Consider the following 141,506-nt stretch of genomic DNA (forward strand, 5'->3'; position numbering starts at 1 on the left):
TATTTCTTTGTGAGCCATAGTTTTCCTTAGCAAATAAAGTATTTCAAGTGAAAAGCGTACGTTCAATTCTGGACATACTTAGAAATGCAGTGTTTTATTAAGATCCACCATCAGCCTGAAGTGTATTATCTGAGTCCACACTTAAGGAATTACCCCAGTACAAACCTTTCCCCTGGTCCTAGAACAAGGGTACGGCTAACAGATACCACAAGGTTCCAAATGATCCATCCAATGTATGAGATCCGCATGGAAAGAGTGTGACATCAAGTCCCAGCTGCGCATGGAGGGACAGCTTGCCATCAGCTGTCCTGAGAATTTCCACAGTCTTTGCTTTTCTGTTGTTGACTTTATAACCTAATTTCCATTTGTCTCAATGTGCTGGCCACCAGAGTGGCTGTCCATCTTCAGTAGATTGACCACAAGATAGCTTTAACAGCACAAGGCAAATGCTTTGTCTAAGCAGTTAATGTAAGCAGATTAGTGAGACAGGAGACTTGTTTCCTCCTATTACATAATAGTTGTTTCATAAAAGTTCTGTAAAGAACCTCAGTTGTTCTAGGACTAATTCTAATCTATCCTTCAAGTGGAACAAAAATAACTCCATCTCTACACACATTAAAAGAAAATTAAAGCAATGTAAAGCAAATAAATATTTTCCCAAAACAACAAGTTGAAAGACATAGGTGACATTGACTAAAATATTTGGTCATCAATTTACAGTATGTTATCATCATAACTCTTTAACTTTTTAGGTTAAATTACCTATGTATTTGAATTATTTCAAGCTTTTCCTACAAATTGTGTTTGCCTCCTATACATTCATTTCACAATAGGGATTTAGGATCCAGAAATAAACTTCACCTGAAAAGGGAATTCAAGTTTTCATGTCTTCCTTTGCTGTGTGTTAAAAAAAAAAAGCTCATTTTCATTTGTTTATCTTTTTCATTTGTTTTGGTTTTCTTTATTTTTGTTTTTGTTTAGTTTTTTTTATTCCTTTAACTTCACCTCATCAAGGTTTGGCAGAAAGAAAAATAGGAAAAATTGACACCACATTTTTTAGTTAGTATACCCAGTTCCTGAAAAATAAATAAATTTTCTCCTGAAGAACACTTGGTTCTCTGTTTAGGAGTTTTCTATTTAGCTGAAAACTTCGCTTTCTGTTTGAACATCAAAACTTTACATCAGCTGACAAAACACAGAGAGAAAAGGAAAGAAATCTCTGTTGTGTTGGTTTTGGCTGTTTTATCTTTTCCAGCAAATGGTGACTTCCAGTATACCAGGAGGATAAGGAGCACACTTTTCTCACTTTAAACACTGCCTCTGGGAGACAGCATGGTATATTGGGAAGAACGGGGCTTTGAAATGAAAAGGGAATTCAAAGGCTCAGTTTCTCCCTATTCACTTCTGTGCTTTTATCATAGTCTATGACTTCCCCAGACTTCGGGCCTCTCCTTTGTGAGGGATCATTACACCTGATCAGGCTGCTCTGATAAGGAAACTCCATTGAATAATAATTCTACTTCAGTAGCTGCTTCTGATAATTAAATTTTTATTTGTGGTCTTCCTATGATTTTGTTTTTTAACTATAAATTTTTAGAATTTTTTAAGCCTTCACTTCAAACAATTGCAAATTGCTATAAAGACAGTCAATCAATACTTTCATTATCATACTTAGGATTCTTTAGACTTACCTGGATGGATATCTGGCTAAATCAGAATCAATCATCCTAACCCTAAGTCAAAAAAAATATTTTTATTTAAAATTTCAAGCACCATGGGATAGAAACTTAAGAGGTCTATAATAAGAACAAAAATTCTTCTTGATTAATGGGCTAAGATCAGGAATAACCTACAAAGACCTAGTTTATTCTTCAAATGACATTTGCTTTGCTGTCCAACAAAGATTTAAAATAAGCTCTGAAAATTTATGGAAATACTCAACTTCTCTGAATGACTTCTTCAGGCTAGATTGCAAGAATATAATTTTCTGAGCAAATATTAACTACATTTCAGGCACACTTTATACAGTAACTGTTATCAAGCAAACACGATGCAATAGAAGGTGAGGAAGCATGTTCCAAAAACACATTGTACAAAATCTACCACTACTCGCTTTTCACCGATGCTGAGATGTGTATTTACATGCAGCAATGACCACTGCTGTCTGCTGTGAACACATACTGACAGCATGCCTCTGCAACGGGTCCCTGGAGCCCTGTTTCTGTCCCCCCTCCTGGCTCCCACTGCTCTCCCTGTCTCCATGGGTACTACGATATTGATTGTGATATACACAAACTTTTACGATTCCTCAGATCAATGACTTAGGCCAACATATTTTCCCCCTGGACCCTACCCTTATAAGGATAGAGATTCCACATTCTGCTCACATAAGATTAACTTTTTAAAAATAAACCATTACGACCATAGCAACCTAGCCAACAATTTAAACAAAGTCAATGATTTTCAACCTGAGAGACGGAATAATGAGAAATCTACAGCGGTTTTATATATCTTAATCTGAAAATATTATTACCATCATGCTTAAAAATTTAAACACCGAAATCATAATTGTACTGGACTATTTTACTCTATCAAATATTTACTTTTTCCCCTGAGTTTTAGTGTTTGAACTTACCTGACCTAAAAAAATGTCTTACTAAATCTGGGCAGCTGTAACAACATACCTGGCACTGGGATTTTTATAATAATAGAAATGTATTTCCCACAGTTCTGGGAGCCTGGAAGTTCAAGCTCAAGCACTAGTGGGTTTGGTGTGATGAGAGTCTGGTCTCTGTCTCCAAGACGCAGCATGGAAAGCTGAGTCTCTGCATGGCAGAAGGGACAGAAGGGACCAAGGAAGGCCACCAGTTCCCTCCGGCCCTTTCTAGGACCACTAATACATTGTTAACAGCAGGTGCCTCATGACCTAATCCCCTCTAAATGCCTGTTAACACCATGACCCTGAGGATAGGATACAAGCCATAGCACCATAGCAGGGGGCCTGTTACCTCAGATAGGCTCCAATATCCAGTATCCCTTCTCTTCACTTTTTTCCCCCCAGCACTGGGGATCAAACTCAGGACCTTGTGCTTGCGAGGCAGGCGTGGCACCACTGAGCTAAATCCCCAGCCCCCAACCCTTCTCTTAACTTTTAATGGTTCAAACTGTCGAGATTATGTATCCATAAACCGGGGTTGTAAATCAACACTTTCCTGCTTTTTGAGTTCTGAACCTTTATTTTTTTTCCCCCCCTTGTCACTATTCTGCAACTTTCATTCTACAACTTCAGGGACAAGGGATTCTGACACGATAAGGCCTATGGCCTGCAGGAGTGAGCCTGTTATGGGACTGGTCTGGGAGGCACCTAGGAGGACATCCAGACAGTACCCCTCCGGGCCTCGGACATCTACTACAATCCACTGACTAAATCCTAAGCCTGCCCCCATCCGGTGCCTGGAAAAACTCCTGGGAGTGACAAAGACTCAGCTTCTCCCTTCCCAAAGTTTATTGTCTGGTCAGATGAGGTTCACTTGCAATTTTCAATCTAGAAACTAATAAAAGCACAAGGACAGTATTTGCAAGAACAGTGCAGTGAGCGACAGGGACAGAACAGGTCTGTGATATGATAAGGCCGGAGGGGCTGACGGCATAGGGCCAAGGGGACCAGTGTGAGAGGCCAGAGCGAGCAAGGAGCCACGGGCGTTCAACACAGCTGTGAAGTGGTCTCGGCCAATCCTTTAAACACCCCTTATCCGCTCTATAACCCTGGACTGCGCTGGCCAGAGGGTCAGCAAAGGCTGCGGTGGGGTTACTGCAAAGCCCAGAACTGAGTCTTTCCCAGGCTGAGGGTAGAATCAGACCGGAAGCTAAGCAGGGCTTGTGTAGGACCCAAGAGGTATCTGCGGTGTTCATGGCACAACCATATATTTGACCCCGGTCAACATGTCTGATGAGAAATATTCTCCATCCTCTCACCCTAAGACTGGTATCATCTGTGGGGTGAACCTGTTTGGATTTATATGTTAGAGAAATCACCGGCAGTAGCTTGTGTGTGGAAAGTGAGACAGGCAGAGTGAAAATGAAATGATCAGGGCTTAGCGGAAGGCAGTGACAGACCAGAAAGGCGAGCAGATCAGCTTTTCTAGGAGATAGGACTGAAGGGCCGCGCACAGGAGAGAGACAGCAGCTTTTCCTGAAACCCGCATGGATAAACACACTTAAAACCAGAGGACTCCCTTCTCCCGTGCGTCTCCCCACAAATACACACTCGGTAACACAAACTAACACCGGAGTGCACTGTACAGAACAATGCATGACTTTACTATGGGTAATGATCTCTAATTTTCTATACTCTCTTGTTCATAATTTTGTATTGGCATCATTTAAAAAATATTGATTTAGGGTAATCCCCAGATGTCTAGCTTGGAAACATATAAGAAACTTGGTGAATAGATTTTTAAGATGGAGAATACAGAAACAGGAAGAAAATGCAGTGGTACCTCAGTTTACAAACTTAATTTGTTCTGAGATTTTGGAGATGACTGTGATCGTGTTTGTGCGGGTAGGAGAGCCACAGTTGCGCTTGTCACGTGATGTAGAGTTTGCAAATGGAAGAAAAACTTTGCTGAATGCTTCCATTTGTGAACCGAATTGTTTTCAAATAGAAGCACTTGTGAACCGAGGTGTCACTGTACTTGGAAGGGATGAAGCCAGCACTGGTTAGGGATTCTCACATATAATGCTTCATTTACGCTTTATAATCATTTGAGCTGGAAGTCGTTATTCTAATTTTACAGATGAAGAACTTAAGGCTCATAAAAATCCGTGGTACTGTGCTAGTTAGCTTTTCTTCGCTGTGACGAAATACCTGGCATAAACAATTCAGTTGAGCTCTAGTTCCCAAGATGAGACCCATCATCCCATCCTCTCAGCCAGGCCCCACCTCCTACTTCCATCCCTTCCAACAATGCCATCACATTCCAGTCTCCTCGTGAGGCTGATCCCATGGTGAAGTTAGGGCCCTGTGACCCAATTACTTCTCAGAAGCCCACTAGCAACCAAGCCGTCAACACAAGGAGCCTTTGGAGGGAAGGATCGTATCCAACCCTAATGGGTGCTTTTCCAAAATTATACAGGCATAAAAGAGTGAGAGGTGGTGAAGCTCAGCTTTTTAACTCCTTACTAAAATTAAATACTCTGTGAGGTTCCCTTTGAGGTCAACTAAAGTGAAATGTGCTTTATATCTGAAAAGCTAAAGATACAGATAGATAGTGCTGCTAAAATTTTGGCAAAATGCATAGTCTATGAGGAGTAGTGCTCTGATAATTTAATTTTATAAAATAGATTTTTATGGTCTTTATTTATGTAACAACTATTCTTCATTTGGAAATAATATGCCAGCTTATAATTCTGTTTGTTCTCTAAATGAGTAGCGAATAAGAAACCTGAACAACGTTCTCTCGGCGTTATCCTTTTCCACAGTGTTTCTAAATGCAGGAACCGTGGAAATCATGTAGTGAAGACATCCAATTCCTTCATTTCACAGAGGAGAAAACTGATCTTATCTCTTTATTGGCAGAAATGGTTGTATAGGAAACACTAGTAAATGATGTATTCTGCCACTTAAAATTTCAATTATTATTCAACTCCCCTTCTACTTCCCCTCTCCAAACATTTTATGTGCTCTTTCCAGAAAAAAAAAAAAATCATCTCTCAATGTCCAGATCACAAAGTAAAACAAAAAGAAAGATTCGATCACAAGGAGGAGGAAAGGGTGGGGTTGTTAACATCCTCCTTCTTACTCCATGGAGTTCAAAGCTTCTTTTTTTCCACTCCTACTTTAGTACACATGGACTGAATTGGCTACATATGGAAGCCGCACTATTTTATCTCTAGGTCTGACAAAAACTTAGATAATTATCTCTCTCTTTTCATGTTGATGACTAATAGGCATCATCCCAAAGAACTGCTTTCTGCTGCACCTTTCTGTTTCTCTTCCTTTCCCCCTCTGTGAAAGAGCGCTTTACCAGGGATGATCAAAACATTCTGTGAATACTTAAATTAAAAAAAAATTACAGTAAAAGACACACTGCCAAAAGCAATGGTATGGATAAGTGTGTTCAAAGCAAGGAGTATTTTGAATATTCTGAGGGGGATCAATAGCAACTGTCTTTTATTGTAATAAATTTTGTATTTAAATGTTCACCATATGTTGATAAAATGTTTATAGCAATTTCTGTCAAATAAAAGAATTATTATTTGTCTGCCTGCACCTTATTCACCAGATCTGGCACCATGTGTCTTCTGGCTCTTCCTCAAAATAAAAAGTTTTTTTAAAAACCATGAAAGGTAAATGCTTTGAACTGATTCAGGACATCAAGGCAGCCACAACAGTATAACTAAATATAACCATGAGAGGACTCCCAGGACTGCTTCAGAAAGTGGCAAGAACAACAGGGTGTGTTTGAAGCAAGGGGGAGTATTTTGAGGAGGAATAATGGCAATGTATCTTTTCCTGTAAATTTTTTTAATTTAAACTTTGACTGTCTTTTTAATCACACTGTGTACATACTACTACACATTCGGGTGTGTTGTGGTAGTTTTCATCTGGGCAGCCCTTTAATCTACGTCATGGGAGAGCTGAAAGCAACAGGGAGAGGAAATAAAACTATTCCATATGACTATGTATTAGTTCATGGTTTTCAAACAAACAAACAACAGCACTTTTACCTAAATGTTAGTTTCCAAAAATTCCCCTCCATTTTCCAAGGGGAGAAAAGTAACTATAAAAATGATAGCAGAATATATCTAATTTCTGTATCAGGCTCATAGTTACATGAGTTTGAGTTTGTACGAGGAGTCCTATAAGTCCACTCTCTCTGTCTCTGTCTCTGTCTCTCTCTCTCTCTCTCTCTCATTAGGAAAAGCAGTATCCCCCCTTATTCTGTCTTTGACATGAATGTAGCTCATACATTACCTCTGTGAGGCAAGGCTCAAGTTCACATGTAAAGTCAGCTGTGGCTAAAGGAGAGGTAATTCTCTTTCAAGACACATTTAGAAACACTTAGATTCTTCAATGTGTGTCTGGAGCTGGGAATTTGAATATTTGAGCTCCTTATTTTCCTTTACTAATTTTACTTCACACTTAGAAGACTTTAGGGTTTTTTATGCATATCTAGAGCTCATGATTTCCCTTTACTAGTTTTGTCCAGAGATGCTAAGAGCAGCCAGCCAGGAACATTACATTAAGAGATTAACATAATGAAACATTAATATATCTTTACATTAAATTTCCCACTCTGCCAAAAATATTCAAAGTGCTGTAATAGAGTAATGAAATGCCTTTCATCCAGGAGTGGTGAGTTAGAATAATCACTTGTTTAAACAGACCACACTGTGGACTATCAGTACTTGCACATTACCAGAAGGAGAGACAATGGTAATTTTGGGTCTTATCAAATTCAACAGCCAACTCTGGGAGCCACTAAAGGCATTAAATAAATTCATCTTTACAATTTCATTTCTCTAGAGACATCCCACTTCTGGTACCAAAATCTGTATCAGTTAGGGCTCACTAAAGCAACAGATTTCATAAAATATATAAAATATATATGATATGTACAACACAGGCTTACAATAGCCGCCTGCAGAGTCAGGAGTGGGAGAAAGCAAAAGGGTCACCTATGTACTCAAGGGCCCAAGGATCCAGTCAAAAGCCATAAGGCTTAGAGCTGACTGCAGAGTTGGGTGCCAGTCCCTAACAGGAAGCCAAAGGGTGTACGCTGGAAGGCTGAAGAAACTGGAGATGAATGTCCAAGGTGAGGACAAAGACTGGAGGGCCTCCAAAGAAGCAAAAAGGAGGAGACTTCCTTCTTCTTTCCCTTTTTATTCCACCCAGGCTACAACCCTATTGGTTGGTCCCACCCACACACAGGCTGGGTCGTCCCTCCTCAGTAAGTCCATCATCCACACACATCCAGAACTCTGCTCCACTAATCCACTAGGCATTTCTTATCCAAGTTGACACCACAATTAACTATCACAGCTAATAAATTTATAATCTTTGCTCCTTATGTGGACATTTAAAGTTACATTTTCCATGTAAGCATAATTTTTACTGCAATGTATCATTGTACTTCAATTTTTTCAATATAAATACTTTATAACTTTGATATTAATTCTTTTTAAAGCTAGAGAATATTTGGAAGCATGTCTTTTTGCATTAGTCTATAAATTATAAATTTATAAATTGGTCTCAGAGAACTTGGTTTGTATGCTTTCACTTTGTGGCCAAGAACACATTCCGTAGATAGACTTTCATAGCCAATCAGGTCAAATATGCCTCGTGGATTACAATGAAAAATACTAGACAAAATACTGAAACACCTATATGAGGACTCTAAAACGTAAGTAATAGAAAGGGGATTGAGAAGGTAAGTCAAAACTGAAAAAAAAAAAAAAAATGATGAGTTTGCTAATAGTAAATTTCCTGGGATTCTTTTTCTTAAAGATCTTCATGCTTTGACTTCAGGATGGCCACATCTGCGCATTGTACAACAGGCACAGGTAGCAAAACCTTTAGGGAAATGAATGTTTTCTATCCCGAGGACTGGAGATCCTCTCCATCCCTGAAAAGGGGTGGGGGTGGGGGGTCGATGGTGAAATCTTAATACATTTACTCTCTATTTCCTGCCTGCCTGTAGACTGTAGGCTCCTCAAACCCTGAGTCAAACCATCTGCTTGGGTAGAAAACCAAGGAAAATGAGCCTCTGTATGTAGAGTGTAAAAGGAAACCTTTTTTTTTCTCTTTTCTTTCACCATTTCTCTTCCTAGTTTTCTCCACAAATGTTCAGGAAGCAGTAACTGAAAGGTGGCTTTCCTTTCAGCCAGAGGAACTGGGAAAAGGGAAATCAGAGAGTGGAGAAGTCTCAAAAGGAGAGAAGTGAGTAAGGTAGGTAATTCCCAGGCTCACCCCAAAACTGCCTACTGGAACACACACAAACACAGCAAAGATTTTGAGGATGGTCCTATGAACCAGCTCCCAAATACCACACTGACCCTGACTGCCTCAGGTAACTCAGGAGAGACTTCAGAACCTGAACTGATGCAGAACCACCACCCACAGAGGGCAAGAGAGAACTCAGGGTCTGCACCGCCAGGGTGGCTGCCAGAAACAACAGCAGCAACAAAAAATCACCTTTCTTCAGAAGACTTCAACAAGATACAGAGTCTCACAATGCCTTACTGAGAATTGTGGAGATATAATTCAAACTTGCTCAGCATATAAATAACTAGGAACATTAGACCAGCTTTCCAGGGCAACCACAATCAACAAATGTCAAAATGAAGATGACCCACATGGTGGAGCACAGATCCCCCGTGAGGTAAAGGGAAACAGTCTTGAAATGTATGGGACATAGCTCAGTGGTGCCACCACCTGCCTTGCAAGTGCAAGGTCCTGGGTTTGAGCCCCAGTACCCTCCCCCGCAAAAAGGAAGTTCTTAACAGAGAAATAGAAATGATTATTAAGAAGCAAAGGAAGAAAATGGAGACTGTAAAATGAAAAATGCAATACTTAAATTTTTTAATTCTCTACTTTCTATAAAAGAAGGAAATTGACAGAAGAAAAAGTCAGTGAATGTTAAAATAGATTAATAAAAAATACCAACTAAATAACAGAGAAAAATGTTGAAAGCAAAAATAAACAGGACCTCTAATGCGTATGGGAAAAAAAATAGTAATACCAACAAATCTAGCATTTGTACCACTGGAGTCTATGAAAAAAAGTGGTTGGTGTAGAAAAATATTAAAATCCCAAAGAAAGGACTTTATAGGTACTTTTCAGGTGGTAGCACCACTGAGCTACATCCCCGACCCTGTTAAGAATTTTATTTCCATACATTTCAAGGGAAATTATACTGAAGGGACACTTGGAACTTTAGGAATGAGGGAAAAGCATGATCAGTGGGAAGTATCTGAATAAATATAATTTACTGGTTTTCCTCTTAGTTCATTAAAAAGTACATGAATTTTGAAAGAAAAATTTGTAACATTTCAGTGAAATTTTTCATGTATTTAAATGTAATACATATGACAAAATATTGACAAGGACATAGAAACCCAAACCACTAAACCAATCAACTTGACTTAACTGATATTTGTAGGACATTTCCTAATACTACACATTTTTTCAAGTACATATGAAACATTCAGCAAAACAGATCATAAAACAATCTTTAATAAATTTAGAATAACTCAAGCCATATAAACTGTGTAATCTATCAATAACAGAAAAATATCTAAAAACTAAATATTTGAAAATTAAACAACTCATGGATCAAACTAAAAGTCACATGGGAATTAGGAAAATATTTTGAACTAAAGGCAAATACAAATTAGCAATGTAAGGAATGAAAGAAAAGATATTCCTACAGACTCCATACATATTAAAAGGATGATAAATAAGCAGTATAAAATACTCTAAATACTCTCTAACCTTGATTTTAATAGTTTAAATGAAATAGACTACTTCCTTGAAAGATACTAGTTACCAAAACTACTGAATCAATAGCAGTATACATCTGCAACTATTAGAATAATGAATTTATAATTTTCAAAAAAATAATAACTTTAGGTCCAGATGATTCCACTGGTGAATTCTGATATATATATATATGTCAGTTACACATTAATAGAAGTAGAAACAAAAGCAAGGGGTAGAGGTTTACATGTTTACATTTCCCAACTCATTTTAGAGAGCCAGGATTATCTTGATAACAAAACTAATCAAAGATGTTACATGAGAAGAAAACTATAAGTCATTACCCCTCGTGAATATAAACATGAAAGATTCTCAACCAATTGAATCCAGTAAAATATAAAAAAGATAATGTGGAAAGTAAAATCATATGACAAACCAGTTTATATCTGCTGGAATTTCTATAAAAGAAAAACAAATTTTTAAGTTCTTTTTGGTTTAAAGTCTATTTTTTCCTTACATTAGCATTAGAGAAACTGCTGGCTCCATCTTTGCCTACATGTTTTTCCAATTCAATATTTTCAACTGTTCTCTATAATCATGTTTAGGTGTATTTCTCATAAATAGCATATAACTACATTTTTAAAATCTGATTTGAAACGATCTATCTTTTAAGAAGTAAATTTAAATCATTACCATTTGTTATTACTGTTTTGTTTAGGCTTGTTTTTAATATCTTTTCATTTTATAACCCCTGTTTTTAAACTTGTTTATATTCTTCCTCTTTCCTTCATTAAAGCAACAAACTCTTTTGCTTGTGTCTGTATTACATTCTATTGCTTTTCTTATAATGTTTATCTTTTAACATTTGGCACACGATCTTGACCTAGCAGACTAAAAGTTGAATCAGTATCATTATCTCCCTGCAGAAAACAAAGATCTGAAAAACCTATAATTCCAACCACTTGTCTTTGACTTTTCTATGCAAATTGAGCCCTCTCTATTTCTGAGACATTAGAATTAGTCATCACTATTATTTTCATTCTTGCCTTTTGCATTCATTGGTTATGTAGGTGATAATTTAATCAAGTTCAATACAAGTAAATTAACCCACAGCTTAATCAATTTACTTCACTTTTGCATTTTTATTCTGTGTTCTCTATCTTTCCTTCTTTAATGTTTCTTTTAGTAAGATTCTGTGAGTGTAACACTAATTACTATTATCAATATTTTATATATATATATTAAATGGATCCTAAGCCTCATCGAGACAAGAGCATTAAGCACTGGTTTTCCACCTATTCATGTCACCGACCACCAGAAACATTGCTGAAAGACCATTCTGCAAAACCAATGCTACCACCTTCCTAATTCAATGTAAAAGGAGAGTTAGGAAAATGGAAGACAGATTTTTGTAAGATACACAATTCCTAAAGAAATGTTTGATTTCTCTTCACACAACGTCCACATAAAAGAAATTTGATATTCTTCTTGCCTGAAGGCAGAAAAGGAAAAAGAGAATCAATCAGTAAAACAAATTGGTTTTCTCCAAACCACTATTTCTCTTTGAGTCAGGTGTGAGCATGTCTCTGTTGAATTCAGCCAACCTCTTACTGTAGAAACAGAGAGGAAGAGTCACGCTAAGAGAAGGAATGTCAGTGATCCAGCTTCCACCGTTTGTCTTCAGAGAGAGCAAGTTTTTCTTAAATCTCTAAAACCCATAACTGTCTTATCAGTATGTCACATACAACTGTGGGACACTAACTATGGGAAGAGCTAAAGGAAAGGGTCAAAGTCAAAGCCAAATTTCCAACCAGAGACAATACAAGGGAAGGCACTCGCTGGACTCTCTGCAGAGTTAATGTTCAGAAAAGCAGTATCCTTTTGTAAGGTTGCAAAAGAGCACTGTCAGTCCCAGCCAGAGAGGAACAGATAGGAGGGGGTGTCTCCATAGTTCTACCAGGAACATTATTGAAAATAAAAATTTAATAATCCATTGAGTCGTTATTCTTGATAAATCAATAAAATTGAAATAAATTTTAGAAGGTATATAATTACAAATTTCCATTTTTGCTTCTACTGGCAATGTCCTAGTTAATTTCTTAATTTAGGGTTGCATATCATGAATGGAGTCAGTGTCAAAGACTAGCCATGGATTAGTTCTTCAGTTTCTCTAAGATAACTTTGAAGTATTGGTGTGCCTTACTACTTCTTAGGTTGGTGGCAAAGTTTAGCAAGGCCTAATTTTACAGATAAGAGTAGGCCTCAACAGTTTGTCTTTGAAGCCCTACCTTCATACAGATATTGAAATCCCAAACCTCGCTTTAAAGCCTGAACATTATTTCAACCTCCATACTACACACAATGCTATGACAACAACTTCTCATGGCTTCAAAGTTTCCCCTTATTTCTACTACTTGAGTAGTTTCTCCCTTTGAGTTAAGTATATTGAAAAAAATGTTTATGTTTTTCCATATTTCTATGTAATGTTAAATCGAACTGACAAGTATTGAAGTTGGACTTTTTATAAGTTATTCTTAAATATCCTCCTTTATATATGGTAAAACAGGTAAGTAAACTCATACACATATATTTGTTTTTCATTAGTGTGTCACTGAAATGTTTTCAAATTTTAAGCTGTAGCAATCTTCATAAAGCAAATTCTAGAATGGGAAACAACATTTTTGAATTTCAAAATTTGTTAGTAACTTGTTTCAGGGTTTTTTTTTTAATTTTCAGTGTGGGGGAGACAAGGTAGAAAAAGTAAAGAAAGGGTAATATTTTTAAATAGAAGATTTCCAAATTATGAAAACAGCTTTTTTATAACACAGATTTGGAAATAATTTCAGAAGATGGATTATATAATCCTTATAAGAGTCACTGATAAGACATTTTTAATAAAATAGATAAATCCTATTTCTAAAATACAGTTATCTCTTAATTATCAAAATTCCTTTCTTAATATTTAATTTGAGCTCATAATACTACACTCCCAAAAAAGTTCTTAAATAAAATTGTTAAAAGCTCAAACTGATTTTTCTCTCCTTTAGACTAAACCTCACATTCTTTACTTCTAGGTAACTGTGTTATTTTTTTTAAAAACATTGTTTTAAATATATGTACATCAAACACAAATATTATGGTGAAAATAAAGTATTCAATTAATCGTATGTAATTTATCTATTAACATCATATATTTCTAAAAATATAGACAATAGGTATTAACAGCATAGCTACCTCATGCTTGAATAGGAGCTCATTGCTTTATGTGGGTTATCTGGGGACACAAAAGACAACCGAGAGAGGAATCAAGAATGTTCTTCTCTATGTATGCTGCACAACAATCCACTGGAGTAAGAAGGGATGAGCTTTGTTATTGAATTTGCTGCCACTAAAAATATTAGCACAATAACCATTTTTATTATCATCTTTATGTACACTTTTCATATTTCTTGTCCTCATTTAAGCCTGCTGTCTCCTGATTATGTAACTATTTCCTTTCCTTCTTTTTGCCTATCCATCTTTTCCTATTCAGCTAGTTATTCTGAAGATTAGCTTAAAGATCAGCATATTGTCATGTTTTACTGACAATCACTTTCCAGCAGATTCCTCCTCTTCTAAAGAATATTTCTTTCCCTAAATGACTGATAACAGACACCTAAGGCCCAGTGTACCTCTGCTTAGAGTAAAGTTGATTAAATTATCTTCCACTTATGATGTATGGATATCATTTTTTTAAATGAACTGTGTCTTAGGTATCGAAGAATTAAGCCTTCCAAGAGTAACTAAAAAATTTTTAATTATTATGTGTTCCTATATTAGTAATACATTTATTTTATTTTATTCTACTTCCTAAAGAGCCATTTAAATGTTTTTTATTAATGGATGAAAAGGTAATAATTCAATGTGGGGAGAAGAAAACAAACAGGAGTAGCCATGTTTTTCTAGAAAAGAGACATTAATGGCAATGGACACATTCATTGACAACTCACTAGCTTCCAGGCCACTAGCTGCGCATATTCCATGCATTACTGCATCTCATCCTCTGGGGAATCTTGCAACTGTGAACATTTTCATCAAAATTTAGTAGGTGAGAAAGCAAAACACGGTTAAGTAGTTTCCTGATCATCATATAGCAATGCAGGAAATGAAATACACGTGTCTGTCTCCAAAAACAATGCTCATGACTAAGGAGCAAGCTACCTATCACCTGGGAAATGAAGAGGTAAATCCATTAGGTGATAAGAAAAGGGAAAAGAGGCTATATGATTCTAGATCCCCCTAAAGAGGAAAAAAAATTTTTTTAATGTAAATGTCCAAGAATGCTATAGAAGTAATGTATCATTAAATTTTTAGTCATCAGAAAAAACAATCATATGCAAAACTAAAACATAAATAGCAATTACACTGCTTCATGAAAATGTAAAGCTTGCATTTAAGTGTCTTCTTTATAATAAAATGATAAAATTTATCATCTTTTAATCATTAAGAAAGATTTAGCCTTATATTTAAACCAGAATGATTGGAGAGTTTACTAAATATTCAGGACTTTAAACTCCACTTAGCAACAAATTTTTCTTTATTCTTTGCACATGATTCCAAAATTAGTTATATTAGTTTTCTAACTGACCTCTAAGTAAGTTTAAGTATGTAATCCTAACGTATATTAAAATGCTAAACAAATGTTACAATTAATGTTGAATTTTCCTACATTTTGTTATGCTTTTTAAGAAAAGAAAGATAACAATAACTTTATTAGGACATAATTGCAAAAATGTCCATGGGTGTTACCAACATATCAAAACAAGACTGATTTATTATCATGTAAAATACACAAACTAGCAAGAGGGAACATTTCCTATATATATTTATTTAACCATAATCTAAGAGAGTTCTTATTTGTACCGTTTTGAAATTGAAACCATTCAGGGAACCTCAGAGTAACAATAGAAAGAATGGGACTCTTCCTTTAAAGATAATTTTCTCCCACCAGGAAATTAAATGTTTCTCCTGGCAGCAAGTAAAGTACATGGATGAATGTAGGCTCACACGTATCCCTCTTCAAAGCTAATCACAAGCCAGGGTTACCCAAGGTTCACACTAAAGGGAGGAGCAGTCTCACTTCTACTTACTCTTTGAGCACATAAACCAACTAAGAAGCATTGGCTAAAAGATGCTTGATCTTGCAGGAGCGTTTTATGAAAGTATTAAAATAAACGAGTTTAACTACAATGGACTAGATCTATAACATTTATAGTACTAAGAAGGGAGAGAGCAAGCATCTGTCTCAAGGCTGACCAGGCTGCATTATTCACATGAAGGGGTGTATCTGACCCACAATACATCAAAATATATGTAACAAGCAGGCACGAATAGAGTTCATATAGGCAGAAGTGCCTCTATACAGAGCAAAGAGCAATGAATTTAAGATCAGAAAATTGGTGAGTGAAAGTAGGATCAATCACTAGTTGCTGTGTCAACATAAAATTTCTGTAATATTTCTGGGCCTCGGTTTCTCCAACTGTACAAACCAAAATGACAATACTGTAGCACGTGGATTACAAGATTGCTGCAAGGACAAAATGAAATACTGTATGTGAGATGGCTCTATAAATTCTCAACTACTGTACAGATATGAAGTAGGATTATCAGTCAAATCTGTAGGTATAAAAGGGCTATACTAAAATGTAGCCACACTAATACATGGAGTCCAAGAGCAGACACATCATTGAAAAAGCCTCTGTCTGCTCACAGCTAGCACTGGTAAATGGGTCTCCCCGTGCTGTGGAATCCAGCACAACTGAATAAGCTCGTCTGGGAAGTGAGTGAAGTGTGCCTGGCACCAGGGAGACATCTAGTGTTGGAAAATAACAGAGTTGGTGATGACTTTTTGTGTGAAAGAAGCAAATATTCTTGTGTTCGGACTAAGCAACACAAAAATTAAACCAACCTATAACAATACTCTTACAGCATTACCAATACTCCAGAAATTTAAAAAATTACTGGACTTCTCAAATCATAAATGGACATTTTTAAGAAGAAGCAGGAGTCAAGGGAGTTCTCTTTTAAAGTTTTGACTTCCTACTAAGATAGTGTTTAGGACAAAGATGAGGGCAAAAGGGTCTGCATAGAGGATAACGGAACAAAAAAGGTCTTTTTAGGAGGAATTCTGGGAAGAAAAATAATCAGAGTTGCTTCCATGGGGACGGGTGGGAGGAAGGGAGAAAAAGACGGGACAAGAAGGCTTTAGGTTAGGGTTAGTAATGCACCTGCAAAAAAATGGTTGAATGCATTTAATTACCTTCATATAGGTACTTATGCAGCAAGAGAGGTTCAGCTCATAGGTTTTAACAAGTGGACATCAATACAGGCATTATTGCAGCTCAGATAGTTCACAGATATTTATGAAGTATTTAGGAAAAGTCAGCAACGTTGAAAACATCGAGATCTGCTGATTACCAAAACAGAAAATGATCCTTGGTCTTGGAACTTAACCCCTAGAAAAGAAAAAGGCAGTAAGTAATAAACTAAAAAGTAAAACATATTATATGAAAAGGAAATAATTGAGGAAGTAGAATAGGATTATAAGATATAGAATAAGAAATAAGAAGTTGAGGAAGGCAGAAGAACTATAGAACACTTGACAGAGAGAAAGAATTGACTTTTTTCAAAGTAAATAGTGTATGTACCTACTCTTCCCAAACAAGAAATGGAAGATGACAATGTACTTGAAAGTCATCCTTAAAACAGATGCTAGTTTTTCTCCTCCTACTGTCAATAAAATTTAAATTTAGTAGACACTTTTCTACACTCGACATTCAAGGTTCTATAAATGAAATAGTTGAATCAACTACGTTTACATGTAAATGTAGCACTTTTCCATATCTCAAAGTCCTCACCTATTATTTTCCTAATCACTTTTGTTACCGTTTCGTATCTATCAAATTTCCCTCCTACCTCAAAGACTGGTTTTCAGTATAAAATATAATTTGATACTTTATGATTTATTGTTCATTGTTTCATCTTTATCTAGAACCTCTTCGTATTAGCCATGGTTCTCTGGAGGAACAGAACTGATAGAACGCACACATAATTATAAATATTATATTGCTTTACATCATTGGAGGCTGGATATCACATGAAGACCATCTGAAAGCTGGAAAAGCTGCTCAGTTCAAGCAGCTAGAAGCTTCAGAAGCTGAGGGACAAATCATGCAGTCCCAGTCCAAGGCTGAAGGCCTGGAAGCCCCCAAATTGCTTCTGGTGCAAGATCACATTCAAAGGCCAAAGACAGCTGAGGTTCAACAGCCTATGGCAGCAGCACAGAAATACACCCCTTCTAGAAGAATTGAACTTGCAATGTCTTTATCTCCCAGCTGTCTGCTCCCTTGGAGCATGCAGTCTATTGCACTATGATACTCATCTTCAGAGTGAGTGGCTGACCCACATGCCAACACGCTATGAAAACACCTCACAGATACACCAGAAATGTGCTTTATCAGTTTGCTAGGCATCTCTCTATCGAGTCAAGTAGACAACCAAGATTAACCATCACACTCTTTTCCTTTTCATCTGAATGTCTGTGGTTACATTTCTCTTACTGTATGAATAAAAGAATCTATTAATTAGGTTGTTCCTTAAATTCTACTGATTACTACATCATAGTAATGCCAGGCAGAAGGAGGACGCTTGTTTCCGAAACTGAGAAGGGTTTTTTTTAAGGAAACTTGGTAAAAATAGCAATACAAGTCAATCTTGTAGAAGCATCTACTGAAAACATGTTATTATCTTTATCATACAGCTCCTGAGGGGTAAGACCTGATGCTGCTGATGCATGTATGTTATTGTTATTGCACATTCCAGAAGAGGCAAATAGTTTTCAGGAGTTTTTACATCAGTAATTTCCCTCTGAAACAATTTGAAATGATATATGATCGTTATTTTTTGTTTAGTTTCTCTCCATTACAAAAGAGACTTTTATTTATTTCACATCATTAGCTTTCTGTAAATGTATGCCATATGTTACTTTTTATAGCTCTCTTAACTCTCCAAACCGAACAATACATATAAATATGCTCTGCTACATAACATGGTATGAATGACATTAATTGGTTCTTTTTTAATAAAAGTGTTATCACAATTATGTAATAAATACCCAGATAAAGTCCAATATTTGTACCCAACATTATTTGTACAAAATCTGCTCAAAATGTTCTGAATTTTCCTTTTATTATAATAAAATATAATAATATAACTTTAGTAAAATTAGTGGGGTTTTTTCACAAACTATTATTATACCTATTCCCTACAGAGCCAAACACAAAACCTGGGGATTCAGAGGAGTTCAGATAGAGCCACATTCTTGTCTTCCATTATTCACAAGAACTGTACTTATTTATTCAAAAATCATTGACTATTCACTTTGTTTGCAGTCTTACATTATCAATTCCCCACTGGCCTCTGGCTGCTTAATGGTTACATTCAAAAATCAAAAGTCACAGTCAGAAATGATTAATTGTGTGATAATTAAACTTCTCGGGGCCGGGTATTTAGCTCAGTGGTTCTCCTGCCTGCCTTGCAAGCACAAGGACCCGAGTTCGATCCCCGGTACCAAAAAAAAAAATTTCCCTTAAATTTCTCATTCATTTTTCATTCTGGTATTAAGATAATTATTGTCAAACGTTCCAATCCTTTCCACAGAAAAATCCACTTCCAGTTTTAATCTTTTAGCAGAAACATGCACATGCAGACATACACACACACACACGCGCACACACACACACACACAGAGGGACAAAAATTAGCATGGGTAATTATGCGAAAGTCTTTTTTAATTGAGATTAATCTTGTTGCTTACTTTGAAAGGCTAATCTTTAATGTTGATTCATCTTTAATTCCTATTGAATACATACAATTTAAATTTATCACTAAGATACTGATGTTTTTCTGCATCATGTTAATATGGAATGCTTTATTATGATTTTAGTCACTTTTCTGTGTAATTAGACTGAACTGTTACAGAAAATGACTGATTTCTTATGTGTTATCCACATAACCATGCACACATGGCAATATGCCATATGTAGTTAAAGAAAGGTAATAGTTATGAAACATAGAATCACAGGACTGAGTCCACCAGGTTATCAGAAATGTGTTTTGTAGACAACATTCCTGGCTTCATAACAGAGGCTATCCAAATCCCTGTATGAAGTCTCTAGCTGAACTTAAGCTATGTGAATCCCACTGAATCATAAAAACTCTGCTAAGGCAAACTAACAGACAAGAAATAAGTAACTGACCACAGTATGAAAGTATAATCAAAGTCTAGCCCTCATTTTGCTGTATAAGTCAGCACTACATCCACGAGAGGAGCCCTTGACATCATCATAAAGCTGCAGATTTTCTAGAGTTGAAATTTCAGTTCCAGGTCAGATAACTTTCACATTAAAATTCCATTAGTTGGTGCTGTGCATCCATAATTCACTTTAAACTTGAATATTTACAGTTTTGGACAAATTGGAAAATTTTTTTAAACTGAAAACATCTTACTGATAAGATTATCTGATTTCACACTGTGATAAAATTATTTAATGGTTATACTGGGGACATATTCAACTCCCTATTCACTGATAGTTAAAACCAATAATTATAAAAATAATGGCCACTGCTATCAGGGAGAAGCATGGCCCAGGCAGGGTGTCAAATCTTCGAGGGATCTACTCTCATTTAACCCTCACAGGAAGACTCTGAGGTAAGTACAGCCTGCCTAACTCATGCTTCCCTGTGATAGCACCAATCATGATTCTTCTACTTACTAATCATAGTTATATCACAGATGGTTTGCAACTATGAGCATTCAAGCAAGCTGCTCAACTAAGTCACGTTGGACAAAATTCACTCTGAGTCTGTTGTCACTGAGGCTTGCATCATTAAGCACCATGAGTGAATGGTATCTCTGAGTGAAATTATTACTACTTGAAGCACAACACCTAAAAACTCATACATATAATCTAGCTTGGATCCTAGGTCGATAAGAGGTATCCAAGTGGGAAAACAAGACATGATGCAAACCCCAAAGGTTTGCTGCAAGGTTAAGAACAGCTCATCTTCAGGGACACAAATTTCCAGCAAACAATTAGTACTTGAAATAGTGAACAAAATTTTGCAGCAGAAGGCAAATGGCAAAGGCTCAGGAAAGGCCTCTGAGAAGATGATACCTGTGTGAGCTGAGAAGCTAAAGAAGAGCAGATAATTCCAGAAAGAATAAATTCAAAGTCATCAGAGAACAAAATACAAGGAGCCACTGTGGCTGTAAAGGAGTACTTTAGGAGGAGACTGGTAGAAAGTGAGATTGGAGAGTAATCATTAGCCACCACAAGGTTGCCACGTGAAATGACAATTACCATTTCTTGGAAAGTTACAGAAAGAGAGGAGCAGAGCTCCCCTCCACCAGCACCAAGGAGGTGAGGTGCACAGGCACCTGCAGAAGGCAAATGACATTCGGGATGTGCTAGAAGAGTACTGTTATTATTTCCAAACATAACTTTTAAATAAATGATGAAAACATTATTCTAAAAATTAAACACTGAATTTTGTAAAACATGCAATGTTTGGAGGAGGCATACATATTTTTTAATTCTTAATGCATATATGACCATAAATTGGGGTAGTGCATTTTTATCACACGTCATTTTAACAATATATGACAACATCCTTACCAAGCTGCCTACAGAGCATTCGCAAACTACAGAGACAAACATGATTCAAGGAGCACATTTCTACATATTCTGATCTATATAAACAACCTGTAAATAAAATCTCCAAAACTATTATTCATTTGAATGACTATACATTTACGTTCATTTTCTCAAATATGTCTTGCTTTCAGCTAAGTATTCATGAAAACACTTGCCCTGCTGAAAAATGTTCTCTGAACTACAAAATGTTTATCAATTTTATCTTTCAATCAATAACACTCTATAAGCTAAAAGAACCCCCAGCCTTCAGTCCACCTCCCACAATTTTTTGAGGAATAAAACATAGATCTAAGACTCCACGACTTGCCCAAGGTTTTATGTGTTTCTGATTCTTGATCCAGGCCCTCTGTCATCAGACTGATGCCCTCATTTTGTAGATGTTTCTTTCCCTTCTATTTGGAAATAGTTAACAGATTCATGGGAACATGAAAAAAATGTAATACATGGAAAACCTTGTACCTTTCACCTCCTCTAATGATGGACTTTATGTATGAGTAGAACAGTGTCAAAATCAGGAAATCAACACTGGTACAACACTGTTCCCTACAACATACATATTTATGCAGCTCACCATTTTGTACATGCATTTGTCTCCCCTCTCCCTCCTTGGTACACTTTGCGGGGGTCTAGACCCGTATGATTTTATCCCATGAATAGAAGAACATAGGTAGCAAGGAGAGGGCAGCCAAGAATGAAAAGCTCAATGCTGAAATGACTGGACTGCTTATTTTCCTATTCTAAGTTTTCATATTTGATAAATCAACTTCTTCAGGATTTGACATAATGACTTCATCTCTGACTGCATAAGCATGAGCAAATGACTAAAGATTTTGAGTGGCAATTTTCCATTTCGTGAATGAGGAAATTAAAAGAAATAGGTTAAGGTTAATGGCTGAAAATTGGTCACAATATTTGAGGCTATCATTGTTATATAAAAGAAAGCTACTAAATAAAGACAGCTTCACAGTTGCTTATAAGATCAGGAGGAAACCTTCAGGGTTTTGTAGCACCCATGTTCTGCAGGCTGTTTGTGTCTCCTGATCTGCCTCCACTCCCACAGTGCAAGGGGACAGGTGGGTGGTAAGTGGCCCTGCCTGTGATACTTGATACACTCCACAGTTTCCCTTGTCAGGGGAAACAAATGTGTTGTAAGGACATTGTCAATGTGCATTTGGTGCATTTGGCTTTTTCTTTAAATATCCAAGCTGATTTTATGAAGGCATATATTGGTAGTGAAATATTCACTGCCTTCCAAAAGCATAAAAATATTAAAGATTATTTTGAGAATTGTATTTTTGTGTTAGAATCAAAGGTTTAAATGACAAATTGTTTTATTACTCAGTAATTATTTACAGAAAGGTGTTGTAGGTTTGCAAGCCAGGCACTGGGACCAGTGAGCTAAATCCCCAGCCTGATATTTTTTTTAAATGATTAGCTTTTTCAGTAACTGATAGTAAGTTTAACAAGTATCAACTAACAAGGACTTAATTTAGTATTTAGTGAGATAATGGCTTTACCATGAAAGGTATTTTCATCTGTGTTTTGCAATTTAGAAGGAAAGCAATTACCTTTAAATTTTGTTAGAGTAATTAAACATTAAATTAATTAATGTAATGTTTTGTTGATTTTTTGTTCTCTTAAAACTCCCATCCCAGAGGAACAGGCTTCCGGGCCGCCGAACCACAACGCCCAGCACAGAGGGGGAAGCTTCCAGACCACTGTACCACCACTCCCAACACAGAGGAGAAGAATCCTGGGTCGCAGTGCCACTACTCCCATGGCAGAAGAGGAGGATTCTGGGCCACCATACCACCACTCCTAGTGCAGAGGAGGTGAGACACACTGCTGCCAGCAGCACCCCTCCCCACCACCCATCAAATGAGAAGACATGTAAACAAGTTTCAAAACCAGACTTCTAGATCATCTATAGCAACCACAAATGGAAAGGAGATGGGACACTCTGATATTTAACCACCTGAACTCCCTGAACTGGCAACAAAAGAGGATCTGGAAAAGTGAAATCAGAAATAATTCCTCAAATAACAGCAGAGATAGTGCTTGTAGTGCAAGACATGATTCATAAATCTAGAAAGGAGCAGAGGAACATGATGGAATCTCAACATAGGAAGCAAATGGAATTCATAAAACAGAAGCAAACAGATTTCCAGGAGATTAAAAACTCCACCTACACATCAGAATGAGCCAATGCGAGGACAGAATTTCAGCTATAAAAGATAAGATTGCAATTAGTGACCAGGAAAAGAAAAATTGCTTTAAAATTGTAAGGAACCAAGAGAAATCAATCCAGCACCTGCTAGACAATGCAAAGAAGAATAGCATAAGATTGATTGGAGTCAATGAAGAAAAAGGAGAGAGTGCAGATGACATAAAAAAACTGTTCACAGAAGTGATAGCAGAAAACTTCCCAAGCAGGGGAAAAGAACTTGACATATAGATAAGTGGGGCATATAGGATTCCAACTAACCATGATCAACAAAATCTACACATAGGCATATAGTTGTTAAGATCCCAGAAACCCAACAGAAGAACAAAGTTCTACAAGCAGTTAGATAAAAGAAACAAATCACATACAAAGGAAAGCCCATCAGAATCACAGCAGACTTCTCAACTCAAAGCCTCAAGGCAAGAAGATCTTGGAGTAAGGTATCTCAAGCCCTGAAGGAAAACAGCCTCCAAGCCACATTGATGTACCCTGCAAAACTATCTTTCAAAATTGATGGAGAAATAAGACACTTTCATGACAAAGAGTACCTTAGGAACATCATGAATACCAAACCAGCATTCCAAAAAATTTTAGACAATATCCTAGGAAAAGACAATGAGGATCACAACCACAAGAAGCCCAGCAGAAAGAATCCATTGGGCATGACAAGAAATTAAATGCAAACAGGGAGAATCCAATAAAAAGAAAAAGTCATGACAAGGATGAGTCAATATGTAACAGTTATAACCATCAATGTTAATGGTCTCAACTCACCAATCAAAAGAAATAGGCTGGCAGCATGGGTCAAGAAGCAAAATCCAACAATATGCTGCATACAAAAACACCCTTAATTCAAAAAGAAACTCACAGACTGAAAGTTAAAGGGTGGAAAACAATTCTCCATGTGACAGGGACCCCAAAAAAAGCAAGAGTAGCTATCCTATTTGCATGTCAAGTGGATTTCAAAACAACGCTGATTAGGGCTGGGGATTTAGCTCAGTGGTTTTGCCACATGCTGTGCAAGCACAAGGACCCAAGTTCAATCCCCAGTACCAAAAAAAAAAAAAAACACAAAACAACACTGATTAAGAGAGACAAAGAAGGGCATTACATCCTAGTAAAGGGAATGATCCAAGAGGAAGAGATGACAATCATAAATATATATGCACCAAATGCTAGTGCACCCAACTATATAGAACAAATAATAACGAGCATGAAAAGTCATAAATGCACTAATACAATAGTAGTGGGACCTCAATATGCGACTGTCACAAATAGATAGACCAACTAGACAAAAAAAGTAATGAAATACTAGAACTCAATCAAACTATTAAACAGAAGAATTTAACAGATGTTTACACAATGTTCCACCCCCAAAATCAAAATACACATTCTTTTCAGCTTCACTGAGTTTGTTCTCCAAAATAGACCACATAATCACTCATAGAACATGTTTCAGTAAGTGCAAAGGAATTGAAGTCATCCCCCGTATATTATCGGACCATAGTGTGATGAAATTGGAGATCAGTAGCAAAAAAAAAAAAACGCAAAAATTTCATAAACATGTGGAAATTGAACAACACACTTCTGAATAACCAATGGGTCAGAGGAAATGAAAGAAGATATCAGACAGTTCCTTCAATTAAATGACAATGACAATACAACATATTGCAATCTATGGGACACAATGTAAGCAGTCTTACAAGGGAAATTCATAGCAGTGAATATGCATATTAGGAAAATAGAACAAGCCCAATTAAACAACTGATGCTGAACCACAAGCTTCTAGAAAAAGAAGAGCAGGGCAACCCCAAAGCTCATACAAGGGAGGAAATTATAAAGATCAGAGCAGAAATCAATGTAATGGAGATGAAGAGAACAACACAAAAAATCAATGAAGCCGAGAGTTGGTTCTTCAAAAGAATAAAAAGAATTGACAAACCCTTAGCCAACCTTATTAGAAAAAGGAAAGAAAAGGCCCAAACTCATGCAATTAGGAATGAAAATGGTGAAATTACAATGGACACAGCAGAAATACAGAGAATCATCAATACCTACTTCAAAAAAGTATATGACAATAAGATGGACAACACAGAAGAAAAGGACAGATTCCTAGATACACATGAATTACCAAGTTGAAAAAGATGACCTAAAAATTCTAAATGACCCAGTATCAATCAATGAAATTGAAAATGTAATTAAAAACATACCAACAAAGAAAAGCCCGGGTCCTGATGGCTTCACTGCTGAATTCTACAAGACATTTACAGAGAAACTACTGCCACTACTATTTAAACTTTTCAGTGAAATTGAAAGGGAAGTAATACTCCCAAACTCATTCCTGGGGGCAAGCATCACCTTGATTCCCAAAGCAGAGAAAGATCCAACCAAAAAAGAGAACTATAGGCCAATCTCACTAAGGAACATGGATGAAAAAATCCTTAATAAGATACTGGCACACAGAATTCAAAAGATTATCAAGATCATACACTAAAAACAGCATGGTCATGGCAAAGAAACAGACCTGAGGACCAGTGGAACAGATTAGAAGAGGAAGAAACAACACCAGACACACTCAGCCATCTCATCTTCAAAAAAGAAGCCAAAGACCCTCTCTGGAGGAAAGATAGCTTCTTTAATAAATGGTGCTGGAATAATTGGGTTTCAACTTGCCAAAGATTAAACCTAGACCTATATCTCTCACCATGCACTAAACTAAAATCAAAATGGATTAAAGATCCAAATATTAAAACAGAAACACTGAACTGGCTAGAAGAGAGGTTAGGTAGAACTCTTGGAAGACATTGGTGTAGGAAAAGATTTTATGAACGAAACTTCAGTTGCCCTTGAACTAGAACAAACAATCAACAAGTAGGATCACCCACAAGGAAGCTCCCCCACCACCATCCCATGCTCCTAGGGCAGAGAAGGTGAGCCGGTCCCAGCACCTGGAAGGAAGCTACCCTGATGCCACCCCAAGATCCTAGGGCAGAGAAGCTGAGCCAGTCCCAGCACCCAGAACGAAGCTCCCCTGCCACCATCCCAGGCTTCTAGGGCAGAGAAGCTGAGCCAGTCCGAGCACCTGGAAGGAAGCTCCCCGACCCCCATTCCATGCACCTAGGGCAGAAAAGGTGAGCCAGTCCCAGCACCTGGAAGGAAGCTCCCCTGCCACCATCCCAGGCTCCTAGGGCAGAGAAGGTGAGCCACACAGGCACCAGAAGCATCCCCGCCCCCACGGAAATGAGAAGACACCTGAACAAGCCTCAAAAACAGACTTCTGGATCACCTACAGCAACCCCAAAGGAAAATGAGATGAAACAATTTGATACTCAACTACCTGGACTCTCTGAATTGGCAACAAAAGAGGATCTGGGAAAAATGAAATCAGAAATAATTACTCAGATAACAGCAAAGATTGTGCTCATGGTGCATGACATGATTAATAAATCTAGAGAGGACACAGATAAAAAAATAGAGGAGCTGAGGTACATGATGGAATCCCAACATAGGAAACAAATGGAATCCATAAAACAGATGCACACAAATTTCCAGGAGATTAGCAACTCCATCGAAAGTCGGCACAGCAGAACGAACCAACATGAGAATAGGATTTCAGATACAGAAGAAAAGACTTTAATTAGTGACCAGGAAAAGAAAAATCGCTTTAAAATTGTAAAGGAACATGAGAAATCAATCCAGCACCTGCTAGACAATGCAAAGAAGAATAACATAAGACTGATTGGAGTCAATGAAGAAACAGGAGAGAGTGCAGATGACATAAAAAAACCTGTTCACAGAAGTGATGGCAGAACCCTTCCCAAGGAGGGGAAAAGAACCTGACATACAGACAAGTGAGGTATATAGGACTTCAGCTAGACTTGATCAAAAAAAATCTACACATAGGCATATAGTAGTTAGGATTCCAGAAATCCAACAGAACAAAATTCTACAAGCAGTTAGATAAAAGAAACAAATCACATACAAAGGAAAGCCCATCAGAATCACAGCAGACTTCTCAATGCAAACCCTCAAGGCAACAAGAGCTTGGAGTGATGTATTTCAAGCCCTAAAGGAAAACAGCCTCCAACCCAGATTGATGTACCCTGCAAAACTATCTTTCAAAATGGATGGAGAAAAAAAATATTTTCATGATAAAGAGCACCTTAGGACCTCCATGAATATCAAACTGGCACTCCAATAAATTTTAGACAATACTCTAGGAAAAGACAAGGAGGATCACAGCCCCAGGAAACCCAACAGAATAAATCCATTGGCCGTGACAAATTAAATGCAAAAGGGGAGAATCCAACAAAAAGAAAAAGTCATGACAAGGCTTTTAAAACTTTTAACTTCATCTCTCTAATGAGTGTATAATTCAATCTTGTTATTGTATTGATTAGTATTTTTCTGATTCTAGAGTTGCACACCTTTCCTTGTGCTATACTGGCTATTTATCATCTTGTTATGTCTACATTTTAATTGGGATGTCTATTGATGAGCTCTAAGAATTCTTCATATATTCTGGTCATAGGTTATATGCATTGTAAATATGGTCTGTTTACGGACTACTTTTCATTTTAATGATGTCATTTAAAGTTCTAAATTTTGATGGAATCTCATTTATCACTTTTTTTCTTTTATACATCATGTCTTTTGTATCCTAGGTAGTTCTTGCCTACCATAAATTCATAAATATTTTCCCTTATAATTTCTTCTGAAAGTTTTATACTTTTAGGCTTTCATATTTAGGTTCATAGATCCCTTCAAGTTATTTTCATGTATGGAAATAAAGAGTTGAGGTTAATTTTTTATATACGGATATCAGGTGTTTTAGTGCCATTTGCTGAAAACATTATCACTTCCTTGGCTCTTGAATCGAGTTTATATTCTATAAAATGCTAATGTTAAATAATCTTTCAAAACTCAGTGGACCATATATGTGTGGCTCTATTTCTAGATTCTCTGTTTTATTCAAATGATCTATATGTCTTTCCTTACACCAACACTGCTTTGATTCTGTAGCTTCAGGAGAAATCTTAAAATTAGGTACTAAATGTCTTCCAACACTGTTTTTGTTTGTTTATTTTTTTGGATTTTGGGGGTTTTTTAACTTTTCTAGGTCCTTTGTACTCCTACATAACTTTTAAATTTCAATATCCAATTCTTCATTTATAGCAAGTATACACAGACCTGAATTTTTATATATACCTTGTGTTTTCTAATCCTGCTAAATTCAAATACAAGTTCTAGGGGCTCCTAGAGATTTCTTAGTATTTTCTCTGTACATGATCATTTCATCTACATATAAAGATTTTGCTTCTACCTTGCCAATTCTATCCTAATTGTGTAATTTTATTGCCAGACTATTTTGGTGGGGACTAGGTTTCAAAGTTATAATGAACATATAAAGAGTAAGCATATCTGCCCTTGTTCCCATCTTAAGGAGAAAGCATTGTATCTTCTCCATTCATATAAGGCATTCTCACTGGAAGTATGGAGTACATGTCTTTACTCTGTTGAGAAGGTTCTGTTCTACTTCTAGTCTTCTGATAGCTTTTACCATGAACAGCTGTAGAATTTAGTCCAAAACTTTTTCTCCCACTAGTGACAGGATCATATGGCTTTTTCCTTTCCTCTGTCAAAATGATGGTTTTGGGGGGTGGATTTTCCAATGCTGAGCCAACACTGCCATCCCTATAATAAAACCACTTTCTACATCCTGCCAGATCTGACTTCTAATAGTTTGTTTTGTCAAACAAATTTCTATCTATGTTCATACTTTTTTCTTCTATTTTCTTTATCCAGTTTTAGAAACGAGGGGAAAAGTGTTCCTACTTTTTTCTGCTTTAATTGTTTGATATAATTTATCAGTTAAAATGTATATGAGCCTACTGTTGTCCTATAGGTAGGTTTCCAAGCTAGAAATATACTTTCTTTAAAAGGTGTTATTCAAATTTTATATTTCCTCCAGAGTTAGTTTCATTAATTTGTCTTCCAAGGTACTTCTTAGAAATTGTCAAATTTATTTCAAAAAAGATTTTTGTAATATGCTTTCTATATCCTTTTAAATTCTGTAAAATCTGTGGTAATGTCTCCTAGATCTTGATATTGTAATTTTAAAAATGTATAATTGATATTGTGTAACAGGAACAAAAGGTCTAAAGGTGAAGGGGAAGCAGGAGGGGTAGGGGAAAGGAAAGAAGGGAAAACAAAAAATACGAGAAGAGGAAAAAAATGGAAACAAGATCTTTGCAAATAGAGAAGGGTGGAGGGGGTGAAGGGAGGGCAAGGGAAGAGGAAAGAAATAAGAACCAAGATACTCATGTAAAGGTACAAGATCCCAATAATGAATGCAACTGTATTTTATCCTAAAATTTACCAATAAACTTAATGGGAAAAAAAAACAAGTAGGACCTCTTCTTATTAAAAAGCTTCTGCACAGCAAGAGAAACCACCAGAAGTGTGAAGAGATAACCCACAATGTGGGAAAAAATTTTCACCTGCTGTTCCTCAGACAAAGGTCTACTATCTTGAATCTATAAAGAACTTTAAAAAATCAAACCTCCCAAATTTAAAGACCCAATCCAAAAATGGGCATCTGAAATGAACAGACATTTCTCACACAAAGAAGTAGAAATGGCAAATAAACATATGAAAAAATGTTCAACATCACCAGTCATTAGAGAGATGCAAATGAAAACAATTCTGATTCCACCTCAATCCAGAAAGAATGGCTGCTATCATGAAATCAACCAATAAGAAATGCTGGTGGGGCTGTGGGGAAAGAGGAACACTGCTCCACTGCTGGTGGGAGTGTTGACTGGTGCAACCACTGTGGAAATCAGTATGGAGATACCTCAAAGAACTAGGACTGGAATTCCCATTTGACCCCGCTATTCCACTGCTGGGTATCTTCCCCAAAGAATTAAAGAATCATACCACAGTGATATATGTGCACCCATGTTCATAGCAGCACAATTCATGATAGCTAAAACTTGGAAACAATCCAATTGCCCATCAACTGGAGACTGGACAAAGAAAATGTGTTTTTTTAATAAAATGGAGTACTATTCAGCCAAAAAAGGGGAAATTAGAGACATTTATAGTTAAATGGATGCATATTGAGGCCATACTTTTAAGTAAAATAAATAGGACACATGTGTAAATACCAAATAGTTTCTCTAGTGTGAGAAACTGAAGGTGTAAATAAGGACTAAAAGGTACAATAGGTAATGTGAAATAGGAAGAAAAGGGGCAAAGGGGAAAGGGAAGTAGGAGGGGTAGGGGAAAGGAAAGAAGGGAATGGAATTAATATGAGAAAATGAAAAAAATGGAAACAAAATCTTTGTAAATAGGGAGAGATGGAGGGGTTGAAGGGAGGGAAGGGGAAGTTGGAAAAATAAGAACCAAAGAGAGATTATGTAAAGGTGCCAATTTCCAACTATGAATGTCATTATGTTTATACTTAAAATGTACCGATAAAATAAAATTTTTTTTAAAACTCCCAGTTATTCTGGTGAACTTTCATTATTTCAACAAATCTTTATCTTACATCTTCTACAATGCATTCATTGTACTCATTCTGAAGACAGAAGGAAGAAGTCATAATACTTCCTTCAAGAAAATTTCAATCTTGTTGAACGAACAGAAAAAAAAACAGGAAATCACAATATAGATTGAAATAAAATTATTTTTCCTTGAGTACTTAATTTTTCTCTTAGACATTTCAGATTTTAATTACCCAATTTTTCAGATTCTCAGAAAACTTAGCAGCACAATGCTTGTTAAAAAGTTTTCTTTTATGATTTTGTAAAAATCTATAGACTTTTTCATAACTTCTTTATATTATTTGATATAAAATTATCAAATAAAATTAATTGATACAAAAAAATATTCATTTCAGATTCCCATTTTTGGATTGAGTCTTTAAATTTGGGATGTCTGAATTTTTTTAAGTTCTTTATATATTCTAGATAGTGGACCTTTGTCTGAGGAACAGCTGGTAAAAATTGCTTCCCCCATGGTGAGTTGTCTTTTCATGCTGTTGGTGGTTTCTTTTGCTGTGCAGAGGATTTTTAATGAGAAGAGATTCTACTTGTTGATTGTTTGCACTAATTCACAGGCAACTGAGGTTTAGTTCATAAAATCTTATCGTACACCAATGTCTTCAAGAGTTCTACCTAACCTCTCTTCCACCCAGTTCAGTGTTTCTGTTTTAATAATCAGACTTTTCATACATTTCAATGTTAGTTTAGCACATGGTGAGAGACACAGGTCTAGTTTTAGTCTTTGAAAAGTTGAAATTCAGTTCTTCCAGCACCATTTACTAAGGAGGCTATCTTTTCTCCAGTGAGGGTCTTTGGCTCCTTTGTCAAAGATGAGGTGGCTGAGTGTGTCTGGAGTTGTTTCTGCATCTTCTAATCTGTTCCACTGGTCCTCAGGTCTGTTTCTTTGCCAGTACCGTGATGTTTTTATCACAGTAGCTTTGTAGTATAGTTTCAAGTTGGGGGTTGTGACACCCCCTGCCATGTCTCTGTTGTCTAGAATTGCTTGTGCTATTCTGGGTCTCTTCTTGTTCCACATGAATTTTGGGATTGTTTTCCCAAGGTTCATGAAATATGCTGCTGGGATTTTGATTGGGATTGCATTGAATCTGTATAGCAGTTTTGGAAGTATGGCCATTTTCACTGTGTTGATTCTTCCTACCCAGTAGCAAGGGATGTCTTTCCATTTTCTGATATCATCTTCAATCTCTCTTTGCAGAGTGGTATAGTTTTCAGAGAAGAGGTCTTTGATTTCCTTTGTTAGATTGATTCCTAGGTATTTCAGTTTTTTGGATGCTATTTTGAAAGGAATTGTTTGCCCTATTTCTCTCTCAGTGAGTCGGTTGTTCATGTGTGGGAAAGCTATTGATTTTGGTGTGTTTACCTTTTATCCAGCTACTCTACTGAATTTGGTTATTAAGTCTAGAAGACTTTTGATGGAGTTCTTGGGGTTTTCTATATAGAGTATCCTGTCATCTGCAAATAATGACAATTTGACTTATTCATTTCCTATCTTTATTCCTTTTATTTCTTTCTCTTGTCTAATTGCTGTGGCTAATGTTTCCAAAACTACACTGAACAGGAGTGGTGATAGTGGACATCCTTGATTTTAGTGTGAAGGATTTCAGTTTTTGACCATTTAGTATGATATTGGCTGTTGGGTTTTCATAGATGGCTTTTATCAGATTGAGGTAGAGACCGTCTATGCCAATTTTTTGTGGGGTTTTTATCATGAAAGCACGTTGGATTTTGTCAAATGCTTTTTCTGCATCTATTGAGATGATCATGTAGTTTTTGTCCTTGGCTCTATTGATATAGTGTATTACATTTATCAATTTGTGTATGTTGAACCATCCCTGCATGCCTGGGATGAACCCTATGTGGTCAGGGTATATGATCTTCTTGATGATCTTCTGCATTTTTTTTCCCAGTATCTTATTAAGGATTTTTGCATCTATGTTCATTAGTGAGATTGGCCTATAGTTCTCTTTTTTTGTTAGATCTTTCTCTGCTTGGGGAATCAAGGTGATGTTTGGTTCCAGGAATGAATTTAGGAGTATTGCTTCTCTTTCAATTTCATTGAAAAGTTTAAAAAGTAGTGGCAGTAGTTCCTCTGTAAATGTCTTGTAGAATTCAGCAGTGAAGCCATCGGGACCGAGGCTTTGAAATGAACAGCCATTTCTCAAAGTAGTAGAAACAGCAAATAAACATATGAAAAAATGTTCAGCATCACTCATTCGATATATGCAAATGAAAAGAAAGTTGAGATTTCTCTTTACTCCAGAAAGAATGGCTGCTATCAAGAAATCATGGGCCAGGGATTTAGCTCAGTGGTTCTGCCACCTGCCTTGCAAGTGCAAGGTCCAGACTTTGATCCCTGATTAAAAAAAAAAAAGAAAAAGAAAAAAGAAAGAAAGAAATCAACCAATAATAAATGCTAGCAGGATTATAGGGTTCTTTAAACCCTTCTCCACTGTTGGTGGGAGTGTAGACTGGTGCAACTACTGTGCACATCAGTATGGAGATACCTAAAAAAACTGGGATTAGAAGTCCCATTTGACCCAGCTCTTTGCCTGCTGGGTATCTTCCCAAAAGAATTAAAGGAATCATGCCACAGCATTATACGTGCATCCATGTTTATAGTGACACAGTTTGTAATAGCTGGAACTTGGAAACGGCCCAAATTGCCCATCAACTGGATACTGAAGGACAAAGATGATGTGGGGTTTTTCAATAAAAGGGAGTACTACTTTCCAATCCAGCCCGCGACTTGGCAGGCACCTCTCCAGACACAGTTGGAGGTCCTTGCCCACGTGGAACTTGCCGATCCAGCCCAAGATCCAGCAGCAATCCACTGGATCCCCACCCCACCCCCCGCCCCACTCCTCTGGCCTCTTGGCTGTACTGACATCTGGTTCCACACTGCAAAGACACAGAGGACACCGGACCACCAAACCACTGTACTAGGTAAGTTGGAGCGATCATCACCTCCCATCAGAATTGGGACTATCTTCAGGGGAAGGGCAGCTGGAAACTGCAGTACAACCCTTCAGAGTTCAACCCTACAGGAGGGCAGGGAGCTCAACTTGGGACTTGCAGCCAGAAATCTGCGTGAATCTTACGGGTCTGTGAATGGCTTACGGAGCCTCATTGACTTATATCTGCACACTGCTACCCATGTTGTCTATTGTGACAACAGAGACATACCCTGAAAGAGGCCCTTCATTTTTATTTTTATTTTTTATTTTCAAAATTAGTATTATTGGTTTGTTTCTTTTTCCTCAATTCTTTCCTTTTTTCCCCTCTTATCTTTATTATTTCTTTTCTCCTCTCTTTGCAAATTTTTGTTTTTCTCTCCTTTTATTCTTCTCTCTTTTCTCTTTCCTTTCTCTCTCTTACACTCACTCTCTTGCTGTCCCATATTGTTCATCTCCCTTTTTGTCCCTATTCTGGCCCTCATTTGGAAGTATTTATTTTTCTATTATTCTCTTTTTCCTTCTCGCCTGTGTCCTCTGGCCTCACTGCTAACCTTCCCCTATCCTTCTACCTATCTGTCCCTCCCTCCCCAACTCCTTCTAACTCCCCATCCCAAAGGGTGAAGTGTTATATTGAAGAGTTTACTCACTATAATCATATATTGGGTTCGTCCTTGACCTTGATTTGATGCACACAGTTAAAGGTGATAGATTAATAACTACCACAAAATGTCATTTTCTAAGATGTACTTGATGCAATTGTGTTGCTGATTGTATGACTTGGGCTAAGGTGTTGTTATTGATCTAGTCAGTGATCCTTCCTAGTATAATGATGATGAGATAGCCTCAGAGTCATTAGAGACACAAAATTTAAAGATCAGCTATATCTGAAAGTCACCTCTGAGAAGTAATTATTCCATAAGGGTTCTAATTACAAGCAACAAAGATACTTATAATAAGCAATTGCAAAGTATCAACCCAGGAGTTAAACCAAGGACAGTACCAAAAACAAAAATGAGAAGACACTTAAGCAAGCCACAAACTCAGACTTCCACCCCACCAAGGGTCCCTGGGGAAAATGAGGTGAAAAAGTCTGATAACCAACCACCTGGTCACCCTGAACTGATAACACAGGAAGTAACAAAACAGATGAATGAGGCTCTAGAAAAATTCAAAGCAGAAATAATCTCCCAGATATCTGCAGAGATGGTGAGCAGAGTGAAAGACATGATTAGAAGCTCTAAAATAGAAACAGATTAAAAAAAATAGATGAGCTCAGAAACATGCTGGAAGCCATGAATACCCAGCATAAGAAAGAAATGGAAACCATGACCATCCAACATAAGAAAGAAATGGAATCCATGAAACAGATTCAAACAGATATTCAGGAGACTAAAAACCCCACTGAAAGTATCCACAGCATATTAAGGGACTCTGAAGATAGAATATCAGATATACAAGATAGGATCACTGTTAAAGACCATGAAAACAGAAATTTCTTAAAAATAGTAAGGGACCACAAGAAATCAATCCAACAGCTGCTGGATGATGCAAAGAAGAATAACATAAGACTGATAGGAGTCCATGAAAAAACAAGTGAAAGCACAATTGACATAAAAATCTGTTCACAGAAGTAATAGTGGAATACTTCCCAGACAGAGGTAGAGAATTGGACATACAGATAAGGGAGGCATACAGAACTCCAACTAGCCATGATCAAAAAAATCTACATCTAGACATATAATAGTCAAGATCCCAGAAAACCAACAGAAGAAAAACATCCTACAAGCAGTTGGAGAAAAGAAACAAAACACCAACAAAGGAAAGCCCATCAGAATCAAAGCAGACTTCTCAACACAAATCCTGAAGTCAAGGAGTGAAGTATTTCAAGCCCTAAAAGAAAATAACTTCCAACCTAGACTGATGTATCCTGCAAAATTATCTTTCAAAATTGATGGGGAAATTAGATACTTCCATGACAAAGAACACCTGAGAAATAACATGAACACAAAACCAGCACTACAAGCAATTCTAAACAATATCCTAGAAAAAGAAAATGAAAGTCACAATGCCATGAGGCCCAACAGGGGAAACCACCAGGCAAGGTAAGACACTAAAGGGAAGGGGCGGCGGGGAGAAATAAAAGAGTCAACAAAAGTAAAACATCGTGACAAGGATGAATCAATGTCTATCAATTATAACCATCAATGATAATGGCCTCAATTCACCAATCAAAAGAAATAGACTGGCAGAAAGGATTAAGAAGCAAAATCCAACAATACGCTGTATATAAGAAACACACCTAACTCGAAAAGAAACTCATAGATTGATGGTAAAAGGATGGAAAACAGTTCTCCACGTGACAGGAACCCAGAAGAAAACAGGGTAGCAATCTTATTGGTAGACAAAGTAGATTTCAAACCAACACTAATTAAGAAAGACAAAGATGGTCACTACATCCTTATGAAGGGAACAATCCAAGAGGAAGAGATGACAAACCTAAATATGTATACATCAAATATGAATGCCCCCAACTATACAAAACAAATATAAATGGACACGAAAAACAAAATAAACACTAATGCAATTGCAGTGGGGGACCTCAATACCCCACTATCACAAATAGACAGATCATCTAGACAAAAAGTTAACAAGGAAATTCTAGAACTGAACCAAGCTATTGAACAAATGGACTTAATAGATGTTTACAGAGTGTTCCACCCCACAAAATCGGAATACACATTCTTTTCAGCTGCACATGGGTCATTCTCCAGAATAGATCACATGCTAGCTCACAGGACATGTCTAAGTAAATGTAAAAGAACTGAAGTTACCCCCTGTATTTTATCAGATCATAGAGCAATAAAATTGGAGATCAATAACATAAGAAACCACAAAAACCCCACAAACACAAACACATAGAAACTGAATAACACCCTCTTGAATAACCAATGGATCACAGAAGAAATTAAAGAAGAAATTAAACAATTTCTCCAAATAAATGAAAATGCCTCTACAACATACAGGAATCTATGGGACACAATGAAAGCAGTTTTATGTGGGAAATTCACAGCGGTGAACACCCATATTAGGAAAACAGAGAACACTCAGATAAATAACCTAATGCAGAACCTCAAGCTTCCAGAAAAAGAAGAGTATAACAAATCCAAAGCTCGTACAAGAGAGGAAATTATAATGATCAGAGTAGAAATCAATGCAATGGAGACTAAGAGAACAATACAAAAAATCAATGAATCAAAGAGTTGGTTTTTTGAAAGAATAAATAAAATCGAAAACCTTTAGTCAACCCCATCAAAAAAAGGAAAGAAAAGGTGCAAATGCATGCAATTAAGAATGAAAAAGGTGAAGTCACAACAGACCCAGCAGAAATCCAAAAGATCATCAATACCTACTTCAAGAACCTGTACTCCAATAAAATGGAAAACACAGAAGAAATAGACAGATTCCTAGATACATACGAATTGCCAAAGTTAAAGGAAGAAGATATAGAAATTCTAAACACCCAAATTACTATGAGGGAAATTGAAAATGTAATAAAAAACTTACCAATGAAGAAAAGCCCAGGTACTAATGGCTTCACTGCTGAATTCTACAAGACATTTAAAGAAGAACTATTGCCATTACTCTTTAAACTCATCAAGGAAATTGAAAGGGAAGCAATACTTCCAAATTCATTCCTGGAAGGAAGCATTACTTTGATTCCAAAAACAGTGAAAGACACAACCGAAAAAGAGAACTACAGGCCAATCTCCCTAATGAACATAGATGCAAAAATCCTCAAAAACATACTGGCAAACAGAATACAGAGGGTCATCAAAAAGATCATACACAGGCCAGGGATTTAGCTCAGTGGTTCTGCCGCCTGCCTCACAAGCACAAGGTCCTGAGTTTGATCCCTGGTACCAAAAATAAATAAATAAATAAACCTCTTGGGCCCGGGATTTAGCTCAGTGATTTCACCGCCTGCTGTGCAAGCGCAAGGACCGGAGTTCAATCCCTGGTACCAAAAAAAAAAAAAACCCTGACCAAGTCGGATTTATCCCAGGGATGCAAGGATGATTTAACATTTGTAAATCAATAAATGTAACACCCTAATTAACAGAGTCAAGGACAAAAAACATATGATCATCACAATAGATGCAAAAAAGGCATTTGACAAAATCCAACACCCATTCATGAAAAAAACCCTACAGATAATTGGAATAAAAGGTCTTTATCTCAACCTGATTAAGGCTATCTATGAAAAACCAACAGCCAACATCATACTAAATGGTCAAAAACTGAAAACTTTCATACTAAAATCAGGAATAAGACAAGGATGCCCACTATCACCACTCCTGTTCAACATAGTTCTGGAAACATTACCCACATAATTAGAAAAGAGAAAGAAATAAAGGGAATAAAGATAGGAAAGGAAGAAGTTAAACTGTCATTATTTGCTGATGATATGATACTTTACATACAAGACGCAAAAAACTCTACCAAAGACTTCTAGACTTAATTGACAGATTCAGTAGAATAGCTGTATATAAAGTCAACGCTCAAAAAACAATAGCCTTCTTATACAAAAACAGCAGACTCACTGAGAGAGAAATTAGGGAAACAATTCCTTTTACAATAGCATCCAAAAAAATGAAATATCTAGGAATCAATCTAACAAAGGAAGCAAAAGACCTCTATACTGAAAACTATAGCACCCTGAAAAATGAGATCAAGGAGGATAAAAGAAAATGGAAAGACATCCCTTGTTCCTGGGTAGGAAGAACCAATATAGTGAAAATGGCCATACTTCCAAAACTGCTACATAGATTTAATGCAATGCCAATTGAAATTCCAACAACATACTTTACAGAGCTAGAGAAAACAATCCAAATATTCATTTGGAAACAGACGAGACCTAGAATAACAAAAGCAATTCTGAGCAACAGAGACATGCCTGGGGGTATCACAATGCCCAACTTGAAGCTATGCTACAAAGCTACTGTGATAAAAACAGCATGGTACTGGCAAAGGAACAGACCTGAGGATCAGTGGAATAGATTAGAAGATGCAGAAACAACTTCAGACATACTCAGCCACCTCATCTTTGACAAAGGAGCCAACCACCCTCATTGGAGAAAAGAGAGCCTATTTAATAAATGGTGTTGGAAAAACTGGATTTCAACCTGTCAGAGATTAAAACTAGACCCATATCTATCACCATGCACTAAACTAAGATCTAAGTGGATTAAAGATCTAAATATTAAGGCAGAAACACTAAACTTGCTGGAAGATAAGTTAGGTAGAACTCTTGATGACATTGGCATAGGAAAAGACTTTATGAACCAAACCTCAGTAGCACAGGAACTAGCACAAAGAATCAACAACTGAGATTTCACCTTATTAAAGAGCTTCTGAACTGCAAGAGAAACCACCAACAGAGCTAATAAACAACCTACAATGTGTGAAAAAAATTTAGCAGCTGTAACTCAGACAAAGGGCTACTATCTAGAATATATAAAGAACTGAAAAAAATCAGACCCCCCAAATTCAAAGACCCAATTCAAAAATGGGCATCTGAAATGAACAGACATTTCTCAAAGAAGTAAAAGCAGCAAACAAATATATGAAAAAATGTTCAACATCGCTGGTCATTCAAGAGATGCAGATGAAAACAACACTGAGATTCCACCTCACCACAGAAAGAATGGCTGCTATCAAGAAATTAACCAATAACAAATGCTGGCGGGGGTGTGGGGAGAAAGGAACCCTTCTTCAATGTTGGTGGGAGTGCAGACTGGTGCAACCACTGTGGAAATCAGTATGGAGATACCTCAAAGAACTAGGACTAGAGGTCCCATTTGACCCAGCTATTCCCCTGTTTGGTATCTTCCCAAAAGTATTAAAAGAATCATACCACAGCAATATATGTGCACCCATGTTCATAGCGGCACAGTTTGTAATAGCTAAAGCTTGCAAGCAGCCCAAGTGCCCATCATTTGGAAACTGGATAAAGAAGATGTGGTTTTTTTATAAAATGGAGTACTACTCGGCCATAAAGAATGAAAAACTAGAGTCATTTATAGCTAAATGGATGCATATAGAGGCCATACTCTTAAGTGAAATAAATAGGACACATTTGCATAAATACAGAATAGTTTCACTAGTGTGAGAAACTCATAGTGTAAACAAGGGTTAAAATGATTAAAATGACTAATTGATAATTTGCAATAGGAAAAAAGGTCCAAAGAAGAAGGGGTGAAGGGAGGGGAAGGGGAAAGGAAAGGAAGGAAAGGAAAAACTATGAGAAAAGAAAAAAAAATGAAAATGATGTCTGTGTAAATAGGGAAGGGTGGAGGGGGTGAAGGATGCACAGGTAATGGGGAAAAAAATAAGAACCAAGATACATCATGTACAGGTACAAACACCCAATGATAAATGTAAACAAATTGTATACCTAAAATGTACCAATAAAAGAACTTAGAAAAAAAAAGGGAGTACTACTCAGACATAAAGAACGGGAAACCAGAGACATTTATAGCTAAATGGATGCATATTGAGGCCATATTCTTAAGTGAAATAAATAGGACACACATGTGTAAATACCAAATAGTTTCCCTGATATGAGAAACTGAAAGTGTAAATAAGAATAAAAATGTATAATAGACAATATGAAATAGAAAGATAAGGCCCAAAGGAGAAAGGGAAATGGAAGGGGTAGGGAAAGGGGAACGAATAAATATGAGGAACAGAAATAAAATTTTTATAAATAGGGAGGGTTGGAGGGGTTGAAGGGAGGGCAGGGGAATGGGGAAAAAATAAGAACCAAGATATATCATGTAAAGGTACAAATTCCCAATAATGAATGTCATCATATTGTGTACCTAAAATGTACCAATAAAATTACTGAATAAAAAAATAAAATCTAAAAATAAAAATAATTACACTCTGATGATAATAATCATGATGGTTCTGAGGATACCTGAAAAAATTTAAATATTTTTATACAATATGCCAAAAATAGCTTTAAAATATAGCTTTTAAAGTCCTACATTGGTTAATTTTTTTCTATTAAATTTATTGGTACATTTTAGGTATAAAATACAGTTACATTCATCATTAGGATCCTGTATTTTTACATGATGTATCTTGGTTCTTATTTTTTCCCCTTCCCCTGCCCTCCCTTCATCCCCTCCACCCTTCTCTATTTGCAAAGACTTTGTTTCCATTTTTTTCATTTTCTCGTATTTTTTTTCTTTTCCCTTCTTTCCTTTTCCCTATCTCTCCCACTTCCCCTACTCCTTTAGACCTTTTCTTCCCATTACACAATATCAATTATACATTTTTAAATTACAATATCAAGATTTAGAAGACATTACCACAGATTTTACAGATTTTTAAAAGGATATAGAAAGTATATTACAAAAATCTTTTTTGAAATAAATTTGACAATTTCTAAGTACCTTGGATGGCAATTTAATGAAACTAACTATGGAGGAAAAATAAAATTTGTTTAACAAAACATACTATTAGAAGTCAGATCTGGCAGTATGTACAAAGTGGTTTTATTATAGGGATGGCAGTATTGGTTCATCATTGGAAGATCCACCCCCAAAAGTCATCATTTTAACAGAGGAAAGGAAAAAGCCATATGATCCTGTCACTAGTTGGAGAAAAAGTTTTGGACTAAATTCTACAGCTGTTCATGGTAAAAGCTATCAGAAGACTAGAAGTAGAACAGAACCTTCTCAACAGAGTAAAGACATGTACTCCATACTTCCAGTGAGAATGCCTTATATGAATGGAGAAGATACAATGCTTTCTCCTTAAGGTGGGGAACAAGGGCAGATATGCCTACTCTTCATCTGTCCATTAAATTTTGAAACATAGGCCCAAACCAAAATAGTCTGGCAATAAAATTACACAATTAGGATAGGATTGGCAAGGTAGAAGTAAAAGCTTTATATGTAGATGAAATGCTCATCTACAGAGAAAATACTAAGAAATCTCTAGGAGCCCCTAGAACTTGTATTTGAATTTAGCAGGATTAGAAAACACAAGGTATATATAAAAATTCAGGTCTGTGTATACTTGCTATAAATGAAGAATTGGATATTGAAATTTAAAAGTTATGTAGGAGTACAAAGGACCCAGAAAAATTAAAAAAAAAATACAGTATTGGGGTCCAGGGATTTAGCTCAGTGGTTTCGCCTGCGCAAGCACAAGGACCAGAGTTCGATCCCCGGTACAAAAACATCACAGTGTTGGAAGACATTTATTACCTAATTTTAAGACTTCTTCTAAAGCTACAGTAATCAAGGCAGTGTTGGTGTAAGGAAAGACATATAGATCATTGGAATAAAACAGAGAATCTAGAAATAGAACCACTCATATATGGTCCACTGAGTTTTGAAAGATTATTGAACATTAGCATTTTATAGAATATAAACTCGATTCAAGAGCAGAGGAAAAGATAATGTTTTCAGCAAATGGCACTATAACACCTGGTATCCATATATAAAAAATTAACCTCAACCTTTTATTTCCATACATGAAAATAACTTGAAGGGATCTATGAACCTAAATATGAAAGCCTAAAAGTATAAAACTTTCAGAAGAAATTATAAGGGAAAATGTTTATGAATTTAGGGTAGGCAAGAATTTCCTAGGATATAAAAAACATGATGTATAAAAGAAAAAAATTGATAAATGAGATTCCATCAAAATTTAGAACTTTAAATGACATCATTAAGAAAATGAAAAGTAGTCCTTAAAAAGACAACATTTATAATGCATATAACCTATGACCAGAATATATAAAGAACTCTTACAGATCATTAATAGACAACCCTATTAAAAAGTAGACACAAGAAGATGATAAATAGCCAGTACAGCACAAGGAAAGGTGTGCAACACTAGAGTCAGAAAAATACTAATCAGTACAATAACAAGATTGAATTATACACTCATTAGGGAGATGAAGTTAAAAGTTTTAAAAGAACAAATGTCAGCTTAGATGTGAACCAGTTAGAACTTTCTAATACTGCTAATGTGAATGTAAAATGACAAAACCATTTTGGAAAACAATACAGAAATTTCTTGTGTTACTGTTAAGAACCAATAGTCCTGTTCTTAAGTTTTTACTTGAGAGGAATGAAAACACATGTTTACAATAGATTTGTACATACAAGTTGACTATCCCTTATCTGCAATTCTTGGGACCAGAGTGTTTCAGATTTTCATTTGAAATCCACTTGATCTGCAAAGAGGATAGCTACTCCTGTTTGGGTTTTTTTTTTGGGGGGGGGGAGTGGGGGTTCCTGTCACATGGAGTATTGTTTTCCACCCTTTAACTTTCAGACCATGAGTTTCTTTTTGAATTAAATGTGTTTCTTGTATGCAGCATATTGTTCGATCTTGCTTCTTGACCCATTCTGCCAGTCTATTTCTTTTGATTGGTGAATTCAGACCATTAACATTGATGGTTATAACTGATACATATTGATTTATCATTGTCATGACTTTTTCTGTTTGTTGGATTCTCCCCCTTTGCTTTTACTTTCTTGTCGTGCCCGAAGGATTCATTCTGCTGGGCTTCCAGGGGTTGTGATCCTCATTGTCTTTTCCTAGGATATTGTCCAAAATTTTTCGAAGTGCTTCTTTGGTATTCATGAAGTTCCTCAGGTGCTCTTTGTCATGAAAGTATCTTATTTCTCCATCAATTTTGAAAGATAATTTTGCAGGGTACATCAATCTGGGTTGGAGGCTATTTTCTTTTAGGGCTTGAAATACCTCACTCCAAGCTCTTCTTGCCTTGAGGGTTTGCATTGAGAAGTCTGCTGTGATTCTGATGGGCTTTCCTTTGTATGTCATTTGTTTCTTTTCTCTCACTGCTTGTAGAATTTTGTTCTTCTGTTGGGTTTCTCGAATCTTAACAATTATATACCTATGTGTAGATTTTTTTGATCAAGGCTAGTTGGAGTCCTACATGAGCCTCACTTATCTGTATGTCAAGTTCTTTTTTTTATGTCATCTGCACTCTCTCCTGTTTCTTCATTGACTCCAATCAGTCTTATATTATTCTTCTTTGCATCACCTAGCAGCTGCTGGATTGATCTCTCATGGTCCCTTACAATTTTAACGAAATTTTTCTTTTCCTGGTCACTAATTGCAATCTTATCTTCTGTATCTGAAATTCTGTCCTCACATTGGTTCATTCTGCTGCATAGACTTTCAATGGAGTTTTTAATCTCCTGGAAATCTGTCTGCATCTGTTTTATGGATTCCATTTGTTTCTTATGTTGGGATTCCATCATGTTCCTCAGCTCCTCTATTTTTTTATCTACGTCCACTCTGGATTTATTAATCACATCTTGCACTATGGGCACAATCTCTGTTTTTATCTGAGAAATTATTTCTGATTTCACTTTTTCCGGATCCTCCTTTGTTGCCAGTTCAGGGAGTCCAGGTGGTTGAGTATCACAATGTTCCATCTCATTTCCCTTTGGGGTTGCTTTAGGTGATCTGGAAGTCTGGTTTTGAAACTTGTTTATGTGTCTTCTCATTTCAATGTGGGGGGGGGGGGAGCTGCTTCTGGCGCCCGCACAGCTCACCTCCTCTGTGCTTGCGGTGGGGTATGGCGGCCTGGAAGCCTCCTCTTGTGTGCTGGGAGTGGCTCACCTCCTCTCTGCTTGCGGGGGGATATGTTGGTTAATCTTAATTGTTAACTTATTTGGTCAAACTGATGCCTAGAAGATTAGTAAAGTACACTTCTGGTGGTGTGTAAGTGGGTCATGCAAGTGTAACCCTGGAGACTACCTCTGGTCCCTGGCCCCCTTCTTCTGTGGCACTCTTTCCCTGTCTCTCTGGATGCCATGAGTTGAGAAGATTTTCTCCTCCGGGCCCTACATGATGTTTCTGCATTGAAGCCAGCCAACCATGGACTGAAACCTCTGAAACCATGAGTCAAATAAAACCTGACCTCCTTTAAATCACAGGTGTCAGGGGTTGTACTAGCAACAGAGAAGATGACCAATACAAGTTCATATACATTTTTTTATTTTTCAAAGACTTTGTTTTCCCTGTACTTTTTCTTTTAACATTCTATCTTAATAGCAATAAAAACAAAATGCCCCCTGCAATATATTCCTCTACATTTCATGTTTTCAACTCCTTTTCTTTCAAAACACTGCATTCTAAATATGTAAAAGATATGAACCCTTAGTAAACATAGTAATACCTGACACCATACTTGTTAAAAATGATATCAAAGACATAAAGAATGTGTGAGGTGCACATTGTAATATTCCTCTTGGTTTATAAAAGCATCTCTGGATTGTAAAAGTTCTGTCTTAAATGAGAGCCTCCATTATTAATATCTCTGACTGCACACTAGATAAGGTTAAGATAAGGATGACAAAAGGAAAGGGAGATAAAGCTAAACCATTAAACACAGAAAAAATTTCCTGTATCATCATGTTTTGAAAATACTCACCAAATGCTGAATCTCTAATCCAATGAGAAGGCACATCCTTGCATTCAGAAATGACTCTGATGATAAAGATGCATAGACATTGCCCTTCCGATTAACGATGTTAACCACTGAAATTTTTTCTCTCAAGCTAAAAATAAAAGGTCTTTGAAGTTGGGTGTGTTAACAAATTCCATCCCTCATCAGGTCTCTTCAATTCTATGGTTTTGTTTCTCCTAACCTTAGAAAAGCTAAGCCTGTTTCTTAATGCTACCTTTAATATAATTGACAATGAAAATCTAATTTTGTTTTCTTCTGCCTTTCTTGCTTTTGACTCTTAACCACTCAAGTATGGATTCTCTGATGTTACTGATTTCCAGAGCCTTTTATTTCTACTCATTTTATCTTTCACAACAGCTTCCACTTTGAGTTCTATACATGCTTTCTTCTTTACAAAACTTTAGATTCCATTTTATACCTGAAATTGTCTTTTGCCTCCTTATATCTTTTGTTAATTGCCAACTATGAATAATTATTGCTCTAACTATGAAGCAAGAAAATATTATCATGTCTTGTCTCCTGTTAGTTCACACAATACAAAATACACAAAGCCTTTGTTAGGTAACTGGTAAGATATGATTAAAGATAGGTAGAAAGTAATTTTTAAAACATACTTTAAAATATAATTTCAGATAGCATCTCAGTTCATGCGTAGAACATAACACTGAACACATACCACCAAAAAGGGAGTAAGCAATAAATATAAAAATTATTTGTGCTGAGATCAGTTTAAAGAAAGGAAAGAAATAATAATATCTGAAGAATAATAAAAAGTTGTTTAGAGCATAGAATCTTAGGCTGAGAAGATTAGCATATTTCATCAACTCATTTGCTTTTCCGTAATATAAGCATATTCCGCAGAATAGTTTGGCAAGGTATATGCACTCAGTAAATATTTGTTGAATGAACAAATAAGTCATCAAAATACTACATTTACATGCAAATTGTACACTACTTTAAGTTGAATACTTTGAGCTTTACTTCCTGTTTATAACCATTTCTAAACCCCAATGAAAAAATCTCATAGAAGCAGGTCTTCTAGTAATGGGGTTATTTTTCTTTAAGATGCTAGAATGTAGATTTGGCTGAAGGATTTATAATGTTAACATTATTCTGTTGTGAAGAACTTTCATTAATTGTGACTAATACTGACCTTTAAATGTGGAACTTGGTAAATAAAACATTTTTAGTAGTTTTATTATCCTACTAGAATGGGTTATGTGCTTTATGGGTTTTTTTTAAGTTGGCCAGGATAAAAAATTCAACATTCATATGTTGAATTATTTAAATTTTTTGTTCTGTAAGATTATAAACCCTAAAACTATTGTTAGTTTTCCAAACCACAAGAAAAGACAAGTATTTAACCACACTGTATTGTTTTTAATTCACACATTCAACATTAGAGAAGACAGACTATTTGGGCTCTAAGTGAAGATCCCCCAAGTTATCTGAATAGCTACAGATTATAAAATAATTCACTGGCAAAATTCAACAACTGAGATAAAACAATGTGACATCTTCATAAAATCAATTTTTCCTTGAACATTTCTTTGCTCCTGTCTACTTGTAACTCTCAGTTCTAGCTCTACTCTTTCACCCTTGTACTCAGTCCCTAAACCAACACTGACCTCTCTCTTCACATCTTCCCAGGATCCAAAATGACAGCTAAGGACAGAACTGGGGGAAGGAAAAACACCATGCTGGGTCTTTTACACTCACTTAAACAAGTCATGTAGTCAAAGGATTCTTACCAGCTTATCTCTTTTTTTTTTTTTTTTTTTTGGTACGGGGGATCAAACTGGGGATCTTGCGCTTGCGAGGCATGTGTCAGAACCACTGAGCTAAATCCCTGGCCCCTTATCTCATATTCTTTAAATTTGAAGATAAATAACTAAAATTTTCCAACTGCAGATACCCCCAGATGGTCTACCAAAAAAAAAAAAATCCATGAGATAGTTGATCTTACAGAAGCTGAGAGTAGAAAGGTGCTTCCCAGAGGCTGGGGAGAGTGGAAAGAGGCAGAATGTGGGTGAAGTTGATCAACAGTTACTCAGTTCCAGTCAGATAGGAGTGAGGAGCTCTGGGTGCTATTGCTCCAGAAGATGATTATCAATAATAATCATGTACTCTAAGTCAAAAAACTAAATGAAAGTATTTTGAACATTTTCATTGTAAAAGAAATGATAAATATTTGAGGAGGCAGATATGGTTAACCTGATTTAAACATCACACAACATGTACTTGTATCAAAATAACACACAGTACCCTATAAATATGTACAATTTTAATGTTTTATTCATCACTTAAAAATTCTTAACTAAATCAAAAAAAGCATGATTTCTAACTTTATATAACTTTCTGTACTATCTGCTAAATTGTTAAGAAGGTAGAAGAAGTCATGAAAAATAAAAGAATCATAGTTCAGTTAAACAAAGGAAAGTTTTCCTAGGCATGATATCAAGATAGAAACCATAAAAGTAACAAAGATAGACAAAATTTCACAGACACTTAAAATTTCATAGCAGAAAAAAATTAACTAGGTCAAAGGTAAAAAATCTACTGTTCCATCATAATACTGATACATAAATTATTTTAATTTTCTGATTATAATATATTTATAAATTGGACTATGTGTGCACGTTCTTGTTCCTTTTAACACTTTATCATTATTTGATAAAGTATTTTACCTCTATTTCATCAAGAGTTGATTACAATATACCTTCACTTTGGGAGTGCAATGCCTAAAATTCATGCTTTACTAAAAGCACATATTTTAAGTCCTTTTGACACTAGAAATTAATAGTGAGCCAAGTTCTTCAAATCATAGTCTATAAAATGTATCTTTCCCCTTGATTTATCCCTTTTTTCCTTAAATATCCTACAACTGTCTATCCTGATTATCTCATTATTTCATTAAGTACTTAGTGAATTTCTTGGGTCCTTGTGCTTGTGAGGCAGGCAGTGGAACCATTGAGCTAAATCCCCAGCCCTGAATTTCTCTATTTATGGGATAAAGAAGTCACTGAAATTGTGGTGTTTATGTTAACAAACTAAAGCCAATAAAATGCTTCATAATGATGCACCCTGTACAATTTGGAAATCCAATAATATTGTATTTTATTCTTAAATATCATTAAAATTATTTTGTACTTTTTAGAACATTATTATATACTTCTTTACAGTTTTCTTAGAAGTCTTTCCGTACAGAAATTAAATATGCTCACAGATTAGGCAATAGTAAATAAAATTTACAACAGTATTACTACCAGCTCTTAATTATAATAGCTAGACATTTGCTATACACCAAAAGATTTGCATTTATCCTGACATTTAATTTCCACCCACCACCCTAAATTAAAGAAAATGAGGCTCAGTGAGTTTCATCACTTGTTCAAATTGGATAATGGAAACATTAAAGGTTACATGTAAGGATATATGGTCTATTATATGATTATTTTCAGAAGGACTATTATAGGCCAGCTTTCTGTAATAAAAATAATTAGAATTCCACTCAGAACTCTACTTAGAATAAAGGAAAAATATAAAATTCTCAAATTAAAAAGCTTATCTGAAGCATGTTTAGTGGGAAGACTGTGTTTAATACTTCTGCCCTGAACTTTTAAATAAAACTTTTGCAGAGGCCAGCGGGGCAGGGCTGGGCCTCACAGGAACTTCCCTTGGGCCGAGATGTGCAGCAGGGTTTTGGCCAAATTGGACAAGGGCACAGAATAACCACTTACTGCTTCTCACCAAGGAAGAGTGGGAGAGCCTTCTTTGAATCCTGGGAGAAAAGTAATCAGATGTGGTACTTTTGAACCACTGGAAAGTGAGGAATTTTCAAGTTCAACGCGGTGACATTGTGTCATTGGTAAATTGCCAAACTTTCTCTCAGGCTGCCATAAAACCACCCTGGAGCACCAAGGAGCAGAGCCCCCCCTAGGCACCGAGGAGGTGAGCCACACAGGAACCAGCAGCACACACACCACCACCACCACCACCCCCACAGCTGTGCCAAGCCATTACCTGGATCCATACTGCAGAGTTGCAAGGGTCATACAGGACAGCATTCTGAGCTCCAGAAGGTAGAGCAGAAGTGAACAACAGAAAGAGGGCCTCTCTAAGGCTCCTTGATGAAAACTGAAGCCCACCAGAAAAGTGAAGAAAATCTCTGAAATAAAGGCACACCAGACCGCGTTACTTGGGGAAACAGTGGTGTACACCAGAGCAGCCCAGTTGCAAGCAGATCCCAGCCAGGGCTCCGCCCCGACCCCAGAGGTTTGGGCACACAGGCCCCAGCCAAGGGCCCAACTGGAAAAGAGCTATGCAGGTGCACAAGCAACAGCCAGAGGTTTGCCCTAATACTGCTGTTAAGTGCATGAGAACCTAGACAGAAGCTTGCTCACAAAACAGGAACTGGGGTGCACAGCTCCCAGTCAAAGGCCCTCCCAAGCAACAGGTACATAGGGGCCCTAGCCAGAGACACGCCTAGATACAACACCAAATGTGCACAGGCCCCAGCCAGTAGCCCCCCCACACAACAGGTCAGCTCAGGGATCCAGAAGGCCACCACTCTGAAACCAGGAATTAGTGTACTGGTGAGCAGCAGAGAAAAGGCTGCTCGGGGGCTTGCTGAGAATTGAAGACCAATGGGTGAGCAAAAAGTTGCCTGAACAAAGGTTCAGCAGGCTGCATCTGCTGAAATGAGAAGAAAAGTAAACAAGTCTCAAAACCAGACTTCCAAATCACCTAAGGAAACCCTAAAGGGAAACAAAATGGAACAATCTGATACTCAACCACCTGTTGTCCCTGAACTTGCACCAAAAGAGGATCTGGAAAAAAGGAAATGAAAAATAATTCCCCAGATAGCAGAGATTGTGCCCATAGTGCAAGACGTGATTAATAAATCTAGAGAGGACATAGATAAAAAATAGAAGACCCGAGGAACATGATGGAATCCCAACATCAAAAACAAATGGAATCCATAAAACAGATGCAAACAGATTTCCAGGAAATTAAAAACTAAATTGAAAGTTTACACAGCAGAATGAGCCAATATGAGGACAGAATTTCAGATACAGAAGATAAGATTGCAATTAGTGACCAGGAAAAGAAAAATTGCTTTAAAATTATAAGGGAACATGAGAAATCAATCCAGCAGCTGCTAGTCAATGCAGAGAAGAATAATATAAGACTGATCAGAGTCAATGAAGAAACAGGAGAGAGTGCAGATGACATAAAAAAAACTGTACACAGAAATAATGGCAGAAAACTTCCTAAGCAGGGGAAAAGAACTTGACATACAGGTAAGTGAGGCACATATGGGATTCCAACTAACCATGATCAAAAAAAATCTACACATAGGCATATAATTGTTAAGATTCCAGAAACCTAGCAGAAGAACAAAATTCTACAAGCAGTGAGAGAAAAGAAACAAATGACATACAAAGGAAAGTCCATCAGAATCACAGCAGACTTCTCAACACAAACCCACAAGGCAAGAAGAGCATGGAGTGACATATTTCAAGCACTAAAGGAGAACAACCTCCAACCCAGAATGATGTATCCTAAAAAACTATCTTTCAAAATTGATGGAGAAATAAGATACTTTCATGACAAAGAGCACCTTAGGAACTTCATGAATACCAAACCAGTACTCCAAAAAATTTTAGACAATATCCTGGGAAAAGACAACAAGGATCACAACTGCAGGAAGCCCACCAGAATACATCCACTGGGCACAATAAGAAATTAAATGTAAAGGAGGAGAACCCAACAAAAAGAAAAAATCATGACAAGGATAAGACAATATGTATCAGTTATAACCATCAATGTTAATGGTCTCAATTCACCAATCAAAAGGAATAAGCTGGCAGAATGAGTCAAGAAGCAAGATCCAACAATATGCTGCATACAAGATACATGCTTAATTCAAAAAGAAACTCATAGACTGAAAGTTAAAGGGTAGAAAACAATACACCATGTGATGGGAACCAAAAAAAAACAGGAGTAGCTATCCTTTTTGCAATCAAGTGGATTTCAAACCAACACTGATTAAGAGAGACAAAGAAGGACACCACCTCCTATTAAAGGGAACAATCCAAGAGGAAGAGATGACAATCATAAATATATATGCACCAAACACTAATGCACCCAACTATATAAAACAAATAATAATGGACATGAAAAATCATATAAGCACTAATACAATAACAGTGGGGGACCTCAATACCCCACTGTCACAAATAGACAGATCATCTAGAAAAAAAATAAACAGTGAAATAGTAGAACTCAAATCAAACTCTTGAACAAATGAACTTAACAGATGTTTACAAAATATTCCACCCCAGAAAACCAGAATACACATTCTTTTCAGCTGCCATGGGTTGTTCTCCAAAATAGACCACATACTCACTCATAGAACATATTTAAGTAAGTGCAATGGAAATGAAGTGATCCCCTGTATATTATCAGATCGTAGTGCGATGAAAATGGAGATCAGTAGCAAAAGAAACTGCAAGAACTTCATAAACACATGGAAATTGAACAACACACTTCTGAATAACAAACGGGTCACAGAGGAAACTAAAGAAGAAATCAGACAGTTCCTTCAGTTAAATAACAATGACAATACAACATATCAGAATCTATGGGACACAATAAAAGCACTCTCACAAGGGAAATTCATAGCAATGAATACTCATATTAGAAAAACAGAGTGAGCTCAATTAAACAACTTGATGCTGAACCTCAAACTTCTAGAAAAAGAGCAGGACATACCCAAAGCTCATATAAGGGAAGAAATTATAAAGATGAGAGCAGAAATCAACCCAATGCAGACTAAGAGAACAATACAAAAAAATCAATGCAGCCAAAAGTTGGTTCTTTGAAAGAATCAACAAAATTGACAAACCTTTAGTCAACCTTATCAGAAAAAGGAAAGAAAAAGCCCAAATCCATGCAATTAGGAATGAAAACGGTGAAATTACAACAGACCCAGCAGAAATCCAGAGGATCATCAATACCTACTTCCAGAACCTATACACCAATAAGATGGAAAACACAGAAGAAATGGACAGATTCCTAGATACATATGAATTACCCAAGTTGAACAAAGATGACCTAAAAATTCTAACCAACCCAATATCAATCAATGAAATTGGAAAAGTAATTAAAAGCTACCAATTAAGAAAATCTTGGGCCCTGATGGCTTCACTGCTGAATTGTACAAGACATTTAGAGAGGAACTACTGCCACTACTTTTTAAACTCTTCAATGAAATTGAAAGAGAAACAATACTCCCAAATTCATTCCTGGAAGCAAGCATCACCTTGATCCTCAAAGCAGAGAAAGATCCCACCAAAAAAGAGAACTATAGGCCAATCTCACTAATGAACATAGATGCAAAAATCCTTAATAAGATACTGGAAAACAAAATGCAGAAGATCAACAAGAAGATCATATACCCTGACCAAATGGGATTCATCCCAGGGATGCAGGGATGGTTCAATGCACACAAATTGATAAATGTAATACACTATATTAATAGAGCCAAGACAAAAACCATATGATCAACTCAATACATGCAGAAAAAGCATTTGACAAGATCCTACATGCATTCATGATAAAAACCCTACAAAAAATTGGCATAGAGGGTCTCTACCTCAATCTGATAAAAGCCATCTATGAAAACCCAACAGCCAATATCATACTAAATGAGCAAAAACTGAAATCCTTCACATTAAAATCAAGGATGTCCACTATCACCACTCCTGTTCAGTATAGTTTTGGAAACATTACCCACAGCAATCAGACAAGAGAAAGAAATAAAAGGAATAAAGATAGGAAATGAAGAAGTCAAATTGTCATTATTTGCAGGTGACAGGATACTCTATATAGAAAACCCCAAGAACTCCACCAAAAGTCTTCCAGACTTAACAACCAAATTCAGTAGAACAGCTGGATACAAGGTCAACACACCAAAATCAATAGCTTTCCCGTACATGAACAACCGACTCACTGAGAGAGAAATAGGGCAAACAATCGCTTTCAAAATAGCATCCAAAAACCTGAAATACCTAGGAATCATCCTAATGAAAGAAATCAAAGACCTCTTCTCTGAAAACTATGGCACTCTGAAAAGAGAGATTGAAGATGATATCAGAAAATGGACAGATATCCCTTGCTCCTGGGTAGGAAGAATCAACATAGTGAAAATGGCCATACTTGCAAAACTGCTATATAGATTCAATGTAATTCCAATTGAGATCCCAGCAGCATACTTCACGGGCCTTGAGAAAACAATCCTAAAATTCATTTGGAACAAGAAGAGACCCAGAATAGCACAAGCAATTCTAGGTAACAGAGATGTGGCAGAGGGTATCACAATCCCCAACTTGAAACTATACTACAAAGCTACTGTGATAAAAACACCATGATACTGACAAAGAAACAGACCTGGGGACCAGTGGAACAGATTAGAAGATGCAGAAACAACTCCAGACACACTCAGCCACCTCATCTTCGACAAAGGAGCCAAACACCCTTGCTGGAGGAAAGATAGCCTCTTTAATAAATGATGCTGGAAAAATTGGGTTTCAACTTGCCAAAGATTAAAACTAAACCTATATCTCTCAGCATGCACTAAACTAAAATCAAAATGGATTACAGATCTAAATATTAAAACAGAAACACTGAACCAGCTAGAAGAGAGGTTAGGTAGAACTCTTGGAAGACATTGGTGTAGGAACAGATTTTATGAACAAAACCTCAGTTGCATGTCAACTAGCATAATCAACAAGTGGGATCTCTTCTTATTAAAAAGCTTCTGCACAGCAGAAAAACTACCAACAGTGTGAAGAGACAACCCACAATGTGGGAAAAAATCTTCACCTGCTCTTCCTCAGACAAAGGTCTACTATCTCGAATCTATAAAGAATTTTAAAAGATCAGACCTCCCAAATTTAAAGACCCAATCCAAAAATGGGTCTCTGAAATGAATAAACACTTCTCACACAAAGAAGTAGAAATAGCAAGTAAATATATGAAAAAATGTTCAACATCACTGGTCATTCAAGAGATGCAGATGAAAACAACACTGAGATTCCTTCTCACCCCAGAAAGAGTGGCTGCTATGATGAAATCAACCAATAACAGATGCTGGCGGGGCTGTGGGGAAAGAGGAACCCCGCTCCACTGCTGGTGGGAGTGTAGACTGGTGCAACCACTGTGGAAATCAGTATGGAGATACCTCAAAGAACTAGGACTGGAAGTCCCATTTGACCCAGCTATTCCCCTACTGGGTATCTTCCCCAAAGAATTAAAGAATCATACCACAGTGATATATGTGCATCCATGTTCATAGCAGCACAATTTGTAATAGCTAAATCTTGGAAGCATTCCAATTGCCCATAAACTGGAGACTGAATAAAGAAAATGGGTTTTTTTTTATAAAATGGAGTACTACTCAGCCATAAAAAATGAGAAATTAATGACATTTATAGTTAAATGGATACACATTGAGGCAATATTCTTACATGAAATAAATAGGACACACATGTGTAAATACTGAATAGTTTCCCTAGTGTGAGAAACTGAAAGTGTAAATAAGGACTAAATGGTATAATAAATAATGTGAAATAGGAAGAAAAGGGGCAAAGGGGAAGGGAAAGTAGAAGGGATGGGGAAAGGAAAGAAGGGAATGGAATTAATATGAGAAAATGAAAAATGGAAATAAAGTCTTTGTAAATAGGGTGTGGTAGAGAGATGGAAGGGAAGGCAGGGGAAGGGGGAAAAAATAAGAACCAAGACAGATTATGTAAAGGTGTCAATTTCCAATGGTGAATATAATTGCATTGTATACCTAAAATGTACCAATAAAATTAATTTTTTAAAAATTAAAAAAAGAAATTGCAAAAAAAAAACCTTTACAGACAGTAGTCTTCATTCAGTTTTAGACCATTAATCCATATCAGGACAGGCACAAAAAAATCAGAAAAGCTTTCACTTTTCTGACCTACAGTGCAGGCAAAGTTCACAAAAAAGTGCCTGGAGCCACCTTAATTTCTGAAAAGGAGCCGGGCATGAATGTGAACTATTAGGCTCCAATGTTGTTTTTATGTACCTAGAAAACTCTCTGATTTGGGTGTGGCCCAGAGGTACAGGCTTAGGATTAGGAAAGATGCACAGAAAGATTCTATATGCACAAAACGTCCCACAGCACAATCTATAGAGTTTTATTTGGAATGAATGTTCCTCTTCTAAAATGAGTCCCCTGAAATTAAAATTCTACAAGTTATTCCCAACTAATTTTTAGTGCCTTGATGCACGGCTTCAATAAGCAACACCTGGAGAAAAAGCACATGAACTAAGGAAAAGAGAGGTTATAACTGAGAACAAGTGATGGGAAAAACACTATCAAAGGTTTGGTAGTAAATTTAAAGAGCTAAAAAAAATTGGTAACAAGGGGACAGGAAGAAGACCTAGGAATCAAAGATCTGTAAAAGTTCTGTAAGAAATAGGATTGTACCAGTCAAATCTTTTCAACATCCCTTCTGCCATCCATCTCTCTGCCCTAGTTGTTTATCCTCTAAGAATCTGTGTAACTAATTATTCTATATCTTTTCCTCCTCTGAGTAGTTAATATTATACAAATGCTAACTTTACTTTCCTGTAATACTACCATTGCATATCTTTGAATCATTCCCTTGCACCTAAGTATGAGGTAGGACAGCAAAATGGTCCGGACCGGGTAACCAGGATTCTGGTAAAGGTTAGGCAGCCCCACTTCCTCCGCAGAGAGGTGCAGTGCCCAAAACAGGGTGGGAGTGAGTAAAAGGAAAAGTCTCCCCAAAAGAAGCTGAGAAAAGGCCAAGCAAACTGTTCAGAAAAGTCAGTAACCTTAATGAGATGGAAATGAAAGGAAACTTCCTAAGGGTCAATGCTAACTAGGCAGTAGCCCGGTGCATCCTAGGAAACCACAAAGGTTCACAGTGGAAAGTACTCCTGGGACAGATCTTTAAAACAGATCCTGAAATGCAAGCCTTATGATCAAAATACACAGCGAATGTGTAATTTTTAGAAGCTATTACTGTGAAAGATACATTGCTATTAACCCGCCTCAAAATATTCCAACTTCAAATACACGTGTCCCATCTTTCGTGCCACTTTCTGCAGCAGTTGTGGAATTCCTCTTTGATGAGTGTGTCGTTACAAGGTATAATCAAAATTATAGTGAATGCTGCTGCCCGGAGCCATTGAGTGGAAAGGCTCCTAAAAACATAAACGTATCCTCCTGACACACACTGGATTTGGCACTAACTTCTGGCTCATCCCTGAAGTCAAAATAGCCTAGAAAGGTAAACGTTTTGAATCCCTTCAGGACATTGAGGCAGCCTTCACATGACAGGGCAACTGAAGACGCTCATGGAAAACAACTTCCAGGACTATTTGAGAGACAGGAAGGATGAGGCAAGCATAGTGGACGCGAAGGGGAAGGTTTTGAGGAGAATTAGTGACAATGTGTCTTTTATTGTGACACATTCTTAAAATATAAGCATTCATCTTAGTTGTTGATCACACCCTGCAGCATTGAAAACAGAAACGGATCGCCTTGGTCTGGTCACTTTATTACTGTCAAGGGCCGAGGACTTAGCCCAGTGGTTTCGCTGCCTGCTGCGCAAGCGCAAGGACCCAAGTTCGATCCCCGGTACCAAAAAAAGAAAACTTAATTACTGTCGAACCAGTTTTGGTTCACTTCTTTCATCAGTCAACTAGAAAAAGAAACATACATCATGCTTACGGTCCACAGCATCCAGTGAGGTGCTCTAAATGCAGTCTGTATCCAATTATATTTGACTGATTTCTTTTATTCATTAAGTTTATTGGTACATTTTAGATATACAATATGATGACATCCATCATTGGGATCTTGTACCTTTACATGATATATCTTGGTTCTTGTTTTTTTTCCCCATTCCCCTGACCTCCCGTCAACCCCTCCACCCCTCTCTATTTACAAAGACTTTGTTCCCATTTTTCCCTTTTCTCATATTTATTCCCTTCCCTTCTTTCCTTTCCCCTAAGCCTCCCACTTCCCCTTCCCCTTTGACTGTTTCAAAAATGACTAATACACAGGTGTGATCAAAATTTAAATTAAATTATAAAGATTATAAAGGTACATAAATCTTCAATATTTGGTGTCAGGTTAAAGGTCGAAAACTAAGAGCAGACCAGGCCACAGCAAGACTTTTTTCTCTTTTTTTATTTTTTATTTATTTATTTATTTATTTATTTTTAACAAGCCTTAATTAGGAGAACAGATCTGCCGGGCTGTCTCTGAACAAAGGAGAGACAAAAGCAATATGGCCGGGGCAGGGAGAGCCTTTTATAGAGACTGGGGTGGGGTTTGTAGGGGCTGAGGCGGGGTTGAATGAAGTAGTGACTAGGGAATGGAGGAGCCGGTGATGTCACTAGGTGGTAGGAGGTGAGCGAGTGTTAGGTTACTCTCTAGGAGGGAACAGGGGCATGCTGGGAAGAAGGGTTTGTTCTTTGGTGGGAGCAACTATCTTGGCATGACGTCACACAGGGGAGGGGGAAAGGCACCATAGGAAGAGGGCAGCTACTATACATAATAGCTGCTGAGGTAGTGGGAGACCTATCAGTGAGTAGAACTAGATACTTATTATTCTGCTACCATATCTTTCAAGCAAGAATTTTACATTCATACATTCCCCTCATACATGCATACATTCCCCTCAAAAAAGCATAGATTTTTACAGCAAAATCTCAGACTCTACAAAAGAAGACATCTTAGTCCAACAAAAAAATTAAACACACCCTAAAATGTGGGGGGGTGGGAATTTCCATGTGTAACTGAGCTCTCAGAAAACTAGGACATTTCTGATGGAGCAAAAGTGACAACACAAAAATCTCAAATCTAAGTTGGGCATGGTGGGGCACACCTGTAATTTCTCCACTCAGGAGGCTGAGGCAGGAGGATTGCTATGAATTCAGGGACAGCCTGGGCTACAGAGTCAGGCCCTATTTCAAAAACCAAAATCAAAACCAAACAAAAATCACAAGTATGAAGTTTGAGGGCTTTGGCCAGCACTAGGCCTTTTGGCAGCTGACATCCTAGAGCCTGGAATTTCACAGGCCATGCACAAGACTAGAGGGAAACTCTGAGCTGAGAAAATGAGAAATCAGTCTGGAAACCTCTTCTTAAAGCAAGCACCCGAAGGGGGCAATAACCTCAGTAAGTGAACTTCGGATTAGTATTTAACATACGTAGTGACCAACACAACAACATAAATTGACATAATTCAGTATGAAAGTAAGCACTCAAGTTATATTTCCTTTTATCCTCTTGGTAATGTAAACCATTACTAAATACCTCTTTGTATATACCACAATTCACTGAAATGTTCTGATGTAGAAGATAAAGACTTCTAAAAATCACTGGTGCAATCTGCTTTTTGTCAACGTTTTTGATCATCTATACTTGCTGAGTAATGTCCCTATTTGAAATATGATTTGACATAAGAAACATGTTTAATAAATTTCAAATCAAATCAATAGAATCAAATCAAATCGGTAGAAAATTCTTTTAGTGTAACTTTATTCATAGTAATGATGACGAAGTTTTTACACACTTGTAATGCTCATATTCAATTAAGTCATGAAAATTAGTGGTTAGGTCTCATGCAATTAAACTGTATGCAATCCTGACAGTATTTAAGAGGATGTTCTGTTGCTGGGATGTCTGATTCAAATCCCACCACTGTCATTTAGGTGTTGAAGTAAAAACCTCTCTGTGTCCATTTGCCACACTTACGGAATGAGGCATGATGACAGTTATAGCACGTACATGAATTCACAGCGACTTCACACAGGACTGGGACAGGCGCAAAGCGGCCTGCCTCGCTGTGTTGTTAGTACATGTTTGTAGGGCATGACGTTACACCCCTTAGGGGGAGCTGGCACGTGAACGTAGCACATCTCAATTGCTTTTACCACCCTTCCTCCCCTTCCTCCCCGCTCCCTCAATCTCTTGATCTCCTCCCTTTTCCTTTTTTGTACACGGCTACCGCAGCACGTAACGCGTACATTCCACTCCTCTCCCAATGCAGGTGAAATTCAGCACTTTGGAGAAGTGAGGAAAGCACGCCAGGCCTCATCTTCCCCAGCCGTCTCCCTCCCATTGCAAAACGCATACCTTCCAGCAGGAGCAGAGCCCTCCCTCCCGGTGCCTGCCTAGCTGGGCCATGGTGAGGGTTTCAGTAAGTCTCAGGTGGATGAGAACAACTCCGATGACTGCTGGATGTCAGTGGGCAGCCACAGCTCTGTCCCTATGCCATCAGACATTCCTCTTTGGGAAGGCCGGGGCTACCGACTGCCAGCGATACCATCTGTCCAACAGAAATCGCTTGTGTAACTGTGGTCTGAGAATATTTGGGAGGGTATGCTGAAGCCATGTCCAACCACCTGTAGGCAGGGGCACTGGTGAACTTCAACAGGTAGTGCCCAGGTGGCACAGGGCCATGCTGCTAAGGCGCCAGCAAAATCAGTGGCAGAGCATGAAAAATGGGACTTAGAGGATCTGACTTGCATGGACAACAATAATACACTGGATCCTTACCCATCACAGAAGCAGGCTATGAGCAAGAAACTCCTAAAAGATATAATTCAGGAAAAAATAAACTGGTCCCAAGAAGGAAGAAGGAGGCAATGCAAGAACAGAACTGGTAAAAAGAAGAAAATGGAACCGTGAAAACTCTTAGCCATTTCATCAGTCAATAAAAGAAAAGAAAACAGAGAGGACAAAAGAAAAAGAGAAGGAAAGAAAGAAAGAAAAAGCTGCATCAAGAGAAAGCGAGAAAAATAGAATAGCAGAAATAAATACAAACACATTCTCATCTGCAATTATAATAAAACTAAATATTCAGAACGACTCAATTACAATGCTACAGGCACCCTGTTGCATTTTTTAAAATCCAGCTATAACTGCCACGCCTAGGCAAAATGATTAGTGTAGATACCTGCATACCCATGTTCACTGTTGCACAATTCACAATAGCTAAGCTAGGTGCAGATTGATTGATAAATGAAAAAGAAAATGTGATATAAGTACACACTGGAGTATTATTCAGTTATTTAAAAAAGCCAAAATCATGTCATTTGGAGGAAAATGAATAAAACTGCAGTTCATCATGGTTACCAAAATAAGCCAGACCCAGGAAAAAAAATCACATAGTTTCCTTCAGATGTGAAATCCACAAAGAAAAAAGAGAACATGAAGGTAGAAGGGAGACTTGTAGAAGAGAAAGAAAATATGTGGAGGGAAGGGGTGGACAGAAGTGGATGGTGGAAATGGCCAAAGTAGGTTATATGCATATACGATACATCAAAATAAAACCTGTTACTCTGCATAACTAATATGCACTATTAAAAAAGAAGAAAAAATTACAGGAAATTTTTCCAAAAGCATCTAGCTATACTGTATGTAAAAGTGGCAAATAGGAAAAGAAAGTTTAAAAATAGAATAATTCAAATATATACCATGCAAATGTAAACCCCAAAAAAGTTGGTGAAGGTAAATTTGTATTAGATAAAATAAACTCAAGGCAAAGAGTCTAAGAATAAAGATCAGAAAATGTTGATGATCCTTTCAATTGATGAGGAAAATTTAATAACTCTAAACTTATATTGCATGAAAGTTATACTCAAAAGCTATAGACAAAAATTCACATCTCTATCTGGATAGGTTGATAACTCCACTGCCAGAGGAAGACATTTAGCCATCTCTCTCAGGAATACAGAGATCACCCAAACCAAGAAAACAAAATGAGAACTGTTGACTGAAATGGACATGTAGGTAGAGACCACAGCACCCGACACTGGGAGATTTTATCATCTTTGCAATCATGCATGGAATATTTATAAAAATTTACCAAATAAACCACTGGGTAGGTACTGACAAATTTCAAAAGATCAATATTTTATAGACCTTCTGTTGACCATAGCACAATTATTTTCAAAATCTGTAAATAAGTTTTTCTCTTTTGTTGGGTAAAGGGAAAATCGTAATGGAAATCAGAACATTTCATTTCAGTCTCATTGAGAAATGGCACCAACAGCAATGAGGCAAAAGCTGAGCAACTCAAAAAGCCTACTAACACAGGGAATAAACAGAAAAAGGAAGGAACCATACACAATATAATCAGCACCAAACTTCCTGTAGTTCTTAGATTTATAGATTTGTTTTTATTATCTTTTCAATCAGAATCCCCAAATTGATTTTTAATAACCAAAAAAACTACAAAAAATTTATTGTCTTATCCTTTTCTCCTCTCTCAGCCCAGCAAGTTTCCACTACTCAATTGAATAAAAATTCCACTACAATTTTAAGATGTAGAGAGCTTGAAAATATGAAAAATCAAACTAATTTAAAAATTCAAGACAGAACTAATAGGAGAGAAATCTTGAGTGTCAATGCAATCTTCTTATTTTGTTTTACAAAGGAAGAATTTAATGGAAATTAAGGTGATGTGATCAAGCTAGACTCAAAAATCTCTTGGGTCCTGCATAAAATTAATATTACAAGGTTATTTAACAAACTTAGTTCTCAAAAGTATTTTCATTTAAGTTAAAATCATGTAAATACATAAAGGAAACAGATTGCCAGGGGTCTATATTATTCTTTATGCTGTAAGAGAAGACCAGATACACCATTAGTTTGGTCCTTCTGAGTTCAACCCCTGCATAAAGAATGCATCAAAATAAATGGTAGAAATTGCTTAAGATGAAACAATTTGGGCCACTTAGACCCTATACAGATGCAGAATGAAGATGTGCCATAAGAGCTGTAAGTGGGACAGTTCTTTCTATTGAAAAACAACATATAAAGGCCTAGGCTGAACTACAACCTGCCTCATGGGAAATGAGAAGAAAGCAAGCAAAGTCTAAAGCAGCTCTCTTTACACCTCAGGTGACATGGTGGTCTTGGATTTTTGTTGTTGTTTTTGCTTTGGTTTCATTGCTTTGGATTTTGCCCATGAGTTTTGTCACTGCAGGTTCTGAGGTTGCTGAAACTGGGATGTGAATTTTAGCCCTGCACAGATGAGAAGTCTTCATTGGCATGTCATGATGTGCAATTGTTTTCTTGAAACAAGATGTCACTAAACTGCCCAGGATGGGCTTGAACTTATGATCCCTCGACCTCACCATGAAAGTCGTGGGGTCTCAAGTGCACCTCCCTGCACCAGGCTATGACTTCACCTTTTTTTTTAATCTGAGTTTATCACACCTTTCTGCAAAAGGCCCGCCAAATATGTATATGTGCCTGAGGCCAGAGTCAGAGCTCCACCCTGCTCAGAATTTGGTTAGTAGTATTCATCAAATTTTGTGAGAAAATTTATTCTCAGAATATACACGGGTTCATTGCAAGAACTCTCATGGAAGCAGCGTGGGATTTTTATCCTCAGCTGACTGCGAGAGACACTCAGAGAGACTCTAACATGTCTCGGGGTACCCTGGCTAAGTGGAGGGCACCCTGGCTGGGGGGGAGGGGGCTGGACCAGAGAGTTCAGCATCCTGGCTCAGCACTTTCTCCTCCTCAGAGCAGTCAGATGCTCTTCATGGAAATGCAATAGCACAGGACACCAAAGGAAAACAAAAGGAGAGGAAAATCGTTTGTAAGGAAAGTTTGTGGTATTTTTTCACCTTTTTTCTGAATGGCTGCTACAATTTAATTACTAAACCAGACAGGTCACTTTAAAACTTTCAAGGCATTGCCCAACATTAAGTAATCCAATTAAAACTAAAAAAAAAAAATGGACCCATGAAGTACTTTAGGTCAAGCTGTTTTCCCAACTTTCTCACCTTTAATTCAGAAGCACACAGAAGGACTCATGTCAAACACCAACAAAAATCTTGTGAATTTACAAAGCATTTTGACAAATCATCTCTCTCACTCCTGAAAGTGGCTGCCTTGGAACACAGATGCCGCCTTTATCTTAAGGGTCCAGGACATCTAAGGAAGACTAAAGGTCTGCTCAGCGTTTCTGCCCCTGTAGGAAACTGTGAAATTCCAGACACAATGCACCTCCTATTTAGAAAAGGAAGACAAACCAAAGGCAAGAGACAATATATTATTTGTTTTTAGTGTTTCTTACACTCAAATTATTTGACTTCAAGCTGCAAGAAGCAGAGAGCGATAACCCCATACGAAACGCCTCCTAAACTTCAAAACTCCGTCAAGGGTTTAAAGACAGATGTAGGATGTCTGCTGGCTTTGATAAGAGACTGCAAAGAAAGGACAGACCCGTAGGAAGTGGAAAGATACACAAAAGTGTACTCATTACTCAAATGAGCCAAATTAGGATTTTAAAAGGATTGCACTATTTGTGTAAGAAGGCTAAAATTCTCACATATAGAACATACATATATATATATATATATATATATCATAGCAGCAATCTAAATATAATAACAGAAAAAGTAAATGTGCTGCTTTTTAAGAGTTTTATAAAATTTAAAGCTATAAACCTTCCTCTTATTAAATTTACTTCTTTATAATGTCTAAAATAATACATCATGTTTGGAAAAGTTATTAAAATTTTCATTAGAGGCTTTTTTTATTAAAAAGGACTATTTCAAAACATTTTTTAATTATACTAACTCTCCAAGGATCATGCAAAGTATGGGCTTCAAAGCCTGCTTCTCTTCGATGGGAACAAGAGGCAGCTCAAAATTTAATTTTCAAAGGTTCTTGGCATTCGTTCCCAACTTTGTCAATAATCCACTAAAAATATTTATAAAATACCTACTGTGAGTCAGGCCCAGGGGTTGTGGTATAATGACAAAAAACTGCATCCCTCTCAGAGTTTGTCTCTCTCCTTCCAACACTGTGTAGTGCTGAATTCCCGCCCCCTGGAGGTCTTTATTGGCAGCAATAGGGATGGAAGCAGCAGGAGGTATCTATACTCACAGGCTGTGTGCCTTATATAAAACCATGGCAGCTTTCTTTCAAGATCTCTCTTAAGGTATAGCCTATAATAAACTCAAGGCTTTATTGTTACCTATATTGTTACGCATACACAATAAATACTTCAAACTTCTATAATCAAACTATAATGTTAGGAATTTTCTCCATTAGGTGAATGTATTAGACTTGTAAAAGATTTTCCATGTATTGTAGAGTAATTTATTGACTTACGTGGCTTCCTTTCTTGTAATTAAGGTATATCATACTTAGATTACTTCTTTGAACTTTATTAATATCAAAATTTATATGAATGTGAGAATTGTATAACATTATTGCCTTAAACAGAAAAATATGCCACTAAATATAGATAGATCTAAATTTTAAATGATTAAATTTTAACTCTTAAAATGTGATTCTAATATCTAACTTTAAAATCTAAACTTAAATATAACATGAATCTTAATTTTCAAAATTTTTAAATATTTATTTTAAATTTATTAAAATTTAAAACTAAATAAATTTTCAACTAATTTCTATAGTAAAATGGTGTAAGATGTATACAAGTACATTCCAAATTGAAAGTTTTAAAATATTAACCCAGCTATCAGATTATTAGTTCATTAACAGGGAAATACATTTTGATATTAATGTCACATGTATTTAATTTTGAAGTTTTTAACCAAAAATAGAATCCTCAGAAAATTAGAGTAGATTTGAGTATTACAACTTACTTTTAAATTCTATTTTTTTAAGCACATATGGGAAATATTCAAGCAATAGACTTTCCAGGATAAGAACTCTTAGATTAGTGAGGCCAATAACATGGTGGTTTCATCATTTTTACTCAAATGTCTCTGATGCACTCATTTTTCCAAACTATCAGAAGTTTGGCACATGTGACTGGAAGGGTAGAGTCCCAGAGTCACCAGTGTAGGATTCTGGAAGGGAGAGAACAGGCCACGCTGTAAACTCACGTCCCAGGTTGGCAAGAAATATCTTCTCATTGTGGTTCGTGTTTAAAGCAGAAGCCTGAAATCTAATGCATGGAAAAGAAGGACCTGCTGCTTTCTGGTCCTGTTCCACGGGAATGCTAAATTCTAACAATTTAGGCATCTCACTTACTGTTGCACAGCATCCTGCTTCTACAATCTTCAGTTTTTATTGTCTGGAAAGCAAACAAACAAACAAATTTCCTGAAGAGATTATCTAAGATCATTCATGCAAGTGTAATCTTCCTGGAAAGTCTATTTGTCCCTTTTCATCCCTCTGATCCACCTCGTATAGAAACAGAATCCTGGGGCCAAAGGATCTAATATAAATAAAATCACACTAATTATCTGAAAAGCATGTCAACTGTTATGAACTTTAACTTTTCCACTGGGAAGCTGATGAAATTAGCTAGGGAGCACATTACCTCATTTCAGTAGAAAACATATTTTTGGAATACAAGCTCTGCACATGTACTCCATATTCTCACCTTCAGTGAGGAATTGGTTCAGAACCGTGAAGGGATAGGAGGAGAATGATAAGGTTTTTTCACTTTTGCACAAAAGGCCCTATCTTCAATACCACCCTCCATTTAAAACTGAAATCTATGAGGGAAGTAAGGATCAATAAACAAAAATTTTGCACAGAATTTTGTTAATGTGTTTTGTTGTCCAATTATTACAGCTAATAGTTTCTGAAACATCTCTGTTTCTCCTGAGATAAAGAAAAATGTACCGAGCTATTACATTGCAAAAAGAAAGAAAACTAATGATGAAATAATGCTAAACCATGCCAAGTGCTGAGTTTTTTAGAAGTTATGGAAAGAGCATATTCCAACTTTCAAAACTTTAACATTATGATTCAGCATTAGCAATAGGTAAGTTATTTTCAGATTGATACATCTCACGTATGCTTGCATTCAATCAGACCAATACAAAATGGTGAATCTAATCCTAAAGTCTATTGCCAATAGCATGCTGGATAATCAATTAAATAGCTCACCTCATTAGTATTAGATATTATCTCAGATTCTTAATATGAAACTCAATAACTGCTCTGATTCTCTGAATTAGGTATTACAAAATCAGTTGGCAATTTTTTCCAAAAATTAATATCTAACCGTACTTTAATCCAGTCAGGGACTTCACAGGTTTCAAAGTTTTAAAATATCCTAAAATATGAAGTTTTTTATCATAAAAGTTTTTAAAGTATTTTGTTACACAGAAAAAATTAAATATTTGTTGCAAAAACTCAAGTTTGAAGACACTAATCTATTATTGAATTATATATTCTGAAAGCATTTTAAGTATATAAATGAATGACTGTTAACATAGTTATTTAAATAAATATTTTATATGCAAATTAATTTAAAACTTATATGTAAATTAATTTTAAACTTATTTTGAGATGATTCTTTTATGTGACTCTTTTTTTTGTACCAGGGATCAAACTCAGATCCTTGTGCTTGCAGGGCAGGCAGCGGAACCACTGAGCTAAATCTCCAGCCCTGTGACTCCTTTTTTAGCTGGCTATTTTTCTCCTAAACAATATAACATATAAAGCCTTAAGAATGCCTCTTATACACATGAATTCTATATTATTGATATTTGAATCAGTAGAATCAGTATCACTTAATACCGTTCCTAGTTTATTACATATACTTAATAATTATCTCTTTAAATTGAAAAGTGAATAAAAGCTCAAGATTGTCTCCCAACTTAAAAGAAGTGTTTAGTTAAAGGATAATACGCCAGAGTCTTGATAAATCTTCATTTACATTCTACCTCTAATTTGAAGCTTTTGTTTTTATAAATACCTTTCGATTTCATGTTTTTGCCATCTACCACCTAGATTGTAACTGTTTTGTTTTCTTCATTTTGCTTTCAATACTGCAGAAGTGTGGTAATATAGTCTCTCACATTGTTTTTAACTTTCTCTGGTTAAGAATCTTCAGCAGTAAAATTTTGCTCTCAATACAAAATGTTAATTTCATACCCTAGCATTCAAAGCCCTCCATCAGGAACCTGCTACTCCAAATGCTCCAGTTTTAATCCATTTCCAAATAGAGCCTTTGTACATCATTCATATTTACTTTCATATGTATGTGTGTGTGTGTATATATATATATATATTTCACACACCTGTATATGTATTTCATGTAAATATTTGAGATTGCTCATTTGCCTTGGGATTCTTACCTCTTTACCAAGACACCTATATGCAAAAAGGATCTTGTTACTTTGTGCTCTTGCAATACTCTGATATCAGGTATAAAATCTTCTTGATGGTGGCACTTCTTGTTTTGTATTAATTCAGTTCAAATGTTTAGCCCTCAATATTCAAAGTATATTATTTCATCAAGTACTATAGAACATACAGAAATAAATTAAATAAATAAATAAAAGTGTAGCACTTAGAGCCTAGTATAATGGACACCCTTATATGTAAGTATTTTTAATAAAAACTGAAATTGGAGTACAAGGCTAAATTTAGAAGTTGTAGATAACCAGTAGTATACATGAAGAATGACAGCAGCTCATAATTTGCAAAGCATTCTCAATAAGCCATCCATATAAAAAATACTTGGTGTAACTATTTAAAGCACAGATTCTGAGGCCCCAGTAAGGCCAACTGGGGACGGGCAGCCCATGGAATCTACATTGTTAATAAGATGCTCAAGTGATTTTTGATATGCACTACTATTTTTAAATCACTTCCTTAAATTTTGGAATCAGAGTAACATGAGTTTAAAGGTTTATGATTTATTATGCAAACTAAGATATTTTAAAGAATGTTTCTTCAATTATTAAACTAAAATAATAACATCTGCCTCACAGGATAAATTAAATAAGAAAGCATGTTGAGCACTTAGCCTACTACCTACCATATGGCCCATCAAACATTAGTTAATTTCAATAATTACAAGTATCAACCATGATATATCAACTACAAATGGAACTGGTCGTCAGGAAAGGGTTCCTCCAGGAGGTAGATACTGAGCGGGGCTCTGAGGAGCAGCAATCTTCTAACAACTGCAAAAGGTTATGCACACAGAAGGTGCCAAATCTGCTTTTTAAATGACTGGGTTACCCTAGTGCTTTGTAGACTAATCAAAGCAGTTCACTAAAAGAAGCCAATCACATAGGACACTGATTGTATGATTCTAATTATATGAGCATCCAGAACAGGCAACCCATGGAGAGTAGATTAATTTGCTTAGGGTGTAGGTGAGAGAGAGGTTGGGAGTTAAAAGCTATCAGGTATAAGGTTTCTTTGTACAATAATAAACTTCTACTAAAATTGACCATTTGCACAACCTTGTGAATATACTAAGAACTATTGACCCATATACTTTAAATGATTGAATCTTATATGTGAATTATATATCTCAATAAGTGTGTTACAAAAATCTATTCACTAGAAGATCTCTTTCTCCCTCTGTCCTTAGTCTTTATTGTGGACAGTGTCTGAGCATACGCTCCCCACTTACAGGAGATGGAATTTCTACAGCATGGCTCAAGGGAGGAAAAAGAATCCAGCCTCAGAGGGACCATAGCTATTATCTTTCTGTCCCAGAAGTATTTCTTACTTTTCCTGGGCATTAGTAGTTGATACGCATTCATTCCAAACAAAGTATATGAAAATGGCAGAATATATTGGCTTGAAGAGAAAAAATATTCTAAGACAAGTGATATGCTAAAATTCTTTGAGGTATTTATGTCATTTAAAAGTAACCAATGTGACCAAACCCTAAGAAATATAGTAAGAAGAAATTCTGAGCTTGGGAAAGTAAGCACTGGAATGAAAGACAGTATTTGATTTTTAAAATTTGTTCTGTAGTTTTTAGTGCTCAAACTGCTCTCATGCATTACCTCTAAGCTGTCAATAATTTGGAAAGTGACAGACTGGCTAAGACCAAAATGTGCAAGTTGTGAATCGGATCATTTTCATTTCTTCATACCTTAACTGTGTGCTTCTACTATCTACTTACGTATGTAAATTACTTGGCTCTTCCTAGAAACGTGGTCATTTGAATTCTGTTTCCAAAGTCTGTCATTCCTTTTTATGATTTTCTTCTTAAGACTGTATAAACTGTTTTAATCCCAGTGGTACACATTAATACAAACAAACATACATAGAAACACACTCAGATGTTTGCTCAGAGAAATTATGGAAAACTCTGAGTTGTTATTGTAGTGCATAATTCGTGAAATAGTCCCAAAAGACAGAGCACTGAGGAGAACATTTTCTTGTCCACTGCCTTAAAAGTACAAATTTACGCTCTTTTCTTGGGCAGCTGAGCAGCAGCCAGCATCTGGCCAGATGGAAATGAATTAGGAAAGAATGAATTTGGAGAATTGTAAACAAGAAGGTTTGAGAAGGAGTGTGTAGATGTGTGGATGGAATACTTGGAAAAGTGCCAAATCATAAAAACATGTGCACCCCATGTGAATTCTAACCTGAACACATCACACCCCACGTAAGAGAAGACCAAGTGATTCAGATGTATACGCTGAATGTGAATGTCTACTCTTTCTTTTTCCTTGGTTCACCCAGGACTCCAAGGCTTTAAATAAAGATGTCATGGTGACAAGGATGGAGCTCAGTTAATTGCTGCTGCTACTACTGAATGTCAGTTTGCCAGCAACCGTGGCCAAACATCCAGCCTTAAGGGAACTAACTAGCCAGCTACCTGGTGACTGTTCAGTTAGACTGTGGCCTTTTCATTCCTAGGGAAGTATTCCAAAAAACGTTTCCTCCAATCAAAGGGCCAGCTTCACATCTTAAATTGGGGATTAACATCTGAGACCTTTAACCCTTATGGAAGAGTCAAGTGCCTTTTTAGAAACCTCACTGAACTATTGGTTTGCAGACAAGACCCTGCAAAACTGAGATGCTGACTTTCAGGATGTGGTTTTCTCTGAATCAATATATGACTCATTGTCTCCAAAATGCACAAGTTTAAGTTCGAAGGAGAGGTAGAGATGAGGCCCCATAATTCAACTTAATAATCTGCTTGATAAGCTGTTTGCTTTGGAACTCAAGAATTTGCTTTTCTATAAATGCATTATTAGTACCCAAGGAAAACACATGTGTACTGATATGCACAATACTGTCTTCTGTCTCCTGATAATTTTGCTCTCTAGAACGTGGATGAAAAATCATAACTATGCTATTGGTTGGCATTGACTGTCAAAGATGAATAGAATTTCTGCTACACAGTGGTTAGAATAGAAGCCAAAAGAGGGCCATGCAGTAATAAAACTTAGTGAGTACGCTTCAAGTCTTTAGAGAAGGAATCACTAAATCATATAAGAGATGAATGATGGGATCACACCACTAAGGAAATCTATCGACCAAGAGTCTATTCAAATGCAGGAGGAACATGAAATAAGATACAACAGTTACACTATTTCCAGAGATGAGAACGCTACCCTCTAAATGTAATTCTTCACTTTGACTACAAATCTTCAAATGCACATGTGTGCATGTTTAAGTGTGCACACATTTTCACTCTCTTTTCTCTTTTTTGTTTATATTACTATAGAGAGAGAGAATATACCTGCAATGATCAAATCTAACATTGATTCCATATGTTGTAAAATACTTAGTCTTCTAAGTCATATTTTATCCTTTCAAAAACCTGTTCTTACGGTAATTTACCAGTGTCAGATTCCACTACTTAGAATCAAAGACTCAAATAGAAATTATATATATTAATTTCACCTATGGCTTTCTGGTGAGTGTGATCTAAAAAGAGAGTTCATAAATCAAACAGCTGCTCAAATTCTTACATATCAGAATTATTTAAACCCAGCCAGTTCTTTTATGACCAAAATTAATAGACTCCCTTCTACCTACACTTAACCTGGGGTGAAGTTTAAGATAATGTGAGCAATTTACATGATCTGAGGCCCTAATAAACTCCATTTAACACACATGAGTCGGTATTATAATTACTATATTGTCAGTGGGAAATTGACGTTCAATAACTTATCAACATCTCATAGTAAGTAGTAACATTATATTCATAATTATTAGATTAGGTAATTATTAAATTACAAAATATTATCTGCTTGAAAGCCAGGCTATCCCAGGGCTTTGTGAAAAGGCCCTGAGGAAACTCCCCCTGGGGAAAAGGAGGGAGGCTCTGTGGTCGTGACGAGGACTTCCCACTGGTGATATGCTATAGTCCCACTGTTTCCAACCAAAATCCCCAAACTTTCCAAAAGATACATTTTTAAAAATATATAAATAACTATACTGAAAACAATCAAAAACAAAACAAAACAGTGCTCCCAGTGGACCAGAAACTGTAATGAAATCTGAGAGAGAGAAAACTTTATTAAAAGAAATTATAAACCAAAAATATACGCATGTTTCTTTTTGTGGTCTTGTTTTGTCTCTTTCGAGTGGAGCTGTTCAAAAGTATTGTGGAAATCAAGGACTTAGAATCAAGAGTGGCCTGAGGTGGACAGAGGAACAGAGATGAGGGTTTATCCTCCATAGGTCGCTGAGCCTTGGCCAGAAGAGAACAACAAATACGAATACAGGCACTTGGTACTGAAGGCAGATGTCACTGCCCTGGTGCAGAAAAGGGAGTTTCTACCAGATTCCTCAGGGACCTATGCTCTGTCCCCTCCCCTTAATAAGTAGACAACAGTAATAAAATTAGAAGAAACAGTCAACCCAAGCAAGAATTGAAACTCATCATACGAGCCATCAGACAAGAATCAACAAGCACCTGAGAACAAGCAAACCTGAAAGGGGGGAACCTCATCACAGAGCAGGACAGGTGAACACACAACATGCAGAACAGAACTTTGAAGATGTGTGATTTATAAAAAGATACTGATGCTATTAAAAACAAGATCTGAAGAACGTGACTATTAATGATGACTCCACAAACCAACTTTACAGAGGAAAACCTTGGCAGGCATTTCCTTGTCCAGGTGGTCAGCATGAACCTGGCCTGGCAAGAGTCCTGTGGACAGATGGTATCCCAGGATATGATGAGACGGGTACTTCAGCTCTGTGCCATTCTCTACAAAAATCATAATCCCAAACTAATAATGACCAAAACGCCATACACAATGAGAAAGCTCTTACAAAATCTCCAACCAGTACTCCTCAAGACTCAACATCAGGAATGATAGGTCAGAAACTGTCACAGACTCATGGATACAAGGGAGATAGAACAACTACACACTGTGGTACCTGAGTAGCAAGAGAAAAGGGACATTAAAGTAAAGGCTGGGTCTGAGTGAGCAGGACGGAGGTGACACTGGTTTCTTAGTCCTGCAGCTGTTCCACAGTTATGGAAAGCGTCACTGCAGCTGGGACTGGCTGAAGGCTAAACAAGAAATTTCTACTATTGTTACAAATTTTCTGCATATCTAAAACTATTCCAGAATTAAAAGTTTACCTTTTAAAATCTAACTCAATTCTAAAACTGAATAGAGGAACCATCCAACAGGACAAAAGAGTGAGAGTAAGTCAAGTGCTCACACTGATGGCAGTATGAGAGAAGAGCCTTCTGTCACCCAACATCTGGGTTCTGGAAAAATTACTATGAATAGAGTTTCCAATAAACTTATTTTTCATTTCATGTTTTTATGAACACATAAATCTTGTGCCTATTAGTGGGGTCCCATGTAATGTTTCATGCACATACAAAGGGCGTCATGTTTAAATCAGGTTAACCTTTTGTATCTCCTCAAATATTTATCATTTATGATGAAAACTTTCCAAATCCTTTCTTCTAGCCTTCTGAAATAAGCAGTACATAATTGTTATCCATATTGAGCAACAGTACCCCAGAGCTTCCTGTTCCTGGCGACCTGTAGCTTGGTACCCACTGATCAACCTCTCCCCATCCCTGCACACTCTCCTTCTCCTCAGTCTCTGGTTGCCACCATTTCATTCTCAGCTTCCAGGAGATCGACATTTTTAGATTCCATAGGAGTAAGCACTTGTCTTCTTTTGCCTGACATACTTGAGTTTATAAAAACTAAGATTTTCATCATTAATCAGAGAGGGGGTGTAAGAATAGATAACAGGGAGCATGAATATGATCAAAATACATTATAGACATGAAATTCCCCAAAAAATGAAAAACTAGGGAGCGGTGGAGCAAAGGGGGTGACAGAGGATCATTAAAGTCTGTTGGGTACATGTACAAATCTGCCAAAATTAAACCCACTAACTTGAATAAGTAATATGCACTAATAAAATGTGGAAAAAATAAATGATTTTTAAACATTAGAGGTATACTTTTTAATAATACTTAATATTGTCATGATGATTGAAAACAGTCCTTTCTGAGAGCTTGTTTAATAATAGACCTAATTCACCTGGTTTTGTGATTTGAATTTATATTGTCATTTTAATCAGAGAATCCCCAAGCCAAGGAACTAAAAGTTAGTCACAGGTTGATAGCAACACACTGGCCCCTAGGAAAAGTAAAAAAAAAAAAAAAATCCTACTTAGGGGAGAAAAAGAAACATTTTTAATCCAAGCACCTCAGTGTTCCATAGAGTAAGTCTAGCAAAATATAAGGATATGTTTTTGGTTTTGGTTTTGTTTTGGTACCGGGGATCAAACTCGGGACTTTGCACTTGCAAAGCAGGCGGTGGGACCACTGAGCTAAATCCTTGGCCCCAAGGATATGTTTTTTAAATTCCTGTGATCCATAAGGAAAAGAGGAAAATTCCATAGAAAAATATACAAGAGACATGAGCATACATTTCGCCAGAAAAAATAAATCCAAAGACTCATAAACATACAAGATGTTCAATTACATTAGTGATGTTTAAAATATAAATTAAAACCAGAGTAATAAATAATTTTATTCCCACCAGACTGTCAAAAAATAAAAAGTCATAAATCCCCAGATGTGGAGCTCCAACTCTGTATTCAGAGTGTATTTTGAGGGGCAGAACCTGCAACCCAGCAATCTGTTACTAGGCAGAGGAAGGCCTCTCAGTAGGAAACTACTTGATAATAAAGAAAATCATAAAGCATAAATTATTTTTTAAATGAAAGAGACAGGCCAATAAAAATAATAGAATATGCATGGCATGTAGCTCCAGTGGGGCACTTGCCTAGCATGTGTGAGGCCTGGGTTCAATCCTCAGCACCACAAAAAAAAGAGAATGGAGTGGAGTGGATAGTGGAACAGAATGAAAAGGAGCAGAACAGAATGGAACAGAACAGAACCATACCTAGATGGATATGGAAGTTTACTATGTGATACAGAAGACAACTCAAGTAAGTAGGACAGATGAATTCTACAATCGATTTGAGACAGCTCGGTTGCCATCTAGAAAAAGGAATCAAAGTTTCCACCCACCATGGGGGCAGCATCCCGTGGATGCGGATCCAGATCCATTGAAGCAGAGGCACCTGCGGCTGGAGAGCCATTGCTATGAGCTCAGCAGATGGCGCAGTGGTGAGTGGTAGGAAGTGGGTCTCTCCAAGGCTTGGTGTTGTTGAAAATTGAAGCCCACTAGGAGAGTGAAGATAGAGCGGACTACAGCAATTGGTGAGTTGCTGGGACCAACAGCTCCTACCAGACCTGGACCTGCTACAGGGGAAGGATGGCTCAAACCAGCAGTAGAAACTTGTAGAGTTCTAACCTGCAGGAGGTCAGGGAGGTCAACTCTGGCCTCGCAGCCAGAAACTAGCCTGAATCTCACTGGACTACAGATGGCTCACTGAGATTGATGAACTCTGCTCTGCATGCTGCTGCCCACACTGTATACCAGCAATAGCAAAGTCACTCCTGGAAGAGAGGATCTTTTTTATTTTTGGTACAGGGATCGAACTTGGGATCTTGAGCTTGAAAGGTAGGTGCAGTGCCACACTGAGCTAAATCCCAGGCCTCAAGACCTTTTTTCTCTCTCTTTTTTCTTCTTTCTTTTCTTTTCTCTTACTTCTCTTTTCTTTGTTTCATTTCTCTCCTTTCTTACTCCTGTTTTTATCCTATTCTGTTATTTTCTTGATTGTTCTTATTATTAAGAGTGTGAATACAGTTTCTAGCTTTCATGTTGCTGTTAGTTTGTTCCATTCTTGCTTCTGTTCCTTCCTTCGCTCTTTTCCTCCTTTCTTCACTGGTTTCCCAGTTTGTGTGATCATCCTGTGTCCTCTAGTCCTACTTCTAACCTCACTTTCTATCTCTCGATGCCCCCTCATCTCCTTCTGAATTTTCTTCCCAGAGGGTAAAGCTGGTCCTTGATTTTCACATATAACCACAATTCTAGTTTAGGCAGTTAAAGGTGTCAGAATAATAGCTACCACAATTTGTCATTTTCTAAGCTGTGTTTGATGTTATTGTTGTTGCTGACTGTATTACTTCGGCCAAGGTGACGTGATTGCTCTACTCAGCTGTCTTTACTAGTATACCAAGACTGAGATCACTTACAGGGCACTGCAGACTCAAAACCAAAGGCCAACTATACCAGAAAGACAATCCAAGAAGTAGCCATTCCCTAAGGGCTCTAAATACTAGCAATAAGGATACTTGCAATAAGCAATTTACAAGTACCAAAATAAACCAAAAGCTTCAACAATAACAAAAAATAGAAATGAGAGGACACTTAAAAGAGATGCAAACCCAGACCTCCAGATCACCAAAGGGAAATCCAGGGGGTGAGATGGAACAATCCAAAACTCAACCACCTAGACTCCCTGAACAGGCAATAAAAGAGGATCTGGAAAAAATGAAATCAGAAGTAATTTCCCAGATAACAACAGAGATGGTGACCATTGTAAAAGACATGATTAATAACTCTAGAGAAGGCACAGATTAAAAAAATAGAGGAGCTCAGGAACATGATGGAATCCGAGCATAGGAAAGAAATGGAATCCATAAAATATTTCAAATAGATATCCAGGAGATTAAAAACTCCATTGAAAGATCACACAGCAGAATGAGCCACTGTGAGGACAGAATATCAGATATAGAAGACAGGATTGCAGTTAGTGATTGAAAAAGGAAAGAATTCTTAAAAATATCAAGGGACCATGAGAAATCAATCCATCAGCTGCTAGTTGATGCAAGGAAGAATAACATAGACTGATCAGAGTCTTATGGAGAAATAGGAAATAGTGAAAATGACATTTTAAAAAAAAACTGCTGTTCACAGAAATAATGGCAAAAAACTTCCAAAGGAAGGGAAAAGAATAGTCAAGATTCCAGAAACCCAAGAGAAGAACGAAATATTACAAGCATTTAGAGAAAAGAGAGAAATCACATACAAAGGAAAGCTCATCACAATCACAGCAGACTTCTCAACACAAATCCTCAAGTCAAAAAGAGCCTGGAGTGAAGTATTTCAAGCCTTAAAAGAAAACAACCTCCAAACCAGATTGATGTACCCCGCAAAACTATCTTTCAAAATTGATGGAGAAATAAGATATTTCCATGACAAAGAGCACCTGAGGAACTTCATGAATACCAAACTAGCACTCCAAAAAATCTTAAACAATATCCTAGAAAAAGACAATGAGGGTCACAACCCCATGAAGCCCAACAGAATGAATCCATCAGGCAAGACAAGAAATTAAATGCAAAGATGGGGCGAATCCAACAACAAGAAAAGATCATGACAACAATAAGTCAATACATACCAGTTATATACATCAATGTCAATGGTCTCAATTCACTGATCAAAAGAAATAGACTGTCAAAATGGGTCAAGAAGCAAGATCAAACAATATGCTGCATACAAAAAACACGCTTAATTCAGAAAGAGACTCATAGACTGAAAGTTAAAGGGTGGAAAACAATACTCTATGCAACAGGAACCTGAAGAAAAAGCAGGAGTATTTATCCCATTTACAGACAAAATGAATTTCAAACCAAGATAATTAAGAGAGACAAAGAAGGTCAACATATCTTTGTAAAAGGAACAATCCAAGAGGTAGAAATGACAATAATAAATGTATATGCACCAAACACTAGTGCACCCAACTATATAAAACAAATATTAACAGACATGAAAAATCAAATGGGCACTAATACAATAGTAGTGGGGTACCTCAATACCCCACTGTCACAAATAGACAGATCAACTAGACAAAAAATCAACAATGAAATACTAGAATTCAACCAAACTCTTGAACCAATGGACTTAACAAATGTTTACAGAGTGCTCCACCCCACAAAATCAGAAAATATATGCTTTTCAGCTGCATACTGGCCTTTCTCAAAAATAGACCATATGTTTGCTCATAGAACATGTTTAACTAAATACAAAGGAATTGAAGTTTTCCCCTGTATATTATCAGATCATAGTGCAATGAAATTGGAGATCAGTAGCAAAAGAAATCACAAGAACTTTATAAACACATGGAAATTGAACAACACACTTCTGAATAACCAATCGGTCACAGAAGAAATTAGACAGTTCATACAATTAAATGACAATGCCAATACAACGTATCAGAATCTATGGGACACAATGAAAGCAGTCTTATGAGGGAAATTAATAGCAGTGAATATCCATATTAGGAAAACAGAGAGAGTGCAAATAAAAAATCTAGTGCTGAACCTCAAATTTTTAGAAAAAGAAGAGCAAGACAAACCCAAAGCTCATACAGGGGAGGAAATTATAAAGATCAGAGCACAAATCAATGCAATGCAGACTAAGAAAACGATACAAAAAAATCAATGAAGCAAAGAGTTGGTTCTTTAAAAGAATACAAAATTGACAAACCCTTAGCCAACCTTATCAGAAAAAGGAAAGAAAAGGCCCAAATCCATGCAATTAGGAATGAAAAGGGTGAAATTACAATAGACACAGCAGAAATCCAAACAATCATCAATACTTACTTTGAGAACCTATATGCCAATAAGATGGAAAACGCAGAAGAAATGGATAGATTTCTACATATGTATGAATTATCAAAGTTGAGCTAAGAAGACCTAAAAGTTCTAAGCAACCCAATATCAATCAATGATATTGAAAATATATTTAAAAACTGACCAACAAAGAAAATCCTAGGTCCTGATGGCTTCACTGCTGAATTCTACAAGACATTTAGAGAACTATTGCCACTACTGCTTAAACTCTACAATAAAATTGAAAGGGAAGCAATACAAATTCATTCCTGGAAGCAAGCATTACCTTGATCCCAAAAGCAGAGAAAGACCCAACTGAAAAAGAGAACTAATGAACACAGATGCAGAAATCCTCAATAAGACACTGGCAAACAGAATGGAGAAGATCATACATGCTGATGAAGTGGGATTCATCCCAGGGATGCAGAGCTGGTTCAGCATAGGCAAATCAATAATTGTAATACACTATATTAATAGAGCCAAGGACAGAAACCATATGATCACCTCAATAGATACAGAAAAAGCATTTGACAAAAATCCAACACCCATTCATGATTTAAAAAAAAAAACCTACAGAAAATTGGAATAGATGGTCTTTATCTCAACCCAATAAAAGCCACCTATAAAAAAACAACAGCCAATATCATACTAAATGGGCAAAAACTGAAATCCTTCACACTAAAATCAGGAACAAGACAAGGATGTCCACTTTCACCACTCTTACTCAATATAGTTTTGGAAACATTAGCCACAGCAATTAGACAAGAGAAAGAAATAAAAGGAATAAAGATAGGAAATGAAAAAGTTAAACTGTCGTTATTTGAAGATGACAGGATACTCTATACAGAAGACCCTAAGAACTCCACTGAAAGTCTCCTAGACTTACTAACCAAATTCAGTAGAGTAGCTGAATACAAAGTCAACCCACAAAAATCAATAGCCTTTTGTCCATGAACAACAGACTCACTGAGAGAGGAACTGGAGAAACAACTCCTTTCACAATAGCATCTCAAAAAATGAAATACCTAGGAATCAATCTAACGAAAGAAATCAAAGACTTTTACTCTGAAAACTACAGCACTCTGAAAAGAGAAATTGAAGAAGATTATCAGAAAATGGAAAGATATCCCTTGTTCCTGGGTACAGAGAACCAATATAGTGAAAATGGCCATACTTTCAAAACTGCTATATAGATGCAATGCAATCTCAATTGAAATTCCAACAGCATATTTCACAGAACTTGAAAAAAATCCAAAAATTCATTTAGAACAAGAAGAGATCTAGAATAGCAAAAGCAATTCTAGGCAACAATGACAAAGTAGGGGGTATCACAATTCACAACTTGAAAAGTACTATGATAAAAACAGCATGGTACTGGCAAAGAAACAGACCTGAGGACCAGTGGAACAGATTAGAAGATGCAGAAACAACTCCAGACACACTCAGCCACCTCATCTTCGACAAAGGAGCCAAACACCCTCACTGGAGGAAAGATAGCCTCTTTAATAAATGGTGCTGAAAAAATTGAGTTTCAACTTGCCAAAAGTTAAAAGTAGACCTATATCTCTCACCATGCACTAAACTAAAATCAAAATGGATCAAAGACCTAAATATTAAAACAGAAACACTAAATCTGCTGGAAGAGGTTAGGTAGAACTTGAAGACATTGGTGTAGGAAAGGACTTTACGAACAAAACCTCAGTCGCAGAGGAACTAACAAAAAGAATCAACAAGTGGGATCTCATCTTATTAAAAAGCTTCTACACAGCAAGAGAAACCACCAACAAAGTGAAGAAACAACCCACAATCTGGGAAAAAATTTTACAAGCTGCTCCTCAGACAAAAGTCCACTGTCTAGAATATATAAAAAACTTTAAAAAATCAGGCCTCCCAAAATTAAAGTCCCAATCCAAATATGGACATCTAAAATACACAGACATTTCTCAGACAAAGAAGTAGAAATAGCAAGTAAGCATATGAAAAAATGTTCAACATCACTGGTGATTCAAGAGATGTAAATGAAAATAATGCTAAGATTCTACCTCACTCCAGAAAGAATGTCTGCTGTCAAAAAATCAACCAATAACAAATGCTGGCAGGGTTGTGGGGAAAAAGGAACCCTACTCCACTGTTATTGGGAGTGTAGACTGGTGCAACCACTGTGGAAATCAGTGAGGAGATACCTCAAAGAACTAGGATTGGGGGTCCCATTTAACCCAGCTATTCCCCTGTTGGGTATCTTCCCAAAAGAATTAAAAGCATCATGCCACAGCAATATATGTGCACCCATATTTATAGCAGCAGAGTTTTTAATAGTTAAATCTTGGAAGCAGCCCAATTGCCCATCAACTGGTGACTGGATAAAAAGACATTCTTTTTATATAAAATGGAGTACTACTCAGCCATAAAGAATGATAAACTAGAAACATTTATAGCTAAATGGATGCACATTGAGGCCATCCTCTTAAGTAAAATAAATAGGATACACATGTGTAAATACCAAATAGTGTCTCTGGTGTGAGAAATTGAAAATGTAAATGAGGACCAAAATGTGTAATAGATAATGTGAAATAGGAAGAAAAGGTCCAAAGGGGAACGGGAAGTGGGAGGGGGTAATATTAGAAAAGAAAAAATGGAAATAAAGTCTTTGTAAATAGGGAGGGGTGGAGGGGTTGAAGGGAGAGTAAGGGAATGGGGAAAAACTAAGAACCAAGATACATCATGTAAAGGTAGAAATTCCCAATGATGAATGTCACCATACTGTACACCTAAAATGTACCAATAAACTTAGTGAAAAAAAAAGGAATCAAGCTGGATTCATATCTCATATCTTCTATCTCATAAATTCAACATTGATACAATATTTAAATGGAGAAAATGAAGCTGCATAATTTCAAGAAGAAAGTATCTGGTGATCATTTTTAAACTCAGAATAAAAGTGGCTTTTCTAACAATGACACAAAACAATAGAGTTGTCAAAGTCCAGAATATTTGATTATAGTAAAAAATATATATGGCAAAAAGTGCCATGAAGATAATCAAAGGACAACACATTGTGAAAAGTATTCACAACCAAAAGTCACTCAAAACAGTTCCTAAAATCTAGCAAGAAAAATAATATAATAATAGAGAAAGGTTATAAACATTGTTATGGTTTATATCTGGAAGTCTCCCCACAGGCTCATATGCTCAGATGTGGAGCTTTTGGGAGGTGCTTGGATTAATGGATGTGATGCGCATCAGTGGATCATTTCCCAAGTGAGTGTATAGGTGACTCGCTGTTAGGGGTTGGGTCGCTGGGGGCGTGGCCCGGAAGGGTTTATCTCCTCCAGCCCTGCTCTTTCTACTTCCTGCCTGCCTTGCCTTGAGCAACCTGCCTCCACCACGCCCTTCTGCCATGTCTCCCAACCTTGGATCCAGCCAACTATGGACGAACTCTGCAAACTGTGAGCCCAAATAAATCCTTTTTTAAATTGCGAGTATCGAGTATTGGGTCTCAGTGACAAAAATGACTAAGACAAACAAACATATGGCTAGTTTAAAACAAGGAAATACAGGTTAGTCTGGGCCGCCCAGGTCCTGCTCCCCGTCGCCCTCAGTGCCGCCCGCCCCCGCCCTCCCCCACCCTCCCCAGCCCTCTGGCTCCCGTCTTCCACGGCCGGCATGGAGGGGAACCGGGACAAGGCGGAGAACACTGTTGGAAGTGATCATGAAGAATGGAAGCACTGCTGGAAACAGCCAGCACTGCCGGAAGCCCACAAGTGGCGGGGATCAGAGCAAAGCGAGCTGCACTAAGGACAGCATATCCGGAAGTGCAGAGAGCGGGAAGGGCTACACCAGCGACCAGGTGGAGGGTGTTCTCAGCATAAACAAATATAAAAATTACTATGAAGTACTTAGAGTTACGAAAGATGCAAGTGATGAAGATTTGAAAAAAGCTTACAGAAAGCTTGCTTCAAAGTTTCATCCAGACCAAAACCTCGCACCTGGAGCAACAGATGCATTTAAAAGTGAAGACCTGGCCTCGCATGCACAGGGCCCAGGCCTGATCCCCAGCTCCACAGAGCAGACAAACAAGCAAACAAACCAGCAGTTACATCATCTTCACAGATCCCCGGATGTTTCAGTGTGAATGGTACCGTGCTGCAGGCATAGGTGTGCATGTAGTAGAGGCCAGCGTCTGTGGACAAGGTGCTCTGCTTGGGTTAGATGTGCTAGTTAAATACTAACACCTAGAGTGTATGTCTAAGAACAAAGGAGTTCTATATTTTGGCCTAGTTCATACAGAGAAATACAGTGAAATAAGTTGAGATACCCCTTCCACTTTGTAATTCATAAAGGGGACAAGTTTCACACAGAACATTTGCAATATAATAATCCCTAACATCTAACAAACATTTTATAGTTTTTCATTCTCATTTTTTAATTTAATGCTTATTAAAAATCATGTGAAGTCATCAAGGGCCAGTGTTATCCAGTTCACAAATAAGAAAACAGACTCAGATCGACTGACCCAGTTTCTCCTAGAAGACTGACTCTTAACTCAGAATCAAGACAGAAAAATGTGTGGAACAAATTAAGACAGAGGAGGTAGCAGTACGATCAGAGCCATTGGAGAGGCCTTCACAGGGCTGGTGAGAGAAGGACTTCTCCAGAAGTGGGTGATCGCTATGGGGAGAGGAGAAGAGGGTGCTGGAAGCTGGGAAGTGAGAATGAGGCGTGAGAGTTCTGCTTTCAGGAAGACGGAACAGGCACACTTTGCCTACATATTCCTCCTACTAAGTACAACTGAAAACCCTGAACATTATGTAAAAAACAAGGAAGATGAACATAGGAAGATTCTGAAAGCTGGAAAAAAAGAGGGTGGACCGGTTAGGTACCCCAGGGAAAAACATGTAGAGTGAGTTGCTCGCATGTTGTTTACTTTTGTTTTGCCTGATATATTCCAGATTGGGTGCTGGAGGAGCAGGCAACCCGAAATACCAGTGACATAGACAACAAAAGACAAGTCTATTTTCTTTAAACAACCAGGAAAGGAACAGCCTAAAAACCAGAAAAATAATAGCTACTCTACTGCAGTGAAATACCACAGACCTAAACTGGCCCCACCTTGACCCATCCTAGCAAAGGCTGAGGAGAGAGCCCAGACTGCCCAGCCCTCTGTGTGAAGAGATGGTCAGATTTTTAAGAAAGGCTCCTTCCTTTTTTACTCTTCCTCCTCTGTCCCAACCTGAAGCATCTCTTCACACAGAGGGCTGGGCATTCTCCTCACTGGAGGAGGAGCCTAGTGCAGCATTAGGCCCTTCACCAGCACCCCAGGTTACAAAGTCATATCCTGTGTTGGCAGCACATCCACACAGTGCAGAAATGAGGCGTCCCTTCTAACCAGGGAGTCATAAGTGCAGTCCTGATGGGAAGCTGGAGATCTCATCCCTGCCCAGGAATAATGAGAAGCCCCTGTCTCCTGCTTGAGTGTCACCAAAATCCAAGGGCAAATCCTGAACTGTTTCCACTGGAAGTGATGAGCTATGCTCCCACCTTACTCTTCTAGAGAGGTGTTGGGGGAAGAAAATTAAAACAGGTTTAAATAAGACCCAGAATCTCATAGTAGCCCAAATAAGTTTCAATTGAAAAATCAGTTGGCATTACAAGAACGAGGAACTCAAGCTGAATTTAAAGTTAATCGATAGATGCCCACATGACAAAATTTAGAATTGCCTAGCAGATTTTTAAAGTAACTATCATAAAAATGTTTCAACGAGCAATTATGAATATTCTAGAAACTATGAAATAAGAGTCTCAGCAAAGAAATAGGAAGCCTGAGCAAAGAAGTAGAAGCTATTAATGACAAAATGAAAATTTTACAACTAAAAAATTTTAGAAACGTAAAGCAGCAAAGACAAATGATACTTAATCTATAGGGCAAAAGCAGTTTGAATGATGGGAAGTTTTATGTCAGAAACAATGGCGGCAGAAGAAAGTTGTATATTTTTCTTGGGGTTTTTTTTGGTACCAGGGATCGAACTCCATATCTTGTGCTTGAGAGGCAGGCGACAGAACCACTGAGCTAAATCCTTGGCCCTAAAAGTTGTATATTTTTCAAATGCTGAAGTAAAAGTTACTTTAACCCCCAATCTTACACTCAGCAAAAATACACTTTTCTTTCAAAAAATCAAGACATTTTAAGATAAAGGTAAAATAAGAGAATTTGTCATTAGCAGACATGCCCTAAAAAGTACATCGGAAGGAGGTTCTCTAAACAAAAGGAAATGAAAGAATTCATCTTAAAAAGGTACAGTGGTCTTGTTTGTACCCTACCTCACCCAAGTATGTACATTGAAACCTGCTGGCCAGTGTGGTGGAGCCTGAGGAGGGGAACAAGAAGCAGGCCCTCCTCAGACACCAGACCTGCCAGAGCCTTGGTCCCAGATTCCAGAACTGTGAGAAATAAAGTTGTATATATAAGCTGCCCAGCTTATGGCATCTTGTAATAGCAGTCTGAATGGACTAAGACAAAGGGTAAGGAAACATATAGGTAAATACAATGTATTTGATTTTCTTCTTGAGTTTCTAAATTATCCTTGACGTTTGAAGCAAAAACTATAACTTTGTCTGATGTGGTTTTAAATTAATGTTGACAAAATATATAAGATAATTATATTACAAATGGAGGAATATAAAAGGAAGAAAAGGGAGTAAGGATCCTATACTTCAGCTGTCAAGTTGGTAGCAGTAAAATGATACCAATAGGCTTAATAAGTTATGTATGTATAATGTGATACCTAGAGGAACTACTAAGGAGATACACTCAGCAAACACTAGAGATAAACCAAACTTGGAGTTCTAAAAAGTAGTTCAAGTAAATTACATAACTTAGGAAAAAAGAACACAAATGAAAAAGAAAGGAAAAAAATGTAAACTCAGACATAAACTCTAACTTACCCATAATTATATTAAATGTAAATGATCTAAATATAGAGATTAGAGGGTAGATTGGCAGAGTTAAGACACAATTTCACTGTACGTTGTTTGCTAGAAAAATCACCTCATAACAGTACAGACAGGCTTGAAAGTAAAGATACTGAAAACTATGAAGTGTGATAAAAAAATAGATATTCCTTCTTTAACAAACCACCTGTTCAATAACTGTTCAGACTCACTGCTGAGGCAGTGTTCAGGGTGACAGCCCGCCTTTCATTTGTTTTTGGTTCAGTTCTGTACATCTTGTTTATAGACCCTTGATGTCTTTTTTGGTACAGTACGCTTTATGTTGTACTGTAATTTTTGCTGATTGTACAGTACAGTACTGTAGTTTTATGTTTTTATAGTATTGCACATAAGAGTTATGCAAATAAAGGCAAAAGCATCAAAAAAAGGAAATACAAATGGATCTTAAAAGTAGAAAAAGATATCCATGCTCACATACAGTAAGAAATATCCTACTTAACTCTTCTGAGATCATTTTTCCTCTACGAGACTGATAAAGTTTAGAATCAATCCTATTGACTAGGGATCTTGGCTGATTGGATCACTAACATCCCTATGATACAGTGGAAATCCTTCACAATACATCTTCCCCTCTGGTGGCTCTGTGGATACAGTGGCTGGTTATCATCACAGCATGTGAAATTTCATGCATGTCTAAAATCTGGCAGTCACCAAGCACTACATTGTTTGGGTACTGTGAACACAAATCAGAATATACAAACCTCTGCTTCTGGAAAGCCTGGAATCAAATTAGAGGAAAAACTTCTAAAGAGAAAAATAAAATACAGTAAAAAATACAATACAGTAAAAAATAAAATACAGTAAAAGTGCTAACAGTAATAAATCAGCATATCTAGCAGTCTATTTCTAGAAATAATAGTAAGTAATCCTTTACTGAGAAAGATGAAGTCTAGCCATTTGTTTTTCTTACTTTCTCATCCCTAAGACACAAACTAAGACACATCCACAAACTAAAGGAGGAAAGATTTGGGCTCAAAAGTTTATAGAAGTTTTGGTCCATACCTGGCCGTGGCATGGCAGAGGACCATGGTACAGGAAGGTTGTGTGTGGCATGGCAGATAGGACGCAGAGCCAGATCAAAGAGGAGCCAGGAAGGGAGATGAAACATTCCAAACCATGCCCACAGTGACCCCCTCTTCTGACCAGATCCCACCTCCCAACAGCCAGGCAGCCAGAAGCCCCCATAATCCCATCAAGTCCCCAGAGCCCCACTTTTGAGAGCACAAGGCTTTGGGAGGACATTTTGTTAAAAAACCATAACATCATGGGTCTAATATGAAAATTTTTGTCATTGGTTTTGAGGAAAAGCTGCATAATTTAACAAAGACAAGTGACCAGTCATTCACAGGCAAGAAAGAGAATATTTGGTATTTATCTGAATAAAAAATTCAATCAAAAATGCCCTTTAATTCTTTTTGGAGGATACTCAGAAGTTGTCAAAAATGATACATGCATACCATGTTTATAGCAGCACAACTCTAAATCATGGAAGTAACCTATATGCCCATCAATTGATGAATGGATAAGAAAAATGTGTTCCACATACATATTGAAATCTTACTCAGCCACAGAGAAGGGTAACTTTGAGTCAGTTGTAGAAAAATGGATGAATCTTGATACCATAACCCAAAGGGAAATAAATCAGACACAGAAGGTTAAATAGCACAGGGTTTCTCTAATATGAGCAAACCAAATATCAATAAAGAGCAAAGTAAAAGAGAGATTGTAAGAAACAGAGAGGTAAACTCTGAGGAGATGGGAAGGGGATCTGAGAAAGAAAGGAGAGAGATGGAGGGGGGTAAAGAGAGTAAAACGGATCAAGATGCCAACACCAATTCCTCCAGATGAGTGGAATTATTACGTGTCACAAACATATACTGATATTTTAAAAGAAAAATCATTTAAAATAAAAATATAAGTATAATGTAATAATCCCAACTATTACAGATTTTCAGCAAATAAATGAGTTAATCATAAGGAAGAGAGCCAATCATTAGCTCCAGTTCTCTGGCACAGCCCAAATTGTACTGGGGCTCAGCATTGTACCTCGTTGTGGTTGCTCTTCACCGAACAAATCGTTTGGAAGATGCCTGGGATGAGGACGTGATTTGCTGGTGTGTAGAAAAGGCAGGTTGCTCCGTGTCCACTGCACCACAGGGTCTGAGGGAGGAGCTCGAGATGCAGGCTGGTGAGAGCACACCGCATGCATGTCCAACCCAAAGCATCGTACCAACAACCTGAACCCTTCACTCAGGCTCGCGTACCAAGACTGCATAAAAATGAGCGATATTCTACATCTGGAGCAGCCACCTGTCCTTTCCTGTTGGAAAAAGGGTGACCAAGAGCCGTTACTCATGATTCAGGAGAGAAGCTCTTTCTCCCCTCGAACCCTGGCTTCTTTCACGCACTTTCATCCAGATCTGTTCTTCTAGCTCAAATGTTTACAGTTCCCTCAATCAAGTAAGTGACGCTCAAAGTGATGTCGTGTCTGATCCGGTACTCCGATTATCTTGAAATCTGACTGTACAAACTGCAGCTGTCAGCGAGGAAAACACAGCGCTACTTAAACATGAAGCAGATGGTCTTCAACCAACAAGTAGAGGGAGAGTACAAAAAAACACAAGAAGTTAACCGCTCTGATAATCAATTATAATGATAGCTCTAATCTTGAAAAGCACGCTGAACATTCTTATGAGAACCACAAAAATCTCCCGGGAAAAGTCGAGAAAACCCAGTCACATGTTGCACACACCAAGATGAAGAGAAAACAGTTTTAGTTCGTGCTTGTCTTCATTTTAGACTTAGGAAAGGTTAGCCCTAACTCAAAACTTTAACTTTTTCTTCTACTTTCTGTCACCCTCTCTATGGACCTCTTTTTTTAAAAAAGTTGTTCTAATCATTGGTAAGCTGTTATCTAACAATTGTTGATCATTAGACAAGAATATATTACGTTCTATTTTCAAAAACTTTTGAATTTTATGTAAACAAACATCTCAAAAGGGAATACAGAAAAATATAGCCATATTCCAAATCCCAAATTTAGGGGAAGATTTTGAGACAGCTAAGACTTACCAAGAGATGATGAAAGGACACGACGTAATTGGCTGATGAGCACTGCTAGTCTTAGATGGCAAGCATCACAGAGCAGCGGACTGTGGACTTGAATCTGTTTTCTACTCAGGTATGCTACTGTCCTCCCCTCACATTTAACATATTGCTTCAAAAGTATCTTATCCATTTCACTGCAACTCAAATAAACTCTATAATTTATAATAAAATATATTTATACTTCATAAATTAAACTAAAGCATTTAAAATATTTTTGAAAACAGTAGTAAGCTATATAGACTTCTTTCATATTTTGTCATTATTAAAATCAAATCTGAAAAAAATATGAATCTGGAGCATGAAATCCATTGACATTGCCCTTTAAAAATGGCTCTTATAAAATAGTCACAGAATAACAATCTATTAAGGAGAAATTTCTGAATCAAAATATTGAAATCTAGTATGTAGTTAACTTCTAACTCCAATTCAAAATCTTCACCCAACCCAAAAATGCTGAAAGCTACAAATCAAGGAGAGAGTGGGGGAGGAGAGAGAGGAAGATGGGAAAAGAGGAAAAGAAAGAAGGCGAGAGGGGAGAGAGAGAAAGAGAGATAAGGAGAGAATGTGCATAAACAATATGTCCTATTTGGATATATTGAGTAGTACTAGAGAAGCTGCCTCTCCCATCATTAGACATACTGACTTAGTTAATAGATTTCTAGGAGAATTTTAATAAATTCCTAACATAATTATAACTCAAACTTCATAACTTTATAGTCTAAAATCATCTTGACCTTTTGATTGAATCTAATCTCAGATGATGCAAGCCTTATTTAAGCCTTGCCAAAACATAACACTTTACTGGAGGAAATGGTCTTCAAAGGGAAGGAATAAGCTTTCAAAGGTTATAAAGCAAAGTGTGATTTTTATAAACATATTTCTCAGATATTAGTTACATAAAAAGCACTTTAATTTTCCTCATGTTATACCTCGGTTGTAATAACTATAGAAGCTCTTACAGACAGAAATAAAGTACTCAGTCAAAACATTTGTAAATCGAAATCCAAATAAACCATCATCCTGAAAACCATCATAAATTCACTGCAGAATGTGAACTAGAGGATATAATAATTTTGTAAGTGAACACAAAAACATTAACCACTCATAAAACTATTAAAGTCTAACATCTGTAAAAAAAAAACACAGAATATATCTATAAATTTTCATCACATATAAAAGTGAATAATTATTTTCTGTGTGATAATAAAAAGTATGAGTTTTACCAATTAATGGATATATTGCTAAACTAACACTTGTGAAAACAAGTCATCAGAAACAAGAAAAACGAGGTTGTCATTGAGTTTACATAATGAACAAAACTTAATATTTTTATAGAGTATCAATTAGGTTTCCCTAAAAGCTCTATACACGTGTGGTTTTGTGGTATGCTTCAAACTCAGTTTGAATATCCATTCATCTTTAAAGAATCTTCAGATTGTATCCTATCTGTTCTAAACTAATTTGTTTCTTCTCATTTTTGCTTTGTTTCTTTCATGATCTTATCCCAACTGTATTTATTTGTTTCCTATTAATGAGCTCCATGACACACTGTATTGCCTTTTATGAGGGAATATACTATTTTATTTATTGTAAGATATTGAAAAGTCATTGTTTATTGTTAAATTCTTCAAGCATGATTACAAAAAGGCATTTGCAGTAAATGAATTCTGACAACTGGAGTCACATTTCTGGTGCTGAAACTGCTACCCTCATAGGATGGATCCTACAAAGCTTATTTCCACTCAGAATGTCGACCTTTTCCTAATAAATTTAGTATTAGAGAAAGCACTGATTTCTAGAGTTCACAAATTAAAGCTGTGAGTCCTTACCATATTTTTACAAGGTAATATAAAATAGTGGTGCAGATGTTTAATTTATTGTGCTTCCTCTTTTTTTTATTATTATTACTCGCTGCTTGAATTTTCTAGGATTCTGTGCCTGGAATATATTGCCAGTGTATTAGAAAAATTCACTGTGGCTATAGTCTCCCATGAAAAGAATCTACATGAAAAATTTCTGCCATTCATTTACTTCAAACAAATTCACATTTACCTTTTGAGAGTAAAAGTATATTAGAGATTCATAATTTGTCTTACAGATACAAATAATATTCGTACATTTTCATAAGAATAGCAGTTTTATTTTTTCTTATTGACAGAAAATTACCTACTGTGCAATATAAATATATCAAATATATAGAATTAAATAATAAATATTATCTAAAATACTACAAAGAGAGTGATAAATATAGATGAGGACATTAAAATAGAGAAATACGATGCCTTAAAAGAGATATAAAACCCAATGAAAGAATGCAAAGCAGAAAAATGCAGTAAATTTTAAAATTATTTCAATTTTTGAAAAGTTAATTGGGGGTGTCTAAAAAGCAAGCAGGTAAAGATGTGATATAGATACATATGTCTAGACCTCAGGGAATGTTCTGGGGTTGACGTAAGTATTTGGTAGTCATCAGCAAATAGGCAACTAAAGCAATGAAAAGAATTCTTAAAAGAAGAGAATTAATAAGGACCTCCCTAGCCTGAGCCATGGACAATGTCAACATCTAAAAGGTCCACAGTAAATGAGGAACCAACAGAGACACCCAGTTACATAGGACAAAATCCAAAAAACTGATGTGCTGAAACGTGAGACCGGAGAGTATTTCCAAAAAGAAGGAATAATTGTGCAGTGCTGTCCTCTGCTTGATACTGTGTTGCTTTTGACTCTGAGGAGGACAGCTTCCACAGAATGCCAAGGAGGCGAGTTGTTTCCAGTGCTGAACACTATGTACAAAATGAAAACTATAGGTAGTGAGGATAGACCATTCTTTGGGGATATTTTCATGAGAAGTATAGCACAGAAACTGTATAAGTATGTAGGAGGGCTGTGGGAATTTGAAGTAAAGGGAGTTCTTTTTTTAAAGATGGGAATTACTAGATTGTTTGTATTCTGAGATGATTCCAAAAAAAGAGTGAGATTGATGATGTAAGAATGAAAACCAGAGTCAGGAAGAAACTATTTGAGTTATCTCCTATAATTTTTTTTTAAATATGAAATTTCCTTTGGGGATTTTAGGCTTTTACTTATTTATTCTGTTTATAGGGAAAAAACGGATGAGAGATTAAAATTTATTGACAAAATCAATTATATCCAAGGAGAAACAAATGATGGATGTGTAACATTCTTGCCTGAAGAGGCTTACATTCTAGTGAAAGATAAAGACCAAACAGCAATAAATAGATCATTATTGAGTATAATATGTGGTATTTTAAAAGCAATCAGGAATATGTAAAAGAAAGTGTAAAACAAAAAAAAGACTTTGCTGGGACAAAATAAGATGAGCGATTCTTCAGACCAGAACCAGGCACTCGTGACTCGGTCTGGGCTCTTGTGGGGTGAGAGATTCTAAACATGTCCTCTGTTGCCAGGGACCAGCTCAGCACTGAAGGTGGAAGCTAGAATGTGGCTTCCCTGTCTATTGGTGAAAGGAGGCTGAAGACAGAGTGGATTTTTATTTTGCTATTTGGGGCACATCAGGGACAAAAATCTTAACAATACAAACAGAAATCAAACCGAAGCCTTCCAGTGGCTGTGTGGATCTGCAATGTGGCTTATGGGGCTGAAGAGCATGTGATCTTGTTCTAGACTAAGAGCCTCGAGTTTGAGTAGAAACAATCATAAAGCAAAAGTGCTGATGGGGGGAGGAGAGAACCAGAGCAAGAGAGAGAGACAGAGAGAGAGAGACGAGACACAGTGACAGTGACAGTGACAGTATGAGTAAGCAATCCTAAATCCCAAAGACAACTTAAAATTAATGCTAAGGACACACTAAGGACATCAAAAATAAGTAAGTAAAAGATAACAGGAATTCACTCTAGATGAAAGTAATTTTATGAGACAGACTAAGACTGTAAAACAAGTATGTTTTGATGCACAATTTGACAAATAAAATAATACAACCATTTGTAAAATAATACAACCAAGAAAAACTTTTGAATGAAAATGGGAAGCAATAAAATAAACCCAAACAGACACAAAAACAGAATCAGGTAGAAAAAAATGGATATTAGAAATTAAGACATTGAAAAATTCCAAGGGCAAAGCAAGCCTTAGATTGTACTCAAAGAAAACATTAATAGATTTTTAAGATATATCAGAAAGTCTTACAGTGGCTCATTTGAATTTGCAGTAATTTAAACTACAACTTCAGTTTAAGGTGTTTCCCTCCAACTTGCTAATATTATTCAGCTCAAGATATAGCAAATCTAGCCAGTCTACCCACACCCACTTGTTCCTATGAAAACTAAATAGCATCACATATTAAAAAATATATATTCCAATAAATCAAACACGCCCTCTTCCTGTTCACCCTGCTCTTATCCCCAGTCAGCAATTAGGCTGATTTATAAGTAAACCATAAAATACGAATAAAGGGGAAGTGAAGTGAAAGAGAAAACCTGAAGTGAAACAAAGGCAATTTATTTAATGAATACGTGTCATCTTCTTGGTACCTCTACTGAGTTATTAGTAAATTAAAAACATGAACTGTATGTTATTGTTTCCCACAATCCCTAATGTTGACACAAAATAAGACCCATTCACTGGTCTACTAAAATAACTGCCTGAGAATTTCTTCTACATTATGTCCCAGGACTGGTTTACATCTGCTGTTGCCATGTGCAGGTTATGTGCTGTTCCTTAAACCTCCTTTCCCAATAAAAACTCAACATAACTACACAACACACAAAGCCTTTGACCTGGCTCCAGCCCGCCTCTGTCTCTTGTAACCTCCTGGGCCCCAGACCCCTCCCCAAGACACACTCTTCTCCGGCCTCCAACAATGTGAAACCACCCTAAAGACGCTGCCCCACACGTGACCCTTGATGCCTTCTCAGCTGCTCACGAATTCTGCTCTACCTGACCGGGCCCTGCAGATCTCGGCCCAAATGCTGCATTTTTTCCCCAGCTCATAAGAAGCATGGACTGCTTTTCCTTTGCTACTTGGGAAGGAAAGGAGCTTTTGTATCAATTAATTAAATTATAGCTTCTCGAGTTTCTATTGATATAACTTCAAGCTCACAGACTGTCCATCATTGACACATTAAAAGTGACTGTTACTTTTTACGTCAGAAGAAGACAAATTATAATGAGCAAAGGCCAGTCTTAACAGTTCTTTCTCCTTGCTCTGCATCACTTAATTTTATACCTGAAAGTACTCTCAAAGGTATTCTTTAGGGATGAGGGTGTAATTCAATGGTAGAGTTTTGCCTAGCATATGCAAAGACCTGGGCTCAATCCCAGGACCATACACATGCACATGCGCGTGCACACACACACGCACGGGAATTATTCTTCAATATTGGCAAGAAAAAGTTAGTAATCAAATAACTGGCTGTAAGGTCCATGAGTTCATATTTCTCATCCTAATGCCAACATTAGTAAAGCATCTGTTTTCTAATAAATTCCCTAAACTACTAATCAGTAACATCAGGTAAATAACGATAACTAATATTTATTGAGTATTTAGTATGCTATAGGCACAATTCCTCCATTAACTCATTTAATCTTCTGAACAACTCTGTGATGTAAGTCTCAGTACCTATTTTACAAATAGGGAAACAAAGCAAAAAGAGGTCAGATAACTTATTCAAGACTACATAGCTTATATCTTATAAAGTGAAAATTCAAATTTAAGCAGCCTGGTCCAAAGCCCATCATGTAAAGGTGATCATACACCATTTACATGAATGTGACCATATCTGGATCCTCTCCTATAACACTGCCATAATGTGAGGATTAAAGTGGGAAATTCAGGCACATAGCTACGTGCTACATGAAAAGTACATAGAAAGCGTTCTGCAGATGGTTGCTATGCTTATTGCCTTCTTAGTGGCCCGATTTTGCTTCTTAATTTCAGTACCAACTTTTTAAAATCCTGCCTTTTTATTTAATACTAAAAATGATGAATTGCAATTCCTTGTAATAAATGTGGCTCTCCAGAGTATTCATACATGCAAGGATGATGCCCAAATGATCTGGTTAGGTGAAGTTTGAATACTCTGCTCTGCTTAACAAACTTTTTCTCTCTTCTATAACATAGCAAGGTCTCCTGGAGCATCTCTGCCAATCTGAATTTTGAGTTTCAGGCACTGGTGGGCAGTGTTGAAAGCATAGCTTGCCCCTCAAAATGACTATCCTAAAGTCTTTCCCAAGTTGATTTCAGCAACAGGTCAGAAGCAGAAGCTTCCTGGGATTCGAGGTTAGAGGTGAGATAATTACAACAGAACAATGCGGTGGAAAACAAGTGTGGCTGGAAGCGCTGCAGGAGTGGAAGTGTGGCCGGGCTCCATGACCAAACTCCCCTGAGAAATCAAGCAGCCCAATGGCCTCATCTCACATAATTGCAGGACTAGACTCTCTGCCCAAAAGTTTGATTCCCACAGTTAGAGGGTGTGCCCTCTTGGAACAAAATACATGTAATGTAAGCAAATGGCAGAAATAGCACCAGGAATCCCTTTCACAAAAATTCCTATGGCAGGAAGGAAGATAGGAAAAGATGGAAGCGTTTCTACAGTCTCAAATTTAAGCTTACAACTCTGTTAAGTAACTGTGACCTGGTGGTCAGTACTGTTTCCGATATCTAAAGGGAAACACTGGAAAATAGGTTTGTAATAGAAGCTATCCAAAGCAATAAATAAACAAATCTCCATACAGGAAGAAGTTAATTGTAGCTAACCAGAAAGATACCAGAAGAGCAGTGTAAGGGTTCTGAGCTGTTTTGGACTAAAGTCACTATAAATAAAATGGAACTAAAAAAAATAAAAATTAAAAAATAAAATAAAACGGAATTTTATGATAGTTCCTGTCACTTATCAAAACATAAAAGTTACAAATGCCTGGTTGGTTAGATCACTTAAATCCAAATTATATAAAGAACACAGAGACATACAGTTTATAAGGTAGGAAAACAATACACTTTGGCTGGAAAAAAAAACTGAAGCAGGCGTCAAGCCAGTTGAATTCTGATACCAGCCATCACTTCAGAGTCTATATCCTTAACCTGCACAAGAGATTTGTCCTCCACTTTTTCTTTAAAGCAACTACATTAAAACCCCAAGATTTCAATGCAGAATTTACTTTCAACAAACAAAATACAGGATTATAATAGATGCTTGTTTCAAAGACCTGGTTAAATAATTTACACACTGATAAATGGATTTTAATGGGCTTATTTTTTCCCAAGCTCTCCATTTATCATTCACTCTGTTTCCTCTTCCGTTTTCACCTTTCAACCCCACATTGTTTAATGTGGAGAATAAAGGCAAAAATGTCACAGGTATTCAGTGTTTGAAAATCATACCAATTTTACACTAAGTTTACTACTGGGAGGAAAGCCGACTTTCTAATCTGAATTATTCTCCTGCAGTATCTTAGCTGGATAGTCATGGATCCATTTACCAAACAAGCTAGAAACCCAAAACTGTCACCAACTCCTCCCTCTCCATCCTATCCCACACCCCAGAGTCACCAGCTTGTCATTCCACAGCCTGACCCTCAAAAACCCTGACCTTCCTCCTGTCACTCTGCCCACCAAGCTTCTGGGTCTCTTTACTCTATCTCAACTCTATTACACTAGCAACAGGCCCAGTGATAATTTTCTTCCTCTACACCTGCTCGCTTTACACAGCTACCACAGTAATTCACTTACACCAAACTCAGACCCACAAGGTCCCTGCCTAGACTGCTGTGGATGGCTTTCCATTGCTGACAAGTTAAATTACAACCTCTTTAATGTGTTACTCAAAGGCCACATGACCTAAGTCCAGACTGACTCTCCATGACAACAGACACTGTTTTTCTCTTATTCTCCATGGTATCTACGGTGCAACGCTCCTGAAAAACAATAAGCATCACTTAATATTGAACAAATTAAATAATAAACATCACTTTTTAAAACTTTGTTGATTCACTCTATACAAAGAAGAATAACTATGTTGCTCTCATTTCTGCCACTCCCTGTTGAGCAATTTCTTTTCCAGTAATATCAAAGGGCTTCTACTGCCCACACTCCAGGCTGGACTTCCCTGAGGTTCCCTCCCCTTCTACTTGGGCAAGATCACTTGTGGCCACTTTTTTTTTTTTTTTTTTTTTTTTTTTTTGGTAGCAGGATCAAACTTGGGTCCTTGCGCTTACACAGCAGGTGGCAAAACCATTGAGCTAAATCCCCAGCCCAGCCCTTTTAATATGTACGCGGGGTACTGACAACTCCTGGGAGTGTCCCCTAAATCCTCCTTATTTCTCTGGGCTCTCAAACTCTTTTAAGTCTTTGATGTGTAAAAATATCTTTGTAACTTGGAGTTACCCCATTCTGAACCTTTAAGTTAATTTTTAAATGATACATAGAAATTGTACCTATTAATGACATGCCATGTGACGTTCTCATCCCAATTTTATTTCCAAAAGCTGTCTGATGCCTCGCATCCCAGTGGCACTCAGCAGTGAAAGCCACTATGTGATGATAACTGAATGGCTAATTCTAATCTGAAATGCCACGTGTATATTTTAACATTAGAACTCAGCTAAAATACTCAAAAGCTGTTTATGTTTGTAGCATTCTACAAAATATAATTAAATACATGAATTCTGATTCAGTATCTTCAAAAATAAGTTCCTAGACTTTGTTTTACCACAATCAAATTTTAATCAAAGGTTTATCACCTCTGTTTTAGTCAGTGTTCACTGAATAATCTATGAGTTAATTATACCATTTAAAAAGAGACAATAGGCTTCAACGTGCTATGAAATGAAGACAACATATTCAATTATTGCTGTTTTTAGATATTTAATATATCTTTCGTGTGCCTTGTAGGATCATTGCAGTTGCTAACACCTGTTTTACCCAAACATAGATTAAAAACTGCACAAAATACGATGAGATTGGTTTGGAGTTTGGAATAATGCTGAAGGCTCTTAATGTCATGGTAAGCTGAGAGTATCTGAAAAGTCAGGACATACACATTGACACAAACACACTCACTGATGGACATAGAAATGACAGACTTCATAGGTGCTTTCATATGTTCATAAAAGGTACCTGATTTGTCTAGTAAATCTAAATTAACCATTAACTTCTCTCATAAGTAGTTATCAAACATAGTGGACATGTTTTTTCAATGGAAAGTTGGAAGATCATAAATACATTCAAAACGGCAACTATCAGGAAGTTAAGCAAAGGTTGCACTATTGAACCAGCTAAATCCACTTATCCAATGTCTTTTAGAAGTATTGTTGAGTATACAGTATGTGCGAGGCACTGGAGCCGACAATGGAACTGGAACTACAAAGATTATCTTGCAAATAAGATTATGTTTTTCTCTTCTCAAAACGTTTATAAATGAGAGGGATATTGTTTATGGTTGGAGCATCAACAGAATTAAATATAGGATAAGGAGTTTGTTGTAGTCAGGGTTTGCAAGGGAATAGATTTAATATAGGACACATAATTTATAGGATTATTTTATAATAATCACCCAAAAAGTCAAATGCAGAGGAGAGCAAGAGATCTGTCCACACACTAGAGCCCCAAAACATCCATCCAAGGGCCTGGAGCCCACAGCAATGTCCCCCAGGAGTCCAGCTAAAGGCCTAGAGCCCAAGGCAATGTCCTCCACGAGTCTAGCCCAACAATGTTCCATGCAAGTCTGTATCGAGGATCTGCACCAGGAAGGCCCAAAAGTCAGTGGAGGAAGTTAGAAAGCCTGCACCACCAGGGTGAAGGGTCTGTGCCACTGGGCGGAGGGATCTGGACCTGGGAGGCCAAGACCAGAGCTCCCCCAAAGAGAACAGCAGCCAAGTTCAGGAACAGCCAGGACCCGAGCTGCTCCAAGGAGGAGAACAGCCAAGTTCACATCAGGAGAGCCAGCCACAGCAAGCCTCCCAGGAAAATCAGCAGCAATGATCTTCCTCTCCAGTTCTCTTTTTTATATAGATAAACATTATTTGATTTTATCCCATTTCCCCCATCCCCCTCCCCTCCCTGACCCTCAGGTGAGTCTTCTGCACCCAGGACCACACTGACTCAGTTCAGCTGGGTGTTCCAAGCTGACCATTAGTTAATCCATCACAGATTTTAAAAGTTACTTTCGAAAACAATTTTAGATCATGCACCATTTGTGAGTTTCATCCAGTGAGTAACTAGAAACAATACAAAGGCTAGTTGGAAGGGAACAAAGCCAGCCAGGACCCAGCTGTGCTTGCTCAAGAATAAGCAATGCAGGACTGTGGCTATGTTCTGGGAGATGGGAAGATTATGACCTGCAGGAATTTCCTTTATCATTATATGTTATTGAATAGGAAAATAATTAATTCCTCATTGGAGACATCCCATAGGATTTTTGGGTACACACACTACTTTGAGTTTACCTGTTTCATACAATTCATTATATTATATTTTATAATATATTTATGTGTCTATCTCCAGAACCAAATCACAACTTCATTGAGAGCATGAACTTGGTTGAAATCATTTTTTTTAATTTGCAGCATTTAAAACACGACTTCAAGGAAGTAGTAACTCACTCTAATAATATTGTTGAGGGTGTTCACTAATATGTACAGGGTTAGCTCTTTGAGAATTCAAAAATTTTTTTCAAAAACTCCATTTTCTCTGCTTTCAATATCATCAATAGTGTGTTTTCTAAAGAAAGTTGATTATTTTTAGTTAGTGAGCAATAATTTTAACTGCTTGTTGTTTGTTACTTTCCCACTGATTAAAAAATATCCAGGGCCAGGGATTTAGCTCAGAGGTGCGGCCACCTGCCTCGCAAATGCAAGGTCCCAAGTTCGATCCCCGGTTCCAAAAAAAAAAAAAAAAAAATAGCCAATTTACACTTTCCACTAACAAGTAGAACTCAGGGATTTTATTTTGTATAAAATGTTCTATTACTGTTTACATCCCATTTTTTAATGTATATTTCTATTTGTTTCACCTCTTCTAATTTCACATTATTTCCTCCTGCTACTCACATTTATGTAAATCACCCTAAAGTCATTTTTAAACAAACTGATTAAAATGATTATCCAAATGCCAGGTGTCCAACAAATACCATTTCAATAATTGAAAATGAAATATATTGTTGAAATTAAAATTAAATGGAACTTACACCTACACCGTGCTTTTAATATTTCCATGCCTTATGCTAGGTTAATTAATCTCTTTAACTTCCTGACACCAATACATTCAGCAACAAAACTTACAGCTCTGACAAAGAACAAGTTCCAGAACTGCTCTACACGGGTATCGTATTCTATATTCTTAACACAGTACATGTAAAGAACTTTTCCCCTAAGGGTAATTCTAGTACTTTAGCAATTCATTAAATAATATGGGATTTTAGGGTTGTGTTGTACAAAAGTGCAATTTTTATTCTTTCATATAAAATAACTGTGTTCTAATTTCTCTGAGGCTGTGCAGAGTCATTTCTTTTGAATTTTGCTGACAAATGACCCATAGTACTCAAAGTTTAATAAGTTTAAAGCAGACTGTGGGAAACTCTGGGAGCAGTGGGTGGGGCGGGCAGTGCCTGCGTTCCCGCGGGACTCCCAGCAGAGTGCAGGGGGCGATCAGCAGCAGCGCGGTTTCCACGGGGCATTGTTTTTGCTATGAAATTAAACTTTAAACACTCAAAGTGGCAGCAAAATCCTTCCCATGAATTTAGCTAGAAAAGACTTGTAGCCAAGGACCGCATTTTTGCTGAATAGCTTCCGAATATTCCAAAGAACAAAATTTCTAGGCTATTTAATATCTGTATGTTTAACTGGAAGGGAAAGAATCTATACATTAAACTACATTATTTTAGAAAGCATCTTGCTCTCTCCATATTATCTTTGTAGAAATTCAGATCAAGGAAAAAGCCACAGCTTCTGTTAAGGGTTAAAGGGTCTGTCCTACATCCATAAAGCAAAATGCACACGTGGCCGTTTAATATTAAGTTGGGGGAGATTCTTTTCTTAAATAGCTGCTGGAATCTCGAGGAATAACCCATCATTGTATTTCCCTTTCTAATTTTTATTTTTATTAGTACATGTCTCCACTACATCCTGATTATATTCATCGTGGGGAGTGACTGTAGGATTAAATAACACATCTTAATTCTTTATTATATTTCTAAAGCTGGAAGAACCAATCTTCAGGGGAAATTAAATTCATTCTAGTAAAGAACACAAGACAAAAACCCAATGTGACCTTCTAAAGACCTAAACTGTAATTAGGAGATTGTACAGTTTTTCATCTCTTAAAAAAAATTTACAAAGATCAGCAATGTTGTACTTCGTGGGAGATGTTCTAAACTTTTACTCTAAAGCTACCTAACGACCTGTGGATGCCTAAATACATACATGTACTCTAGCACCGAGCTCTGTAGAGGAAACAATGATATCAGGAGAATGAACAGCAAATTTTCATAGGCTACAAACATCCTAGAAAAGGAATTTCAGATTTTCTCCTTAAAGCTTAATTTCCACTTTTGTAACATATTTTATTATTCTGCTGTACCATTATTAATAAAACACAGTTTTGTTGCAGAAACTTAAATGCTAAAAATGATAACTAACTCAAACACATTAGCCAAATAGTATAAAAAGTCATTTAGGTTTTTTTCAGACCATTTGCAAAATGATCCTCTGTTTTAAATGTAAAGATTCTAATGCTTTTCACAAATTTAGGATTTATTATGAAGATGTCATCATGTCACCTCAACATTAAAGGTTAATAAGATTTCTAAATGGATTAGGAAAAGGAGAGGTAATGTGATGGTTAGCACTCAAGGGGTTTCTAGTCTTACAACAACATACTTTAGGAAAAGTTTGAAAATATGGAATATTTAGCAGAACTCTTACTCCCTCTTGTGACAACTAAATAAAAGGTAAGTGCTACATAAGACTTTCAACAGGATATCTAATGAAGTTCTCCAAGCCAAGATTAGAAATCTGAAATAGAATTCAGCTAATACAAGATAATTTACATTACTTAAAACAATTATTTGAAATAAAAATTCATCATGAATTTATAACAATATCAAAAAATTCCCTTTTTTCCTTTTGTATTTTAATTGAACATGCAGATTTTTATATGTCTACATTTCTTAATACACTAAACAAATTAGTGTGTATGATAAAAAAGCAGTAAAATTATCCAGATATTTTTAACTAAAAATGACTTATTTCCAAGACTCACATTTTTCTTGAATACAGTAGTCTGCTTATCTGCAACTTTACTTGTGTGGTTTCAGTTGTATTATGGTCAAATGTTCAAAAACATCAAAAGGAAAGCTGCAGAAATAAACAATTCATATGCTTTTAATTGTACTCTGCTCTGAGCAGTGTGATAAAATCTCATGCCCGCAAACTCCATCTTGCCTGGGACATGAGTCTGTTTCTGTCCAGCATATCCATGCTGCGTATGCTATCCACCTCTTAGTCACTTAGTAGCTGTCTCAGCTACCACATCAGCTGTCAGAGCATTGTGATGCTTGTGTTCAAATCACCTTTGTTTTACTTAATAATGGCCCCAAGCTCAGGTATCATGATACCTGCAATTCAGATATGACAAAAAGAGGTCATAAAGGGCTTCCATTAAGAAAAAGTGAAAGTAAGATATTTTGAGAAACAGCAAAAGAGATCATATTCACAAAACTTTTATTATAGCATATGTTTATAACTGTTCTATTTTACTAACAGACAAATTTTTTTGGTGGTGATGGTGGCACTGCTGGAGATCAAATCCAGGGCCTTGTGCATTTTAGGCAAGTGCTTCCTACTGAGCTATATCCCAGCATAACTGTTGTATTATATTATGAATTAGTTATTTCCTTACTGTGCTTTCACAAATTAAACTTCATCATTGGCACTCACGGATAAGAAAAGGCACCACATCTGTCTGGATTGGTGTTGTCTGTGGTTTCATGCATCCACTGGGCTATGTTAGAACATATGCCCTCTAGAGCAGAGGGGTCCACTGCAGTTTCCACAGATATTTGTACTTTGAAATGATCGAAAAGAGGTAACAGAAACAAAGGACAGTTGTCCTAGAAATACTGAAAGGCCCAAATTCAAATGCACGATGCACAACACGGATCAGGAGCCTCAACGTAAGTGGTCCCTTTTAAGTGCCCATGGCCGACTGAGGAGAACCAATTAAAACCACCCTGTGTTACAAATGACTGAATGACTGAGATGGCTGAATGAAAGTCATCTCAGATGCTCTGATTACAGCTCTGCTTCCAGACTCCACAGTAAGCCTTCATCTCCCTATTAGAAGAATTCCAGCATTCTCTAAAAAGACCTAGGACTAACACATATGCTTAAGCCTTAGTCAATATTCTTATGTTCTATTTCTACCACACCTTCACTGAAGGCTATGAAATGCCCTATCCATTCATTTTATGACCAACTTAGTATTTTATTACCATAAAAAACAGGTAGAGAAACATTAGCCACAGCAATTAGAAAAGAGAAAGAAATAAAAGGAATAAAGATAGGAAAGGAAGAAGTTAAACTGTCATTATTTGCTGATGATATGATACTTTACATAAAAGACCCAAAAAACTCGATCAAAAGTCTTCTAGACCCAATTGACAAATTCGGGAAATAATTCCTTTTATAATAGCATCTAAAAAAATGAAACATCTGGGAATCAACCTAACAAAGGAAGCAAAAGACCTCTACGCTGAAAACTACAGCACTCTGAAAAAGGAGATCGAAGAGGATATAAGAAAATGGAAAGATATTCCTTCTTGCTGGGTAGGAAGAACTAATATGGTGAAAATGGCCATACTTCCAAAACTGCTATATAGATTTAATGCAATGCCGATTGAAATTCCAACAATATACTTCACAGAACTAGAGAAAACAATCCAAAAATTCATTTGGAATCAGAAGAAACCTAGAATAGCAAAAGCAATTCTAGGCAACAGAGACATGGCTAGGGGTATCACAATCCCCAACTTGAAGCTAGCTATACTACAAAGCTACTGTGATAAAAACAGCATGGTACTGGCAAAGAAACAGACCTGAGGATCAGTGGAAGAGATTAGAAGATGCAGAAACAACTTCAGACATACTCAGCCACCTCATCTTTGACAAAGGAGCCAACCACCCTCATTGGAGAAAAGAGAGCCTATTTAATAAATGGTGTTGGAAAAACTGGATTTCAACCTGCCAAAGATTAAAACTAGACCCATACCTATTACCATGCACTAAACTAAGATTGAAGTGGATTAAAGATCTAAATATTAAGACAGAAACACTAAACTTGCTGGAAGATAAGTTAGAACTCTTGAAGACATTGGCATAGGAAAAGACTTTATGAACAAATCCTCAGTAGCACAGGAGCTAGCACAAAGAATCAACAACTGGGATCTCATCATATTGAAAAGCTTCTGCACTGCAAGAGAAACCACCAACAGAGCTAAGAGACAACCTACAATGTGGGAAGAAATTTTTAGCAGCTGTACCTCAGACAAAGGTCTACTATTGAGAATATATAAAGAACTGAAAAAAATCAGACCCCTCCAAATTCAAAGACCCAATTCAAAAATGGGCATCCAAAATGAACAGACATTTCTCAGACAAAGAAGTAAAAGCAGCAAATAAATATATGAAAAAATATTCAACATCACTGGTCATTCGAGAGGTGCAGATGAAAACAACACTAAGATTTCACCTCACCCCAGAAAGAATGGCTGCTATTAAGAAATCAACTAATAACAAATGCTGGTGGGGATATGGAGAGAAAGGAACCCTTCTCCATTGTTGGTGGGAATGCAGACTGGTGCAACCACTGTGGAATTCAGTATGGAGATACCTCAAAGAACTAGGACTAGAGGTCCCCTTTGACCCACCTATTCCTCTGCTGGGTATCTTCCCTGAAGAATTAAAAGAATCATACCACAACGATATATGTGCACCTATGTTTATGGCGGCACAGTTTGTAATAGCTAAAGCTTGGAAACAGCCCAAGTGCCCATCAACTGGAAACTGGATAAAGAAGATGTGGGGTTTTTTATAAAATGGAGTACACTCAGCCATAAAGAATGAGAAACTAGAGACATTTTTAGCTAAATGGATGCATATTGAGGCCATCCTCTTAAGTGAAATAAATAAGACACATATGTGTAAATACTGAATAGTTTCTCTAGTGTGAGAAACTGAAAGTGTAAATAAGGATTTAAATGATTAAAATGAATAACTGATAATTTGAAATAGGAAAAGGTCCAAAGGTGGAGGGGTGGTGGGAGGGGAAGGGGAAAGGGAAGAAGGGAAAGGAACAAGTATGAGAAAAGAAAAAAAAATGGAAACAGAATCTATGTAAATAGGAAAGGGTGGAGGGGGTGAAGGGCGCACGGGTATGGGGGAAAAAATAAGAACCAAGATACATCATGTACAGTTACAAGCACCCAATGATAAATGTAAACATATTGTATACCTAAAATGTACCAATAAAAGAATTAAAAAGAAAAAAAAACAGGTAGAGAGAGAGAAAAAAAGAGAGTAAATGAAGTTTGTGTAACACTGTAAACATTTGCTTCTCAAATCTGATAGCTCCATTTAACAGGGGAATTCATGGAGATATGACTGTTTAATTCAAAGTGATGATAGCATTTTTGATAGAAATTTACATACATTACAACACTTAACCTTCACAATATCCCTGTGATATAAGCATAACTACTTTTAACTTATAAACACACACACAAAAGCTTAAAAAGTAACTCACCTAAGTTTACAAGTTCGATGCTGGATCCAGTTTTCAGAAACAGGTTTATTTAACTCTAGTGGCCATGTTTACATTCATCAAGTAAGGACATGATTCTGGCCTGGATTTTTCAGATGACTTTCAGACCACAAATAGATTGCTATCTATCTATGCCTAATGACCTTCCTAACAAATGGTAAACTATGCTCAGTATACCAAACATGGGAAAATTTCTCAAAGTGAACTTATGATTATGAGATCACTGGACCAATTTTCATTTGAGTCCCAAGATTTTCAATATTATTTATAGTCCTTTATTGGGTGTTTTATTGCATGATGAAATTCCATGAAGTTCTAGCTGAAACTTATTATATATCATTAGAAGCATTTGAACATTCACTTAATTCATTCATCAATTATTTATTGAAATTTATTACACCAATTCTACCCTAGACATTGGTGACGTAATATACAATGATCATCATGACCCCTACCTTTAGGGCACTTAAGAGTTTAGTGGAGAACTGCATGTAAGGAAGAAAAAGGCTCCAAACAATGGAATAAGTGCCAGGATAGAGGTGGAAGAGCAAAGGAGAATGAAGAAAGCAGAGGAACTGAGGCCCAGAAAATTGAGGACAATAGAAGAGAGGTAGAAAGAAGATTCCAGGCAGAGGAATCTTCTCCAAGGTGGAGAAGTGGACAGATACCTGAGAAAGATCAGCAGATGTTTGATGTGAGACAGTGGAGAAAGACAGAGAACAGATTGGTGAGAGCCTTTAAGCCCAACAGAAGAATTTGGGCCTCATTGTAAAGGTAAATATGATAAACTGATTAGTGAAAGAAAGACATATGGTGACAAGTATTTCAGGTATGTCATCACAAACAACCACATGGACAGAAGCCTTCCGACACTAAGAGACCAATGGGGTGGAGTCAGCCCTCAAGAGGGGGAGAAGGGGTTGTCTGATTGAGGGTCCAAATGGGGGCGACATGAAAAATGGAAAAACCTGTAAAATATAGATAAGCCAGAGAATTTTGAGATACTTGATGGAAGGAAGGACTTAACGGGGACTTGGAGGAATGGCTCAGTTTTCTGCCAACTGAATTAAAACACCATTTGTGAGATACAAGAGAATAAAGAATGCCTACAGGAAGGGAGAGAACATGAGAACATCTGATAACTCAGAAGAAATTAAATTAGCTTGAATTCTTAAATCCAGGTAGTTTGGCTTGCAGTTGGAGAAAAATGAAGTCTGTTTTACATAAAATACTGTGACGAAAGGGAGCATGATGTGACCAGCAGCCATGAGGCCAGTGCCACGTCGCTGAGAATCCAGGTACAGTTAAAAACGAAGAACCAGCACTGGCTACGTCTGACTCACTGTGCCACCTCCACCACAGCGGCTCAGCTGTCCAGGCTCTGAGGCGTGCAGAGGAACAACAAGTGGTCCAGGCCTAGCACTGTGTTGATGAGTAAAAACAGTCTATGGGGCAGGGGAGATGGAAAATGAGGACTGAGAGGTGCTTAGGGCTCATTGTTTGAAAAACATGTAACTGCTCTGAAGAATGAGGACCAGCTTCTCAGCCCAGCTGCGCCTCATGTCACCTGAGGAGCCTAAGGATGTCCTGATCCTTGGTCCCCCTCCCGAGCTCCTAAGTTAACCTGGGGGAAGCCTGAGCCTGGGCATCAGGATTTCAAAGATTTGTCCAGACAACCCTAAAGTGAAACTAAAGCCAGGAACCGCTGGGCTATCGGGATATGAGATTTGGGACTGGTTGCTTGATTCAAATTTGGAAAATGGCAGGAGTAATGAGAGCCGAGCAGGTCCCAGGTGCAGCTGAAGGAATGGCATCTGAAGCTTTGTTGGAGTAACAGTCATCGAAGATGTGAGAGAAAAGAATGGGGACAGAGAACCGGACACTGTGCACAGGGGCATGATGGCCAATCCAGGTGATGGTAAAACACGGAGAGGTGGAGCCCGAGTCAGGTCCCCAGTTTAAGGGAATCTTAGACTTAAAAGAAGCCAAGTGTTGATTTGCTTTACAAGTTATACAACCTAACTCTCAAAATAAACCTAAAAATCATTATTCTATGTATTTATAAAATAATTATATATTTGATATTTTATATGTGAAGTATAAAATGTGAGATAATCCATAAAATTAAACCTGTGGTATTTATAAAACAAATTTAGATGACTTTATTGACCTCTCCATAGGAAAAAATATCTGACCTATAAAACAGTACCCAAAGGTAGCACCTTCAAAATGGGCATATAACTCTTTAGAAATGTGAATGTATCATGAATTAGTATGTCCGACCTTTTTTCTGGATTTACATACACTTAATAAGAAACTGATTATTTCTCTTCCCTGATACCTACCTCTAGCCACTTTGTCAATGTTAAGAGTGGGAAGGTAGAAAATTTCTAACAACTTTTACCTGTTCCAAAATATCCCTTCCTTATTCCCACCACTTGGTCCACAGGAGGAAAAAAAAAAAAAACCAGTAATGATTTGACCCTGTTGTGATACCAGCTGCTTATGATTAGGATGGGGTGTGGGTCTGCAGCTCTGTACAGAGCCACTCCCACTCAGTAAAGCCACTTCAGTCAGGACCCCGGGCATCTCAGGCAGTCAGTTCCTTTGGGTGACACTCACTACTCATACATCTTACACCAAACTTTTTAAAGTTGATCTAATTCTGGAATCTTTTCTTTAAATTTTAATGTAAGGTGCTCTTTGAGATTACAGTGCATTTGGGATGCCAGGTTTGTGTTCCAAACTAAATGTTACACTTGTTTTCTAAACCATTTTGCCATTCCTTCAGAATTTTGGGGTACTTGTGTCGATTTTTGATACTTGTAAATCACTGATCAGGGACATATCACAGAGAATAATGGTCGAACCCAATTTCCCAAGTTATCTTTTTGCCTGCCGTGTAAATATAGTTATTACAACCTAAATCAACACAAATCCTCCTCTGAAACGGTGAGGTGCAACTCTTGTTCTTATAAACCATAAATTCTGTGCACCATAAATTCAAATAGGATTTGAAGAAGGTCTAAAAAAGCTGAGATTGTAACCACAGTAGATTCTATTATAAACGTCAAGGGAAATGGATTAACCCTGGCAAGAGGATCAGCAATAAAACTGAAAGACAAATTCTGGCCCACCAGGCAGTGTCTGAGTGCAGGCTTTACTAGCGCCGAGCTCGCTGCTGCCGTACAGGTGCTGCTAACCCTTCGTGTTCAAAACGGACCTTGCTCTGACTCCATGAATATGAAGTCTATTTCTGGCTATTTGTGGAAAAGAACATTCTGACCACAAGGCAGGCATGCTGGATGATGCCTTGCTGTCGAAAACACACTAGTTTTATACACTTCAGTCTCCTGTGAGTTTAGTCAGTGTGAGTCATCCAGTACATCTGACTAATGGTAAGTTATAGACAAGATTGAGCCTCCGGCCCTGTAAAACTGAACTGAGTTGTCACCCATATTGTAATTCCACTTTGTGTGACCTCTTGACCTCTTGGAATGTGGCCAACTGGCTCCGGTAATTTCAACACTTCCACACTTCCATAGTGAGATTCTGTTTACGAAAAGAGATTACATACACTACAAATAGCCAAAAGGCTCTCTTGTCAGACAAGCTGTTTCAAGGGGGTCAACATAGGAACATTGTAAGCTGAACACTTCCATCAAGACTCTCCCTCATCTCCTGATTCCTTCACGCAGGAAAAATCGGAAGAAATCACCATTGTTACAGATTGGCTTTCTAGTGTAACAGTGGCTTCATAATAAACTGAAACACTTGTGAAGACATTTCAGTGATGACGAAGCAAGGAGAGAAAATACAGTGTATCTGAAGCAAACTGTTTAAGATACCTTAATAGTATTATGTCATATATCCAAGAAAGGATAAAAAATCGCACTACACAGCTCTTTCCTCCCACTTTGGGGAACAAGGGGGTAGCAGGACCAGGAGGAGAGGAAGACCCCAAGCATGGCCTCCCGAAGGCCTCCTCTGTACTAAAAGGGGCTTTAAGATGTTTTGCTTACAAATATTTTTTCTTTACTTAAAACCAAAGCTATGGCAAGGACCCAATTTCTCTACCACAATCTAAGAACTGCTGCGTGCCACGGTGGGAAAGGAAGAAGTCCAGGGCACCTGAACCTTTCCACACTCTGATCTCCCTCTTCATGCTCCTCACCCACAGGAAGCTGCCAGTAAAGCTTGGGATCTTCCACTTGCTGAATCAAACCACGTACAAAGTGTAAAAAATTGAAGATCGGAGTTGGCCTGGATGTAATCCCTATGCAACTTTATGAACGAAAAAGGAAAGAGAGCAGTTGAAGGCCATGCGTTGTAAGAGCTAGGAACCCTGTGCCCTAACATGTAGCCGCACACACTGAGCGGCAAAGAGGGGCCCCAGGGGCTGAGAACCAAGGGAAGTGAGGAGGCAGGGTTGCCACATGGTCATTGAGCGAGAATTCCTCAAATGCTACAGTGTAAAATCCTCAGATAAACCTGAGTTCAATATCAGTTACACACAACTAGCTGTATACTAGTTTACATTTGATCCTTAATTTCCAAATGTCCAAAATTTGGGTAGTAATTTCTACTAGGGATATTAAGAATATGAAATAAATGCCAAAAATTCAGCCTATAGTAAGTCCTCAATAAATGATGGTTCTAGTACTAGGTATCCTGGAAAATTTGCTTATAGACCATGTATTCCTCTTTTAAAGAAAAGTAGATCTAAAAGATCAAGAGTTAGATCCCTTTAATTTCTTGTTCTTGGTGTTATTCATTTAGCATTTTCATCTGTACTAAAAAGAGCTTTAAAATATTTCACTTAAGAAAAATTTTTTGTCTCACTTCCAAAACTGTCATAACTAGTAACAATCTCTCTGCAATCTTCTAAGAACTGGACTGTTCTTACGTGAACCCACTTATACCAAAAATTAGGAGTTTCTGGGCTGGGGATTTAGCTCAGTGGTTTCACTGCCTGCTGCACAAGCCCAAGGACCAGAGTTCGATCCCCGGTACCAAAACAAAAAAGAGGAGTTTCTAAGAACACTCACTAGGGATAAATCTAGTCTGGCCAATCATGCCTTAAACCTGCTATGTGGACATAAATATTCTTAGTCTTGATAACTAGATCATTTGTTTTCTTGTCATGAAGCATATGCAAGCTTTTTTCATTTCCTAAATATTAAGTTTATTCAACATCACCATCCCCCAGGATTTAGAGTCATGCCAAAGGTTGCATAGCGTCAGATTATTTCATCATGAAGTTGTGAAATGAAGAATTGTTCTGGCCAGAGGCTCCTGGTAGTCAGTGAATTCAACACTTTCTCAGTAACATATGTTCTTAGTAGCTTGTTTTTCAGACAGCACAATAGGTCACTGTGTGTTTAAATCTGAGCAAGCCTCAATTCACAGCAATATTTTACCTACAGTCCATTCTTTGTGATTGCTAGATCTCTTCCATTTACATTTATATACAGTAAAATCCCCAAAGAAGTCTTATGGTGAAAAGCTCTTCACTGGTTTTTTCATCTGAAGATGTATGATTCATTGTCTGGTTCCAACAAATTCTCATGCTTTATCTTTGTTAAGCCATTTAACCACATTTAGCTTCAACTTTTCTTCTGTAAAATATATATACCCCAGAGTTGTGGAGGAAATTGAATAAAGCTTCTATAAAGAGCCTAGACTCTTAATATAAGCACTAAACAATTGCTACTGTCCTTCTTTTTGGTCTTTTCTTTCTTTTCAATAATAGTAATAATAACCTTACCTACTTTAGAGCTGTTTTTAGAATAGGAAGTACATGGTCAATTGAAGGAAAGCCAACTTCAAAAGCACCATGTGCACTTGGAACTGCAGTATCACTCTGGGTTATCAGAGAGGATTTATAAGGATGAGGAGAGAGAATGTTCCCAAAATGCTATTCTTTTTTTTTTTAAGCATCTCTATGCATGGCATTTCAAGTGTCCATAAATATTTGTTTTTAAATGCTCATCAAAAACTTACAGAGAAAAAAAAAAACTTAATGAGCAAATGAAAGCGACTGTGCTTGGTGAACTGCATTTTACCATGCACCAAAAACTCAAGTAAATGCTTGTGTGAATCTCCCACTTCCTATCTTTTCCTTTTAGTTTGATTTGAACAAGCTCCTGAAAAGTTTCTGTGAAATCCACTTAAACTTCCTGTTCCAAATTAGAAAACACAATTGTAGCAACCACTTTCTCAATTTATCAGTGAGAATTTATCCATGTTAATGGCTAAGAACTGCTACAATACCCAAAGATTGGCTTATTGTTTTTAAAGAGTTCTACTATGTAAGATAAACCATATGGACTACATTTATTTCATAAATACCACCAATGTTTCTTTTTTTTTTTTTTTTTTGGTTTTGGTTTCTTGGCTTTTGCAGTAAGATTTCACTATGTAACCCAGGCTGGCCTTGAACTTGCAATTCTCCTGACTCAACCCCCCAACTGCTAGGATGCCGGATATATGTCACTGTTGCCAGCTCCTTCTTAAGTCTTTAATTATTCTTATTGCAATGTTGTATTCCTTCTCGGAAAGACCTTGGGAACGCAGTAGCATCACCCTATGTGAACTTTTTAATCTAGTTGTGAAGTCTCCTAAATGAAGACGGCAGGAGGAATGGAGGGAGGAGAGGGAGAGGGGAAGGATGACTGTGCATGAAGCAGACCTAACAATAATACAATGTAATGCCTTCGGATCCAAGAGGGTACACAGTGATGTTCCTGGGGACCAAGAGAAATACTCTCTAACAAACTGATCTTCACGCTCGCAACATTAACGTTGTCCTAAGGTCCAAATCCTTCCATAATTATGATGAAACATCTGCTCCACAAGCCGAAGACAGCCACCAGCAAGTGCCAGGAAGAGTACTTCAAAATGTTTTTAAACAGATGAGGGCCGTTTTATTTACTATGATCAATACTCTGATTAGTGATACCTATTAAACTTTAAAATAATATTGCAGAAATAAAGACTTTGGGAACTGACATCTAAGTTTGAGATTCTTCTCAGAAATAGAACTCTACGTGTGGCACCTTCTGTGTCATGAGGTTTTTAAAGCAAGGGAAGCATGTTACACATAGCCTGCCAGCTACTCACTGCACATGTGCTGGACCAAGACAAGCAGGCACACTTCAGTACTGAGGGTGAATGGCACAGGTGACCAGCAAACCTCAGGGACTCCTTCTCCAGTGTCCTGGGGTGGGGGCAGGAAGAGGGAATCATGTACCGTGCCTCTACCCGGCCCCACACCCTCAGCCCTGAGAGCTCCAAGTGGAAGCACTCCACCCATACACAGCTGCCTGGCCCAAATGAGCATGTGATCTTGAGAGGGAAAATGTTGGGAAAAAACACAGATTGCACAATTCTAGAGAATTTGCCAAAACGCTCCGCAGCCTGTCCTAGACACCCTGGGCCTGGCTCTCAGATGAGCCGAAAGGGCTTTCCTTGAGCACCACAAAGCCAGAAGCAGCATGGCTCTAGCAGCCAACTGACTCTCCTGGGTCAGTCAGAGCTGAGGTCAACAGTCTCCTAACATCTGGACAGCAGCAAAAGCCTCCTCTCTTTGTTGTCATGTCCAGCATTGGCACAACACTAACCTAACTAGCTAAATCATTTTTTCTTTGGACATTCCCATGTCTAATTTTCCCAAATACAAATACTTGGTTTTTTTAATCTAGTGTTGGCGGTAGATCTCCTTTTCTTTATATGGTGGTCTTTCGAGAAAAATTACTTGTGAATAAAACTTTAAACTTGTTCAAAGGAAAAATATTTGAAGCTATGGCCTTAAATAAGAAAAAAAAATGGAGCCAAGCGTGATGGTACACACCTGTAATCTCAGCACTCTGGGAGGCAGAGGCAGGAGGACTACAAGTTCAAGCCCAGCCTGGGCCACTTGGCAACTTACCAAGACCCTGTTAATCAGTCAATCAATCAATCAATAGGGCTGGGGATATAACTCAGTATGAAGGCCCTGGGTTTAATCTTCAGTACCACAAAAAAGGGGGAGATGGTATTTTTAATACACTGGAGAATGGTAAAGCCCTGATAAGGTCAAATGTAGAATCATAATAGAATTATTAAAGACATCATATTCCTATGATGATGAAAATAAACCTTCATTTCATATTACACTGTGTAACAAATAAAACTCAATAGCATCAGTATACTTGATCTTTTTTTCTTTTTTTTTTTGTTAAATTCTTTTATTGGTACATTTTAGGTATACAACACAATTACATTTCTCATTGGGAATTGTACTTTTATATAATACATCTTGGTTCTTATTTTTTCCCCATTCCTAGCCCTCCATTCACGCCCTCCACCCTTCCCTATTTACAAAGACTTTATTTCCATTTTTTCCATTTCTCAGCATTTTTCCTTTCCCTTCTTTCCTTTCCCCTGCCCCTCCCACTACCCCTACCCCTTTGGACCTTTTCTTCCTATTTTACATTATCAATTATTCATTCTAATCATTGGTACATTTTAGGTATACAATATAATGACATTCATCATTGAAAATTTGCACCTTTACATAGTCTCTCTTAGTTATTATTTTTCACTCTTGCCCAGCCCTCCCTTCAACCCCTCCAGTCCTCCCTATTTACAAAGATTTTGTTCCTATTTTTCCATTTTCTCATATTAATCCCATTCCCTTCTATCCTTTCCCCTAGCCTTCCCACTTCCTTCCCCTTTGCCCCTTTTCTTCCTATTTCACATTACCTATTATATATTTTAGTCCTTATCTACACTTTCAGTTTCTCACACCAGAGAAACTATTTGGTATTTATAAATGTATGTCCTATTTATTTCACTTAAGAGTATCACCTCAATGTGCATCCACTTAGCTATAAATGTCTCTAATTTCTCATTTTTTATGGCTGAGTAGTACTCCATTTTATAAAAACCCCACATTTTCTTTATCCAGTCTCCAGTTGATGAGCATTTGGGCTGTTTCCAAGTTTTAGCTATCACAAACTGTGCTGCTATGAACATGGGTGCACATATATCACTGTGGTATGATTCTTTTAATTCTTTGGGGAAGATCCCCAGCAGTGGAATAGCGGGGACAAATGGGACTTCCAGTCCTAGTTCTTTGAGGTATCTCCATACTGATTTCCCCAGTGCTTGCACCAGTCTACACTCCCACCAGCAGTGGAGCAGGGTTCCACTTTCCCCACAGCCCCGCCAGCATTTGTTGTTGGTTGATTTCATGATAGCAGCCATTCTTTCTGGACTAAGGTGGAATCTCAGCATTGTTTTCCTTTGCATCTCTCGAATGACCAGTGATGTTGAACATTTTTTCATGTATTTATTTGCTATTTCTACTTCTTTGTGTGAGAAATGTCTGTTCATTTTAGATGCCCATTTTTGGAATGGGTCTTTAAATTTGGGAGGTCTGATCTTTTTAAGTTCTTTATAGATTCGAGATAGTAGACCTTTGTCTGAGGAAGAGCAGGTGAAGAATTTTTCCCACATTGTGGGTTGTCTCTTCACATGCTGGTGGTTTCTCTTGCTGTGCAGAAGCTTTTTAATAAGAAGAGATCCCACTTGTTGATTGTTTGTGCTAGTTCACGGGCAACTGAGGTTTTGTTCATAAAATCTTTTCCTACCCCAATGTCTTCAAGGGTTCTACCTAACCTCTGTTCCAACTGGTTCAGAGTTTCTATTTTAATATTTAGATCTTTAATCCATTTTGATTTTAGCTTAGTGCATAGTGAGAGATACAGGTCTAGTTTTAATCTTTGGCAAGTTGAAGCCCAATTTTTCCAGCACCATTTATTAAAGAGGCTATCTTTCCTCCAGTGAGGGTGTTTGGCTCCTTTGTCAAAGATGAGATGGCTGAGTGTGTCTGGACTTCTTTCTGCATCTTCTAATCTGTTCCACTGGTCCTCAGGTCTGTTTCTTTGCCAGTATCATGGTGTTTTTATCACAGTAGCTTTGTAGTAGAGTTGCAGGTTGGGGATTTTGATACCCCCTGCCATGTCTCTGTTACCTAGAATTACTTTTGCTATTCTGGGTCTCTTCTTGCTCCAAATGAATTTTTGGATTGTTTTCTCAAGGTCTATGAAGGATGCTGCTGGGCTCTCAATTGGAATTGCATTAAATCTATACAGTAGTTTTGGAAGTATGGCCATTTTCACTATATTAATCCTTCCAACCCAGGAGCAGGGGATGTCTGTCCATTTTCTGATATCATCTTCAATCTCTCTTTTCAGAGTGCCATAGTTTTCAGAGAAGAGCTCTTTGATTTCTTTTGTTAGGTTGGTTCCTCGGTATTTCAGTTTTTTGGATGCTATTGTGAAAGGAATTATTTGCCCTATTTCTCTCTCAGTGAGTCTGTCATTCATGTAGAGGAAAGCTATTGATTTTTGTGTGTTGACCTTGTAGCCAGCTACTTGACTGAATTTGGTTATTAAGTCTAGAAGACTTTTGATGGAGTTCTTGGGGTCTTCTATGTAGAGTATCATGTCATCTGCAAATAATGGCAATTTGACTTCTTCATTTCCTATCTTTATTCCTTTTATTTCTTTCTCTTGCCTAATTGCTGTGGCTAATGTTTCCAGAACTATATTGAACAGGAGTGGTGATAGTGGACATCCTTGTCTTGTTCCTGATTTTAGTGTGAAGGATTTCAGTTTTTGACCATTTAGTATGATATTGGCTGTTGGTTTTTCATAGATGGCTTTCATCAGTTTGAGGTAGAGACCATCTATTCCAATTTTTTGACTTTTTAAAGTCTGGATATCAAGTCTTCTCCTTTAAACAAACTGAAATGGAGTGAATGGAGAGAAACCAAAAATAAGAAAAGAGGTGGGATGTAGCTCACTAGTATGAGAAAGGCCCTGGGTCCAAACCCCAAGACCTCAAAAGGAAGGTAGAGAGCCGGGGATTTAGCTCAGTGGTTCCGTCACCTGCCTCACAAGCGCAAGGTCCCAAGTGTGATCCCTGGTACCAAAAAGAAAAAAAAAACAAAAAGGGAGGTAGAAATAGAGAAAGAAGAGAGTGAATCAGCAGTGATGGTATTTCCTGCTATGACTTGTGTCCAGATGTCCCCTCAGAGCCTTATGCGCTCCTAGATGGGGTTTTTCAGAGGTGTTTGGATCTGAGGTGTGATGCTCGGATTTAGGGTGTGTGGTTGGTTTATCACAGTTCTGAATGTGGATGATGGGAAGGCCCACCCTGGGTATGGGTGGCACCACCCAAAAGGGTTGTTGGATGTATCCTGGATGGGATAAAGGGGAAAACAAGCCCGGAGGCCTGCTGCTGTTGTTGCTGGTGCTGCTTACTGCCTCCTGCCTGGCATGCCATGAACTGTTTCTCTTCAGCCATGCCATCCTGCTTAGAGCCAGCTGAGGATATGCTGAAACCTCTCCAAACTGTGAGCCAAAATAAACCTTTCTTCCTGTAACTCATGGGTGTCAGGTATTTTGTCACAGCAACAAGAAAGTAACTAAGATAATTCCTTTCCTTAGTCTGAGAGATACACCCTATGGCCCTGGGCTGATGAACAGAACTCTGTCATAAAGATGTGGGATGCATTAGGGCTGCAGTGTTTGGTTCTTCATGAGCAACAGTCAGAGAAGATCATGTGACTATGACAGTTTTCCTGGGGTCCTGATAGTAAAAGTGCACAAGCCCTATAGATTTTTCCATCCAATAAGCATACGTAGGAGGTGGCCCCCAGGTGGTATATAATACACTCCAATCAGAAAGTGCTCTTGAAGATAGTTTTTTTCTGTGCTACTTTTACTTAACAACCCTAGTATTGCTTCAAAAGTGAGGGTTCTTTTCCTCTCTGCTTTGGCATAGAACCAGCATAATTCTATTCTAACTGGTGCCTGAGTGATAAACATTTTCAGTCTCCTCTGTTCAAAAGAGTATTACCTCTTCTCTCTCAAATCCAAAGTGGAAATTGATCCTGTGTTTGTACAGAAGCACCGCATTTCCTGTGCATACCACAGATTGCCCCCTGGAATCAGCAGCACCATATTTTACTATTCTTTCATGCTAAGGACTTACAGATCACTAATACACCCACTTTGGCCAGTAGTTTAGCCACATGATGTGCTCCTTCCCTCCTGACTGTGGCAATAACAAGGCAGAAGATACAGAGAAGCAACAACCCTACAGAAAGCAGCAGAGCTCAGAGTCCCAGGAAAGAAAGGGACTTGTACAGTCCCTGCAGTCGTTCACTGAATAAATAAGTTATGGCCTGTTTGATCAGTGAAACGAAATGCAGGTTATGATGAGTATAAAAACATAAAGATCTTCATGATACAGTTAATATTTTAAGGAAATTACTTGAAATTGTAGATCTGTATTTACATGTATGTGTGTGTTTACTATGCTGTTGGAAATACACTGAAAAAATATAAAGAAAATGAATCAAAATGCTCACAGTGGCTGTGTCAAAGTGCAGGGCCATATATTAATATTTTTCTCTCTTCTGCCCTTCAGAAGTTTTGTAATTCATATTATTTTTATCTCCTTAGTAGAAATTTTCTGAACACTATGTAAACATATCAGATCATTTTTTGGCAAGTCAAGTACGGCACCTAAAACCACACTGATGGGGCGAGCAGAATATAACTGCCATGACCCAAGGGACACTTTAAAACAAGATGCAGACCTTTACGGAGACAGATGGCCTAAAATATGCACGTGAAATGAGTTCTTGAGTCTTCAAAGGCACAAATTTTATTTTAAACCCTTAACCACAACATGGAAATCCCCTTTCCTTTTCCAAGAGGAGGATAGGAATTTTTCTCATATGAAACAGAAAAGAACAATTTTATTACCAAGGATTTTTAACTGTATGTTTTGAGAAATTGTACTATTTCCTGACATAACTGTTTTGAATTTCATGGTTATGTTCCTGATTTACAAAATGGGGCCATCATTCCAAAGGGAGAAAGATAACAGGGCCGCACTTCTGTTTTTCGGTGTTTAAGGGTCTCTGAGTACTTCATGTTGGAATCTCATCGCGTATCTCCCATTCTGCCCGTAGCATAATGGCATGCATTCTCCTCACACAGCTCTCCCAACTTGTAACCTGCCTGACGCTTTTCCTGTATTTGTGCTCTGTTTAACACAGGCCGGCCCACAGCTTCCTGCGTGATGATGAGAACACAGGTTGGGCTTTGTTGTTGGCTGCTGGAGTGGAGGGAAGACAATGCCCTTTGACCCCCGTAAAGTAGAATAAAGCTTATCAGATCCTCACCAGATAGCATTAAAGGAAATGGGCTGAGAAGGCCACCTCTGGTAGGAAACATATATTTTAGAAAACTGTCACTGCTAATCTTTTTTGTTATGGCAGTAGAAAATCACTTGTGCAAATGTCAGTCCTTCCAGACAATGAGCCCCTACCAAGGTAAACTTAAAACAGTAACAAGAACAGCATAACAGGCAGTAAATTACTTCTTGCAATCTAGATGGCAAATGTTCTTCACCCAAGCAATCTACACACTGTAATTATTGCAAATAAAGTTTGAACTCCTCCAAGTGTTTAAAAGGTCAAAGGCTAATGCAAAATTTTATAAACTTTTCAATAAAATACAAATGTAAAATGTCAGGCATGGTAGCACATGACTATAATCCCAGCACTTGAGAGGCTGAGGCAGGATGATCATCGTGAGTCTGAGGCCAGCTTGTGCTATATAGTGAGTTCAAGGTCAGCTTGTGCTATATAGTGAGTTCAAGGTCAGCTTGAACTATGTAGGGAGACTCTGTAGAAAAAAAAAAAAAAACCCAAAAAATAAAATAAAATATATAAATTATACACATTTAAGTTGTAGCCATTTATATAGTTTAATGGCAATGGAGTTGGCATTGTTCAGTCCACCCAGAGATTCCATTAGGCAAAATACTGGCAGTTACACATTCAAATCTTCCCATACCTACTCCATGCCCACCCTCAACTGTACCTCCCCGTGCCTTCTGCGTCAAAGAGAAGAAGCCGTGCTGCTACTGGACGTCAGGGTCAGAAAATCAAAAGCCTCTGCCCTGCAAAAAAAGGTGAATGAATACAGTGGACAGGTGAACACTGAGACAAAATCACAGAAATACTCCCCGAGTAAAAACACCTGCTTCTATTTAATTTCAATAATTTCCGTTTCTATAATTACTGTAACGAAATTTGGGTCCACTCTTACAGATACTCATTTTTTAAGAGAAGCCTAGAAACAAGATTTCTGTACAAAATACCCCAATTGTAAAATGTTGGCAATATACTCATAATTTCTTCTTTTTAGAAGCACTGTGCTAGACTAGCAAAACAAAACAGATTGGCTGGACTTGGCCCAGGAGCCACCATTTTGCAGCTTGGATGAAGTGATGACATACAGTCAGCCTGCCTTCCAATACCACATGTGTTTGCGCTGGGTTAGTAAACCCTGCCTCCACTGTTGGTGGTGGTGGTGCTGGCGGTGGTGTCTTCTTTGTTTGTCTCCTGAAACAAATAGGGTAAAATAGGTTCTAGATTCCAGAGGTTCCTTCTATGTGGATTGAGGCTGAGTGAAACCAGGTAGAGCTTGATGGGAAGGAGATATAGAATGGGGAGTTTAGGCCAATTATGTTCTTGACCATAGGGTGAAGAATAAGAAGGGTTCTTGAGACGTCACTGATTTCTAGTTCTGCTAAGTTAGGAAACCATAGCAGGATTTGGGCCAACAATTGTGGATATGAGAAAAGTGTGTGTTTGTCGAATGTCTCCCGTAGGCATACAGCTGCAAGCGCGAAGTCTGATGGGCAACAAGGAGCTGAACTGGGATTTGTGTCCCTGGGAGCTGCAGGACAGCAGATGGAGGCCAGTGTGTCTTGCCAGCCTCTCTCAGGAACCAAGTAAGAGTGGGGTATGCACTGCAGTTTCTCTGGGATGGACTTCTGTCCCACCACTTCAGGGTCCTGATGAGACCCAGCCCACTTGGTGGCCAGGACCCACCAAGCCCAAAAGAGAGCTAGGAAGCATGTGGCTGCTTCAGAGGATCCCTGGGGCAGCAAACAGAGGCCGGTACTGTTCACCAGCCTCTCTCTCCAGAGGGAAACTAGAGTGGGGTTTGAGTTTCACCTTTCTGTGAAGTTGCCTGAGGGACTGGTTTCCACCTCTCCTGTCTCAGAGCGTGGACAGGTCCCAACATGTTCCAGATGCAGAGAGGACCTTGAGAAAAGAGCCGACAACGTGCTACTGTTCAAGAAGTGCACAGCAGGGCAGATAGATGCCAGCGTAGCTTGGTGGACTCTCTCAGGGAAAAAGAGCAGAGTGGACCACGTATCCAAATCTAGCTTTGGGGGAGACGCCTGAAAGAGCGCATGCAGTCAAACCCCTGTCTGGGTGTTGATGAGACCCACTGTCCTCCAGATCTCTGAGAGCCACTGGGAACAAGGCTGAGCTAGAGAGCATGCTACTGCTTCTGAGGACTGTCGTACAGCAGGCTGATACTAGGAGGAAAAAGAAATGAACTCCTGGGGGGAAAAAACCCAGAAAATCCCTCTAATTGAGAATACACATGTACAAGTCCAGAAAAGTCCCACTCACAGAAAATGTTTCACAGCCTTCAAAATCTCTAGTCACTCAGATTGCTGGAGGTCTATCCCTGTATAATCTACTACAAACTAGAAAATCAGGCTGAATTTTCAAGTGTACCAATACTGTAATGCCTCATATCTGGATGTCCCCAAAAGCCTCATGCACTGAGAGATGGACGATTATGGAGGCAGCTGGATTACTGGTCAACAGCTGGCTTGGTGTCGAGAGGCAGGATCTGACGTGAAGAGGAGGCTCCCTTGGGTTGTACCTGGAAGAGGGCATCTCCCTCCCCAGCTGCTGTCTTCATTTCTGTGCTTCCAGCCACTCTGACAAGATCAGATTTTCCTCTGCCATGCTGTCTCTTCTTTGAAGTCAACTGACCGTGGACTGGAACATGAACCAAAACAAACCTCTCCTCCTTTAAGTTGTGGGTGTCAGGTGGTGCTGTGCTGTCAACCAGAAAGTGGCTAAGACAGACACCAACTGAAAGTTACGGGTAAATGGATAAAAAGGAGGAAACAGAAAAGATATAAAATAAATCTCTAGACACCAACCCTAAACAAATGGATGTATGTGAGTTATCTGAAAAAAGAGCCCCAAATAAACTTTATAAAGGTGCTTAATGAGTGTGGAAAATGATAGCTACATGGACAAAATGAGAATTTCAACAAAAAAATGGAAAATAAAATGAACCAGCCTAGGATGTAGCTCAGTAATAAATAGAGTGCTTGCATAGCATGTGTGAGATGCCAGAATCAATCCCCAGCATGGAAAGGGAAAGGGAGAGAAGGACAGGAAAGGGGAGGGAAGGAAAATGAGGGGGAAAGAAAGGGAAAGGAGAAAGAGAAGAAAAAGAACCAAATAGAAACTTTGGAGGTGAAAACTGCAATAATTGACCTAGAAATTCTGAGAGCTTCAGCAGCAGATCTGGTCAAACACAAGGAACAGTAAGCAAATTTAAGGGGATCCATTAGAATTACCCAGTCAATGAAACAAAAAGAAAAATAGTGACGAAGGCCCAAAGGACTTGTGTAATGCCAACAAGTGGACCAGTATATGCACTATGGAATTTTCAGGAGAAGACAGAGGCAAAGGAGCATGAAGGGTCTAGGGAAGAAAATGAACATCCAGATTCAAGAAGAACAGCACACCCAAATTAGGATGGCACAAAGAGGTCCACATCAAATCACACTAGAGTCAACCTGTAAGAACTCAAAGACAAAGAGAATTATGAAAGCAGCAAGAGAAAAAGCAGCTTATCATATAAAAAGGAAACCCCAGGGGCCAGGGATTTACCTCAGTGGTTTCGCCGCCTGCTGTGCAAGCGCAAGAACCCGAGTTCGATCCCCAGTAGCAAAAAAAAAAAAAAAAAAAAAGGAAACCCCTATTAGACTTTCAGGAGATTTCTCTGTTCAAACCCTGCAGACCAAAACAGAAGATGATGATATGTTCAAAGTGCTGAAAAAAATACTAAAACAAACCTGCCAACCAAGAATAGCATAAGTGGCAAAACTGTCTTTCAAAAATAAAGGGTAGATAAAGACTTTTCCAGATAAGCAAAAGCTAAGAGATTTCATTGACTTCCAACCTGTTTTACAAGAAGTGCTAAAGGAGCTCTTTCAAGTTGGGATGAAAAGATCCAAACCAGCAGGAGGAAAGTGCAGAACAGTATAAAGAGTACCAGGAAAAGTAAATACACAGATACATTCAGAATACTGGTAAGATACAAATGTCTAAAATAACTATAGTATAAAAATATTAATGGATACACACTATGAGATGTCATTTGGCACATCAATAACATAAAGTGGGGAGAATAAGAGTACAGTTTTGCAGGCAATTTAAGAAGATAGCACAGCCACATGGACAGCAAAAGAAACCAAGACCGGGCACACCTATTTCAGGCAAAATAAATTTTAAGTCAAAATTAATCGCAAGAGACAAAGAAGGACATAATACAACCCACTGAGAAGATACAACAAATATAAATGCATATACACAAGCATCAGGCCACCTAAATATATGCAGTACACAATGACAGAACAGAAAGGAGAAATAGCAACACCATATTAGTGTAGGACTTAAATATCCTACTCTCAATAATGACAGAAGATCAACAAAGAAGGACTTAAAACAATCCTATAGGACAAATGAATCTAACATATTATCAAACATTCTGCCCTACATCATTAGAATACACATTCTTTACAAGTTGACATGGAATTTTCTCCAGGATAGATGCATGTTAGGTCACAAAACAATTCTTAACAAATGTAAAAAGACTGAAATCAAACCAAGATCTTTTCTAACCACAAGAAAATGAAAAGAGCTATCAACAGAAGGAAAACAAAAAATTTCACAAATATATGAAACTAAATATACACTCTTGAATAACCGATGGGTCAATCAATAAATCAAAAGGGACATTAGAAAGTGTCTTGAGTCTGATGAAAACAAAAACATGACAAAGGAAAGCTTATTAGATACAACAAAAGCAGTCTTAAGAGCAGTCTTTGTTTTTATAGCAAAAGAAAACCTTACATCAAAAAAAAGAGGAATTGCCGGGGATTTAGCTCAGTGGTTCTGCCACCTGCCTCAAAAACAGAGGAACTATCTCAAACAACCTAATTCTACACTGAGGGAACTGTAATAAAGAACAAATTAAGTGCAAAGTTAGTAGAAAGAAAGACATAATAAAGATTAGAGTGAAATAAACACAGACCAGAAAGACAATGGGAAAAAAAAATAGATGGTTTTTGGAATAAACAAAATCAACAAACCTTTAGCTAGACTAGGACAAAAGTGAGAAGGCTCAAATAAATAAAATCAGAAATGAAAGAGAAGACATCTACAGTTGATACCAGAGAAATAGAAAGGGTCAGAGGAGAGTACTATGAAGAAGATAAATGCCAACAAATTGAATAACCTAAAAGAAACAGATTAATTCCTAGACATAAACAACATGTCAAGATTAATCACAAAGAAATAGAACATCTGAACACACAAGTAATGAGTAAAGAGGTTGAATAAGTAATAAAAAGTTTCTAATTAAAGAAAACCCTAGGACCTGATGACTTCAAAGGTGAATATTTCTAAATATCTGAAGAACTAATGAAAATCCTCTAAGCCCTTCAAAATACTGAAGAAGAGGGAACACTTTTGTTATGGTTTGGATCAAATACGTCCCCCAGAAGAGTCATATATTCAGAAGTGGGGTTGGGGAAGGTAATTAGATGGGGGCCACTAGTCCCAGCAAAGGATTAATCTACTGATGAGTTAACAGTTGACCGTGCTGTTAGGAAGTAGGACTTGTCTAAAGAAAGTAGGTCACTGTCAGTGTGACCTGTGAGAGCGTATTCTTGCCCTCACACCTTACCTCGCTTGCTCTTTCCAACCCTCTCTACTTTCTGGCTGCCATGAGGTAACTAGCTTTCCTCTACCACACTTTTCTGTCATGCTTTTTTTGCTGTGGAGCCAGCCAGCCATGGATTGAAACCTCTGAAACTGTGAGCCAAAACAAACCTTTAAATTGTGTATGTCAGGTATTTTGTCTCAGCAACATAATGCTGACTAATACAACTTCATAACTCATTTTGAAAGGTCAGCAGAACCGTAACACCTGAACTAGATAAGGACAATACAAGGAAAGAAAATTATAAGCCAAAAAAAAAATTATAAGCCAATATCCCTAATGAATATTAATGCAAAAATTCTCAACAAAATCCTAGTGAACCAAATTAAATAGCACATTAAAACTATTATTGGCCATGAAAACATGGATTTAACCCAGCAATGCAAAGATAAGTTCAACAATATGCAAGTAAAAGTCAGTAAATATGATCTACTACTTATCAGAATAAAAGATTGTATAAGTAACTTAATAGATGTAGAAAAGCACTTGAAAAAAATTCATAATTCTTCCATGATTAATAATTCAAAAAATTAAGTATAGAAGGAATGTACCTCAACCCAATAAAAAGACCATATATGACAAATGCATAGCTAATATTAAAACCAACCAAAAAAAGTTGAAAACTTACCCTCTAAGACCAGGAGTAAGACAAGGGATCTGCTCTTGCCACTTTATTCATCATAGTGTTGGAATTTCTAGTCAGAGCAACCAAATAAAAGAAAGATTGAGTATGCACGTAGGAACTGGAGAAGTTAAAATATCTCTGTTTACAGATAACATAGTCATATGTGTAGAAAACCCTAAAGATATCACACACACACAACCACAAACTGTTACAATAAACAAATTCAGTAAACTTGTAGGCTATAAAACTAACATACAAAAAATCTGTGCCATTACTATATACCAATAACACAACATCTGAAAAAGAAATCAAGAAAACAATCTCATTTACAATAATAAAAATAAAATATAAATTTATTTTTACAATTATTTATAAAATATAAATTTAACCAAGGAAGTGATAGATCAGTACACCAAAATGTGTAACATACTGATCAGAGAAATCGAAGAAGACACAAATAAATGGAAAGATATCCTATATTCTCAAGTTATAAAAATAACATTGGTAAAATGTTTTTACTCCATTAAGTGATCTACAGATTCAGTGCAATGCTCTCAAAATTCCAAACACATTTTGTATACAATAAAAAAAATCTTACAATTTGGATAGAACCAAAGGCCTGAAAAGTCAAAATAATCTTGAGCAGAAAGCAATAAATCTGAAAGCATCCTACTTCAGAATATAGTCCAAAGAATGTAGTACTAACATTAAAACAACATAAACAGGGCCGGGGATTTAGCTCAGTGGTTCTGGCACCTGCCTCACAAGCAGAAGGTCCTGAGTTCGATCTCCGGTACAAAAAAAAACACATAAAACAATGGAACAGAATAGAGAATCCAGAAATAAATCCACACATTTATGGTCCATTGATTTTTTACAAAGGTGCCAAAAGCATAACAGAGAAAGAATATTCTCTTCAAACACATCATGTTGGAACAACGGGTAGAAGAATGGGATTAGACCCTTACCTCATACCACATACAAAGTAGTGGATTCAACATTTAAATGTAAGATCTGAAACTGCAAAACTACCAGAAGAAAACAGGGAAAATTTTTCAGGACATTAACCTAAGCAGTGATTTTTCAGATATGACTCTAAAAGGACAGAAAACATCAAAACTAGAGACATGGAACTAAATTTGAGTTTTAAATTTAAAATAATAAGTTTCTGCACCGCCAAAGAAATAGAGTGAAGAGACAACCCAAAGAGAACACTGGCAAACCATGTATCTACTAAAGGGATAACATTCAAAGTATACAAGGAATTCAAAGCCTTCAACAGCAAGAAAATAGTCAATTCAAAAACATGCAACAGGGCCGGGGATTTAGCTCAGTGGTTCCAGCGCCTGCCTCGCAAGCACAAGGTGCCGAGTTCAATCCCCGGTACCAAAAAAAAAAAAAATGCAACAAAAAAACCCTAAACAGACGGTTCTCAAAAAACATACAGTCCTCAAAAGGTATGTGAAGAAGTGCTCACTATGATTTAGCATCAGAGAAATTCCAATTTAAATCACAATAATATTTTACCTCACATCTATTAGAATAACTATCAACCAAAAAAAAGATGACAAATAATAAATGTTAAAGAGGATGTGGAGGAAGGGGACACACCACTGCTGGGAGTATAGATTAGTATAGACATTATTAAAATGAGTATAGAGGTTCCCAAAAAAATTAACAATAGAATTATCATATAGCCCAGCAATCCTACAACTGGGTATCTGAGCAAAGGAAATGAAATCAGTATACTGAAGAAACATCTGCATTCTCCTGTTCATTGTAGCTCTAGTCACAATGGTCAAACTCTGGAGTCAACCTGAGTGTCCATCACTGGTTGAATGGATTCTCAAAACTATGCTACATATACACAATGGAATACTTCTCAGCCTCAAAAAAAAGGAAATCCTGACATTTGTCGCGATTTGAATGAACATGGAGGACATCGTGTGAAATAAGCCAGGCACAGAAAGAAAAATCCTGCACGGCTTCACGTATATGTGGAATCTCAGAAAGTTGAAACTACAGAAATAGACAGTTGAATAGTGATTCTCAGGGTCTGAGGGTGGAGGAGATGTGTGTCAAAGTGTAAAGATTTCAGCTAGATAAGAATAAGGTTCAGGAGATCTATTGTAGAACACAGTGACTATAGTTAAAAATAATGTATTGTGTTCTTGAAAATTGCCACATTAATTATTTGAGGTAAAACATATGTTAAGTAGCCCAACTTAATCATTCTACATTGTATACATATTTCAAAAATATTCATTGTACATGGTAAATATGTACAATTGTTCAACTAAACGTGATAAATAAATAAGTAGTATATATATAACAATGGAATATTATTCAGCCATAATAAGAAGTCTATCATATGTAACCACATGGACAAATCTTCAAGACATTGTGCCAAATAAAATGAGCTAGATACAAAAGGACAAATAATACATTACTCTCCTTACATGAGGCACTAACAGTAATCAACCCCATCAACGGAGAAAGTGTAATAGTAATTCTCAGGGACTCACAGAAGAAAATGGAAAGTTGCTGCTCAGTAGATATAAAGTTGCAGTTATGCAATATGAAAAATTTCTTGAGACCTACTGCACAATAGTATGCATATAGTTAACAACATTATAGTGTATAGTTATTTAAGAGAGTAAAACAAAAGTACTATAGTTCCATAGCACACCAAGAAAACTGTTGCTGGTATAACTGCAATCCAATAACAAAGAATAATCATTGAAACATTTGTATTCATTTGTCTATTTTTTCATAAATGACTCAGGTAAAAGACAACTCTTATGTATAGTACTCAACATATTTTGAACATCTTAAAAGTTTCAAATAACAGTATATCCCTTTTCATTTGAAAATTCCCTACCAGTAACAAATCACTCTGCTCCTGGATTTCAGAACAATGTAAGATTCTAAGCCTAAATCTGGCACATTGCCATTCTCAGAATTTCTGAGATGTCACCATGGGATCATTACCTAAACATCTCCTTTCCCTCCATCTTTGCATTACTTCTGTAATCCATACATGTTACCTTCAGCCTGCAAAAAAATGCTGCCTTGTCTGATATTTCACATGCTGCATAAATACCTCCATGGGCTGCTGTGAAATCTCTCTTCCATCTCTACTCTCAGCACCTGATTTCCCAACTTGAAATAAAGCCTGTTTCGTGGAAGGAAAAACTTAGCTCATATAAAGGGTGGAGAAAAAGGTGCAGGGTAAACCTTGTAGAAGCCAAAAGTATAAATAACAGAGCCTTTGTCAAAAACCAGACCTAGAAATCGCAAAGTTATCAATACCAGGCTGCTCTCCTCTCCCCTTCTCTCGCTGGTCAGAAATAAAAGCCTTAAGTCAGACTTCATGGCCTCAAGTCTTGTTCTATCCTTTATTATTTACACATTTTAGATAAACTAATTTACTTAAGTCTCATTTTCCCAATCTGAAAAACAAATCCAAATAAGACCTTTAATGAGGTGTGGTGACATTAGAGGTGTAAAGTGTTTGGAATAATGTGTGTAGTATGTAGTGAGTGCCCCACATGCACAAGCTATGATATTATTATCTCCGCTTCTTTCAGTGTCTACACAGCATCACTTACACTCCACACAATTGCCATCCCAAACTCTATAATCACAGTCACCATCCTTCTCCCTTATTGGCTTTTCTATTTAAGCCATGCAAAACAATGGTGTGATTAACACAGGGTTAACTCTTAAATAGTTGTCAGTGGCAAGAATTGTGAGACCAGAGTTATGAGTATGCCAAACTCACTTAGAGAACAGAGCTATCTTGGACACAGTGTCCTGAATCATACTACATATTCTTGCTACGTAACGGGTCACAGTTTCTGTCATTTTCTGCTACTGTTTCCAAAAGCTTGAGGGTACATACAGGGCTAGATCCAAGTGACTTATTTCTACTTGAGGACTTTTTCCTCTATCTTGTGCTTCTAGTTACTTCACAAGTTATTTCAACTCTCTCACTACCCGTTTTCTCAAATGTTTAATGTAATTTATGTAAATTGGCAGTTTACATAAACTCTCTCCTCCATGCATCCATGGCAGATGGTGGCTCACGGGCCAGACATTCTCTCCATGGGCTGCAGCATAGATACAGAAAAGAGATAAAGGCCAACTACAGGTAGTTACTCTGAGATTCCATTCCTTTTCCTCTAAATCAAAGAAACAAAAGTATACACAGTAATGTTTAATCAGAAAGAACATACAGCAACCTGAAGACCTCTTCCATGCTCAGGTACAACTCAAGACAAGATGGTGACAAAGTCCAAGGAGATCCTTATAATATAAATGATATGAATTCACTGCGCTTCTCCAGTAATCTAAGTCTTATTTCCTTAAATAGAGATTTGGATAAGTTTCCACAAGAGCAGGTGTTTCACATGTACTGGAAAGCGTAGTGGCTGTCCTCTGGACCATTTGAAGACTTAATTAAAATAGATGATTGGGCCGGGGATTTAGCTCAGTGATTCCGCCCTTTGCCTCACAAGTTCAAGTACCCGAGTTCAATCCCTGGTACCAAAAAAAAAAAAAAGAAGAAGAAGATTATCCTTATTAATTACTATTTGAGGAATTATCTTATAGTATTTTGAGAAAGATATGCAGAGGTTTTTATTTATTTTAGACCCAGCAAGAAAGAACCAACCAGAGACCGATATTAAATCCACACAGGAGTTTATTACCAGCCAGGACCGAGCGAGCATGGGACTCGAGCCCCGACTGGGGGGAGACAAACATGTTTTATACACTTTTGAGGCCAACAGTTTCTAGGCCCCCCCTATGGGATAGAACTAGCAAAGCAAGCGAAAGGTACAGAAGTGGAACGTCCTGCTGTTAGAACATTTGTAAAACAATAGTTGATTGACTGTTATTTCTAAAGAGACTTTCTAAGGGGAGGAGGTTTTTAAGCTTCCTCCTTCTGAGTTCATCTAAAGGGCAGGCAGGTGGGTCAAGCAGCAATATGGAGTCTGTCTTGCTAACTAGGGCCCTTCAATTTAATCCTAATTCGAACCTACTTTCTCATTCTTAGCATTAGGTTAAGAACTAATTCATGAAATATTCTACATATAAATTAGTAATTCATTTCTAACATCTCTCATTTATTTTGGGGGAAATATTTGAATGTGGACACTTCCTTCAGTCACAAACTTGGGCCCTCTTCGTAAAAGAGTTTGACATGAAACAGACCTAAATACAAAGTCATCTTCTATCTAAATTATGAGGACAAAAGTTTTAATAACAAAAAAACTCATGGTTATACATTATATCATTCTAATATTTTTGCAGGCCCAATTACACTCTCAGGCTATTCCCAGGGACCATATCCCTACATTAATGGCAAAGAGAACAATCATTTAAGCACAGGATTTCCTGTTCAGTCACTGCAAAATTACAAGGACCTTGGTTGGAAATAACTTTGAGCCAAATATTTAATAGTAAGTAATAATAGCATATATTTGACAGACTGTAGATAAAAATGAAGGTCTACCTGCAGAAATAATTTTCATTCATTTTCTATTCTATTTTAAATATATTAACTTTTATTTCCTCTATTCCATAACGTGAATAATATATTCTATTTTAAGGTTATATATACCTAACCAAGTATAATAAAATGTATCCTTTGAATATCTCTGAGACTACAAGGACACCATGGCCAGCATATTTTAATTTGACTCATTATATTTTCTAGTTAATTCTCTTTTTTGCTTTCAGAGAATATGAAAATCATGCTTCAATTTGACTCTTAAAAAATATTGTAGTGTCTTAATCAGTGAATAATATAGTTTTCATAGAACTGAAACCAGTTTAGAAAAAACTGGAGCAAGCCTAGGGTAGAATTATAATTATTTAAGAAAATGGTCCTAGTGGAGTTTCCCAAGAAAACACTTATGTGCCAACCCATGTCAAGTATACCATGAAGTTTCTATGGAAAGTAGAAGCAGATTTTTCTAAGGTAACCAGAATTGTCAAACTATGAGCCTCAATTCCAAGCTCAACTGGCTTCTAGACTAAATGGAACTTTTCTCAACAAGGAATCCCAATGACTACAAATAAAATAATAAAAAGACTTAAATGACAAATGCTTGTAATTATATCACGTATAAGAAATCTGTTGCTAGAGAGTTTCAAGGTTTGTTGGTAATGACAATGTTGGGGGACTTTCTAGGGTTCTCATGACCTTTCCTCCTGCTTGCTATGAGGCCGCCACAGTTGTCTAATGGCCAGAGTCTGGGGGATGGGGGGAGGGGAAACCAGTGGGAGTAGAGTATAACTTTGTGTTCATCCCCTCCTTTCTGTAAAGGATAAGGACATCCTTCCTAAAGTTCTGCAACAGAGTTCCCCTTTCTTCTCATCTGTCTGAACAGTCACATGGCCATTTCAAGGGCAAAAAATTAGCAGAAGTGGATTTGATTACTTTGTTAAGAAAAATGAGTTTCTCATGATTGGCTCAGACCACTTGTAAGTCTGCACAAATAAATTTAGGATTTCATTAGCATTGAAAAGGAGTAAGTCTCAGCAAAAGAAAAAAAGGAATAAAGTACAGATACATGAAATAACGTGGATGAATCCCAATAGCATCATGCTAACTGGAAAAAAAGAAAAACAATTCAAATGTCCACATCCTGTGTGATTCAATGCATGGCATTCTAAGAAAAAAAAAAAAAATCACAACTAGACAGAGAAAAGATCAGTCGTTTACAGAGACACCGGACAGAATAAGGAGACCCAGCAGAGAGAAGCATGGGGGAGCTTTTTTTAAGATAAAGACAATGTTCTCTCTTGATTGTGGTGATAGTTGCACAGTACTGATTTCTTCAGTTTCACAGAACTGTACACCTAAAAAGGGCCACTTTTACCAAATGTATACTATATTTAAGCCAAAATGAAAGCAAAAAAAGTTAGAGGCTGTCTCCTGCAAAGATAACCACTAGTGTGCATTACAAGTCTATTACTATTTCTCTCTGAGACTCTTATTATATTGTGAAATTCCAGCAGGGAAACTGCAAATAAATTTTGTGTTCAAGCACCCTTCCTCTGAAAGTAGCCTAGTCCAGGAAAATCATTTCAATAGAGACTAGTTAATTAAGAAAAAAATACAGGTGCTGCAGAAAGTTCCTGGAATAATCTAAGCATTTGTTTTGGCCAAAATCTGTTTCCCATGGTCAGTGGCAAGATGTGAGACTCGACCAGAAAATGTTCCCCTGGCTGTGTTCTGAGCACTGGGAATTTCATGTGCCTTTAGAGGATGGCTAATTAATACAAAATTATGATCTCATACACATAATAGCAGTTACATTTCAGCAGAAAACTTTTAGAAAATGTTAATTTTACAAAACTTCATCTCCCAGAACTTTCTTACATAGAAAACCTTACATTCTTTATATTTCTTTAATTATATCATTAATATTCTAGGTCAAGAAAGTAAAATGCAAAATATGAAGTGCTTTCTTACAATAAATAAGTGCTAATGCTTAATCTTGTTAATGGAGACACTTGTTTTTTTTGGTGTAGCTGATGTCTCTGAATTAAGACCTAAGGTAATATTTGATAATATTTTACACATTTTCTAAACAAGTGTTCGCTATCCCTCTAATGTTGAAACAAAAGTAGTGTTGGCCTAATGAGAAATGAACAGACCATATCTATGATTTTAAACAACTCTACCAAATATTTAAATATTTCTTCTTCATTTTATCCAGTTATTTGGGAGTTTTAGAGGAAAATTAGGAATGAAATGAGACCAAGATAAACCAAGTAAAAGTTTTTATTTTAAGTAGTTTCTGAGACAGTCACTAGACATTTGAATGAATATTTGTGCATTTTAAACAGTAGACAATTTACAGTACCTGTTCTAAAACCTGAATAGTGGTATGCTGCCGCGGTGCAGCCATTGTCCAACCGTGTGAGTTTTTAAGGTTCCTTAGAGATCAAGGTTACCCCATTCGTTTAGCCTTAGCATTAACATGTGCAGTGCCTCCCAGGTTTCCCAGGCCTCTGTTCACGTTGTACAAACTTCCCCAGCTGAAGATGCAAACATAACAGCCTTGTGAACACAGCAGTTCTGCTGAGTAACCAGACTTAACCTCTCAAAACAAAGCATTTCTATTAAAATAACTTGTTTGGCACATCATTAGAGTTGTGCTATTATTAGTTCCAGGCAAACAGATGTCTTCCTGGACAAAATCCAAGCCAGGCATCCTTTTTACTTTTTGGCAACCAAGTAACTTATTAAATTATGCTTTTTTCCATTTTAGTAATTTTTTAGCATTAGAAAGAGATGCGAACTTTCAGTTCCATTGGTAGTGAATTTGAATATACCCTTTTACAGTAGATATTATAACAGCTTTACTCCTTACAATAACAAAATGGTAAGTTTCATCCTTTCTACAAATGTACGAATAGTAACTCCTGACATTAAAAGTACAAGAGCAAAATACTTATAATCATTTTGATAGCATTAACTTTCATCCTTTAAAAATGAAAGATGTTACTTTTTTCTAAAATATGCATAATATCAAAAAGTAAAACATCCCCAATAAAACCACCAAATATGAAAGACTAAAATCTACCAAACACACTACAACTTTTTCTTTTACATTAAACAAAAATCTTCTATTTTCCCACATAAAGGCACATTTTTGTAATGTTTCCATAGTAAAATTTTTTAAGTTTACTCTTTAAACGTTTATACATGTAAAATTTAGAAGTGTTGCAGAGATGACTTTCCCCATTACACCTTGCGAACTTCTTCCTTTCAGTAAGAAAGTATTTTAGGAGTATTCCTGAATTCCCATCAGCCCATGGGTACCTAGCTAGATGACATTTTCCCAGCCTCCTTCATCACCATGTTCTGGCCAGTGGGATATGAAGGGAAGTGATGTAAACAACTTCCAGGTCATTTCCTAAAACGGGAGTTACTTTCCTCCTCTTTCTTCTCTTTCCTTCTCCCTTAAGGCTGCTCCCAGTAAGCAAGCTTCAGCCTCAAGGAAGAGAAATATACAAAGTGGAAGGAACCTTAAATCTGGATTGATCTTAGAGATAAGAGCCACCTAAACTCCTTAAACTGCTTACCCACTTCTAGAATGTTCCTAGAGAGACCATTTGATCGGAGTCACTGCATATATCATCTCGTTACTTCTGCTTAATCTATTTGATGTCAATATTTATAATGTAGTTAATCAGTATAAGTAGAATATGGGAAAATGTTTTAGGGATCATATTACTTTACCTGCTATCAATCTATTTGGGGGTTTTTAATCCTTGTGGTTCAGCTACAGATGCCTCTGTCCCAAGCTGCTCTAGTTTAAATGATTGTGTCTCCTCCGAAATTCATGGTAGAATTTAAACCCCCAAAGCAACAGCATTGAGAGGAAGAGCCTTTGGCAGATATTAGAAAATGAGGGCTCCACCTCATGAATGGGATTAGCGACCTTACAAAGGAGCTCAGGATTGAAAGTAGCCTCTCCTGCCCTTCCCTCCCTTCTGCCATTTCAGGACATCCTCTCTGGATGATGCAGCAGTGTTATGGTTTAGATCTAAAATGTTCCCCAAGAGCTTCATGTGTTCAGAGGTGGAATTTTCAGAAGGCTATTGGATTACCTCGGCACTATACTGGTCAGTGGATTAATCCACTGACAAGCTCATAGCTGAATGTATTGTTAGGAGGTGGGGCCTGGTTGGAGGTAAGTCACTGCAACATGACTTGGGAGAATCTATTTGTTACTCTGGCTCTTTCCAGGCCCTCTGTTTCCTGCATGTCTTGGAGCAAACAGCTTTCCACAGCCATGCTATTTCCACTTTGGAGATAGCCGACCATGGACTCAACCCTCTGAAACCATGAGGCAAAATAAATCTCTCCTACTTACATTGCATGTGACATTTATTTTGTCTCTGAAACATGAAAGTTGACTAATACAAGCAGCAAGCACCATCCCGGAAGCAGAGAGAGCAATGTACAGCAGACAATGTACCTATCAGAACCTTGATCTTGGACTTTCCAACCTCCAGAACCATGAAATGGAAGTTCCTGTTGTTTATAAGTTATCTACTCTGGAGTAATTTGTTATATCACCACAAACCCATGACGACACCAACCTTTTCCACAGGAATACAAAGAATCCAGTTCTGCTCCCTCAGAATGCTGCATTGTTCTTACCATCCTGAATGTTTAATGTTTCAGAGCTGAGTATATGGTCTACTCGTGGCCATAAAAACCCTGCTAGGCTTTTTGTTTTTCTTAAAGCCATCAGGAGAGCCATTTTTTTTCCTTCAGATCTTAAAGGCAGTAAATACCATGCAAGTTTGGATTATTAAGATTCCCTTGGCCACCAAGAGGGAAGTTCTGTCTGGAAATAAATGTAACACAAGAGCATATGAGGTCAAGAAAGGAAGAAAGAGGGTGATCTCAATGATATTAAACACCTGCATCCTGCTATGCTAAAGCTAGATGCATCCTGGGCTGTCCAGCTTTATGGGCCAATAAATATCCATTTTGTGTGAAAACTAATTGAAATTAGATCTAACCAAGTCCTTAATGTTTTTTCTCATGCTAGGAACTGAAGCCAGGGGCCTTCACAGCCTGTGCTAGACAAGTACACTATCCCTGAGCTACATTCCCAGCCCTAACCAAGTCTTGGCTAAACAGCTGCTAGTTACAGTCATTTTAGCAGACAGAAAACATCCAGTCTTTCACTCTAAAAAAAGTTAACTTCAAATTCATCCCCTTGTTTCCAAGAATGTTGAAGATTGTTGCTAATATTATCTTACATGATCACTCAAGCCTATTAAAAGCTAAATCTGTGATTATTTTATTTCCATAATATCACATCTGATTAGTACTTTTAGCTAATTTCTTCTCTGCTGCCATCCACAAACAAACTCTTTTCCTTTACATATTCTCCCACAAATCATTTAATGCTAGTATAGAGAATGTAATTTAGTCAATATTATATTTGAATTATAATTCCTTTCCTCCCTTTTGACAATATGCAACACCTCTATTGCTATTCATTTTAAGCTAATGAAAAATATGTGAAATGTTTCAAACAAAATAAGCTTTATTAAAAATCAGCCATTCAACCTACTTCCACAAGTGAAGAGTCAAGAGTCTCTGACTACCTCCAAACACTGCCAACTCATTCAACAGAAAATATCTGAGTATTCCATGCCAGGAAAATCTTACTACCTTTCATTCCCATACCATTCAACTCTCCTGTCTGCCAATGTTCTATTTCCCAACACTTCCTTTTGTACCCTGTTGGATTTTCATTTTATGTACTTTATGTAGCAATGAATGGATATTATTTATGGTGGAAGAGAGTGTGCAGCGTGAACTTAATTCCTATTTTGTTGTTTGTATGAGTACTGAGAAAAATTGTTCACAAAACAATGTGAAATGGGACAGAAGTGAATGTAAGTTTTGGTATTAGCAGTACATTTCAACTATTGAACTCCTCATAGGTAATGTGTCATAAGAAATCTATTATTAGTAATCTCTCAGTGTCTTCAATAGTCTTGAAAGCAAACAATTAGAAAGCCCCTGATTTTCAAAAAGAAGCTGGAGACATTCACTTTCTTATCAATACAAATTTTTCCATTGTTTGATGTCTCCATGATTTTACACCTTGAGTAATTAACATCAAGTTAGACGTAACTGATAGTTTTCTTTTACAAAGTGATAAAAGTGTGATTTTAAAAGAGAAACAGGAAAAGAAGAAAAACATGATGTTTTCAATGAAATTTTCAGTCTGACTAAGACTGTATTAGGAAAGAGTATATGTGGGGGTTGGAAGTATACTGACTCTCTTAAAATTATTCCAATCCCACAAACTTGGTAGTCTTTGTGAACCTCAAGAAGTGGAAATATCTAGATTTGAAGACCACTCAGCCACTGTCCCCTAAAATTCCAACTTTGGGGTAGCTGGCATTAGCAATTCTTGAGCCACCATGTTGTTTTGCTCATTCTTTGAATACCTATAATCCAGGAAAGTATAGTATTCAGAGCATGCTTACGGTCTTCACTTGCTCACCTCCTGCTTTGCCTTCAATAATACTGCAGACATTAATTCATTCTCATGACTCTGATGAAGCAGCTTAGGTAAGAGTCGCTGACAATTTCCTAATTCAAAATCTGAGAAATTATTTCTGATTTTTTCTTTTTTTTTTTTATGGTACTGGGGATCAAACTCGGGTCCTTCCACTTGCGAGGCAGACGACGGAGCCACTGAGCTAAATCCCCGGCCCCTCTGATTTCATTTTTTCCAGATCCTCTTTCGTTACCAGTTCAGGGAGTCCAGGTGGTTGAGTACCAGATTGTTCTATCTAGTTTCCCTTTGGGGTTGCCTTAGGTGATCTGGAAGTCTGGTTTTGAGATTGTGTATGTGTCTTCTCATTTCAACAGATGCAGCCTGCTGTGCCTTTGTTGAGGCAACTTTTTGCTCACCCAGTGGTCTTCAATTCTCAGCAAGCCACTGAGCAGCCTTTTCTCTGCTGCTCACCAGTGCACCAATTCCTGGGTTCGGAATGGTGGCCTTCTGGATCCCTGAGCTGACCTGTTGTCTGGGCGGGATTCTGGCTGGTGCCTGTGCATCCTGGGGATGGTATCTAGGTGTGCCTCTGGCTAGGGCCTGCTTCCCCACGTAGCTGTTGTCTGAGAGGGCCTTGGCTTCTGGCTAAGGTCTCCATGCACTTACCAATGGTATCAGGGCGAGCCTCTGGCTGTTACTTGTCCACCTGTGCAGCTTTTTTCCAGGTGGGCCCGTGATTTAGGCCTGTGTGCTCAAGCAGCTGGGGTTGGGGCAGGGCCCTGGTTGGATCTTCCTGCAGCCATGCTGCCCTGGTCCACACCACTGCTTGCTGGATCTGCATGCACTTACCGATCTTCTAATTCAAAAATCTACAAATACCTTTCACTGCTTACATGGCTGGACTTCTTTGCAGCCTTTCATCCTGGTAACCAATCCACTTTTCTTGAAATTCACTACTCCCTCTGCTTACTGTTTTATCCTTCCTTTCCAGTCTGTTTTTACCCTTCCTGTTCTGTTCCTAAAATATTCATCTACAAGTTTTCTGCCCTTGGCTTTTTCTCTCCTCATGGAACAAACTCTGCCCAGGTCATCTCACCTACTTCTCTGACTCCCTCTACATCATCATAATTTTTGCTTCTCTGCCTCATACATTTCCACTAAAGACACATGCTTGACAGCCATTACCTGGCAGATAGTTTCACTTTGCTCTCAGCTGTTCTGCCTCAAAATGCCGAAATCTGAACTCATTATCTTTCCTGCAAACTTATGCTTCTTCTGGAGTCCTAACCTGTTGTGAAAGGCACCACCTAGGTTCCTAAGTTGGAAACCCCAAGAATCTCAATTCTTCATCCTTCTGCTCCATAAGTGACCAAGGCTTATTGATTAACTCTCATCCAAATAACTTCTCTGTTCATGTCTTCAACCTTTTAAGATATATTTATTGCATACCTTTTATTTTCTTGGTTGCAATCATGATGGCAGATATAAACGTAGGAATATTCCTTACCCATTTAGATGTTTGTACACATATGTATATATGTGTATAAACACATATCTATATATGTATATATTTTCCATCTTAGAGTTGCACCATATAAAATTTATTCAAAATAAATTTTTTAAAGAAGAGTGTTCTGCAAAACGAGAGAGAGGTCCTTACATATATCAGTTCACCCAACATTTCTCCATACCCTTTCCATACAATGAGGAATAATTCAATGTCCAAAGATGTCAACAGTTTCATTTATATCTGCTGGCTATTATATAATGAATTAATATTGTGAATACACAAACACTGAAAATAAATCTTTTAATATAAAAAGTAGCATGGTGAAATGGAATTTTCTTGTAAATTTTGAGAGAAAAATTACAAGATTATATCTGGCAATTTATAATTAGGGAGAGGTTTTAAATACCTTGGCTGCAGATGTAGCGCAGTGATAAAGAACTCCTAAGTTCAGTCCCCAGTACTGCAAGAAAACAGTCCCCAAAATGCACATTTTAATGCATTTTTATGTGCTGTTATTTGAAATACACTTCAGTGTGTAATTTTTCCTTTAAAATATAGTAAAAGTTGTATTAAGCACACTAAGGAAGACAGAAATGAATATGAAATAACCTTCACAAATATTTAACTACTTCTGGCCTATGACTGCTGATGTACCCTCTCTATTTAATATAAGATGAAATTTATGAATCAAGGTCAACACAAAGCTCAAGAAAATGATGCTACTTTGAGGTGAAAAAGGCAGAGGTGAAAAAATAAGTTTAAAATATCTGATTTATGAATTACCCAACATTTCCCCTTAACAAGAAAGCTTATCAGTCACTATGACATTTAGCTACTCAATTATAGCTCAGATCTTCAAAGCATATTTATAAACTAGACAACAGAAGGTGGAAATGTTACACTTTTGATCTTCCCCATCAGCCAAATGTCTTTCGTAACTTACTAAAGAAGAAGTCATTGACTGAGAGACCAAAATATAGATCCAGGAAACTGTCATGACTGTCATTCCCATGTTGTATAAGATTGCTTTCTTTTTCTATTCCCTGGGAGTAGATTAGTGCCAAAACAACTCATTTAAGCAGTTGACATTCATCTAGTTTTTTTAAGTGGGTAGGCAATAATTATTACAATCCACAAGACGATCACAATTTTGAATGTAAATTTCAAATCATTGTGCTCTGGAAGATAAATAAAACCATGTTTATGAACCACCAATGATTAATAGCGGCTAGCCAAGCAACATTCAGTTTCACAGTGTTAGGCTGCCACCTACTGGAATAAAAATAGGATCCCAAAGCTACCAACAATTTTTTAAATTCAACATTCAACCAGTAGATTAAATTTCACACACACACGCGCACACACACACACACACACACACACTCACACATCATAAGTCTGCATCAACAGACAATCTGGTCTCGGTGACAGTTTCCTAAGAAATTACTTGAAAGCAGATGCTACTGAATTTCAAATAATACCTCACCAAAGTTTATGAAAAGCAGTTTAACAGCAACTAGTAAAGTTGTCTTTGTTTTTCTTTTAATCAAATTTTTAAACTAAAATAGTTTAAATAATCAATGTTCAATAGTGGCCCAGCCCTCTACTTCCTGTATCCCCCACTCCAGCAGCAAGTAAGAATTATTTTAGTGTACTCTTCTTATTTTTATGTGTGTGTCTTCCAAAAACTTAGTATTTCCATTTGCTTCCCAGTCTAAAGTTGAGGGGTTTATTAGCTTTTTCTCAACCCTCCCCCCATATTATTCCCTTGGATGAGCTTCATCATACTATGAACTAGGTCACTATGCAATATTTAAAATATCATGACTATATCAATAATAATCACAGTAAAGCTGGGCATTAAAGTGTAACTGTATTTTGCATTTCTAACTAATATTTTGTCCCTGGAACTAATCATTGTTGAAGTATTTGTTTGTCTGTTTATGTGCCTGTAAACCTGGGTTCTCTAGATTAAAACTTGTATACTAGGTAAAACTTGTATGCTAATATTAGGCCAAAAGTCTAAGGAAGCAGTGTGATGGTTTATACCTAGGTGTCCCCCAAGAGCCTTGTGTGCTCATAGGTAGGGCTTCTGGAAGGGAAGTGGGCTACGGGGGCTTAAAGCTTGCTATTAGGAGACGAAGTCTGGTCAGAAGACACACATGACTGGGGCGGCTTCTGTCTGCATTCTCTCCATCTGTCTCCCTTTGTCTGTGTGTCTCCGTGTGTCTTTCTCTCCCCCTCTCCCTCTCCCCCTCTCTATCTCTCTCTCTCTCCCTCCCCCTCTCTGTCTCCCCCCTCCCTCCCCCACTCCCCTCCCCCATTCCTCAGCAGCTTTCAACCAGGTATCTAAATATAGGGATACCAGGTATCTGTATTTCAGAATATCATGCCATCCCATGCTCAAACTGCCAGAGGTAGCTGATTCTATAAATAAATTCTTAAGTTCCTTTGGAATTTTTCAAAGTGAAATGGGCCATTGTCAAAATTCTTAGTTATAAATAATTCAATATAAAAAATTCCTATCAGCTAAGGCTTCTTTCTGGAGAAATTCTTCACAAAACATGAGAGGAAACTTCACAGAAACAAGTTCCCTTAGTGGAATTGACCACAGTCTTAGGTTCTCCCTGTTCCTAGGCCAAATGAACTATGATCCACCCCATTGGCCTAAAACATTACTGGAGAAGTCTAACATTTCCAAGCAGATATTGAGGCAGAACAGCAAGACTCCACTTGGCCACTTTTAAGAACAAATACCAAGCCTAGAAGAAATTATGACCACTAAAAATGAATAAAAAGAAAGAGGCAACTAGGAAAACATTTCGTGACAACAAAAAGGGCCACACTGCTGGGTGGGGATAAAGAAGGTAAGAGAAGGGTGTGCTTTTCAAAAAGAAAGTACAGGGCCAGGGATTTAGCTCAGTGGTTTCCGCCACCTGCTGCGCAAGTGCAAGTACCCGAGTTCAATCCCCAGTACCAAAAAAAAAAAAAAAAAAAAAAGAAAGTACACATATTAGACAGCACACACTTGTTTGATATGTAAACTAGTAAAATTCACCAAAATTTGGTGTTCATGAAAATGAAGGGCTTAATATGATTATCTGCAATCAAAGGAGACATGG

At 37.3% G+C, this 141,506-nt stretch overlaps 1 long non-coding RNA gene across 1 annotated transcript; it reads right to left on the bottom strand.

Annotated features, from left to right (window-relative positions):
• Positions 1 to 16,755: 16,755 nt before the first annotated feature.
• On the bottom strand, positions 16,756 to 101,894 carry LOC101711805 (uncharacterized). The gene is made up of 4 exons (XR_206375.3): positions 101,671 to 101,894; positions 65,612 to 65,654; positions 63,385 to 63,610; positions 16,756 to 16,974 (listed from the first exon to the last, which is right to left on the bottom strand). It is a non-coding gene; the product is annotated as an uncharacterized LOC101711805 (long non-coding RNA).
• Positions 101,895 to 141,506: the final 39,612 nt, after the last annotated feature.

This window comes from Heterocephalus glaber, unplaced genomic scaffold (genome assembly GCF_053883595.1).
Source record: "Heterocephalus glaber isolate CG9 unplaced genomic scaffold, H.glaber_assembly_v1.0 deba00001058, whole genome shotgun sequence".
Taxonomy (NCBI): Eukaryota; Metazoa; Chordata; class Mammalia; order Rodentia; family Bathyergidae; genus Heterocephalus; species Heterocephalus glaber.